Raw genomic sequence first — 144179 nt, forward strand, 5'->3', positions numbered from 1 at the left:
TAATTTTTTTCTTCAGCTCGTTAAAAAGATCGCTATCTTACTCTGCTTCGTTCTTTAGTAAAAGTGAATGATTTATAAATGATAATAGACTCGTAAATATGTTGCTTAAACTATATTATATGCTTTTTCATTCGTATATTGGCGATTAAAAGGTTTGAGTTTTTCTTCGTAAACAGTTTAAGTTGTAATTCTGACGTAAAATAAACATTCGAGCGCTGCTACTCTTAAGAACGTGTCAAAGTAGGTTGTGGCTGAAAAATAAAACCCAATTCGGCTGTGAGGGAAATTTAGGGTTTTTTGTCACAAAATTCTGGGTTGTTTTGGTTCATTAGAACGAAAAACATGAATCAATTCCAGAACTTAATACACATCCTGGTTGCAAAAAATTTGCGCGTTTTTAGTCAACGATATGTTTTATCAACGATGAAAGTCATAATCATTGAAGTATGACAATATAAATTTTTATTATAAGGCAAGCGTCACTTCCGGTGAAATGGAAGTGATTGGCTGAGAACAATTTTCAGCGGTCCATTACTTTCCCATTACTTTTCCGTAATTTTCAGCTGTCCGTTACTTTCCCATTACTTTTCCGTAATGGACCGTTACTTTACCGTAATGGCCAGCGACCATGCATTACGAGATGAAAACACAGAAATTCTGAATAAAAAAGGCACAAAGAAATGCTCAAGAGAAAAATGAATTCCTTTTAATTCCAGACAGTTTAAGTAAATGTTTATCAAATGCTTACCAGGCTACTAATGCGAATTCATGCATTTATTGTTTTTTCAAGTGCAAATACAGCCTTATGCCATATAATGATTTCTTATTAGCCTTGCTTGCTGGGTCTTTACCGAGAAATATCGGACCTCGATCTTTTTGTACTCTTCGAGCTCGGTCTATTCAAAAGACCTCGGTCCGATATTTCTCGGTAAAGACCTCGTGTTCGGTCAATAAAAAGTTATCATTTCATAAATGAACGGAGATACATATAAACGAGAGATATACGGAGCTTCATCTGATGGATTGAATTTTTATTGTAGCGTTAACGGCACACCAAAGCAGCGTAGCTTTTTGAAAGGGGAGTTACATTAGTTCGAATTTAGTTCGAATTCTACTCGTTTGCATCGTCAGAATCAACGCTCTATAGTGCTTCAACAGTAATAGTATCCCACTAGCATTGTATGCGACGCGTTGTAAACAATCTGGTTCAAATCTCATCACGGCGCGGCGATAAACGCGTCCTCAGCCAATAAACATTGTCTATCGCGAACCTTCAATTCGCAATGGAACAATCTATAGCAATCGACGACCTAAAGAAGGCTCGTAGCAACGCAAAGCCCAACGTAACGCGCAAAGTGAATCGGATTTCGGAGTCGATGCTTTCAAGCGACAATGTTGACGTTGTCAAGAAAATGTCAACCGAATTACAACATGCTACACGCGAATTTAAGGCTGCTCACGAGACATACAACAAACAATTGACGAATGACGAATGAAGACGATTTGGGTCACTCTGCCAGCTATTTTCATACCGTGTTAGAACAAGTGCGCGCCATAGAAACACAAATGCAATCGTGGCTCAAACAACAATGCATTGCACTCAGCTAGCAACGTGGCATCGTATACCTCCTCGCGCGCTAAGTCTGAGACCACTGAGCTCGACAAGAAACTCAGCAAGCGCGAAAGCAAGAGCGACAGCCAAGATAGCAGCGCTTTAAGCTAAAGCTGGTCTATCCAAGAAAGGCAAGAGCTCGAACTCGAAGAACTTAAACTAAGTCAAAGAACTTAGGACTGAGTTAGCGGTCGCCGAAGCTGAACAAAGAGCCTACGAAGAAAGCGAAATCGAGGAAATACGCAGTCGTAATGGCAAAAGTGTTTTACATAGCTCGCCACCGGTCCAGCGCAAGTTAAACCTCGCCGATCAAGGACGCGAAAATGCTCCAAAGGTTTCTTCAAGTCCCGAGGCAAAGCCCGCTGCCGTAGACATGTCTGGACGTCAAACACTCAACCCTGGAGCCCCCGAATGACGCGCTGTTACGCCGCAGGGCTGCAAACGCTCGTACGTCAAAGACCTTCCTCAATTGGATAAGTTCCGCGAGGAATCGTTTCAAGCGCTAATGACGACGCAAGAACTTCAAGATGGGGTGCTACAGCAGCTGGTCGAACAGCAACAAGAAAGCGTAATGGCGCTTACCTTACCACGACCCAGTTTGCAGACGTTTAACGGCGATCCCTTAGGTTACTGCGACTTTTTGCGTGGGTTTGAACATCTGGTAGAGCGCAAGGCAAACGACCCCAGCGCAAGACTCTACTTTTTAGTGCAGCACACTTCCGGAAGCGTGCAGGAATTGATGCGAAGTTTTCTGCCCATGCAGTCAGAGGAGGGGTAAAGAGAAGCGCGACGCTTGCTTAAGGAGCGATACGGTCAGAAATACAAGATCGCCGCCGCGCACGTACAGAAACTCATTGACGGGACCCCCATCAGAACAGAGGACGGCAAGAAGCCGCAGAGATTCTCCATCCAGCTGGTGAGTTGCACCAACACATTGAAGGAAATTGGTTACATAGGGAAACTGGACAATCCAGACAGATTTCGTGACGATGAAGGCTAGAGCAGCCAGCCATCCTGTGTTCGGTGAACTTAAAAGAGCGTCAGACAAAATCACCAGCCCAGGAAATCAACGACCACGCCGTAATGCCAACGGTTTCGCGACGCAAGGGGGCGAGCAAACCTCGACTGAAGCCAGAGAAAAAGTGGTGCCCATTATGTAAGATGGCCCACTGGCTGTCACGCTGCGAAAGTTTCCCGAAGCAATCATTAGCCCGAAGAAGACAAGTAGTCAAAAACAGCAAACTGTGCCTCAACTGTCTACTGCCAGGACATTTTGTTAATGCGTGTCCCAAACCCAGTGACTGCAAGGTGCTAGAATGTGAAACAAAGCACTCAACGTTTCTGCATCCGAGGTCCGAGAGAACGCCCGAACGCGACGCTGATGCAACACCCCCTCTAAACGTAGAAACCAGTCAAGAGAGCGTAGCCGACGGAAACAGTACGCCGACAGACGAGAACCCTACACAAGCATATCGTTTGTACGTTCGAATGTCGACCAAACCCAACGCGCCAAGGTAAGATTCTGCGACAGCGCTGGCCATCGTTCCTGTGCGCGTCAAGGCATCTGGCCATGGTGCATCTAAGACGGTGGAAACGAATGCGTACTTGAATTCGGGCTCGAATACATCATTCTGCACCGAAGCCCTGCTCGACCAACTCGACCTTCAAGGCCGCAAGACGAGTATGTCGCTGACGACGACACAAGGTAAAAACTCGCTCGTGCAGTGCTCCCAGGTGAGTCTTGAAGTGTCTTCACTGGATTCAGCAGCACAGCCCGTTAATATGCCAGTGGTGTATTCACGACCATCTCTACCGATCTCCCGCGACGCCATCAGTAACCAGGAAGATGTAAACCGCTGGCCACATCTTGAAGGATTATCCTTGCCAAAGATCGACACCGAAATCGGCCTGCTTATCGGAAGCAACGTCCCCGAAGCAATACAACCAATGGAAGTACGACAAAGTGAGAGCGGATGACCTTCTGCGATTCGGACCATCCTAGGATGGGTACTCAATGGCCCTCTTGGTAGAGAAAAGAACACGCCAGCTACGTCCAACTTTTTGCAGAGCACTGCTCGTCTTGTTCGTGTCTTGACAAGATTTCGCGAGAAGCGCGTGGCTATGATGTCGGATGTCGAGGCCATGTTCTACCAAGTCCGTGTCCCTCCTGAAGATCGTAAGGCTCTGAAATTCCTGTGGTGGCCGGATGGCGACCTGGATCAACCAGTGCAGGAGTACGAAATGAACGTACACCTATTTGGAGGTGCCTCATCGCCCAGCTGCGCAAACTTTGCTCTGCGGAGAACCGCCCAAGATAACAAGGCCGAATTCGACCCAGAAACAACCGAAAATGTCGAAAGAAACTTCTACGTTGATGACTGCTTGAAGTCCATTCCAACAGATCCGGAAGCGGTGAGATTGGCAAACCAACTGCGGGGATTGCTGGCAAGGGGAAGATTCAGATTAACGAAGTGGACTTCCAACTCTAAAGCCGTGCTGGAGTCACTACCAGAATCAGAAAGATCGGAGGAAGTCAAGGACATGAACTTGGACAAATCTCCTACTAAGCGAGCCCTGGGTGTTCGTTGGAACGTATCATCAGATAAATTCGGTTTCAGTATTGTAGTGAAAGACCGCCTGCAACCAGACGAGGCATTTTGTCCGTGGTCAGTTCCATTTTCGATCCGCTGGGATTTGTCGCTTCGTTTATTCCTAAGGCGAAACAAATCCTGCAGGACTTATGCCGCTTGAAGCTCCGTTGGGACAACCCAATCCCGGACGAATACCTGGCTCGTTGGCTATCGTGGTTGAAGGAACTGGCGAAGCTCGAGGATGTGCAAATAGATCGGTGTCTCAAGCCTACCAATGACAGTTTGTTCCAACTACATCATTTCTCTGATGCGTCGCAAGACAGCTAAGGAGCCGCCACCTACATACGTGTAGAAGATGAGGCTGGCAATATCAAGTGTTCGTTTGTAATGGGGAAGTCCCGTTTAGCACCGATCAAACAAGTCACGATACCGTTTTTCTGGACCGACAACACGTGTGTCCTACGCTACCTACAGAACAAGGATAAGCGATTTCAGACCTTCGTTTTTAATAGAATTTCTACGATACTTGATGCATCTTCTACTTCCCAGTGGCATTACGTCAACACCCTTGCCAATCCAGCCGACGTCGCATCTCGTGGCGTGCCCGCGCCGGATTTCCTGAGCAAGCCAAAGGCCGCTTGGCCACAGCCACCCAGTGATCTGAGCTTGGTCATTGGAGACAACGACCCCGAAGTCAAGCGACAATCCGCCACGTACATCCCTTTGCAAAGTTAGTCAAGCATTTCTCTTGCGATCGGGTTTTCAAAGTTCATCACGCCTATTTCTGTGTCCAAAATGGTCAACGCTGAGAAGGAAATAATTCGACATGTACAGCAAGAATGTTTTAGCGAAGAACGAGAATGCCTAGAAAGAATAAACGAAAGTAGCGATAAAGATCGCAAGAACGTAACGGTTAAAAAATTGAGCTGCGTGTTCCAGCTGGATCCAGTATTAAGGGATGGGTTGATACGTGTCGGCGGAAGACTGCGGAGAGCACCAATAAATGACAACGCTAAACACCCTATCATCCTCCCGAAGACCACCATGTTATTGGACTCCTTGTATACCATTACCACCACATCTCGGGTCATTCCGGCGTCGAGCACACGCTTTCCCTCATCAGAGAAGGTATTGGATCGTAGACGGAAGATCAGCCGTGAAGAAGGTCATCGGCAAGTGCTTCAGCTGTAAGAAACGTCAGTCAACAGTATGCAATCAAAAGATGGCCGACCTGCCAGAAGACCGGGTAACGCCCTCGCTGCCACCGTTTACGTATACAGGCGTCGACTGCTTCGGACCGTTCGAGGTAAAACGTGCGAGAAGTCGTGTCAAGCGGTACGGCGTGCTCTTCACTTGTATGACAACACGAGCGATCCATCTAGAAGTGGCCCACACGTTGGACACCGACTCTTTCATCGACGCTCTCCGACGATTCGTGGCAAGACGAGGTCAACCTATGGAGATCCGCTCGGACAACGGAGGAAACTTCGTCAAGGGTGAACAAGTGCTAAGAGAAGCCATTGACGAATGGAATCAAGAACAGATTCACGACTTCCTGCTTCAATGAAATGTCAAGTGGACCTTCAATCCACGCGCTGGATCTCACTTTGGCGGAGTGTGGGAGAGGTGCATAAGAACCGTAAGGAAGGTCATGAAGGCACTGATGACGAAACAGGTGCTGCATGACGAAAGCCTCAAAACGTTGTTCTGCGAGGTAGAGTCCGTGGTGAACAGCAGACCAATCACTAAGCTGTCAGATGATCTACGGGACGAAGAACCACTCACCTCAAACCACCTGCTTCTATAACGTGGCAGTCAACGACATCGTAATGGTGCTAGACGACAGCAAACCAAGAGGAGTATGGCCCTTAGCTCGGATGTTGGAAGTGTACCGCAACGAGCGTGACGGACTGGTACGATCCGTGAAACTGAAGACAAGCAGCAACGAGTTGGTAAGGCCTGTAAACAAGATCGTCCTCCTAGAAGAAGCTGCCTGATGTTGGTATGAGATCATGATAAACATTGTCATTAGAACTAACGCTTTATTCATTTACTTATTTAGTTATTGACATTATTTCGTGTTTCAAACCATTTAAAAAAGGTATTGTAAAGGCTCGTAGTACCGCCTTTAAAGGGCCGGTATGTTGGTTTGTAACCTTAACTTTGTTATTGTTATCGTATGTCGTTAATTTCCGTTTCGTTACTTCCTGCGACTACACGCGCAGTTGCACCCAGTTTAATGTTTCATTTTGTATATCACTGTCAACTAGAGTAAGGTCACTCTATTCTACAATTGGTTACTTACGTTTATGTTTGAACTCTATCGACGGTATTCAACAGCAGTTTGGTGTGTGCGCCAACTAAAGTAAGGGGCTGTTTACATGAGCCCGGTTACCCGAGATTCAACGAAGCGTGAGAGGCCTTTGAGGTATTGAAATAAGTCTTTATGACACCAAACAAGTACATGCTATTGTTGTGGTGATTATACGACTGCCAGAATCATGTTATCTGCTTATTTCAATACCTCAAAATCATCTCACGCTTCGTTGAATTTTGGGTAACTGGGCTCATGTAAACAGCCTCTAAAGCCTGGTTTCCATATGACGCCGACCTGTCGCCGACTCATTGTCTGTAATCATCCAAGGAGAAAATGATTTCAGAAAGACAAACGATTTCACTCATCAGTAATCACCGACAATAATACTTTGCCGACGTCGGCGTCATATGGAAACCAGGCTTAAGACTCTTCTTTGTGTTATTATAGTTTGTAAACATAGCTACGCTAGTTGATTTATTCTATATTTAGTGCATGCCTGCTATAGTATTTAATTTGTCTAGATTGCATGAATTAGTGCGGTTTAATTATTGCATTTTTAGTTCGAACGTTACCCAGTATATTTCTATTCCGCGATCACTCTATCCAATATTCCGTTACCGGATCGATCAGCCGACACCGCAGAAATTGGTGTTTAAGACGTTTCAACCCGAAAATCTAATCGCTGGTTCACAATTGTGCATTTCTGTATCGCCCTATCAAAGAGAAACCTTTTGAATATCTTAAAAAAAGTTCAATTTTTCTTCTGAATACGCATTCCGCAATCTTTTGACAGCTCATCATGCACATCTGACCGCTGTGAAATGGCCATTTTGAGGCTTAAAGTATACACAAGGTTATTAATTCAGACGATTCGTTTTTACCCTGAGCAAGCTTCAAATCTTTTGTGCAAGACATATTTTCTTGAATATTTATAAATCTTTTTCCTCACCAAGTTTGAAGTCTAAGTATCGAGAATTGCGGCTAAGCCTATACCAATTTCCGCGGTGTCCGATCAGCCACCATACCTTCAACCGCACAGTATTATAAGCTTTATCATTAAAGATACATTTTATAACCATTATCCGCGCACGTGTTACTCTATCATCGTGGTTAGTGAATTTAGTGGAGTTCAATTGTGCCGTTAACGGCACACCAAAGTAGCGTAGCTCTTAGAAGAATTTGGGAGTTACAAAGTATACATTAACGTGGTTTGATAGGAAACGTTTGACAAAATTCGATTATAAGTTGCTATATATATATCTATCTCAGCCGGACAACGAATAGAAATCGTCGGCGCTTTCACAAGTTTATATATCGCCAGGTTTGTTAAAATTTCTGCGTGTTTTTGCGAAAGATCGATAGACTATAATGATTATTTTGACCAATTCCAAAATTACATTTCTCACGTTTGGAACGCTAAGAATCTCTCCAAGAGAGAATGTATAAGAGGTACCACAATGCAACGCGCAAAGTAAAATCGTGATTTTCCCTCCTGGGGCCAGTTGTATAAAATTAGCCAATCAGTCTGAATCAGAGTCATGTATTTCTGAGTTATTTTGGATTTAAGTATGCAAAGTGTAATTTAGATATAGTTTTATACAACCGACCCCTGATGTATAGATTAGGAGTGCTCAGTTCTGCCTAGCTTGCTCACTCGCTGCACCAGCAAATAGAAAGCATCGTTTCAAGGATACTTTAAAAAGCATAAAAAATCAAGATATGGAGCTTCATGGACTTAATCAATCGTGTAAGTTACGTATGCATCACTATGCACGCAGCTACATTTCTCGAAGCCTAATTTATGCATAGTGAAGCATACGTAACTTACACGCGTTCGAATCCTGGTGCTTTGCAAAAAAGTGTCGAGGTTTGATTGTGTTTCTGCATGCTGCAGAGCGGTTAAAGATTACGAGCGCCTGTATAGTATCCAACATTTAATTCGTCTGAATTTTATCAGATGAGGCGTTTTACAAAAACAAAATACTTGTGATATTATTCAAGCGCATTTACTCTTAGGAAAGAGGCTAAGTAAAGGTTTAACTGCACGCACATCTCCAAAATACACTTGGTATTTAAAAGCCGGTAAAGCTAAGCTCGTACACTCGCTACTCGCGAGTCGCGCCATATATTTCTCACGGTCCGCACTGTAAGGATTAATTTGACACTTCTCATGTATTGGTAGGTTAACTTTCGTTCAGAACAAGATAAATGCAGGTTTGGCAAAAATGTAGTTAATTATATCACACTGACCAGCTTCGTGATTGCGAAACTGAGAGAAGTCACGTACCTGAGCCAGAAGAGCAAATCCTCATCGCTTTAAGATATTTTGCTTCTGGTAGTTTGTGACAAGTCATTGGTAAAACCTTTGCTGTTGACAAGTCAACAGTATCTGGAGTTGTTAGGGATATAAGTTTGCCATGAAACAGGAGACATTATTAAAAAGTTACAGCCGTACCCGGCTCATAGACATCGTTGACGGAGCAATCTAAATAGGGTTGAAGAAAGATTACCGACCAACTAGGCAACATAAATCTTCATAACCTAAATTTTTATATAACATGTACAGTGCCATGTCCTCTAGCAAAGATTTCCATTCATTGTATCAACTGTATAGATCTCGCCGGAAGCGAAATGAATTGTTTTCTATTTCCGCAAATTTTTCATTAACTATCGTTGTATTTGGAATGCGACAAAGAAAACAACTTAAAATTGTCGATCTTGTATAATTGCTCTAACATAGTTCGTTTCCTTTACAAGAAATCGGACTAATTGCTAACGCAGCTAAATGTGTGTAATTGCGAATGATTGTGTTCAAATAAATCTTCCTTCATGTATAAGAAGTACCTTAAAAAATAGTTTAATGGTATATATTAGTTAATTTTTCTGTTGATAAATGGTCGTAAATAAATAGTCAAAAATGACCAAAACTATAATTTGAATCAATTTTAATAAATTTTGGAATCAAAAGCAATAGCGCTATAGTGTTTCATATTGCTTTCTTTCCGTACGACAGACCAGGCTTGTCATAACAAACGATGACCAATTGCAACGTCGATTTGGCGTTCTTCTGCCGCAGGTTCAGGGATTATTTATTAAAAACAATCTGCATCACTGAGGGGGAGGGAGGACTTATTGATTTTTTGAAAGGAGGAATCTAACTGCCACTGTGATCGCGAGTATAATAGTGCTGGTGGAATTGCAGCTGTCATTAGTCAACCGTCAATTATTCATTTGTTTAGATCTAATTATCTGGCAAAATAAACAGAAATTATTGAAATGCCTTTCCTTTCAACCAAAATGTTGTTTGCTTTAACGATCTTGATTCACTTTGGTGGAAATCTGATCAATTGCAATGAAGATATTCCCATTTGTGACGAGCAATTAAAACAACTGAAAGAAGACGTGAAAGACTGGGAAAAGAGATGTGTGAATGAAAGTCTGGAAAACTTGGATGAAATGGAACGATATTTTACTGAAAGTCAACGATCTGACAATGAAACTCAACGATATTTCAATGAACGTCGACGTGAGAATAATTCCTCTGGTTGCACAGCAGAAAAAGAATATCTCCAGGAGAGAATGCGTATGCACTCAGAGATGTGCTTCTATGACGGTAAGCTAAACCATTCTTTAATTTTTGCAGTGTAAGTGTAAATCTCTTTTTCGTATTAAATTATTATAAAAAAACGGTTGCCGTCAGTAAATCATTCTTTACCTACCAAACTATACATGCAGTCGTGTTTAAAATTAGAACATTTTATAACTTGTTCGACTTGTAGTCACACCCACCAAATTTTTCATTTTCGGTAACCATTTTGCTTTATCTCATGACTTATTTCACCCAAGCTGCATGTGTAGAAGCAAAAGCTTTGTGTAAAAGCAAAGCTTGTAGTTAATTACTCCGTAGTTGTCTGAACGCTTTACGGGATTCGCTGACCAGAGATGGTATATGATGTGTACTTTCATGCAATTGTCCTTTGGAACTGGCGTCAAAGAGCGTAAATCCACAAAATTTCTTCCTGCTCAATATTTGCTGTTCATGATCTGGTCAGGAAGTGAGGACATAAATCTCAGCGAAAATAGTATCAGGGGGACTCAAGGGAGTACAAAAACATTGGGGACGATTTCCCGTACATACCTATGAGTGATGGAAATTCACCTTTGCGCATTTTGCTTGATCTATCCAAAACGTATAAAAAATTGCTGAATTTGAAAGATTATTACGATAAATGGGTCTTTGTTAATATGCGGCCGGAAGTATATGTGAATCAGTCACTGGTAAGTGTTGAAATTTTGCGACTTTGTCGAGGTGTTTTTGCGAGCTTTTTCGGCCTGGATATACACAAACACCATCTATTAAGGTGGTCCACTGCAAATTGTGATTGTGGTACTTGTATAGAATCATTACTATGCAATATTGTGTTGTGCTTATGACACATTTAGAATCTAAACGTTATGAACAAGAAACATTGCCAAATAGACTTAATTACTCAATGTTGAATTGAAATAGAGCATACAATTTTAATTTTAAAAATGATCATGTGAACTTTCCCAACCTGTAAAATGCTAAAAGAATAAATATGGGAGCTTTTCAATGTAACAAATATAATGAAAGATTGATAATGGAACTAAAGATGAAGTTTTGTGGTTTTTTAAGAATATTTCTATGCAGTGTGCTTGTATGTAAAGATTAGAAGGAGTAATGAAAAGTCATTGTTATGAAAAATTTACAAAGAGAGTTGTAATATAATTTGGAATAATTTTAATATATATAAAAATAACATGAAAAAGGGTATTAAATGTTTTCATAGTGGTCCTTATGGTAAAATTGAATTCAGTAACACACAGATGGTATATTTGCTGCAAATTGTGTACTGCAATATAAGGCATGGACAAGACATTATAGTTATCAAGGTTCCTTAATAACTTCAGGGTCAAGGATGTATTTAGAGCTGATGAACAGAAATATTTTTGCAACTCAAGCATTGCTTTATTTCCAACTTGAAGTTGAAACTACAATGTCAGCAGGGTATTGCACAGAAGATATTATTAATTTGGAACATTTGGTAACAATAAACATCATTACCATTGAAGTAACAATAAACAATACTATCATGATTCTGCCTTTAATAGAATGAAAACAAAAAATAATCACCAGACAGTTTCAAATCCCTTTTTTTGATTGGGGAGAATGTTATCCTTTTTATTACATGTAAATGAATATCAAATATTAAAAGACTTTAGTGACATTGTGAGACAACTATTTAAATTCAACAGAAATAGCTGTTTTAAAATTATGTGTTTGCTTGATATCTATCAGTATCAACAGATATTCAACAGAAATAGCTGTTTTAAAATTATGTGTTGGCTTGATATCTATCAGTATCAACAGGTATTCAACAGAATAGCTGTTTTAAAATTATGTGTTGGCTATGATCTCGACATGTCTCGGGTCCACAAAACATTATGTTTCCTTCGTTCGCAGTAAATAAGTGTTAATTATTTTATTGGTATTAAGTGCATATGGTTAAAAATGTACAGCCATGCTTTTTACCTTAGAATTTAAACTAAGTTTGCCTCAACTATATTTGATTAAAATCAAGCATTAGGCTATATAACTACAGGCTAATAATAATTAATGCCTAATGGTATTATTACTGTACGCATTGTTTAGTCAGAACCAGAGTCTGTCTAAACAATCGCAAGCACACAGGATTGTAACCTTAAACTTATTTGGCTGTATATCCTCTTGAGTATATTAAAAAAGGTTTCCCAAAAAATATAATAACTTCAATGTTGCAGTAAATTCACCGTAACCAGCTATGAACTGACATATGACACCACGCGAAGGATATTTTAACAGTGTTGCCGTTGGTCAACCGCACGAGCTATCAAGTTACATATTATCTCTCCCATATCATACTAAAAATCATAGATCTTCGTATTTTGGTTAAAATTTTCCCATCTTAGTGCTTTAAATATCGACACAAAAATCAAGTTAATAGATGGTGTTTGTGTAAATCCAGGGGTGCAAACAGCTCGCAAAAAACCTCAACAAAGAGGCAAATTTTACACTTACCGGTCTCTGATTCACAAATACTTCCAGCCACATATCAACCAAAACCCATTTATCCTTAATAATCTTTGAAATTGAGCAATTTTTTAATTGTTTTGGATAAATCGAGCAAAATGTGCAAATGTAAATTTTCCTCACTCATTATAGATTTGTATGGAAAACACGCTGGCCGCGCGCTCGCCCCAATGTTTTTGACAAATAAATTTGGATCGAATTTTAAAATTTATCCAGCGAACAATCACAGAAAGCAGCACATTTCTGCATTAGTTTTTTCCGTTTATAACCATGCAAACCTGTACATTAATACGCAGTATTTCACTTCAGCTGTAATCTTTTTGCAGGACCTTATCCTGAGCAATATATGTTTTTGGCGAAGGACACTGCAATCTTGGCTGTCGATTTAACGACGCTGGATGCGACAGTCGTCGTAGGTGGAAAAAGAAATATATGGACGCTGGACATTGACATGAAAAATAAGAAAATATATTTTGCGGAATTGGATAAAGAGATTCGTCGGGCAAATTATGATGGAACTTCTGAAGAAATCGTTGTGAAGGATGCTAAGACACGGAGATTAACAATTGATTGGATAGGACGTCGTATATTCTGGAGTGATTGGAGGAAGAATATCATTAACGTGGCGACTTTAGATGGTAAAGACAGCAGAACGCTGATTAAAACTCTCGAGCCTTTGGATATAGCAATTGACCCCATCGAAGGGTGAGTGTTTCATAAATTGAGAAGTAATCGCAACAAGAGCTAATTATTGAGTTCAATTTAAGAAAAATATTATCAGCATAAATTCAGATTTGTAAGAAAGATTTTTGCGACGTAAGTAACTATATTTTTCGGATTTTGTTTTTTTCGATTTGTTTTGATTTTTGAAAATGAATTCGTTCTTCTTGATTATTGTTCAGTTTTCATGACTTGTCAGATGCTTTTTCGCATTGCCGAATCTGCCTTAACGGGTAAAATAAATCCTTCATATCTGTTCTTCAGTGCATGCTATGTAGAATGATAATTTTAATTTACAGTTTGATTCAGCTCATAACTCTACCTATTGAAGTGCTGTAAAAACACTGTAAAACAGATGGGTCTAAATAACCCATTTCCAGTTGTTGTTCTAACTCATACTTTTAAGTTAAAATAACCAAACAAAAAGAGTTGTTATTAATTGGATGCATCTAGGACAAATTAATAATTTAAACCCGAAATAATTAGTTGAAATGACCTTTCAGATTTCAACCACAAAAAATCTCACAATACTATTCAAATATAAATATACCGGATGTAATATACACCAATTTATACCATCCAAGAAAATATTCTCAATTAAATTGTTAAATTGTTAAAATATTCTGCAACTAGAAACTCATTGTGTTCAATATTCACTGTGTTAGGTCCACATTCTTACTTTATTTTCTTCATTAAATTTATAATATGCAGACAGTTAACAAGTCACTGTATTATTCAAAATGTTCCTACTTATAACTTAGCAATAAATACTCCTTCCGTCATGCATCAGCATCATTGAATTAATGTCAACCAATGTATCAATAATCAGAATTTTTGTTGATGCACATTTTTCGATCTTTTTTGTAAAATATCCTGCTACATCTGTGGGAAAAATTGTAGAGGCTTTAAGCACTATAATTAATTACAACTTCTTCAGTAACACACACTCATGCATAGATTATTTGAATTCTGATTTTAGCATTTGGAAAAATTATCTCGTGGAAAAGAACTATTTTGACTTTACATAATGTTAATTATGGCATGAACAAAAAATCACACAAAATGCATGTACTTACATTTAAATTTCCCAAACCAAAGGTCCCCAATTTGACTTCAAGTTGTTTTCCTTTTATGATGATCAATTTCATATGTATGATGACCATCTGTTCACATCATCTATAAAATATATAACAGTAATGATAATGATTTGTTAAAAGTATTTCCACATATATGACTTTTTGCCTTCTAAAACTAACTATTTACAATATAATAAATAAGTATCTAATTAAGAAGTTAATTGAGCAATTAAGAAGTACAATATATAAAAGATTCCCTTATTCAAGGCAAGCTTTAGCTTTTGCAAGCCAGGCAGTTTTAACTGTGTTAACAAACATTGAGAAATGTTCAATTTTTTTAATGTCAATAAGAAGCCAATAAAAGTCTTTGCAGCTATATCTTAATAAAAGGTGCCAGGTTCCTTAACTGGAATATAAATTGTAGGTGCAGCAGCATATCTTAAATTGTAAGTATTAACAACATAAAGTTGCAATTTAAAATGCTCAGATATGGTCACATTATACAATGAATTATGAACAAGCTTGAGAAGATTTAACTCTCTTCTTTCATACACAGGCAACCATCTTAATTTAAGAATTTTTTTGTATTTACATATTTACCAAGTACCAAAGCTGCGCATGCATTGTCATGCAAACATTGTAGACATTTTACCTGGTAATCAGGCAAGAGGGTGGGAATTATAACTTAACGTCAGTCAATTAATTAGTCATTATTTCAACATACCTATAACAATTTTCTACAAGATTACTGGACATAAAACAGGAATATAGCAATAATTGATTAATATTTTCTCATTAGTAGAGGTTATTGATGTGTCTGCAAACATATTTGAAATGTATCGCCATTGGCAGAATATACTAGAAAGATAACACACCTTAATTGTCCATCCTCAGTGATTTACTTTTTCATATCATTTACAATCAAATGTCAGTTGTCAGGGATTCTTGAGTCTTGATAGCTAGCTCTGCTTTTAACAGCTAAAAACAGTAAATAATGTTGTAATATATTTCTCATTGGTAACAAATAATTCTTGACAACTCAATGGTGGGCCCAACAAGGTTCTGGGTACAGAATTTAAACATATGCATGGTATGCATTAGAATTTAAACATATGCCTATGGTTGAATTGAAGTGCAGTAACATTTCAACAATCACCTAAGTGCCAAGGATTATACTCTTGTCAGATCATATGAGCCGTTGTAGGATTTAAATCATTTGATCGGAAGCGATAGAGGACAACAGACCAATGAGAGCAAGCCACTGGCCTGAATATTGATGCGCTAAATTAAAAAAAAATCAGTCTGCTAGAAATTATTTAACTTCAACCGTAATTTTTACCTGCATTTGTTTTATAGTATGTATCTTCATAGTACAGGCAGAAACAAGCTTATGGTCTAATTAAACAGAGGAAAGTAATCTTCCTAGAACATATCAATATAGAAAATCATTAATAGTATATGTGTAGCGTCGACATACTTTCGAATTTATCAAATTGTCCAGATTTTTTTTACTTTAAGGCGATGAAGTAAAATAACGATTCTTTAGCAATATGTGTATTTTATGAGATAATAAATTGAATTATTGAAAATTAAACGAGATTTACCTTGTTACCTTAAGTTGAAGTTTGATGATAATTCTACCAAACCGTGGTTGCATCCTCCCGTTTTATTTAAATATGTGACGCCTGTTGTATTATCTGATTGAATTCGGATATGCGTTTCACAGGTGCTATCAAGAAGTGATGTTAACACAAACTTTATCGCCAGAAGTTCTAAAACGTTAATATGAATTTCATTTCGTGTGCGGACCACAGCCATTGTGTCCTAGTTTCGTTAACAACGGCTCCCCAACCTATATGTGAGGCATCAGTTGTCATACTCAAATGAGCCGGGATACCATGATCAATAATCCTAGATGCAGTTGGTAGGGAAGATACCCAGCACTTAATTTCATCAATACTGGCCTGTGATAGACACCATAATTTTTGTTTAAAATCCCCGTGTGAGTGTCCTAATGCTAGGGTCTTATCACGCTCTAGTGCTCTATAGTATAACGGTACAAATTCAACTCCAGGGAATGTAGAGACAACAGTTCCAATAATAGAAGCTAACTGTCGAATGGTAACTTCGTGAAACTTTGATAATTGTACACAAAGAGCGGTAATTTTATAATTTTCTTGGTCGTGAGCAAAACAGTCATGGTAGTGGAGTATAATAAAAATCCCCAAAACACCAAAGTTTGCGTTGGTTGAAATACCGACTTAGAATGATTTGGTACAAACCCTAGTTGGTCAAATAACTGAGCTGCATTAAAAGTAACATCTTTGCACAACCGAAGAGAATCTTCAATGTAAATGGAGTCATGAATGTAACCGAGACAAGAGTGACCAAATTTTGATCACAGTGTGTTCAATAGTCGCATCGCTGAAGCAGTAGATTGATAAAGTTTCCTCTCCAAGATAATTTAAGGTATTTTCTATCGGACCGTATTATGGGCACAGAATAGTAAGCGTGGCGTAAATCAATGGTATGCATGAAAACACGGAGTCTAAGTTACGGAGTCCCGGAGTACGGAGTCCCGGAGTGAAGTGTCCAAAACTTTAAAACACGGAGTGGTAAAAACACGGAGTCGACGTAAAAACACGGAGTCCACGTAAAAACACGGAGTCCACGTAAAAACACGGAGTCCACGTAAAAACACGGTTTTTACTCAATATTTTTATTTTATATGTGGTTGCAGGTATTCAGATCCTGTGGAGATGGCTATCCCCTCATTGCAGGGGTGTTGGAGGGTGCCTTTGGAAGATGAGATGATTGGCAATGTGGCAATGATGATGATCATTTTCCCCGGCACGCTCCCAAGCCGCGCTTTATAATTTCACTAACGGGAATACACGTGGGATTGAATACCACCCTTTCTCACAAAATCACCACACATTGGGGATGTTTTATGGAACCAATCAATTCAGAGAACAGGAACCAATCGATTCAGGGATTAGCCCCCAATAGCAAACCAACAGCCCACTACATACGGATAAACAGAATGCTCATACATATTTGGACTTCATCATCATCGCCGATCTCACCACGAATTCACGTCACACAATTTCCGCTCATTACCACAAATCACATATGCGAGCACGTCGTTCCAAGACCTGCTAGCGGGTTAGAAACGTGCTTTCCCTAGTTATGCTTGGAGTCTGATGAAACGTAACTACAGTTTTCAACGAAAAACAAACGAAAGGGACTTGACCAGAATGGCAATAACCGGCATTCATTCCGGCCAAGGCATCTCATGCGTTTCCATATTGCACCCGGGTTTTTCCAAACAACAAACACATATTCGTAGCATTTCAACCATTTTCAAACCGTGTTTTTACGTGGACTCCGTGTTTTTACGTGGACTCCGTGTTTTTACGTGGACTCCGTGTTTTTACGTCGACTCCGTGTTTTTACGTCGACTCCGTGTTTTTACGTCGACTCCGTGTTTTTACGTCGACTCCGTGTTTTTACCACTCCGTGTTTTAAAGTTTTGGACACTTCACTCCGGGACTCCGTACTCCGGGACTCCGTACTCCGGAACTCCGACTTCGTGTTTTCATGCATACCTAAATCAATAGCGGTCAACAAGGGCAGATTTCGTTCTAAGCCAATCAGCGCGTTTGTTGACATTTTTGCTCTCCGCCAATCAGAATGCTTGAAAATAAAAATTGTAAACAAAAGGAGCGAGAAAATATTGCCGTATTCTAACGCATCCGTGAGCCAGAATATTTACTTTTTATATTCGAAACCGAAAGAATGCAATAAAACATAAATATATCTTGAATTTTGCCGTGGGGTTTTTTAAATTTCAAAACATAACGTGAAATATCGACGTTTGAATTACTGCAATGATGGCGCGCTATGGCTGCAATATATCGTTAAACCCGATAAATTATTTGGGGAATAATGTCGGTTTCTTCTCAGGATTCTCCTTTCCGTCTCATGTTTTCATTTCAGTTCTGGATAATGCTACTTGGAATGAGTTGGATCTTTGGGACAATGAAAACACCATGATATAAATAATAACCATTGTTCGGAGCTTGCTAAGATGTTTTTTTACGCTCAGTGGACATTCTGTCAGAACATATGGCATTGTTTATGCTATAGTAGAGATTCACAGCACCAGCATCCCTGCATGTCACCTCAAAGGCATTGGGATCCATTTTTGGTTGGGAAAAATTGTCAATGTGATTTTTTTAAGATCATCACTGAAATTGGGGCAAAATGATGCTTTCTTGAGCAGTGAAGAATAATCATCTGCAGAGAGAAATACACTGTCAACTCTTTAGCACTCTTTGTCTGCAACATCCAATATCTTTTCTGTATAATTGCTGCATGGGTGAACTTTAAAGTTATTGTTGTTGTGTCACTTGTTTGGCGCTGTATGATGCTTCTTGGTTAAGTGCTTGATCTTCTACATTATGTTGACTTTCAGCAACCTTATCAGTGGCTACAATTATATCACCGGCCTGGCTATTAGATTGTTCTTGCTTCTCATTCGATTTTTGGCTGGATTCAAGGTGATGAATGGATGCATATAGTACCAGTACATTCAGGATTAACATGCATCTGCAGCAGAGTATAGTAAAGTACAGTAAGTTAGCTATAATTATATTAATTTACCATAATTAACATGTTGGAGGGTGGAAGGGAGGTGTATAGGATTACTTATGTAATTTTATATTATAATGAATGTAACTCTCAATTTAATTATAATACATCTGGAGGTAGTGCCCATTCCTGGGTACCATGCCATTATGCCAATTTCATTTAGAAGCATTGTGTGAAGCCTAGGCACCAGAAAAAGTGCCAGCACAATTGCTGGGCACTCAATCAGAACACAGCCTTTATTCCTCAAACTTCATCTGAATGCCTAATCTTATATTGTGATCTATGATCAAGTAAATTGTAAATTATTTGTGATGCTACTAATTGTAACCTAGTAGTGTAATGTAGTAGGTAGAAAGTAAGGTGGGGGAAGATGATGGGGAAAAGGGGAAGGGATGTGTGGGGGATGAGAGTTATAATATAACTCTCAATTTAATTATAATTTTATAATTAAATTGAGAGTTACATTCATTATAATATAGAATTATATAAGTAATCCTATACACCTCCCTTCCACCCTCCAACATGTTAATTATGGTAAATTAATATAATAATTATAGCTAACTTACTGTACTTTACTATACTCTGCTGCAGATGCATGTTAATCCTGAATGTACTGGTACTACATCGATCATTCATCACCTTGAATCCAGCCAAAAATCGAATGAGAAGTGTTACATGATACATAATATCATGTAATTAGATCGTATAATAATATAGCGTCATATACTTAGCTAGTATAAATATATATATACCTTTTAGTTAATTAACCTTATTCTCGTAAGACTTACATGCATGAGTATGCAAAATAGGTAAAAGCATGAGCAAGCAATAGCTATGTCCACGCCTAACCGCAAGTGCGTAGCTTGGTGTCAACCACAAAGCCATGGTAGCATGCGCTACAACGCTCTGAATTGCGTACGGGAAATTACTTGTTGTTTTGCAGTTTCTCTTAGCAAGCGTATATAAGTCCGAGCGCAAATAGATATAAGAAAGCGATTACAGCCATTACAAGATGCCATAACTGACGATGCTAATTTAAGCTGACGGCTGACCAAATGAACAATATAACATAGATGGATGTATGATGGATTTTCAACTATGGAGCTATTCACTGTTACTCTTACCAGATAAGTTAATGTTAAGAAATAGGGTATTGCATGTTAATGTGCTTTGTAAAGTTTAAATTGTTTATTGATCACTATAATTCACTAAATGTTTTAAAATGCTCAACACTGTTCTCATTTTTTGTTCGTTCTCACCGGCGAACGTAACAAGAAGCAAGAACAATCTAATAGCCAGGCCGGTGATATAATTGTAGCCACTGATAAGGTTGCTGAAAGTCAACATAATGTAGAAGATCAAGCACTTAACCAAGAAGCATCATACAGCCAAACAAGTGACACAACAACAATAACTTTAAAGTTCACCCATGCAGCAATTATACAGGAAAGATATTGGATGTTGCAGACAAAGAGTGCTAAAGAGTTGACAGTGTATTTCTCTCTGCAGATGATTATTTTTCACTGCCCAAGAAAGCATCATTTTGCCCCAATTTCAGTGATGATCTTAGAAAAATCACATTGGTAATTTTTCCCAACCAAAAATGGATCCTAATGCCTTATGCATAAACAATGCCATATGTTCTGACAGAATGTCCACTGAGCGTAAAAAAACATCTTAGCAAGCTCCGAACAATGGTTATTATTTATATCATGGTGTTTTCATTGTCCCAAAGATCCAACTCATTCCAAGTAGCATTATCCAGAACTGAAATGAAAACATGAGACGGAAAGGAGAATCCTGAGAAGAAACCGACATTATTCCCCAAATAATTTATCGGGTTTAACGATATATTGCAGCCATATAGCGCGCCATCATTACAGTAATTCAAACGTCGATATTTCACGTTATGTTTTGAAATTTAAAAAACCCCACGGCAAAATTCAAGATATATTTATGTTTTATTGCATTCTTTCGGTTTCGAATATAAAAAGTAAATATTCTGGCTCACGGATGCGTTAGAATACGGCAATATTTTCTCACTCCTTTTGTTTACAATTTTTATTTTCAAGCATTCTGATTGGCGGAGAGCAAAAATGTCAACAAACGCGCTGATTGGCTTAGAACGAAATCTGCCCTTGTTGACCGCTATAAATAGCGGTCATGAAACAGCCAGGTTTCATGAGTTTGAAAGCTGTTTCCAAAGTGTCCACTTTGAACTTGCGTCAAGTGACAGCCTCATTAATTCTTTTAAGGTTAAAAATCACTCGAGATTTTCCTGGCTCCTTTTGAGGCCGAATAAAAATTGGGAAAAACCTCACCACTCTCAGAATGCGTTTCCTCAATTATGTTTTTCAGATAAAAAATCATTAACTTCTTTATCAATGGCTTGTTGTTCAGGAATCAAAAATTTGTATTCCGGATTAAAACTTGTTGCTGAGGTGTCATAATCAAATTCAACTTTACAACTGCTTACAAAAACTTAAGACAAATACATCTGACGTGATTCCTTGCCATTGCCCAGCTACAACCCAGTAGGCAAAAGGACGTTGATACAACGTTGTCACAACGTCCGCCTACGACGTCGAAACGACGTTGCAAAAATGTTGAAAATGCAAATCGATCCGACGTTGGTTAAAATACGTCTAAACAACGTCACTCACCAACGTTGATTCAACGTCTGCTTTCCGATGTTGAAACCACGTGAAATTAAAACGTTGAAACAACGTCGCAAAAATGTTGAAAATGCAAATCGATCCGACGTTGGTTAAAATACGTCTAAACAACGTCACTCACCAACGTTGATTCAACGTCTGCTTTCCGACGTTGAAACTACGTGAAATTAAAACGTTGAAACAACGTTGTGAAAATGTTGAATATGCAAATTGATCTGACGTCGGTTAAAATACGTCGAAACGGCAAAGTCACAAAACAACCTTGATTCAACGTCTGCTGTTTGACGTTGAAACCACGTTAAATTTAAACGTTGAAACCTTGTTGTGAAAAGGTTGAATATGAAAATTGATCTGACGTCGATTACAAACCGTGGAAACAACTTCACTAACCAACCTTGATTCAACGTCTGCTGTTCGACGTTGAAAACACGTGAAACTTTAAACGTTGAAACAACGTGAAAATGTTGAATGCGCAAATTGATCTGATCAAAGCTTAAAAAAAACGTCACAAACCAATCTTGATTCTATATCATTTGAAGATGAAAAAACTACATCCCTTCATTTAAAGATGAAAAAACAACAGTTTTGGGCGTTAATTGTATCCATGTTGCACGCTAAGTGCATAGGAACACAAACTGATATCGGATACATAATCGTTACTGAGTGTTTATGAAACAAGAATCATACAACGTATTTTTTATGAACCTTTAAGCGGGTTTCATTCGAACTAGTCCCGACTAAATGAAACACAAACAAGTCATATTAAGCCATATTGTGGAATTTCGAGAACCCATGAAAGGCATAAGAATATTGTGAACTGTAATGTATATATGTAAATATTTTATTGGTGCTTTAACAATTAACATACAGATATTTAAAAAACAGTAATTGAGTATTGCAATGTTAAAACAAAGCTAGGTAATATATCTAGACCCTCCCAATTAAATGAACATGTTCATTCACACCTTACTATTGGTTTATTTGTTCAAAATACAATAGACATGTGACGAATAAGGAACAACTTTTTACATAAATGTTTCTTGACATAGTTAATGAGTTCTATTGTACTTTTATGTAGTCTCTAAACCATTTATATTCTATTAATTGTTATATATAATTGATGCTTACAGAGGCGGTAGTCAATAACCCTTCAGAGTATTTCAATGAAAGGTAATCAGAAAATAAAATATATATAACAAATGTAATATACATTTATATTTTATTTATGAATCCTGTTCATCATCTTCCTGAGCGATCATTTACATTGCATTTGCTGCATATACCGCATGCAGGTAGATATTCTTGTTTTTTTCCAGGTGGCCATAACTAAACAAATTGTATTATTGTTGATATGAAATATATATAAAATGATAGAATGCATTATGAACTAAATTGAATGAGAGTTTTGAGTCATACATATTTCTTAATTATATATATACATGTAAGATGATGTTAATCAACATATTGGGTAGGCTATAAATTGTTTCTCAATTATACTTCTTGCCCTTACAACTTTTAATTGCTAACAGGTTTGGTGATAAATGTGAATCTATTATATGGTAGCTGTATACTAATGCCACAGTCACACTTCTGCAAAACTCTACTGTGGTAGTACACCATTGGTCCAGGCTGTCTATAGTATATTATATACATACCCTACTCTGTATTAATTATCTGAGAATTCATGCGTATATATATAACCTAGACCTTTCTTGGCTGCCTACTGCCTAGTTTGCCGTTTACTTTGAAAAACATCAGATTTATATCACAAAAAATTTGGGTAAATTCACCAATGAAATTAATAATAACTTTAGGAAATACTGATAATAAAAATTATAATAATATTACACAATATGACGTTATTACAATTCTACTCACCATGGCTCCTAGCCTCCTGCTACACGGCATGTCTCAAACTGTGTATTTGTAATTCATCTTCTTACTCTGCCATAACAGTGCTTCATATAGTTGGCAACCGGCCATTCTACAGCAATCTGGTTTATCCGGACTCGTTAATAGACGCTACAAAAATTATGTTCGATTCGCGCTTTGCCCGTCGATCAGATCAGTAAAGATTGAAGACCTCAATTCAAATCAAACCCGGTAGTATAATATTGAACGAAATGCAATTCAAATTTCAAAAGCTATATTCGCTCGCTGCAAGAATTATGTGAATTCCTGATGTGAGTCATGTGGCGTCAGACTTGGTCCTATTATAGAAATGATAGACATTGTCTATTATTTCTGTAATCTACTATTTCTCTGCCTCTATATAGGTCTTATTAGCATTCTCGTTCAAAATCACCAACTCTAAACCCTCATGGTTAAAGTCAACGAAGATGAAATTTTTGATGAAATAATTTTAGCATGAAATATAAGCTAGCACTTTAAGTGTGACGTAATATACCCTTCTTTATTTATTACTCTTCAGTATATATGTGTATGTAATCTATGTAGAGTTGAAGTGAAACAGAAAATTAATTTAAAGTAATGTTTTAAATTATAATTTTTTGCACATGGTCCGTTTTAGAAGAATACATAATACTAAAATCCTGTTAAAACCATATCATAGTCCAAAGTTCAACTTTGTATAGTTTATAAATTCATTTGCTCGTTCATTTGTAGTTTAGTACCGTGGATCGAATAAAGGTGTAATATACAGTGTAAAAAAAACACTGGATCTATCAAACTATCCACATTTACCGGAATACGAATTGTTTTTAGATAATGGACCGCTATATAAAACAGTCAATGAAACACATTTACACACCTTTGTGCTATATGCATGCATGCGCTGAAAAAAACCGTGTGGTTTTTCACAATTTTTGGTCGAGTATTCACCAAAATTTATTTCAACAACTAGCCCATATTATAACGACAACTTAAGATACCTTTTAAAAACAACAACAGGGTAAAAGCAGTCAATACTGGCAGATTTTTGGTCACAAAATCAGTTTCACTAAATTCCCGCCATTTTCCAATTTATCTTACCAGACGTTATAAAAGTGTTTTTTTAATGAAAGCATGCCGTTACCCGTTCCACCAACCTTATTCTTTCGCGAATTCGTTCCTTCTTTGATTCGTCGTTAACGTCGTAAACGCCAAATAAACAAATAATGTGTTATCAGCTTTTTTTACTTAAATTTGTACACTGAAATTTGTTTTAACTTGTCGGAACTTGTCGGAACTCGGAGCTCAGATAGCTGCATTGAACTGTAAAGATACTGGACAACCCAACGAAGCCAGTGCTTTTTACTTTTCCAGCGTTTTGACGCCTATTAATGTTGAGCCGAATATGAAAATAATGAAATGAAAGCCATTAAAAAGTTTAATTTCGTATAGAAAGTTTTAGAAGTCTGAATATCAACCTTGACTATACGTTGGAATAACGTTCGAGTAATAACGTCGACACAACGTCTATGAAACAATGCTAATGCAATGTTGAATTAAGTCTGTCCATTAACGTCTGTATTTCAACCTCGATTCAACCTTGAAGCAACGTTCACATAATAACGTCGACACAACGTCTTTGAAACAATGTTGATACAACGTTGAATTTAAGTCAGTCATATGACGTCTGAATATCAACCTCGATTCAACGTTGAAACAACGTTTGAGTAATAACGTCGACACAACGTCTTTGAAACAATGTTGATACTACGTTGAATTCAAGTCTGTCATATGACGTCTGTGTATCAACCTCGATTCAACGTTGAAACAACGTTCACATAATAACGTCGACACAACGTCTTTGAAACAATGTTGATACAACGTTGAATTTAAGTCTGTCATATGACGTCTGTATTTCAACCTCGATTCAACGTTGAAGCAACGTTCACATAATAACGTCGACACAACGTCTTTGAAACAATGTTGATACAACGTTGAATTTAAATCAGTCATATGACGTCTGAATATCAACCTCGATTCAACGTTGAAACAACGTTTGAGTAATAACGTCCACACAACGTCTTTGAAACAATGTTGATACAACGTTGAATTTATGTCTGTCATATGACGTCTGTGTATCAACCTCGATTCAACGTTGAAACAACGTTCACATAATAACGTCGACACAACGTCTTTGAAACAATGTTGATACAACGTTGAATTTAAGTCTGTCATATGACGTCTGAATATCAACCTCGATTCAACATTGAAACAACGTTGATTGACTTACGTCCATGCAACGTCTTGGAAACAACGTAGAAGCAACGTTTATATTACGTTGTCGACGTCGCGACGTCTTTTCAACATAAAATAGACGTTGAAACAACGTCTAGTGCCCGCTGGGAAACGCTGGCTGTTCCGAAAACAATTCAGTTATTATAGCGAAAGTATTGATCTGTGCCGGGCGGAGCGAGTGGAATTAACTCTAATTCGGCTTGTTCTGGGTGGAACTGAACTTCGCGTCTGGTCTTCGCCGATATGAGACTGAAGGATAGAAAGTCGTTGATTGTAATTCTTTCCGCTGTTGCCTCTCATATTGAGGTTGTATGACTTGATCATCTTGGTAGAAATGACGGGTAAGTGTGAAATCTCTGCCCGCGTCCCCTACAGGAACCAGAGAGTTTTGTTCGGTGTTTATTAGCCTTCGCGACTTCATTAATTTCTTTAGCGACATCATCCGCAAACAAGCTTCAACTCTCTGTTGCCAGACAAAGCGAGAACAAGGGCATAACTTCTCCTGTTGTTTTATTGCAAGATTGAGTAATAACATAAATTGATGAGATAAATAATATCTGGTACTTTTGCATGGAACTTTCCGCTGTTCGGGTGACTTTTTTAAGTTGAACCGGACAACCTTGTTGACATTTGGAGCGACGAGTAAATCGCAATTCTCAGGTCGCAGATGCTTTTGAAGTAGTTCCTCCTGTTTATAGCCTTGGGCAATCGTTCTATATATCTGTCACAAGGTCGCTGATGAGTTTCGCCAATTTCTTGTGAATCACTGGCCTGTTATGTCAGCTGCAAGTTCGTCAAACGAACTTGAAGTGTTGGCGGTGTTCGGCTCATTAAGATAATTCTGTATCATATCAGTGTCTTGGGGCTAGACCTGTTGTTGTTGACTAGTTTGTTCATCAGGGTGATTACACGCCTCTGTTCCGCCAACGTAATCTTCGAAGTGCTTTAACATATCATCTCGCATCTGTAACATCTTCTCATATACCATGTCAGCTACAGACTCTAGCAACTGGTCTTTTTAAGGGGATGATGTACTTGTTTGATCAGTCGGAGGCGGTTCTGTACATTGGTGTTCATTTCTGTCCATGAATGCAACTAAATTTTTTGTCAGTACCTAGAATAAATAATCAGTTACACATGATGTGCAGTGATCAGCAGAGGGAAACTATAACTTTTTTTCCTTAAATTCATTCAGTGGTGTAGCCAAGCCTGACAATTTAGTTCAACCTCGGTCTGACCTGGGTTAAACTGTCGTCAGACCGAGGTTTGACATATAGGTTAACCGCGGTTTTTTGTTAGGTTATTTCTGGACAGTACTGTAAGTGCTGTTAATTTCTCACAATTCCGGCCATGTCATAGGACGTATGAAACGTCTTTGTTTTGATAGCGCTATCACAGCAAAAGAGCGCAATGCTCAAGTTCAAATAACAATAAGGATGAGGTACAAGGCATTATTATTACCTTATGGGATTCTGACATAACCACAAGCGATGTCTATCAAAATCGCGTTTAAATTACTCTTTCATATCCCCTCTATAGGAATGAAAGAGTATGTCATAGTTTCCAGCCCAGATCTACGGCTCAACGCGGGTTAAATTTTGAAACTGGAAATCAGGAAAAGATCATACCGGGCTAAAAACTCTGAGCCTGCGGTTTATCAACATGTAACAATGTTGTGCTGCCATTATTGTTCACATTTGTCGTGTAACAATATTGTTCAGTGTTGATAACAACTCTGAACAATGTGGGCAGCACAACATTTTTCAATCCTTTCCATATCAATACTGCATAAACCTGATCGTTTTTAGGCGTGAAATAAAAGCCCGTCAGCAGAGCATGAAAGCACTACTTCAAGTAGCTAGAATGTAAGAGGGATTCCACACAATATAAAGAGTCGGCATGCGCAGTGTTTTCGTCTGCAGATATTCTCCGCTGATTGTTTAACTTTTATTTGAACGGTTTGCAATATAAGCGATCTCGCCTGTATAAAGAGCGATAAATTTGCCATGGAATACAAACTTCGACATAAAGAGAAACATTTCTTAGAACGATTAAGCTTTGCAGCACCTTGAGCGCGGTATTCGCAGAAATCAATTGCAAGTCTATCGCCTGTATTCAAAGACTCACGCACACTCATTGAGAATGATATAGAAATTTTGTTATTACTTCATGATCAATGAGAAAATTTTTTTGGTCACTGGAAACATCCAAGGTGAGAATCAAGCTGGATCGTATTCGACTAAAGATTTACCGGCATAGAAACATTATGAGAAGATTGAGAACTCCGACTCAATAAGTTTGTGTGTGAGTGAACCTTTAGAATACAGGCGTATATGTCTGTCAATAAATAAATTATCTATTGTATTTGTAGCCGCTGTCATCACTTTGTTCCCCTTAATCCCAATATGCCAGATTATATATATAGCTGACTTTGAGCCAGTTTTAATAATAATTACAATTTTGTATTGTTGTTCACTGTAGATATTTGTTTTGGATTGAGTATAATGGAGGAAAGGTAATGCGAAGACACTTGGCTGCTAAAAAGGAAAAACAAGTATATGGTTTCAACAGAAATGGTGTTTACTATCTGGCTCTGGATTACAACAGGAAGCGAGTGTACACGTACGAGAGAAGGGGAACAGATAACGTCATAATTGAAATGGATTACGATGGCCGCAACAGCAATCAGACAACTAATTATGGTTCAGCTGTTGTTGGGGGAATGATGTCAGTGGACGTTATTGGAGATTTTCTTTACTGGAAAGAAAGAATTTCACCCATTGTCATAAAAATGAATGTCACCAGCAGAAATATATCTCGTTATATTCCGTTACCAAAAGGCTTCGACGTGAGAAAGCTTCTCGTCGTAGACAAAGATCGACAGCCTGAAGGTAAGTTCATACATTCTGGTAAATGTTAGTGTGAGGTTCACTTCTTGAATTCGCTTTTAGGTAAGGAAACTACCCAGCAGAATAAATCTTCCGTCCAAAAATAGTAATTTCGCTCTCACATGCATGCGCAGCATTTTGCAGTTTTATAACTACGTAGCTTTTATTAAGTGAAAAGCCCTCAATTTATATATTGCGGGTATTCTTTATATACACGATCGATATCCGACAATTTAGATTTATTAAAATGAATCTAAGTTATAGCCCTTTGTATAAGGCAAATCATATGACAATGCCGTTGTTATATCTACAATCGAAATATGGCTTGCGATGTTGTTGTTTGCCCTGTTGAGCATCACAGAAAATTATGCGGAATTGTTTAGGCACCGATTAATTCAATCAGAACGGCGCCACAAAAAACACTGTTTTCGCAACGTATTCAGTCAAACTTTATTTACTTCCTTCTTCTCAACAGATAGAACTTTATTTACTTCCTTCTTCTCAACAGAATAAAGGATATAAATACAAAATACCTAAGGAAAAACGATACCGCGACATATGCATGCAATAAAAACTCTCATTTGAAAAACTCTCAATATCACAAAACGTTAAAAAATGCAGTGTTTACAAAAATATCCAGTATCCAATGCCAAAATATGCCTATCAATACTAATAATAGAATGAAAAATACGATAATATACAAGAGAACTATACTAAACACAGGCTTTTTCAAAAAATGCGGAAAATTTCATGAGAATATACGATGTTTCTATTTTCTCAATAGGGACATGCATCACAAAACTTCACGTCACTAACAACAACAGCTCTCATTAAAGCACAAAAGATTGTCCTATCAATATATTTATGTCGTGTAATATTCCTCGTTGTTCTCAAAATAACACGCATGGGATGTCAGCGAATTATCCAAAGCAAAGGCGTTTTCGATGAAATTCAAATTATACCAAGGCTATTCCAGCCTGCAAGTATAATTTCGGTTATATGAGGGAACGAAGGGAGAAATATATGAGAATAGAAGCGGTATGGCATACCAATCTGTGCTTCACATCACTTTTTAACCAAGAACCCAGAAAAACATAGGTATTACCCCCCTGAACTGACCTGTCCCATGAACCTGCTGTGGCTTATTTAACCCTGCATGAACAATGGGAGGGGTAAAGGGACTGATCATATATTTCTCCTTTTATTCCCTCATATAACCGAAGTTGTACTCGCAGGCTGGAACAGCCCTTGTATAATTCGAATTATATTTCGGGAACTCCGGTCGATATATGAGAAGACAAGCGGTAGAGTTCAACACTACAACAGTAAATTGTATTTAATATAAACTTGCTTTATTTCTCTCCGTACAAAAAATATCAGTCTATAGACTTTATTATATATGATCAATTTAACACAACACGGCCAAAATTTGGTGTCGATACCATAGGTCTGTAATAGAACTGTCGAAAAGTGGACTTTTTATTTCAGTCATGCAGTCATCTTCAGTATCTCATCTAAGGGAACAGATCCGTTGGCAGCTGCTAAAGTTGCTGCTCCCCTTACTGAATGCGCTTTGAAGATTTTTGTATCTATACCAGCCTGACCCAGTATTGAACGAATCCAGCGTGCAAGTGTTGCTGTACTGACTGGTTTATGAGGTTTAATAAATGAAAGGAACCGCTTATCGGGTTGGTCTTTTGAAGTTTCCCTAAACTCCGCCGTCGTTGAAATGTAATGTTTAAAACATGCCACTTTCATAACCTACGGTCATCCGGAAAACAAGTGTAACATGCCGAAACGGCCTCATCTGGTCGAGTCTTTGTGGCAAAAAAAGTAAAAGCTAGACCCTCTGGAGAAACCTTGCAGTGATTGAGGTCCAAATTAGAGAGGGACGAGACTCTCTTTGGAAAAGTCAAGGCAACGAGATGTGAAATACGCCCAGATGTAGGCGTGGACACATCGGATGAATCGAAGGGTCGGATGGATTTATCACGAGATGTTTGTTGTTTGGTAGGAGAGTCGGTTGTTCGACGAGAAGGCTGATTAGTAAGGGCCGCCAAGGCTGGGGTTGCCAAATTGGCGCTATTAAGACGATCTCTGTTTGGTCCGACACTTTTTTGAGAACAATAGGGACTAAGTTGAACGTTGGGAAGGCATATCCCGCAAATCCTTTCCAATTGACCGTGAAAGCATCCCATTTTTGGGCCTCTGGGTCCGGTTTCCAACTGATGTAATTTTCAAGTTGTCGTGTTAGTCGAGAGGCGAAGTGGCCCGTTCGACAGTCTTTCAGGAACGGTCTCAAAATTTTTGGATCGGTCATCCAGTCGCTTACGTCCAGAAATTGTCTTGACTGGGGGTCTGCTTGAATGTTGGTCTTTCCTGGAAAATGATAGGCTACAACAAAAAGGTCTCTCTGATTGCACCAATCCCAAAGTTGTAATGTCAGCTCTAGTAACTGTAACGAGTGGGTGCCACCCTTGCTGTTTATATAGGCAATGGGGATAGAATTGTCCATGTTCAATGACACAGTCCTTGCATGATTGTTCTTCAAGAGGGACGTAAGGCCGAGAAAAGCAGCCTTCAGCTCGAGTATATTTATGTATAACAACTTCTCGGTGACTGATCATTTCCCGTTTGTATGATTGGTGCTGCTGACTGCTCCCAACCCCTGTTTCGAAGCATCGGGAAAAAATATTACATCCGGGGATGGTATCATAATCGGGTTGCCATTGATAGTCGTAATATTTCGAAGTCACCACTGGACTTCCGTTCTTTGTTTGTCTGGAAGATACACTTTCACTTCGTAATTGTGGTTTGAGCTGTGCAGGTTGCGGATAAGTAAAGCTTGAAGAAAACGAAAATGAAGAGGAGCTTTCCAAAATTGCTGGGCGGTAAGATTCTAGCAAACCCAACAGTTGAGCTATGCTCCTTAATGTATGTTTTTCCGCTTTCAGCAATTGTTGACAAAGCCCTAGCATTTTGTTTATATTTTTCTCAGGTAGGGAGATGATCATTATGTTCGAGTTGATTATGATCCCCTCGAAATGGATTACTTGAGTCGGAGACAGGATGGATTTCTCCTGATTTACTATGAGTCCCATGGGACTTCAGTGACTGTGAATCGGATTGTCTCCTCCGGTGTTGCCCCGATGATAAACATATCGTCGAGGTAAACTATTAGCAGAAAGCCTCGTTTCCTTAAATAATTCGCAACCCGTTTCATTAACCGAGTGAAGATCATTGGAGCTTTGTTGAGGCCAAAAGGGAAAGATTTGAATTGATAGGTTTCAGATTGCTGTCAGACTTTGCTACTGTTTGAAGCGGCTTGTTAATTTGGCGGTCGTTGGTAACGAGACTGGGAGGGACGTAAAAACAGACACGGCTTGTTTTAAGTTTTGTATTTTCTTGACAAGGGGAAACTTCTGCTTGAATGTTTAAAGTCTTGGTTATATTATCAAGGAGCCGTGGGTACCAGGTTTTTTGCCAAGCCCCACGATAATTCGGCTTCTTTAGATGGAATGGTGGGAAAGTCAGGTCCAAAAAGCAACCTTTTGGCATTTGGTTTGCCAAATCCACTTTTGATTTGTTAGTTGACGTTAATGCCTTTTTGCGGCGCGTATGGATAATTGCGTGTTAGCCGAACCTACAAGACATAGTGATTGCTTAACAAGTAATTTGAGATATGTAGGGGTAACAGGAATGTTATTCTCTAAACGGTCATGCAATGTGATATTTAAACATACCGCGTTGGACCACTGCGAGCTCTTTATCTCGCTCCTGAACGAACTTTAGTCCTGATAAGAAATATGAAATAAGATTGCAGGATCTAGAGTAGGAGCAACAAGTGCATCGTCTTGGAGAAATCATAAATGTGATCAAAGGATGATTTCCTTCCAAAATTCTTTTCCAGAAAGTCGTAAAACTCTGAGGATGGTGACCACGAGGTCGTAACGGATTCGGGGTCTTAAAAACTTGATTGACCCTCGGTGGATTTACTATGTTCTAAAGTTTGTTGATTTGTTGTTTCTCCACTTATATCCTCGGTATTGAGACAAACGTTTTAATGTGTGGTAGAGTTGAGAGTCTAAAAGTCCTCGCAGTTCAAGGGATTGTCGTTCCCGCCAAAATCGAAAGTGTGTCATCATCGTCCCGTTCGGGATCTTCTTGATTTTCAGAATGAGAATGTGTGATATTTTCGCAACCCATAGCATATTCAAGCTGTGAAATTCTTTTATTACACACTTCCGTGTTAGATTTGAGATCAGAAACTGTAGATGAGATAGTGCAAAGTTGCCGCAGCATTTCCTGGTTAATTTTGTTATGATTTGACTGATCTGTTTCGTGGCGGGATTTTTTAAACTTCGAAGATTGGTAGGTAGAGTCGCGTGAATGAGATCTTTTTCGTTTGTAGTGATTAGAAATGGTCTAAAATATATTTAAGTCTCTAGATAGGTTTAAAACACAAAAAGGACGGGGTAAAAAGATGAAGATATTTGCCTACCTGAAGCTTACCTGTTCGTGTGCTTCAACACAAGGTGATATGGGACATATCAGTCCACGGGGGAAATACCTATATTTCACAGGGTTCTTGGGTTAAAAGTGATGTGAAGCACAGATTATAATGCCATACCACTTGTATTCTCATATATTTCGAACGGAGTTCCCGAAATATAATCCGCAAGATGTTACTACAATATATAGTACGCAAGTTATGTCTATCAATACGATAGTTATATGTATTCCCGTTCTCGTGAAAAATACGAGCAATTTATAATTTAACTATGTTCAACACACGCACTCTTGATAACAACATGCAATGTTTCTCGTTCTCAACCTTTTTAAGGGTCGGCCTTAGTTTACCTTAGTTACACGCTATTCTGTGTACCTGTTATGAATGGACAGAGTGTGTTCTCTGCAAGTAAACTAACAGCCAATTGGATAGCGATGGCACGTACGGATCAACAACCTTTTCAGTTTTCACATCCGACTGTCTACCTATTATGCACGAATATAAATATTCCGTTTACTGATGGTAAACTAACAATACTAGTCCATTCTATTTCAAGTATACGGATCGCAACCTTATCAAGGGCCTACCTTAGTTACCCGCTGGTCTCTCTACAGGGTGTAAAAAAAAACCTTTAGAAATCAAACTATTGTTATAATTTAAATGGCTGATCAATTTCCCTAGCGAACGAGTGCACAAAAATGCAGAATCGAATATTATTATATGACTAGTGTTTGTTTTTGTAAATCCTGCAATTTGATTGGCTGCTGACGAGGCGGGATTTTCCCATATTGCCCACGGGCAATACGCTCAATTTTTATTGAATTTGCCAATAATAATATGTATAGCACATGCTAAATAATTTTCTTGTTTGCAGCACCTACCATGGCGGCGGCATCAAAAATATGCCTCTCACCCGATGATAACTTACTTAATTTCCACACCAATTGCATTTATAAATAACAGAACAGTCCAAGGATGTAACTCTACAAATTGATAAGGCTATATCCAAATAAAAAATCAAGCACACCGGTTTCGGAAGGGAGGTTAAAGTTGTATATGAGACTTAGAAAATAGTGCGAGTCAGCTCGGGAAAGAAACAAAGAAACTTTCTCTAAAAACGTTGTGCCGTATCCCGATGAAAACGTGGGTAGAATTGTGAAAGGTGGTCAAAATCACGCGACACATCCTCGTTCCATTCTTGTTTGCTTACACCCGCTTCTGAACGTAATAGTCGTTCATATTCGTTATGAATAACATACCGCGTGCTCATCATCACATGTCTAAAACACTACAAAGTTTCCGTTTAAAAATTTCACAGAGAATTTCGCGAAATGACATTTAATTGCCGACGTTCTTATTGATATCAGACGTGTTCAACTTGAAGTTTCATTTCTGGGGCAAATATCGCAAGCGCAAGGGCATAGCCATCCAACTGATAACCAAAACACCATCCAACTGATATCCAAGGTCGGCTGTCTATAACATACATTTAAAGTTTTAGTTTTCGCATTATCCTGTCGGAATATCATGGTACAATAAATATATTTGCTGAATAAATACCCTCGAATATCAATATTTGAAGTTAGTGATGCTATGCAGTGAATTAGTGAAATTGTGTGGACATTTTTGTGTGTACGGATTGTTATTTAATGATGCGTTTTTATACAAACAAAAATTTGATATTTCTGAACTATATTTCATAAGGTGGATGCCAAAATGTTTCATGTCGTCACGGCTACTGTTTGAATATTAATGGTACTGATAAATGTCACTGTGATAACGGCACAAAATACGATGGAGAGTCTTGCACAGGTATTTACGAATTTATTGTCAATTACTCTTGCAGGATGCAGAATTTTTTGTAGTGAAAGACACCTGAAGAAAAGTTTAATTTATTTATTCATTATTCTTTTCGTAGATTTTGCCCGGCAAATTCGTAATCCGTAGAACCATTTTTGTTTAACTCATTAAAAATCAATGAAGGAATTTTAAAATGAAATGTTTTTAATTTCGTATAACTGCGAATTCAGATTTGCTTGATTTTTGTAAACTTCAACTTCGAATTTCCTGACAATATTGCTCAACTTAACTCCTAAACAATGTTTTATAAGCACAATAAAATATTCGCCACCGTGTTTCATAAGATATAAAAACACTCGTCTTCCGCGCGTGTTTTCATCTAATACAACACGTCGGCCTCGCTTTCAGCTCTACTGACACAACATGGCCTTGGTTTTGGCTTTTGTGTGTATCTGCTAATACAACAAGGCCTCGGCTTTGGCTTGTGTTTATATCTGCTAATACAACACGGCCTCACACTCAGCTCGCGTTTGCATTTACTGAAACAGCAAGGCCTCGGCTTTGGCTTGTGTTTTTATCTACTAACGCAATACGGCCGCTTATCGGTGTTTATAATAGATAGTCAATTATATAGAGTTTAAGCAACACAACTTATTGTAATATCATGCACGATTTCATGAATTTGATACTGCATGATCTACTTTTCAATACATAACCCACCAATCAGATATATAACAGCATAACTATATGCCTACAAGGCTATACATCTTCTGTCTTCTGTAAGCACAACACGTATTAAATTAAAACAGCTCTTTCTTAAAGGCGTCGTTGACACATGCGTATATACATACAGTGTGGGATTTACATGCAAAGTGGTCATACCGGATAAAACTGGTCCTACCCGCTAATCAAACATGTAAATCTAAGCAAAATGACTGAACACTTTTTTATATTTTGTTTAGATATTGATGAATGTTTATCATCTCCATGCATTAATCATACTGGTTTCTTGAAGTCATGCAACAACACTCCAGGATCTTACGTCTGTATGTGCGAGAACGGAATTTATATAAACGGAAGAGGATGTGCAGGTATGTATTGTCACATTATTATGCAGTTTTTTAAAGGCATATAGGCTGTTTAATAGCTCATCAAATCCTTGCTTAACATTCTTCCAAAAAGCAAGTGCAAGGCAGTGTACCATAATATTCAGGCAAAGTTAAAGTTAAAACAGTCACCTACAGCAATAAAGCTATAAAAACTGCTAAATGGTATTGACCATTGATCCGACGACGGGTTGCAATTTTTGGAGCATTCCCAGTTTGATCTGAGTTCGTATGTTTTCAAATCTCTACATTTAAAATTAGAAGAAGTATGTTTGACACACGAAAGGGTGAATTTACCATGCAATTAAAGAAAGCTCTGGATTGCGCAACATCAGTGCCTGGAATTGTGTGATAAATTTTGTTATTTGAGAAGGATGATGCGCTTCAAAGTTAGTCAAATTTAAGCTATATGAAAATATAGGTTTTAAAAAAACTATTAGTCTACGCGAGTTTATAACAAGTAGCACGGGAGAGTTAATGCGTGTATAAGCGCCAATCAGAATCAAATGTCTACTTCAATTCCCAGCGCTAGCGATGAAAGAATGCAGTTCTTGACTGGTTCTTTTAAGACACAATTATTTGGGTATTACCAGCCATTGCAGCCTAAAACGATATTGCTGTAAAAAGCTAAATAACTTCTCTTTAAATCGTTGGACTCAATACTTAATAAATTATTATCAAAATTAGTTGTAAACTCCTCAATCTTAGAAACAGCGCAATGGTGCAACTCCCAGGCAAATAAATAATTTTGGTTTGCTTTGCAAAATGTATTGCATAATCGTTAAGGTTATACTTAAGGAGATAAACAGGCGAGATGAATACGCTTTTTCACAATAGTCAGGTATTCGCTGAAGAAGCAAACAATAATTGTGATTTAACAATGGTTACTTATATCTGGACCTGTATAAATCAGTTTCCACACAAGCTCTCGCTAGTGATCATACTGATTTCGTCTGCTTTTTGTCATTTGATCTTGATCCAGAAACCATAGTCATTACAAGATTCTTAAAATCGTATTTTGATTGACTAGTAGCCAATATTCCCTAAATGGCAACTATAAAACATATTATTAACCATTTTTAAAAGACGAAACGCAATATATTACAAAAAAGATGTAAGATAAGTTATTTCATCAGAGAAAACATTGATTTATAGTATCAGTAGTGGATGACATTATTCCTTCAAAATGATAACCGTGACATTATTAAAACTGTCTTAAGACTAGGTTGAGACCTAGGCTACGATGAACTTGTTTTTCGTTTGGACGATTTTTTTGCCAAAAAAATCCTTATTTAATCCGTTGTGCATTCTAGCCCCGGTGCTATTTCAATTACTTTTTTAAAGACGAACTAGACTGACATGATCGAAAGACAGCGGAAATGGCTTCAATTTGAAATAACTATAAAGATAAATATTGGAACAAGAGGAATTAAAGCGTCCTTCGGAAAAAACAACCACATTCATTTTGTATCAGATTTAAATTTGCATGGCATGCATGGACTGAAATTACACGGTCTTTGTGATTGCCTCAAGCAACTTTACAGCGCCGAATAATCATAATTTGGAAGTATTAGAAATGTGTGTTGATGAGTAAAGTTGTTCATGAAGCCTTAATATCGGATAAATATTAGTGACGTGTAGTGTTGGTCTCATTGAGATACAGCTTTGTGTTGGATTGAGGGTTAAAATAAGTTTCTAGTAATGGACGAAGAACAGGGTTATTTCCATAAGAAACGTTGTTGATAAAAATAGATGTAACTTCGGTAAAAGATAATTGAATCCAGACGATATTTTCAATAGCTTATTCTATAATTTGCTTGAATGCTTCTCGTGTTGCTGGTTTCTCATTTTAAATTTCCCCTGGTGCAATAACCGGATCCCGGGAGAGTCTGTGAACATGTGCTGGCAAAACTACCTTGGGCGTTGATGGTGTCGATACGATAGACGGCGAATGTTTCTTTAAGATGGTTCATTGACGTTGCCAGATATAGATCTCTAGAGTAATATGGTTTTCATCACGGGTTATGAGTTTAGATTCTAACGGAATCATCCCTTCGTTGTGAAGAAAATGTTGATACTATATTTACGTGGTTTCATAGAAAGCGTATTGCAAAATTCCATTGTAAATTAATTGCTATATTTCCGCTGGCCATTGGCGCATTCACGCGTTGTTATGCATGTCGTCTGCTTTATTAGAATTTCCGCGCATTTTCGAAGGATCGATAGATCATAAACATTATTATGTCCAATTCGTTATCCTGAAGTACATCTCTTGCGTTTGCGACATTAGGAATCTCTAAAAGAATAATAAGTTTGTTGAATATTCAAGACCAAGCTGACAAACCATAGTGTGAGGCATGGTCCATAAAATGCAATTTTCGCAGCACTCCCATTTTGATCCGAGATCGTATGTTTTCATCCTCTCTTCCTCCTAACATCACGTCTTCATTTAAAAGAAGTATGTTTGACACACGAACCGGTGAATTTACCATGCAAGTAAAGAAAACTATGGATTGTACAACATCAGTGCATGGACCTGGTTCTAACATGACTTTGTGTGATAAAATTTTGTCTTTTAACCAGGACGATGCGCTTCAAATTTAGCCAAATTTAAACTAAATGAAAAGGACGGGAAAGTTAATGCGTGTATAAGCTCCAATCTGAATCTGATTCAATTCCAAGCGATGAAAGAATGTGGTTCTTTACTGGTTTCTTTTAAGACACAATTATTTGGTTATTACCAGCCATTGCAGCTTAAAAAGTTATTGCTGTGGAAAGCAGTATAGATTCTCCTTTAATCGTCGGACTCAATACTTAATAAATTACTATCAAAATTAGTTGTAAACTCCTCACTCTTGGAAAAAGGGCAATGGTGCAATTGTTAACTCTCAGGCAAATAAATCATTCTCATTTGGTTTGTAAAATTTATTGCATAACCGTTAAGGTCAAACGTATCAGATATAGCGCCGAGTTAGAAAGTCTTGTGATTCTGCACATAAAGAGGCGAAATGAATACGCTTTTTCAGGTTTTCCCTGCAGCTGCAAACAATAATTCTGATTTAATAATGTTTACTTAAATCTGAACTTGTATAAATCAGTTTGCACACAAGCACTCGGTAGTGATCATACTGATTTCGTCTGCTTTTTGTCATTTGAACTTGATCCAGAAAGGATAGTTATTTACAGATTATTAAGAAACCTATTTCGATTGACTATTATAGCAACCAATTCCCGCTCATTGCAACTATAAAGCATAATGTTTTTAACTAATTTTTAAAAGACGAGAAGCATTTGCTGAACCTTAGGAGATGATCTATACGTAGGTGATATGGTTAGCGAAGGGGATAGTTTGGAAAAAACTTTAATATATTATATACAACTTATAAAGATGATTTATTTCATCAAAGAACACAGTATATAATTTATAGTAATAGTTTAGTGGATGACATGACGTATACTTTGAGATGCATGATAACCACTAACACTAGTTCTGCCAGTAAAACTTCCTTAGAACAAGGTTGGGACCTAGGCGACGTGGATATTTTCTCGTTTTCACGATTTTTCCGAAAAAAATCGTTATTTAACCTGTTATGAATTCTAGTCTCGCCGGGTCGCTGTAAAAATCAAAATATTAAATGTCAAATACATTTTATAAGACAAACTAGACTGGGATGGTCGAATCTCAGTGGAAATTGCTTCAATTTGAAATAAGATGAATATTGGAATAAGACGAATTAAAGCGTCTTTCGACATATACAGTAACGCCATTGTATTTGTATTAGATTTAAATTTGCATGGCGTGTATTGAGTGGAATTAGACGGTTTTTGTGATTGCTTCAATCCAGTTTACAGCGCGTCCGGTCGCCTACCTTTGGCTTTTAAGGAACGCTTCGATAAAATATGTCTTTCTTAGTGGCAAAAATTGTCAAGAGCGCGCCACTGACGTTAGTTTTCCTGAGTTGGAAGTGTTAGCAATTTGAGTTGATGAAGTCTTAAGGTCGTGTCGTGTAGTGTTGGTCTCATTCAGAGATAGATATGTGTTGAATTTGGGGTTGATAAAAAAGTGGGTAGCATCGGACTAAGAAAGAGTTATTTCAATAAGGAACATCGTTGAAAAAAATAAATGTAACTTCGTTAAAAAGCTTTGAATCCTGACTATATTTTCAATAGGCTATTCTGTGACTTACTTGAATGCTTTTAAGGTTTTCCCTGTTGCAATACGATAGATGGTAAATGGTTGTCATTATACAGGTCATGTGCTTAAGTTTATTAGTAACTCGCAGACTAAAAAATTGGATGCGGTCATAGATAATGAACTAACTGTTGGTGAATATGAGAGTGTCATATTTACATCGATCAATGACTAAACTAAATGAACAAACTAAATTATTGTGAAGAATCAACAATGCCGTAAAAATCGCGCTGCGTATTGAATTGTGAAAGGAGAGAAAAGTGTTAAAGAAATACTTCGAACGTGTTGTTATAATTATGTGACTAATGTGAGTAATACCAAGAGAAATTTTCATCGCTCGATGCCACGATAAGAGTTGGACATTCGGGTAATTTCAAAACTTTTAAATCCTTGGAAGCCAAAACTTTCATGCTATGGCAAAGAATTATACAAGGATTAATTCCTTCTCACTCACTTTGGTAGGAAGTAGTTTTACGACGTTGCTATCACTTTTTGAAATTGTAGACCCTGGGGTACATAACATTTGTCTATCTGATTTTTTTATTTCAAAATTATTACTTAACGAACTGCGGCAGGTGAATATCCATGCAGATATTATAGGAACAGAAGAAAAGGCGTGTTGTGTAATTATTAGCAACGTACATGCAGACGCATTACTGTCCAGAAATAACCTAACAAAAACCGCGGTTAACCTACGTAGGTCGGACCGAGATCGAACCGCGGTGAACCCGATGTTGAACTTTGGTCGAACTCGGTCTGACAGACATTTCTTAACATGTTTTCGATTTGATTATTGTAATATAACATTCCATAATTTGGAAGCCAACGGCAACCGCGATCGAATTTTTTCAAAATGGTATTGGTTACACCACATGCCGCCGGTCGAGTTTCGTTCAAAAAACCTTGCTAGTTGAGTTTCTTATTTCTAGTATTTTAACTAATTCAAGTGAATTAATCCAGGATATATATATATGATATGGAAATATTAAGAACTTATGCAACTTTAGCCATTTGCTCTGGCTCTGAAGGTAAAAGCGCTGCGTCTGAGACTTTTTTGGTCCCCAAGAATGTCATAATTTGATAATTTATTTTAATAAACTGACGTTGTAACCGTAGGTTAAATTACATCAGGTTTTGCACAAAGAGAAATGGCAAAAAAATTATTTACATGAAAAATTGGCTATGTAATATCAACTATAAAAATTGAAATTTAGCATACATCATATATGTGTGTATCTTGTGGTTAGAGAAATCGCACACAAAGCATGAATGTATTGCATTAGCTAAAGGTGCTTTGTAGAGACGCTTGTATACGAGTTAATATACAACCATAGTCAGCAACCTTGATCTCATCATTATTTAAAACACGTGGAAAACGCAAAAAACTGTGAAGTCAGCGAAATTTAGCGATGTTTGTCCGCCTGACGTCACGCATATGTTCAAGAGCACGCGAGAAGTAAAAGAGTGTCGAATCATTTCGAAAAAAATTATATTTATAGGAGCATACGATAAACCTACGTTTGTAGGAACTGTGAAACAATTAAGTATACCATCATTTCCAACTGGAAGTACTGTAACAGTAACTTAAGGGCTTATTACATGGACTCTTTCCAGCCCGGGCTGAGTTGTTCAGCCCGGTTTTATTATGAAATACCAATAAAGTGTACCTCGCGATCATATGACAATATTTTCAGCCCGGGCTCAACTTTCTGCTCGTTTTAAGCTACTCGGACTGGGATTGTCATGTAATCGTAAACAAACTTAAACCCGGACAGAAAACTTTGCCTTGACAATGATTTTTTGTTTGTTTATTTCATTTTTATGTGCAGTCATAGTCCCTTAACGGTAAAGTTATTGTCATTCGGGGTTTTAAAGCGCTCGAAGAATCGAAATAGATCAACTATCAGCCTTTAGAAACTCAGCCCGGGCTGAAATTTCAGCCTGGTTTTAAAATCATTCTGACGTGTCACAAACACAGCCTGGGCTGAAAATTGCCATTTAGCTAATTGAAAAATACTTTAGGTCCGGTTTGCCAGGCTGAAATAACACCATGTAATCAGCCTCTACGTACGGTAACTGTTTTAATGTGTCCATTTTATCATTATATAACTTTCTTTTTAAAAATCCTCTATTCTGGTTGGTTGACGAGGAGCCAAAAACCCATATCCGGACCTCGGTCCGCATTTTCCGTATCTGAACAAGTATCTCGGTTGTTAACCTTTGCGCCATCCTCGCTTCTACGTCGCTCGATCCCCACTAAAATGCCTCGGTCTGATCTTTCACAGCACAGACCACACGCTCGATCAATAATCAGTTATAATTTTCGGAATATCAATTTGAATTTATTTTAATAAACGTTGCGAATGAGGAAACATCATCGTGCAGACATCAACGAAATCTGTGCTTTTGCTCTAAGAATTTCCACAGCTTTTTTCTAATTGTGCGTTTGGCGGATGATCCATGCATCCATTTATTCTTCGTTTTTATGTATATACAATGTACACAAATCGATCATCAGACGAATTATTTTTCTTTGCGCAAGCTCGTCAAGACTGACATGTAGTTTGCCGTTACTAAATATCGAGCTGTTCGTTTACTCAACAGTTCCTAAACTCCGTGCCTACTCTATCTCTTCGCCATTCCAAATTTAAAATGCCGACGTTAACGTTTGTTATGCATGTAGCAGGTAGCAGGCAGGGATGATAATGCAAGTAACAAAATGTTCGAATATTGGTTGTGATTTATTGTTAATCTTTTGTCAACAATATATAGCCCATATGAAGTTATATAGTATAGCAATTAGATTATTGTATTAATGCTGGCTTTATTTCTTACAAGCTAAACAGAACATTTTTAACATAAATTATCGAATTGGTGACGTGCGTTGAATTAATTTATTTTCTCTTAGCTATAACCAAAATTGTTTCTGTTTTGCGAGCAATGAGAGTGTTAGACGTACTAGAAGTGCACTCATTTATATACCGTAGTACGTATTTGACCGAGAGAAAAGAGACACATGAGGACTGAAAATCAACTGGAAGTTGTCTTTCCTTAACATGTGCAATTGTCTATGTTATAGCCAACTCTGAACTGAAAATAAGATTGAATGGTTCAAGTAACAATAATAATATGAGTGGAAGAGTGGAAATCTATCATCCAACACTTGGCTGGGGCACAGTGTGTTATTGGCGCGAATTCTTAACAGGTATGAAGATTACTGACGGTAACGTCACCTGTCGTCAGTTGGGTTTCTCTGGAGCGACCGAGATCAGACCCTTGGCTCACTATGGCAAAGGAAGTGGTTATGTATTGCTTTCTAATGTTCAATGCTCTGGTGATGAATCATTCATCTGGGATTGCAGTCATAATGGATGGAATAATCCTCCCTGGTACTGCGACCATGGTCGTGATGTCGGTGTGGATTGCTACTGAGATCACAATCATTCAAGGACACTGGGTTAGATAATAGACTAGATTTTCTTTTTCTTGCTGCTTACATAGTTAATAATATATGGTCTGTAATTTGACTAAACGGCCGAGCTTCAATTGCTTTAATAAGATAAAAAGGAGTTGGGACGCGACTGCAGAAAACAACGGCGACGTCTAGGATAAAATATCGGTACTGCGTGACATGCGACCACTGCACACTAACACATCCCAAGACACCAATGACTGGTCTAAACATAAATATCTTACTGAAAATTTAATTGAAATTAAGGCATTTCATACTAAAAGTGGTACATACTGACTATATGATATAAATATACGTATGAACAATCCATCTTTTCATTGGTTTAATCACAAAAAAAATTTAATCGATTGTGAGTTTCGTCCGCTGTAAAAGAGATATAAAACAACATTGAATCCGAAGATTAAAATTCTGATATATTTCAGCTTGATTATGCTCATAATCGGTTTGTTTCATTTTATAACAACGAGTTCCCACAAGCATTTCGAGTTGGAAAGGCGTACGTCGCGGGTTTGATTTCACTAGGGATGTAAATTACCTAGAAAATTTTGAGTATAGCAACATTTTATCAAAATAAATTGGTTAAATTTTATCAAAATTCCTAAAATTCAAAAATTTTCTTTAATTTCGCTAAAAACTCTGATATAAAGCCAGGCAATTTGTATTCGCGAGTTTGCTAATGTGGATCATGACAGCGCAGTGTAGCGGATTTCACGTAAATTACGCGCGCGGCGGAGCAATGTGTAATAATAACGGCATCCCTCAATTAACCTACTGGGAATTAACATGGTGTGGAAGGTTCGGTTGTATGTGTAGTTCGTAATGAGGGACACGTCTTCACCTAACCATTCAACCTCTTAAGTATGGTGACGTCATCCGAGATTTATAGCGAGTATAGCCTGCGTCTATAGAAGTCAATCTTGAGCAAAAATAGGTGAGAGGAAATTCTTTGTTTCCCATTATACCGATGATACTTACGAGAGACACCATTTTACTTTTGTTTCCAAGCTCTCAACAGCAATCATCTGGAACAAATTGCTTAAATACAAAAGAAAAGGGTAAATTCGCTGCCGTGAAAAACATCGTTCTGAATATAACCAGACAAATTGATCCACGACGCGAGATTGAGCGCAAAAAACAATCAAGAAAGCATTCAAAGAACATGCTTTTAGCTGTACCAATGCATGATGCATGGACTAGTCAGGAAATGTCAAAAGTTGCGAAATATTTTCCACGTCCCTGACAGACACGGCTAAAATAGCAAACCCCTAACGACGCAGCCGCGGAAAATGCCTACGTAAAGATTCACGTTGCTAAAGCTTCTTGGACTTGAGTATGCTAATTTTCACAAAATCCGCGCTAAACAATTTCGAAGACGTTGCTTTTGTATTCAGCGGAAGCGGTTCCTGTTTGAGCGATTTGATTGTAATTATTATATATTTGATGTTTTATAATTGCTCCGCAAAAAAAACAATTTCTTCAAAGCGAACAAATCCTTCGTATAATCATGTTTATCATGACTTTAACGGGTTATAAATAGTAATTTTGACAAGGTAATCTTACTGAAAGATTGCTTTATCATGCAAAACGCGAAAAAATACATGTAATGGCTTTAGTCGAGTTTCCAGACCATATATTTATTTCAGGGACAGTGGAGCAGGGTGGGAAAGGGGGATGTGGAGCTGTTTCTCAAATAACTTTCCTATTTCAATGACTTGGGAAACATATTGAAGTGCAGCAGCTTAATTTGAATAATTTCCGCGGTTGTGGCAAGTTGGAAAACCCTCACATTGGAGTTTGTTCAACGAATCGTAGGTTTAGACCCTCAATCCGATATTTTCTCCCCGGTCCCTGTGATCAGTTTAATGCTTCGTGCTAAATATTGTAATTCTAAAATAAGATGCTATCATCGTAATTAAGGTTGAAAGAAAAAAGCCGTTGCACCATAAACAAGAACTCACTAAAATCTAATTCCACGAAAAAATGTTTTGAAGCACCGTCAGCAGTACGTAATGAATGTTTTTGCCCTGTGGATGAATTGAAATGATAATCCAGTTTACTTGAAGAGAATTGTTGTTCAGGACAAACACATAGCAATTAGTGAAAAACATCATGTTTTGACGAAAGAGAAAGAAAATACTGTTTATCTGGACAAAGTCATATTTTGGTGAAAAAAGGGAATAAATATTGACTAATGCGGTGCAACATGCCATAATCTCCCTTGACTTTATGGTATGAAAGACATATCGTATATGGTGCAACTCGCTCTATATTTCATTTAGATTAGAATTTGTAGCATTTGTAGTATTGTATACAACAGTATTTTGTAGTTTTTAGACGCGTCTCAATGAAAGATTGTCAGTCAGCATGTTGGTCAGTCAGTCGGTTCCTACTTAAGTTTTAAAGTTGAAGGAACTTTGTGTTAATGCTTATAAGAACTAATTTGTGTAAATGATCATGGCTGATAATTGAAAGACGCGTCATTAGCGCTTATTTGATTCTTGTTCTTGTTATATTATAATCAATTATGTAATTAGTATAGCGCTGTCGTAACTGGCAGTTGCTATTGAATTTCCACCCAGTAAAAGTTTAAAAATTCCAACTTTCTTGTGTTGTCTTAATTCTGCTAAGTTATCTCAAACTGATGGTAATGTACTCGAGTAGTGGGTTACTCCATAGTATGGTTACTCTGACAGTGGCGTAACTACCAAAGCTTCAGACTGAGCCAACGCAGGGTCCAATAGTCATGTTTAAAAGGGCCTCGTGTAAAGAATGTATTGTACTACCATTAGGTTTTATGGGACATGTAAGGTTATTGGGGCGAGTCTAAGGGAGCTCCATAGTTTGGTGGCTAACCGAGCTCTAGCGCGATGCATTATGGTGCGTACGTGCGTATGTACACGGAACTTGTTTTACAGTGATTTAAATCCTACCGGTCTTTCGCCAAGCACCCGCTATTTTGAAAACATTCGGTTCAACTGCTATAAAGTGATTTACAGTAGATTTTGTCAAGGCACAAATGCAGATATTTTTGTTTCTACCCTAATCAATTTCTGAGTGATCAATGCGAAGTCCGGTTTCAAAAACATTAACACAACGAAGCTTTCTTTTGCGGGAAATCGACTACAAATTTGAGCCAATCAGGATGGATTTTGTTCCTAAAGCTACCAATCAGAGAGCGAGGTTATGCTGATGAGGTGATCGAGCCTCGAGGCGAATTCGAGAATCACAAGAAGTGATGGTTGGAAATTTGGAATATAATTTATTGTCGAAATAGTTGTCCTAAAATTCGAGTCTGCCGGAACAGAATTTTGATGAAACTATAGAAGAATATTATAGGAGGCTGTAGAATGCAATTACAGGTAATTTCAATAAAGATATGACTATAAATGCCTCTTTATTTGACGATATCGATATTGAATTTGACAATAGTAGTCAATAGTCATATAAACAGTCTTCAAAATAACCATTGCTGATCGCTGCCTTAAATGAGGATTGGTTTTGCCCCCTTTTTCCCGTTAAATCTTCTTAGTTTTTGTTCGGTTTTGCCGGTTAAAGTTCCGTCAAATCTATGCGCGTATTTTCAGTGTTTTAGAACTTGTATTTTTTGGGCAAACGCGAAATTTTTAGCACGAGGGATGTATTTATAATTTTCATTACCACGAGTCATGTATTTATAACTGCAAGTTTCGTTCGCTTTGATTGAATTTCTTGTAGTTCAAACAAGCATGTATTAATAAAGATTTTTTAGATTATTGCTTGCCCTTAAAGCATGGTTACTGGTGGTTAAGTGATTTGTGTAAGGCCTTTAAAACAAGTTTATTAGAGTTTCTACGAACTCTGGTGTAAAATTAATAGTTCTGATGCGGGAAGGCATTAAATAATCGGGGTTGACTTGACTTTTCAGTGAACAAATTTTAATCTGGGCAGTCAAATTGTATTCCTGTTAAATCTGTTCTCTCGAAATTGCATATTCTGCATTAAAAATGTTTAAAGAATCATAGTTGCTTCTATTTACAAGCATTTATCAATTATCATGGATGAAATTTCAGTCTTTGTCATGTGAGATATCAAAAACACTTGCTTTCATTCAACACCAGTGGCTAAAATTTTGGGCTTGGAGCATATAAAAACTATTTACTTATATGTAATGGTTTCTGAAATCTTTCAGCTGTCCTCAAACCAAGTGAATAGCCTTTTTTACATCCCGGACGGTGTTCTAATTCATAAGTAAAGGTGCTATAACCTATAGGTATAGTTGATGATCAGTTCATGGTCACACCTATGGGGTGTGGGGTATTAATGCCCCACCACTTGGAGTACAGGATTACCGGTAATTAAATCCTGCAAATATACATCATATATTCTGCAAAATCCACAAATGTGTGGACATTAGTTTCTTATGAGCATATATGTGAATTGTCAAAACTTGGATGCATATGAAATTGGGGATATCTGTGGTGGTACCAAACTTTTGCATCAATCAAGTCCTAACAAGCTTTATGCAAAGTCTTCTTTATAATGCTTAATACTTTGTCATTGTTGTAACGACCTGGTCCAAGGTTCGGTGCTCTGGGTATTCGATGCTAATTACCAAATCTTGTTGGTGGAACTTTTAGTAGTAGAAGCTCACGATCTAGCGCCAAATGCTATTTAGGATTTTTCTTTAAAGAAATTAAGAACATTGATCAAAGTCAACATTATTTCCAACATCTATCTCAGAATGTCAGGATTCTACTGGATAGCTCTATCAGTTCTAAACTGTTCTTCTTAGAGGTCCAGTAAGGATCTTCTCTTATTGATCCAGTGTTACTACAGGAGGAAATCTAAACTAAACTAACTTTATTTATACCAGATAGCTCTATCAGTTGATTTAGTTCTAAACTGCTCTGATTTCTTAGAAGTTCAAGACAGATATATTGCCTTCAACGATAGCATTACTTATTAAAGATTGTTCCTACCTTCCACAGCACGGGTCATTGCTCACAGGAACTCACGACAAAATCTTACTTCACGGCAAAAACTAACAGTTTAGTTCTAATAATTTTACATTATAATTTTCTTCTTTATAAATTGTGACAACCACGATTGTTTTTGTTGACGTTTTGTTGCTATAACAACGAAGGTACGGCGAGTCACGAAGTCGATTTCCGAACGCCCGAAGATATTCCCGCGGGTTTCGTGGATTTCGCGTGTAAGCAATATGAGCGAATCTTCCTGAGATTTAAAAGCAAAGTCGGTGAAGTTTTTCGCTTTTAAAACATAGAAGAAACGACGTTTGCAAGTAGAGATCATCTCTTAACAAAGATTAAGGTAAATGTTACACTCAACTATTTGGAATATATCCTAAATACTCATTTTAAGCGGACTTTTTAATCGAAAATAAAACAATGCAAGATTGATGCATGAATCCTGCTAAACCATGCCTAAATGCAAGGCTTACGTCAGGTCAAAAAGTTGACGGCATATATTCGACTGGTCGCCTTGAATTTTAACAAAGCGTAAGGATTTAATTGTAGTAGCTGGTGGTTTAATTTATAACTTGTCTAAATGAGACTAAATCTTTATTCATTTTGTTCAAATATTGGTCTTATAACACAAATGAAGTTTGGAGAATACTTTGTTACATATTGCTGTACTAAGTCAGTAACAGTAGCATTTTAGTTCAGCTCTTCTGCCTCGGTGAATTCATATCAGGACCTGCATTGATAGCAGTTGTATTAAACTAAAGCAGCTTCCTGACAAAATATGTTTTTATAAATAAATAAGACAGTGGACTCTGTGAATTCTATTTAGTTTCAACTAATATTTGATTTTTTATTTCACTATCCAGCATAGATGGGTGCAGCGAGGTCAGCACTGAGACGAAGTCTGCGTGGCCCGGTGCAGATGCAAAGGCAGATTGATAAAGTTTTGGATGGCCAACCTTCACTGGCACCAAAACATGAAACAACAAAAGACCTGCTTGATAGTGCAAAACAAGGTAAGGATTGTTTCATTTAAAGTTTAATGTGCTGTGAACCTTTTATCATGTTGAATAATTATACATTGTCATCAGTGGAAGAGTATTGTCAGTTAGTGAGTTAACAAAACCATTTGTCAGTGTCTCTTGTTAACCCATTTGCTTGCAATACACCCAGATGTCGCCTACTTTAGTATTTTACTCTGTCTAATGTCAGATGATTTTACTCATCAGTGGAAGAGTATTGTCAGTTAATAAGTTAACAAAACTATCTGTCAGTGTCTCTTGTTAACCCATTAGCTTGCAATGCACCCAGATGTCGCCTACTTTAGTATTTTACTCTGTCTAATGCCAGATGAATTTACTCTTCAGTGGAAGAGTACTGTCAGTTAATAAGTTAACAAAACTATCCATCTATAAAATTTAGAAAACCAAGCCAGATTTGATTTACATAACAAGAGAAGTGAAGAATATCTACAGCTCTTGAAACAAATCCGAGTGGACTCTGTCAAGGTTCCCGACAAGGTGATTATGTTTAACTTGTTTATTTCTGCATGCTTTTGCTATGAGTGTAAAAATGTACTCACTTTTCCCAATCATAATTTTTGAAGAACAACCCTCAGCCCGAAGAGGAATCCTTGTCTCCGACAACAGCTACAACAAGGCTTAGCACTGAGGAATTGACATTGTTGTTTCAACAGCGAATGAAAACCCCAGATGAATGGACAGCAGAGAAAATTGCATCACATTTTAAACTGTCCACAAATTCAGTTGAAAACTTGTTGAAATACTACAGTGATTTTACTGTTCATGTTGCCCCGAAAATTCCTGAGCCTTTGGAAGAGATTACACATTGAATATTAGCTGTTTAAAAATTATTGTATACTGGTGTAAAGTGGTATATATTTTATCACTTCTAAACTGTTCTTTCTAGAGGACCAGTGAGGATCATCTCTTATTGATCCAATGTTACTACAGGAGGAAACCTAAACTAAACTAAATTTATTGATACTGGATAGCTCTATCAGTTCTAAACTGTTCTTCCTAGAGGTCTTGTAAGGATCATCTCTTATTGATCCAATGTTACTACAGGAGGAAACCTGAACTGAACTGACTTTATTTTTCTGGATAGCTCTGAAAGGTTTGTGACCTTTATAAATAACCTGTAAATAACTAACTTTATCATTGAATAATAAAAGTTACTCAAATTTTATTTTTGTTAGTCATTGATGGTTTTTTAATAAATATGCGCAAAACATGCTAATTACTTGGCACGATTTCCTTCAGCGTTTTATAAAGAATTTGCCAAGTGGAAGCTTGTTATTTAAACTTCCTCGAAACGGAAATATATTTCAAAGGTTTTTGAAATATTTTAAAGTTTGTAAAGTGGAAGTTCAATGCTAAGAATCCTTGATGCGACCGAGAAGGAATTCCTTGGGAATAAGGAGCTAACAATTGCCAAAGCGGAAGCACGACGTGACACGTTATAGGAAATGTAACAAATTTGTAAACATTCGAAATTCGAAACATTCGTGGCTCGAAAATTCAAAACTGTTGCAATATAGCTACATTTTTAACCATCTTTGAGGCCTAAAACATGGTCAATAAAAATGCTCTGGCCTACGCGGCCGCAACATTTGGATCTAGTCTGATAAATTCAATTTTTGGATTCTTTTATGTCAAAACGTTCTTGAATATTTACAAGTGAGTGGCCATGATTTGTTCATTTGAATCATTTCTCTAAATTTATTCCAATGAAAGCTGTCGTTGGCTTGAAGTTCAATTTGATCTGTAGATTGACCATCTGAAACACATTACGATAACTTTTGAGCAAATCTTCGTTTGAAATGCAATTGAGAAGTCCATTCGCAAAACCTCAAAGTTTATCTGTATTTCTCATGTATATATAGTTTATTTGAAGAAACAGCTCTAGAATATGTTTCAAGTTTAAACAAAAAATAAATATAAACTAGAAGCACTTCATAACAATGTACAAGTCATTTACATTATTGAAAGGTCGAAATTCAATGATAGATTACCTACACTTATAACCCATTAATCGTGACAGTGAACTTTGAAATATTTTGAACACTTTATGTATATTGTATTTAATTTTGAAAACTTGCTATGACTTTCTACGTATTTGCCAATAGTAGACTGAAATTTTAATTTGTTGATATATAATTAATTGACCATCATCTTAACACCAAGTCTATGCACTAGCGAATAGATCAAGTTTATAGTAATTAGCTAGTTGAAGTAAATAATTTTCATATGCAACACCCAATCACTGATGATATTAAGCCCATGTTTACCAGGAGCTTAGCTAGACCTGGTTTGAGGAAGATTTTTATAGCATATAAACCACGGTTGGTGCCAGAAATTCCCCGATACAGGGGCTAAGGTTCCCAACAGGGGGTGCTAGAAGCTGGACTTCTAAGTGCTGAGTGTTGACTGCCGAAGGCTTCAATCAAAAAACAACGATCGAAACTCAAATTATATAGATCTATTGTTCATTCCCAGATGAATTGTAAAATTTCAGTGACAAGGGGGCTGGAGTTCCCCAACAGGGGGGTGGGGGGTGGTCTGTAAAGCCCACTCTCTCTGGCACCACCCCTGGAGTATTCTACCTTGCATAGCTGGCCAGGAAGTCTAGGTCATTTGTTCTAATGGGCTTACATTTTCCAGCTAATTAATATATATTAGTTTGGCTAATTATGAATATAATATAAATGACAAAAATCCACCATTTATTATCTGATCAGAGCATGGTTCTGAAACATCTATTAATTAATCAAGCCTGACAATAATTGTTTATAGTATATGTTATATATAAATCACTTCTGATAGTTTTTGATTTTTCTATTGTTTTTCAGAATAAATGGATGGTGGTTCAACACAGCCCAAATAATCTACATGATTTGGAATGCCGTCAATGATCCACTATTCGGCTATTTGCAGGTATGCAAGAAAAATGCATGATCTCGTACCATTTCAATGATGTCGTTTGTATTTGAACTGCCAGAATGTGGTGGGCCAGTGTAGGTACCATTCTATTGTGTCTGAACTACAGAAGGAAGATATCTCAAAACGTGGTGGTCGAGTGTAGGTAGTATTCTACAATAAGCTGTCCTGGTTTGTGTCTGAACTACCTGAGAAAGATATCTCAAACGTGGTGGTCCAGTATAGGTAGTATTCTGCAATAAGCTGTCGTAGTTTGTGTCTGCACTACCTGAGAAAGATATCTCAAACGTGGTGGTTCAGTGTAGGTAGTATTCTACAATAAGCTGTCGTGGTTTGTGTCTGAACTACCTGAGAAAGATATTTCAAACGTGGTGGTTCAGTGTAGGTAGTATTAATTCTACAATAAGCTGTCGTGGTTTGTGTCTGAACTACCTGAGAAAGATATCTCAAACGTGGTGGTTCAGTGTAGGTAGTATTCTACAATAAGCTGTCGTGGTTTGTGTCTGAACTACCTGAGAAAGATATCTCAAACGTGGTCGTTCAGTGTAGGTAGTATTCTACAATAAGCTGTCATAGTTTGTGTCTGATTAACTAACTGAAAATGTATGTAAATTTTTTAATTTTAATATTCATTACAGGACAGTTCAAATATTAAGATATTTCGAGTGAGATCTTTGGCAGTGTTAGTTGGAGCCCCGTTATATGCCTTGAGGTATGAAGTTAAACATTCATATGTACTTGATTCCAAAACACCACTTGACTGATTTCCATAATTCAAACGTTCGAAATTCAAATATTGTTTACAACCCTCTACCCTTTCCAAGCGTTTTAACAAAACAAACGAAATCAACCTAACGTATGCCCCATAAAAGAGATTTTGTATCAACATATTTATCGCTAATTTTGTATTTCGCCATGATCGAATGTACCGGAATATGGTATCCACGAATATGGTCGGTATAACGTTTTCCGGCCATATTTGGCCATGGTCGAGTATAACGTTTTCGGCAATATTCGACCATCAGTGGTCGAGTATACCATATTCCGACAATTTGCCGCAATCGTGAATAGAAGTAGGTTTTAAATGAGTGTACGCGACGGCCGCTAGCTCTTTGAAGCTGCATTGACGAAAAGCCAAAAGGTATAAATAAGCATTATTATATACCTAGTGTCAAAATTCATCTTTTTGCTTTTCTATTGGAAAAAATCTATCAGCTAGCCGTTTTGTTGACGTTTCTTGCGTCCTCCTTCGGCGAACAATTGTTAATTAAACCAAATATTTTAATTACAAAACCAAAGATGTTTTTTTAAAAATACAAATCTGTTGTAGAAAATACATATTTCGCAAATGTAAACAAGTAGCTCGACAGTTTACGGCGATTCAAATAAAACAATATTTCAGTAAAATAAAAGTAAAAGCGTTTTACAACGTAGTTTTACCTCGAAATAATTTTAGGCCTAATTTTTTTACTTCTTTTTAATGCTTTTCGTTAAAATAACTTATTTCTTCATCAGTCACTTTAACATAAACATCTCGCCGCCATTTTGAATAACCGCTTAGTTGATTACTCGAATACGCGGGAAAATGGTATACTCGACCATTGTCGAATACGCCGGAAAATTGTATACTCGATCATGGTCTAATACGCCGGAAAATGGTATACTCGACCATTGTCGAATACGCCGGAAAATTGTATTCTCGATCATGGTCTAATACGCCGGAAAATGGTATAGACAGGAAAATGGTAGAGACTGGCACGTATGCGGCACACCGGAGTTAACGCTTGAACAGTCGTCTTGTTTTTTTTATTAAAATAACTTATTTCTTCATCAGTCACTTTAACATAAACGACTCGCCGCCATTTTGAATAACCGCTTAGGTGATTATCGCGTAATAATCTCATGTGGCTCGACCAATCAGAGGCCAAAATTCCAATAATCACCTTTCAATAATCATATTTGTAATTGTACTAAAATTTGTTACCTGACGCGGTTTGTCGACTAATGAAAGAAAGTCACTGACAATTACACAGTTTGGGGGGAGTTTTCCCTTGACAGCACCCCCCACCGCCCCTGGCCTTGGCAGAATAATTACCTACTTTCGAGGGCTGCAACCTTGCAATTAATTTCGACGCTTTCTTTGAAATCTACAGTGTAATGTTTAAGTTCGTTAGGGTTTAACTGTCACATAGGCCATATCTATTTAAGCTATTGCGAATAAGTACATTCATATTGCATTTTTCATTTTGTATAGTTTCCTAACACCATGGTTTCCACTGATCTCAGAACGGCCTGAGTGGATGGTTGGTCTCCATCTTCTTTTCTCACTTTGTTTTTTCGATTCGCTGTTCACCTTCGGTAATGCTAATTGTAAAAACATATCAGTATTATGTAAAAGAATTCGCGCTCTCTAATTGGCTAATAGCTATGTGAGAAATCGACATGTCTAACGTGTGATGTCATAACGTGTGAAGTCATAACGTGTGACGTCATAACGCGTGACATCATAAATTGTGACGTCGTAAATTGTGACGTCATAACGTGTGACATGACTATTTTCATACAGGCTATTACGTCATAACGTTTTCAATAATTGTTAATTAGCAAGTATAATGTTGATCCGAAAAGCTCTTTTGCATTATGCAAAAATATACATTAGCTAGCAATCAAATTTTGTGATTTTGTGATTTTGTGATTAGCTCTTTTGAACTGTTGCGACAGATCTCGTCGCATTTTGTTCCCATAAAAACGTTTGTCTAATATCAAACCAAAGAAACCCATAATTTACCCATCAAAATTATTTTGAACAGACTTCACTTACATGTAAATGTCTCAGTTTTCCCTGATCCAGTGGCGTAGCCAGCCCGACAATTTAGTCATGCTATGCTAATATTTTGGTGTTCATTGACTGAGAAAACAATGAATTTCTACAGAAATGAATAATGATAACATAAAATTTGCATAGCATGACTAAATCGTCAGGCTGGCTACGCCTCAGGGCGTGAGCTTAGGTTTTATAGTTGACCATTGAACTATATCCTAACTTTTCTTTTGTATAATTTATTCTCTAGTTTTGCTGGCCCATTGCGCGCTATTTACTGAAATTTCTCCGTCAGCAAATGACAGAGCCCAGCTGCTGAAATACAGGTATTTTCATCGAAATTTGCCTGGATTTTGTTCCTTACTTTCGAGGCACACTCTTTTCTGGTTTCAAATAGTTTTAAAAATATTTTTAAATGTTTTTTAAACGTGTTTCTTTTCCTTTTTATGTTATAGTCAGATAGCTTCAATCATGGGGTCGTCTGCCGTATTTGTTGCCGATTATGTGTCAGATAGTGTGAGTAGGTTTTTACTTCAGTAAAATCATCTGGCATTAGACAGAGTAAAATACTAACTTTTAGTAGGTGGCATCTGGGTACATTGCAAGCTAATGGGTTAACAAGCGACATTGACAGATAGTTTTGTTAACTGACAGTACTCTTCCACTGATGAGTAAAATCATCTGGCATTAGACAGAGTAAAATATTAAAGTAGGACACATCTTTGTGCATTGCAAGCTAATGGGTTAACAAGAGACACTTGCAGATAGTTTTGTTAACTTATTCACTGACAGTACTCTTCCACTGATGAGTAAAATCATCTGACATTAGACAAGGTAAAATACTAAAGTAGGTCACATCTGGGTGCATTGCAAGCTAATGGGTTAACAAGAGACACTTACAGATAGTTTTGTTAACTTATTAACTGACAGTACTCTTTCACTGATGAGTAAAATCATCTGACGTTTGACAAAGTGAAATACTAGGTCACATCTGGGTGCATTGCAAGCTAATGGTTTAACCTTGACTATTACGTTGTTTACAAAATTCATCACTGACTGGTTTTCAAACCCCCATATAGCAAAAGAATTTTGTCAATTTTCAAATACTTTGCGTCATTGTTGCGATAATAAGTTGCGTGGCCATGTGTTACGCTGGACTCAATGTGAAAGTGGACAAAAAATATGAACCAGTTATCGACGAGAAAGGTATAGGGTCAGCTTGTTTCTAATTTTTTTCCTTTTGGTCCAGTGTTACCAACGTTCAGAACTTCAACTTTTTTTTTTGTAGGGGACAAAAAAAATGGGCCTACATCAGTCTCTTGGTGGTCACTGACCTTTCAAATATGCAAACAGAAGAATTTCGGTGAGTAATTTTTGTCTTCCCCAACAATAAAATGTTCCTCTTATTTCCTCTGTAATATTTTTCTTTTATCTTGCAGTTTGCTTTGTGATAATGAATTTTCTACAGGTGTGTACATGAACAGACTATGATTGATAGGGCTATCCAGTATAAATAAAGTTAGTTTAGTTTTGCAACACTGGATCAATAAGAGATGATCCTTGCTGGACCTCTAGGAAGAACAGTTTGGAACTGATAGAACTATCCAGAATAAATAAAGTTAGTTTAGTTTAGGTTTCCTCCTGTAGTATAAGACTGGGTCAATAAGAGATGATCCTTACTGGACCTCTAGGAAGAACAGTTTAGAACTGATAGAGCTTTCCAGTATAAATAAATTTAGTTTAGTTTAGGTTTCCTCCTGTAGTAACACTGGATCAATAAGAGATTATCCTTACTGGACCTCTAGGAAAAAGAGTTTAGAAATGATAGAGCTATCCAGTATAAATAAAGTTAGTTCAATTTAGGTTTCCTCTTGTGGTAACACTGGATCAATAAGAGATCCTAACTGCTTCTCCCTATTTAGATATTCCACACAACTTACAGCAGTAATTTCTTTTTAATCTTTGCTGAAGAACTGATGGGTTCTCAATTACCTCCAGTGAGTGAAATATTAATATTCATGTAGAAAAGTGTTCATAAATAAACACAACATAAATAAACATAATTAATTTGCTAGAGATGGGGGCGTGTCGAAGGTCATGGTACTTGAGTTGTAAATTTTAAAATTGTTATCCACATTTGTAAATTGTGAATATTGAAAACAAAAATCATTTATGTTTATAAACAACTTTTACTGTGATCATGCCTAAAAAGCTTATGTCAAATATTTATACACTTGTGGGTCCCAACAGGGTATTCAGGCATTCAAACTCTAACTATTACATTGTTATTGGGTGATTTCAAGAGTTTTTTGCGGGTTTTGAGGCATGACGATGATCACGTTGCATGACGGACTTGTTTTCATGGAAAATTCAATTTGAATTGACTTTGTATATATTTTCTTATCAAGTTTGTCCGAAGTCTTTTGGCTGGATCAACATTCATGATACCACAGGTATTGAGCAAGGAAGAATTTCGTTTTAAACTAATCGCCATATTTGTTTACATTTTTCAGGCAAAGCCAATCAGAATGCCGAAATTTTTAATACTTCATGTAAAATGGTCTATATTGTACTTTTTGTCAAAATTTTTATGCATTCTAATTGGGTTACTGAAAATATAAACAAACTTGCTGATTGGTCTTAAACGAAATTCCGCCGTGTGGTTCAGGTAGCGTGAAATTGTGTTTTTGCATCTGTTTCCCTTTATACAGGTAATTCGGTTAAGCTTGTCTTCTGAAGGTCAACTTAAAACATCAAAACTTCGACTTCTACGACGGAAAGGCATATTTGATTTATAAAAAATTCATTTATATTGTTGCTATTTGGTCATAACATTTTTCATGCAGTTATAACGTCCTGAAAAAGTTGTTAAAAGTTAAAAGTTAAATGAGTAAAGAAATATATTTATATTTCGCTTGCTTTTCGGTCGTACAGGTCGAGGTTTTTAGGTTTAATGTTTTGACCTTTAGAGGAAAACCTTAATTAGCCTTTCTCACGATGACGTATATCTGCCATTTTTGGGGCACTTTCAATTTTCGTAAATGCGTTTAAACAATAATGGCATTGTAAGAAGCATTTTTTAGGAGTCTATAGACCATTTGAACAATAAATCAGGCTTAAAATTAAAGACAGCTGCCGTGACAAGGTCTTGCGCTCGCAATATAAAAAAGTACCCCAAAAATGGCGGCACATTCGTCATCGTGAGAAAGGCTAATTGAATTAGCTGTAATACAAAGCCGTGGCAGTGTGGCACTGATCTGATACTGCACTGGATATAGCAACGATGCTATCGAAAAATGCTCATATACAATCTGTTGCTATTTCACAGATTCTTGGACTACTGGCAAATCCTCTCATTGTAAAATACGGATCCTATCACATAATTCTGAGCTCATTTTATATCAAGGTTCGTTGTAATCGTGTAATATCTGATGTCGACCATTGTTTATATCTGGACACATCTTAGAGAAATCCTCAAAACCAGGGTTTTCACAACTTATTTGCGTATGGCTGTCCTAAACTTTTGAAAGAATGCATAATATATTCTATTAACACAGATCACTCCCTCCCTTGTCGTTGTCAATTGCAACGAAATTTCTTTGCATTGTGGAAACCCTGCTTAAAATAGCTTACTCAAAACTAATCGCAAATATCGGATTAATAGATATACTTTTTTTCAGCTTGTAATGGCTGTTTTGCTGTACTTGAGTGGACCAAATCAAATTCTTATTTTGGCTGCTTTCTTTGTGCTTGACAAGTAAGCTGCATGGTTGCATTGACTTTAATGCATTTTGAAACTCTATATTACTCTATAAGACCTCGAAAAGGAAACCTTTGAAATGAATAAACGCTGTCCAGTAAAACTGAGTTTAGTTTAGGTTTCCTTCTGTAGTAACACTGGATCAATAAGAGATGATCCTTACTGGACCTCTAGGAAGAACAGTTTAGAACTGATAATTAAAAGCTATCCAGTATAAATAAAGTTAGTTTAGTTTAGGTTTCTTCCTGTAGTAACACTGGATCAATAAGAGATGATCCCTACTGGACCTCTAGGAACAACAGTTTAGAACTGATAGAACTATCTAATATAAACAAAGTTAGTTTAGTTTAGGTTTTCTCCTGTAGTAACATTAGATCAAACACCGTAGCACTAGGAAGAACAGTTTCAAAACTCCAGCACCTTCACCAATTCAAAAATGCCGTGTTCTTTTCTCAAATTTCAGGAGTATTCCTAGCGCGACATTCTCCCAGTTCAATATACCTCTCTCTGATATTATTGACGATGATCTTGCGAAGCATAAACGAAGGTAGGAAATAACTATTAACACGGGCCAAATGTTTTACATCATAGAGAATATCAAAGTTGATATCTCGTCATTCGGTTTATTCAAACACCTATTTGGTGTAGGAATGGCGTAGCCAGCCCGACAATTTAGTCATGCTATGCTAATGTTTTAGTGTTCATTGACTGTGAAAACAATGAATTTCTAAGGAAATGAATAAGGATAATAACATAAAATTTGCATAGCATGACTAAATCGTCAGACTGGCTACGACACTGTTCCTGAATTCCCTTGAGTTCTCACAAAACAATAGTTTGGAAATTAGGCGGGAGATATAATCCATTCATAGTGGGATGGTTTTTAATGACAGATAACAAATTCTGGAAGTGTCTATTTGAAGACGTGTTTTCCAAAAAGGAGAACCATTAAAAACTGCAAGATAACTGCCCATATTAGCGTTCTTTTAACCGAGTGGCAGTTGTTTTGGGGGTATCTTCAGGCCACTGAACTCAATTTTATTATCTGGAGTAATAACAGGCATCGATTTTAGCGGGAAAAAGCTTGCGTGATGTTAGCGTTACATTTTGCTGCAGTTTTCACAGCCAGTTATCATTCCAGATAAGAAATCATATTGAGGTCTGTGCTGATCCAGCGCAAAGCTTCATGCGGGGGTACAAATTCCGTACGGCGTTTTTGAAAACCCGGGTATTGTGTGGGAGCAAAATTGCCGGCCGTTATGTCATGGCCTGTTGACCTTGGATGGTCATTGTTCGTTATGCGCATGCGCGAAATTGTTAAGCATAAACATTCTCATTGGCTGAGACAAAAGTTTGTATTTTAGTAAGGCCATTAGCAAATTAACTGTCATTTCGCAAACTCTCGTAAAACTAGTTGAAAACAATGGAAATTAATCCAAAAAAAAGGAGAAATTGAACAACAGGGATTCTGTTCATAGGCTGTTCCCATCATCAGTTTAATTTTAAAAGGTTTTTACATTCAGCATTAATTTGATGTACACAAATTCACTATATTAAAACACTGGAATCAAAGTCTTATTTAAGTGGAAGTTCCGACAATACCGAAATCCTTGCATCACGATTGAGATCTTTGTCTCAAAACTAAACTAAATGTTTTGTATTCAAAATAACAGTTTTATCAATCTACGATTCTGAGTGTGGTAATTTTGAAAATTCTCAAAATTTGTAATTACAAATTACATTATTATTTATAATACATATTTTGTCATTCTGACCCTACAAATTTACATTCAGTCTATGATATTGATTCAATATTGATATTGAAATATTTTATTTGTTTATTTAATAATACGTATTTTGTCATTTTCACTGTACAAAGTTAAATTCAGTCTCCAGGTTTTGTTCTTGGGAATATCGATGTGAAATTGATGACCTGTAGGCAAATGTAGCGACAGTTTGGCTGCATCAAAATCTATGATTAGCGAAACCTCGTCACCTTCTTTAGTACGATTTTCTAAACGTTTGTTTCTTGTAACTGAACCTTCTCTCCACATTCCTTGACCGCCATTAGAACCGAGGGTCCAGCCATATGAACCAGGCCATCCATATGAATAGTTATCAGGTTGTACGACATCTTCTTTAACTATTCCAATGAACATCCAATGATTATCTTTAAACGTCTCCAACTTCAACTTAATATTCACAATTCCTTGTTGATAAATATTTTCACCAAGAACATATTTGTGTTCCCGTGTTTCATCATGAACTGCGACTTTCCCGTGTTCTTCAAGAGTGACTCCTGGGCTGTGCAAGTTGAATTTCTCGCCAGGCACAATCCCAGTTGAAATGATTTCATCACCCAAGCCAAGATACTCGACCAAACTGTAGAAATCTTCGAGAAGTCTTCATGGACTTTTAACTTCGGCAGTATTTGAGGTATTATCTTTTCCCTTGAATAATCCAAAATATAAGCAAAATATTGTGGATTAAAATCAAAGAATACAGCGCCATCTTGATCACGCTCGACACTATCTTCCCAGCGACCGCTGAATATTGTAGCGAACAAGGAACCTTCAACCTGACAGAGAGTTGATCTTTTGGCTGTAAATTTTTGTCCACCAACGTTCAGACGAATGATATCGTCTCTGACTACGAAGGCTTGCATTCGTTTCTTCTCCTCGTTAAATGCTTCGACTTTCGTGTTTACCTTACCTTGCTTCGTTTCAATATTTCCCTCAACTATATTAAATGCATCTGTTATTGTTTGTCAACGCAATAGAAATGACTTTCAGTTTAGTTTAAAGACGACAACACAGTATTTGTAAGCACGTAATGAAATACTAAATCAATATTAATTTCCTGGTAAAAGCACTTCCGCGAAGCTAATGCCTGATATTGCGAAATCTAAATATTTCTCTGTGTCGTTTCTATGTCGCGTAATATATGCTCAAAACCTCAGTTATATCTTCATGCAACACCAAAATTTTCGGCATTAAAAATGTTTTGCAAACCTGAAAAGCATCCACAAAGTATGTTTACTGTATAATCTCAAAATATTGTGAAAATGAAAAGATTTCTCGGGATACGCCGAGAAGAAAATGACACTTGAATCGAAGCTTCTTTTGTATTCATTTCAGTTATAATGGCGTTGACATTATAACATTGTTGATAGCCGCCGCATTATATTTTGTAATAACTCCTTTGTTTGGTGTTTTGCATTTACCAAATACAGTTCAAAACTTAGTTCACAATATTATCTAAAGAATAACGGTAAAATAAATATAATTTGAGTGGTACGCCGAAAAGATTTTAGGTTTTGAGCGTTTTCCCGCCAAAATACGCGACATAATAAAAAATCTCCTTTTAATAGTTTAATATTAAATGAGACACGCGATTCATATAAATAGTTAGCTGGTGTTACGACTTCTAATTATTATTTTTTAACAACTCCGAGTTAAACTTGAGACCCACAGATGTTTGTTGAAGTTTATTGATACTTTTAAGAGATGTATTTTTTGCAATAGACTTGAAATAATATCGTCGTCTGAACTCGTGGCATTATGGCCACATATGATATTGTGTTCTTACAAGAAATCACATCTCTCAAAAGTGCACAAAAATATTGAAATGGTAATTATATATGCGGTTGAATCGGTCTATTATCATTCTGACGGGTGCAAAAGACGGTTTCTGCCACAATCTTTCTGATTTTGTTCAGGACGGAATTTGAAATACCACGTTTGTACGTATGTTTATCAGTTTATATACGTTCAGATACGCCGGAGTAATGTGTAATTGGTCGAGTTTTATCTTGCAGTCAGTGCCCTATTGAAATAATTATACTACAATTAAGTAATTTCACTGATGAAGGTCCGGGTTAACGGACCGAAAGCTTTGCAGTATTAAATACTTACGTGGTGTACCCACAAGCTAATTTATTTGTTGATGTCACCATGCAAACATACAAGAATATTATACTACCATTAGTTACAATTATTACTATTTTACGTTTGTCGAGGACAATACAAAAATATAAAAGATTTTGCTTTCTATCGTTGCCGTTCTCAGTTGACTAACTCTCTGATATTGAACCGAAGCCTACGATTTGACTACATTTGCACGAACCAAATTTTCATTCAGTCTCCAGGTTTTGTTAACGTTCTTGGGAATATCGAAATTGATGACCAGTGGTTAAACGTAGCAAAATGTTGTGGATTAAAATCAAAGAATACAGCGCCATCTTGATCACGCTCGACACTATCTTCCCAGCGACCGCTAAACATTGTAGCGAACAAGGAACCTTCAACCTGACAGAAAGTTGATTTTCTGGTTTTAAATTTTTGTCCACCAACCTCTAAAATAAAAATATCGTCTTTGACTGGATCGGCTGACAGTCGTTTTACTGCCGCGTTTCTTGACTTTCTATACGCCTTGATAATTTCGCCAAATTATTATATGTATGCTCCTGCTCATTTTGACTCGTTCTCAACGCAATAGAAATGACTTTCAGAACAAAATCGTTTGCTTGGAAATAAACTTGTAATTATAGAAATGGTTTGTTTAGAAACAAATGTTTTAATTTTAAATGCACAAAATTGTTACATTTAGAAACTACCAACTAAAATTGCACTGTTGTTACAAAACTATTTCATGCTAATATTTGTTATATAACGCTATATTCTGCGTCTTCGACAGTAATATTTAACTGGATGAGCAATTTCGGGCAATCTAAATCATCACGATTAATAACTTTTTCACCTAAAGTTTTGTTAAAGGATCTCACTGACGCGCCAACCATGGAATGGTCAGTTATTTTTTTAATTTGTTTATTAAATTGGTTTAACACACATTTTACTACTTTTGAGACGATCGACTGACATTTTATAAAACTAAAACTAAATATTCATGCATAATATTTCATTAAGACAAGCACAAGTTAAGTATTTGGTCCAATTTCATATTGCAGTCAGTGACCATTAAATTGAAATTCCCCTTGTTCTAAGTTTTGACGAACGAAAATTGTAAGGTTATTTTGCCTAATTCTATACTTTCTTTGTATTTAGTTCGCCAATTTCATCGCTTGTATTTGGTACGAATGCTTTGTTTACAAAACCAGCGCAGTCGTTCGCGCCAATGTTGATCGTTGCCATCTTATCAAGCTACGGTTATGACGTAAGCAATGTTTTGGTCACTTCGTCCCATTCCGTCCCCCGTCGGAACACGACGGAACTTCACGAAACTCGTAGTAAATAAAGTTTATGCTATTCTCAAATGTCGCCGATGATCTCAGTATACACTGGATGTAGCAACTGCACCTAAAATATTTCTCTAAAGTGTGTGATTTTTATCACATAGGACAAAAGCCACACGATGAAACCAACTACTAGTCCAGGTATGTGTTAGAAAAGATATCGAATGTAGTATTCATTTACTGACAGTAAAAATCATCTGACATTAGACAGAGTAAAATACTAAAGTAGGTCACATCTGGGTGCATTGCAAGCTAATGGGTTAACAAGAGACACTGACAGATAGTTTTGTACTTCTAAAGGTTCATTATCGTCGTCTGCAGATCTTAAAACGGTGATGTTCAACGTGATGTGTTTCCTCCCAGCAATCATCGCCATTTTACAAATACTGGTGTGGAATAGTTACACTCTCCGAGGCAGAAGAGACAAAACTCCTGAGGACGAAAGGTTTGATCTCCAATAAAAGCAAGTAAGCTTCTATTAAGGTAGCTCAATAGGACAAACTATAGGAAGGTATATATTATGGGAAGGTATATTTTTTCCTCTTAAATGTTTGACAGTGTAGAATTGTCCTTCAATCTAGTTCATTGCACAGAGCCCTGGGGCCGGTTGTTTAAAAGCCGGTTGTTTAAAAGCCGGTTGCTCTGAGTTAAAGCAAATTTTCGCATCATTTTTTTAATCGCTTATTTACAAAGTTGACTATCTTTTTCTGTAAGTATTTTCTCGATTTTCTCTTGATAATTGCATACAATTTCTCGTGTAGTCTAAAGAGGGCTTTAATTTTCATGCAATCTGTAATGGTGTATTAAACATGCGCACTTTTAGACCACACGTAAAAGCATGTTGTTGACGACTATTAACAATTAATTTTACTGCTCGCTAAGAAACCAGTTCGCAAAACTCGTAGCTGAAAATAAAAGATGTTGATTGCACAATTCAGGCACTGACTTCCCTTTAACTATCATCAGCTCAAGGTCGTGAAATTTTTGAGATGAAAACTCTGTGAAATCTAACGACAGGTTTACAATATACCAGGAAGCATGAAAAAGTTGCTTAAACTCTGGGATGTCGTGAGTTTCATAGTAAATTTTTTATGCATTTTTTTTCTCAAACCGAGTAAGTTTCCACAGAATTCGAACTCTGGTGTAATAAGGGTTTGATATTAGACTAAATATTACCATACAGAAATTATGTGTTATTTACGAAAACATATTTTTAAATTTAACCCCAGTTTAGCGTTGAAAAAGGCTATTTCGTCAATAACTTTGCAAAATAACGATAAATCAATCGTGTATATACATGGTTTTGAGACTAAATAAAAGCACAATACAACTCATTAACTATGTTATTGTCCGGATTTATGCAAAAAATGGTTCCTTTCTCTTCACGTGTCTATTGTATTTTAGCCAAACTTACCAATGGCATTCGTCTCGCTAAGTTCCTTAACATTGACTTGAAAAAAATGTTAATTATAAGATTGCTATTGATTTATATCTGCAAAATACAATAGATATGTGATGAGAAAGGAACAATATTAAACGTAAATCTACCTCGACATAGTTAATGAGTTGTATTGTAGTTTTTTATGTAGTTTCCAAACCATGTATATTCTATTAACTATGATGCTATTCATGCATTACTTACGACACATCTCAACTAAATAATCCATCGTAATTAACGCTACTCTGGTTTTAATAAATGAAAGTAATAACCACACAAAGATTAACTTTCACGACCCAACGTTTCGACACTCCCGTCTAGTGTCTTCATCAGAGGTGATCTGATGTTCAAACTCGGTTCCTTATATACTCTCAAAATGACGTCATCTATCAATCAGGGGCCGGTTGTTCGAAAGGCGTTTAGCCTAAACGGTGAATAAGTTGAAAATAGAAAACCAAATTATCTATTTATTGAACAACTGAGCTAAAATATTTCGATGTAAAAGGTTTAATTGTCAATGGAAATACATATCAAATGCATAAGATGCAGGTTCAGTCATTCACAAGACCTATGAGAGTATTTTTAAACTTTGGCCTGTCCACCGTTTAAGCTAAACGCCTTTCGAACAACCGGCCCCAGATGTAAATATTCTTTTGGCAAATAGCTTCCGTCATCCCTATTTAGGGCACAAAGACTCGCTTTAATATGCCAGGCTCCCAAACAAAGCCTTGGTCCATAACGATCATTAGTGGTAATGACTTTTGAATCGTTCCACGCAATGTTATGGTTAGTTTGACACACGTGTTCGGCCAAGGCTGATTTTGAACTGTCTAAGTTCGAAACGGCCTTTTCATGTTCTTTTAAACGTGTGCCTTACTGGCGTTTTGTTTCAGCTAGATATTCTTTCTCGCAATCACCACATAATATACAGGGTGTCCCAAAAAAAAAGCAACCACTTAAATATGCAGAACATTAATACAGCTCTAAAGCGCAATAGATAAGCACCTCTGGGAATTGAAAATGGCTCTTAATCCTTCATTTACAATGCTAAAAGTCATTTTAGCTTGAACTATGGTGCAAACCCGAACAATAATAATATTCTTGCATATTTAAGTGGTTGCGTTTTTTTTGGGACACCCTGTAGAGTAACAGCATGAGTTTCAGTTTAGTCGCTACGCGATCCTTGGGTTTCGCGAAAATATGTCCCCGTGTCTGAAAGGGTTTTAAAGCAACTTTTATACCACAATTATTCAGGATCCTCCCGATTGGTTCTGCACTTCCCTGAATGTATGGAACTACATACATGTGTGGTGATTACTTTCATTTATTAAAACCAGAGAAGCGATAATTACGATGGAATTTAAACATGCTTTGGTTATGATGTCAAATATTTTGATATGGTTAACCATATAGGCGTACTGGACAGGCTTCAGGGGGGGAGGGGCACCTGCCATTCGATAGGGCAGAAGTGAATTGGATCCAGCAAAATTGTTTCGTGTGAACAGATCTTAATTCGTGCGGAAACTTCGACCTATCTTCAAAGTCTGCTCTTGTTATCTTTATCAAACAATGAATATCAAGATCCACCCTTGGTACCTGATGGTCCCTGCTACCCTCTCGTGTTCCTTCGCTTACATGTTGCCAGTGGCAACACCACCCAACGCAATCAAATTTTCGTCTGGTAAGAGCCGTTAACTACCGTTCACTGGACAACCACGCTTGAGATATCTTTTTTAGGTAGTTCAGAAACAAACCACGACAGCTTATTGTAGAATACTGCCTACACTGGACCATTACGTTTGAGATATCTTTTCCAGGTAGTTAGACACAAACCACGACAGCTTATTGTAGAATACTACCTACACTGGAACACCACGTTTGATATATTTTTTTAAGAAGTTGAAACACAAACCACGGTAGATTATTAGCTACTACATGTTTTGATATCTTTCTCAGGAACAAGGGGTAATTTCGTTTTAGATCAATCAGCAATTTTAGATTACTGTCTAATGCCAGGTGATTTTACTCATTACCGGAAGAGTACTGTCAGTTAAAAAAGTTAACAAAACTATCTGTCAGTGACTATTGTTCACCCATTGTGTTGCAATGCATCCAGATGTGACCTACTTTAGTATTTTACTCTGTCTAATGCCAGATGATTTTACTCGTCAGTGGAAGAATACTGTCAGTTAATAAGTTAACAAAACTATCTGTCAGTGTCTCCACAAGCTTGCAATGCACCCAGATGTGACGTACGTTGAGATAGACTTACTGGAAGTTTGCATTTGTTCCTTCGTGGTTATGAATACTACTGCAATCGTGAACTTTGGTGAAATGACTCAGGACACTGAAAATCATAAATACCGAAATAGTTAGAATAGAATCGATTTCTATATGATAAAGCTACTATAATCGGGTCGTGAAATGTCATCAGGAGATTGCAATTGCATAAATGATAAATGTCATTGCTCAGTATAAAACTCTTCAATGTATTTTAGGCAATACCTTTTGCTAGATTTAGATTCTGTGATTGTGATTGTGATTGTAATTCTGTGATTTTATCGTAGCAAGGTCGACATATAGTTGTATTCGTAGTCATTGCCTTTCGGTTCTTCGTTGCAGGAACAACACTACATGGAAAAATATGTTTCTGTGATTTTTGGGTTTGATCTTTAAATATCAACTATATTCCTCTCTTTTTTCTATGACTATCTTTCAGTGAGGGCCGTAGCTAGACTGCTTAATTGGGGGGGGGGAGGTGTATATTCAAATATTCATGTTTATATACCATTGGAACAATAGCGTACAAAACAAATCAGTCGGGCATAGGACCAATATATGAATATACACCCCCAAATTAAGCTTCTAGCTACGGCCCGGCTTTCAGTTCTAAAGTGTTCTTCCTAAAGGTCGAGTAAGGATCATCTCTTATTGATCCAGTGTTACTACAGGAGAAAACCTAATCTAAACTAACTTTATTTATACTGGATAGATATATGTAAAGTTTCAAGCATGTTTGGCGCTCATATACAAACATTAAACAATATAACCATGCATGCTTTATTTATGATGTCAAATACTTTGACATGGATAACCACGCTGTTTTAAAGCTCAAATGCTTGTCCTAGCCTATGTAAAGTTTCCAGCATGTTTGGCGCTGATATACAAAGTAACATTAAACAATATAACCATGCTTTGGTTATGATGTCAAATATTTTGACATGGATAACCACGCTGTTTTAATGCTCAAATGCTTGGAACAAATGCTTGTCCTATGTAAAGTTTCCAGCATGTTTGGCGCTTAATACAAACATTAAACATTATAACCATGCATGCTTTATTTATGATGTCAAATATTTTGACATGGATAACCACGCTGTTTTAAAGCTCAAATGCTTGCCCTATGTAAAATTTCCAGCATGTTTGGCGCTCATATACAAACATTAAAAGATATAACCATGCTTTGGTTATGATTTCAAATATTTTGACAAGGATAACCACGCTGTTTTAATGGTCGAATGCTTGTCCTATGTAAAGTTTCCAGCATGTTAGGCGCTCATATACAAACATTAAACAATATAACCATGTTTTGGTTATGATGTCAAATATTTTGATATGGATAACCACGCAGTTTTAATGGTCAAATGCTTGTCTTATGTAAAGTTTTCAGCATGTTTGGCGCTCATATACAAACATTATAACCGTGCTATGGTTATGATGTCAAATATTTTCAAATGGATAACTAAGCCCCATCTGGGTGCATTGCAAGCTAAACATTAACAATAAACACTGAGAGATAGTTTTGTTATCTCATGATAATACTCTTCCATTGATGAGTAAAATCATGTGACATTAGACACAGTAAAATACTAAAGTTATCAACAACTGGATGCATTGCAAGCTAATGGGTTAACAAGGAACACTGCATGAGAGATAGTTTTGTTAACTTAGGGCGCTTTCCATTAAGCATTCAATTTGAGTATTTCTTTGGAATTATAGTGGTGAAACAGCGTTTCCTTGCTAGGTGGATGTAAATTTTGATAAACTCAAATGCAGATTACTAAAGAAACTGTATCTAATGCATAACCAATATAACTAAGGAGCAGCGTGGCAGCGTCTTCAACAGCACTGTTATTTCGGCCCCAACTCACAGTTTTTGATCAGGCACCATTTCACATGCCTCTCCTCCAACCTCATTTATTGCATCTCATGCAACAAAAAAAATGAATGTGGTTTAATATGTATCGGCGAAACTGGAAGATCTCTAAGGGTAAGGTTTAGTGAACACCGTAGATCGATCAACAACCATGATAACACCAAGCCTGTCGCCAGGCACTTTACCTCTGGTAATCATTGTGTCACGGCTCGTTCCAGGTAATTATGACTACCAGCGGGTATAAGCTTAGCTGCCCCTATCATGCCGTTTCTGCCATTAATGAGTTGTGTAACTTTGATAAGCTTCCAGGTATTTCTTGGCTTCTGATCTTCCTTTATGATCACAATCTCTCCGACTTTAGGATGTTGCATTTGCTCTGGTGTGCCCTTCGATGTTGCTCACGGAGAGCACGTACGAATTCTCTAGTTCACCGGTTCCACATTGTTTGTTTGTATTTTAGCAAATATTTGGCTCGCTTTCCCAGATCTTTCACTTCCATGTGCCCGTTTGAATTTAATTTCTTGGCATTTAAACGCTTTGTTGAAAACGTGAAACGTTTAGATCGAACCGTGAAAACGTTTTGATCGATCCGTGAAAACATTTTGCTAGAGCCGTGAAAACGTTTTGGTATAGCCTTGAAAACGTTTTGGTGAAGAAGTGAAAGTGTTTAAATCAAACCGTGAAAATGTTTTATTACAACCGTATAAACAACAACGTTTCACCTTACCATGCAAACGTTTCCGCTAGCGTGCAGTCAAATATTTCTATCTGACAGTCGGTACCCTTGTAAAGTCCTAATTACTCAGGCGCCATCGACGGAGTTGAAAATTCGCCCCGGTTTTGTTTTTTTTTATTATTATTTTTCGTCGTCGCAAGTCTGTAATGGCGGGAAATATACTGTATTTGAGATGTGTATGTGACCGTATTTGTCTACGTCCCAGTCTTATATCCCAAGAGTTGTGGTGCACAGCTTTGGCTAATTTTCCGATGCGCGATTCGATTTCGCTCGCATGATACGGCAATTCCTTCAAGAGAAACAAATAAACCGTTGTTTTCATGCTGTTCGATTAAGTTTAGATTGAATTGGGGAAAGATTATATTTAATACATGTAAATTCTGGTCCTATCTTAATAATAATATCGCTGTTATTTCGCCGTTTAACAAGATGATGTGGCCGTGTATGGGAGCGTTGACACGTCGTAGTTTGCACATGCAGGATTGAAGATTTAATATAACTATATAATCGCGAATTCCAAAGGCAAAGTGTAAGACAAAGCGAATGCATCATGCGGTTTATTTACATTTTTGAACAATTGAACATCTATACTTTTTAAAGTACGATGTGCTTCTGAATTTTGCGATCTAACATTTAGGTTCGCAAGGCATCTAAATGTGAATATGAACTGTATTGTTTATGTTCAGAGGCTCTATATTGAAGACTGCCACTTGAGCCGGAGTTAACGCCAGAACAGGCATCTTGTTAATATATGCAATTTTTCATGCAATTTTGACCGAGATATCGCGGTTTCAATTTAAGTATGCATGTTCGAAAAGTGTAAAAATTAGCACTTATAATTAGTTATTGCATGATTATTCGTTAAACACTAACTTCACATTTCGATTTCACTAAACTATTAACGTGGCACTTGATGCTGCTGCATGCGTGTATTTGATGCAAGACCGAATTTTGTTTAACTTGCGTAAAATGCGAAGATTATGCAAATTTAAGTGGATCATCGGTGTAATTCCTACACAATTAATTGTGCAATACACAATTTTCTATTCAGCTCATGATTTAACAATATAGATACAAATCACATTCACGAGTAGATTAGTTCTTCGGCAATGAATGATATTCTTTCTGTGCGTAGAAAGGACGTGATTATGTTGACATCAAATGTGATATTGCAAGTGTACCACATTTGGCAGGCAGTTACCACAATAATCTTAGATAGTTTCGCTTCGCTAACCTCTGCAAACAACCCGAATGTCGATAGTCTCACATGCCAGATTTTAATAACTCCATATCTGCATATCGTCCATCTACATATAGCCTGCGTATCCTTCATCATTGCTCACCGAAACGATGTACGCTATTGCCAAAATGCTAGTGATATGCTGCACTTCAACAATATTACACTGTCAATTTCGCAGTGTTACGCTAACACCAAAATGGTGGAGGATAACACTAATTAAGTGTTATGCTGAATCGAACACCATTTGAGTGCAGCAATTAATACACTCGAAGAGTGCAGCCCGACACCATGCTAGCGTTCCTATCACACTTTCTTAGTGTAAAAAGAATAAATTGACTGTCTACGCAAACTTAGTGTACACTTACATTAAAACGGTGTACATTTACGTAATTGTCAGGTAATTTTACACTTTACGATAGAGCTAATATAAACCTTTATTATATACACAAGCGCCAGATATGAGGTATGCTGCAATCTCATTGGTTGGCTACTAGACAGATATTAGCTCATATCTGTCTAGTAGAGAAAGTAAACAAAATGGCCGAAAGATTTGGGAAGTTGAGTGAATAAGAAATCCAAGCTTTAGTTGATAATAGCACACCAAAAGGCACCGAAAGGGCGACAAAGTTTGTGTATATAATCATATACGACTCGAGTTCGCAGAATAACTGTTAAATATATATTTAGTGTTAGATATGCTTACACTCTAACAGTGCAAATCTACACTTACGTTGGTGTTTGATTACACCAAAAATATGTCAATATTCTCCATTCTTGTGCAAAGTAAAAACTGGTCTGACACCTAATATGTGTACTAAATGCGGCCAGAGTCATGCAGTATAATTGGCTTCGTATTGGTGCCATATTTAGACACCCAGAAATCTTAGCAGGCGTGCTCTTAGCGCGTTCTTTCAAAAATTCTGTTGAATACGAAGATTATATGCTGGAGTTTCCTTTATTTCTTTACAATATCGCATGAAACAATTCAAGACGTAAAGCATACATATTCTTTTGAATATAAGTGTTATTATTATACACTCGTATATAAATATAGCCTGTTTACATACTTTAGAACATCGATATTTTGTTTCATGTTTATATATATGCAAGTGTCGAGGGTGTTATATTGTATAAAATATTTTATGCTGTGTATTTTCAGGTGATTATTTTAATCTATCATACTCCCAAGTAATGCTGTCATTAAATTCATGAAAACAAATTAAATAGTCAATGGCAATGCGAATGAATAAATAATATTAAAAATTATCTTTTGTACAGAGATCGGTGTCCGGCATCGGTGACAGTGGCGTAGCCAGAACGATAATTGGGGGGGCCAATATTCTTATATTCGTGATACGCAGGATTAATTTCTTTTCAAATCAATTGTCTTTACAGTCTGTTAACATGAATATATGAATATGGGCCCCCCCAATTATCGATGCTGGCTACGCCACTGATCGGTGATTATATTATTAGTTAAACTTAGTCGTTATTCTATTTACGTTGTAAACTGTATATTTTTAAATAATACGCTATTAATTTACATTTTTTAATTGCTAAATAGAACGTGATTTTTAGCTCACCTTGAACATCGTCGACCTGCATTGTCAATCCGTATCAATCGGAAGTCAAACAGCAAACAGTTAGGTAAATGATTGCTGATTCTCAAAGAATTTCATCTTTCCAGATTGTTTCGAGCAAGCGAAAATACATTTCTTGCAAGGAAATACCACAGTTTATTTAAACAAAACCATACAACGTGTCTGAAATTTTTCCTCGAGCAGGGAATTAAAGACAATTTCAGACAAACAAACCATTTCCTGCGTCAATTCCATTTTTCGAGGAAATTTGACGAGGTCGTGGTCACATGTAAACAATGTCAAAGGCAACTCATGTCAGCCGAGCTAAGGCGGTTTTCGAGTTTCCTAATTAATTCATTATTCTTTCTATTTCCTAACGATTGATCGCCTCATCAGTGGAGTAAGTTTTTTAAAGAATAAAGCAAATATTTCCAATTATTGCCATATGGTTCCAAAACTAATGTGGGCCGCACAGATTTGAGCACTATCATACTTTTAGCATCGTCCAATTGCTCTCCCTCTCACCTTCATGAAGTCTGTTCACGCCTTGTGTAAACGTGTAAAGAGATCTGTTAACAAAATACGATCAGTTGTATACGATTGTCGTCGTGACACATGAAAACAAATGCTGATACCTGATTTTTATGATTTTTATTTACATATCTTTCAGTTCCTTTTGATCAGTTAGATTGTTATAATTACTGTTAAGGTCCCCGCAGTTAAGGTTTCTTTGTCTTCAGCTATGGTTGAGGAGATCATATCATGGTATAGAACGTTGAAATTATTGCGTAGATGGCGCGATGTGGTCTGTAAGTTATGCAAATGAAATAGATTTTGAGTGTTTCATAATCATTTCAATCCAAATGGCTTCGAATTCTTCGCAGTGGCGTAGCCAGAACGATAATTGGGGGGGCCAATATTCATATATTCGTGATACGCAGGATTAATTTCTTTTCAAATCAATTGTCTTTACAGTCTGTTAACATGAATATATGAATATGGGCCCCCCCAATTATCGATGCTGGCTACGCCACTGATTCTTCGTTCTCTAGATCGTAGTGCAGATCCCAATTGAGATCGTTTCTATTAAATGTACAAACACAACCGCCCGTTCCAGAGGTTCTGTCCCTTCTTATTACCGAATCACTTTCGATAGCTATTTCTGCGTCATAAATATCGTCAAGTTTTGCCTCTGTAATGCTGAGTACGTGAACTTGTCTCGATTCACCTATTAGAATTTTTATTTTGTCCATTTTGCTTAGGAGATCCTCCACGTTTTGTTGCAATATTTTCAGGCCTCTTTGTTTAAGAAAAGTAAACAAACCTTCATTGACACTAAAGTTAGCATTAATGCCAGTGACCGGTTCGGTATAACATAATTTACAGTAAAACATTTCTCCATTCTCCTCGGGCTTGTCTTTAATACAGCTTTCATGAAACCTGTCCCCACATATAGCGCAGTTCTTCGATCGCTGATTCTGTCGGATTGTTTCAAGGCATGTATTAGATTTGAACGTTTGTCCTGGAAGCGTCTCCAGATCGCCAGCCAACTACAGCGGGAGTTGTATAGCAACCTTGGGTCGAATTTAAACCGTGTAGGTGACGTTGTTGCCAAAATGAGAAATAAATAAGTGTGTTTTTTACTTTATTCACTTGTTTTCCCTAGAATGAGTAGCAGACAGAATCACAGCTAACCTTTGAAGGCTTTTTAACAAGGATTATTAAGACAATGAAGCAAAGAGCTCTTAGATTGACCGCCATCTTTGCCAACACGCGATTCCGTATGTGAGTTCAATATATGAGCTCAATATGTGAGTTATTATAGCTGAGCTAAAGGCTTTGCGACGTAAAGATTTTTGAAATTATATTTTTGGTCTCGGATCATCTTGAAAATGTATAGATATTTAAAACTCTCAAAACACATGCAGTTATATGCACTCTCGATACATAGCAGGTATAAAGAAAGAGACCATACATATCCATAGAAATTGGTTATTTAAAAGTTATTTGGTTTCATCCAACATAGGAATAGTCATGATATTTGATTCGATTCATTTCGTATATCTAGTCTCATCATATTCCTAGTCTCTAACAGCTTCAATATTCAGCAAAAATAAAACTGAAACCGGACTTCGTATTTATCACTCAAAAATTGATTAGGGTAGAAACAAAAATATCTGCATTTGTGCCTTGACAAAATCTACTGTAAATCTCTTTATAGCAGTTGAACCGAATGTTTTCAAAATAGCCGGTGCATGGCGAAAGACCGGTAGGATTTAAATCACTGTAAAACAAGTTCCGTGTACATACGCACGTACGCACCATAATGCATCGCGCTTGAGCTCGGTTAGCCACCAAACTATGGAGCTCACCCAGGCTCGCCCCAATAACCTTACATGTCCCATAAAACCTAATGGTAGTACAGTGCATTCTTCACATGAGGCCCTTTTAAACATGGTCATAGAACCCTGCGTTGGCCCAGTCTGAAACTTTGGTAGTTACGCCACTGTCAGAGTAACCATACTATGGAGTAACCCACTACTCGAGTACATTACCATCAGTTTGAGATAACTTAGTAGAATTAAAACAACACAAGAAAGTTGGAATTTTTAAACTTTTACTGGGTCAAAATTCAATAGCAACTGCCAGTCACGACAGAGCTATACTAATTACATAATTGATTATAATATAACAAGAACAAGAATCAAATCGGCGCTAATGACGCGTCTTTCAATTATCAGCCATGATTACTTTCACAAATTAGTTCTCATAAGCATTAACACAAAGTAACAACTTTAAACTAAAATAGGAACAGACTGACTGACCATCATGCTGACTGACAATCTTTCATTGAGACGCGTCTAAAAACTACAAAATACTGTTGTATACAATAAACTACAAATCCTACAAATTCTAATCTAAATGAAATATAGAGCGAGTTGCACCACATGGGATATGCCTTTTCAAACCATAAACAAGGGCGTTTATGCCATGTTGCACAAAAAAAGCAAATATTTATTCCCTTTGACACCAAAAAAGCATTTTGTCATGATCAGTAATTACTTTCTCATTCGCCAAAACATGGTATTGTCATGAACTCCTAAGATTTTATCATGAACGACAATTCTCTTCAACATAAGTTGATTTTCATTTAAATTCGTTCACAGGGGAAAACATTCGCCAAGGAATCCATAATGAACGTCAGTCCGCCAATTCCCCGAAGCTTAAATTGTAATCGTTACTCTGTTTTATTTTTTAAAAACATTTTTTTGATGGAATTAGATTTTAGTGAGTTCATGTTTATGGTGCAACGGCTTTTTATTTCAACTGTCTAATAAAGCAATCAACTGGAATTGCCAGTTACATCAAGCGTAGCCGCCCTAGTCACGATGATAACATCTTACGGTAGAATTACAATATTTAGGGCGAAGTATTCTAAGGATCACAGGGAGCGTGAAGAAAATATGGGATTGGAGGATCTAAATCGATCCGCGTTTCGTAAGAGGCTGAAAAAGGATAATTTAAAAACTTGTCACAATCCCGGAAATCCAATGAAATTCACCAGTTGCGCTTGAAGATATTTCTTTCGAACAGTCACGCAGACAAGTCCATCGTATAGGGGACTTATTTTAAGATCTATTTCACAACCGTCTTCCTCTCTGCTTCGCTGCCCCTGGATCATATATATGGTCTGGAAACTGGACTAAAGGCTTTTTACCTCTCGTGTAAAGCGGAAAATGGAGGTTTGGCAAAACAAATATTTATGAAATATAACATCGCCAATTGCGTAAAAGATTCGAAATGAGTGCAGTATATCTTTGTTTTGAAAAAATTTGACAAACGTTTGCTTGATAGTTACAGGGTAGTATAATTTAGTTGAGATGGAACATACCAGAACAATAATTTTCGGAGTTAGCAACTTTTATCATGTATTTCTTTTACAGCGGAGGAAACTGACAGCTGATCAAATTACGCTTCTGATTAAAGGCGCTGTTACACGATGCAATTTCCCTTGCAACTGGCAATGTAATTGTGTAATTGTCAATTTGAGTGATGTTAATTACTAAAGGGTTCTCGAAATGTTAAGATAAGTTAGCAGAGCGTACTGAAATGTTGTCTCATGGGTAAAATTACATTGCAATTTGCACGAAAAATTGCATGGGGTAACAGCGCCTTAATCCAGCAAGAGATGGACATATTAATAATATTTATTTATATTTCGTAGTAGATATGTAATAGGCCTAGACGTTTAAAATACCTAAAATTTAACGGGTTTAAAAAGATCTCTATCTTAACTACGAATAGACCAACAGGTCATTGGTGTCTTGGGACTGATGTGTTAGTGTTCATTAGGCGAATGTCACCAGTTAACGATTTTTAACTGCAGACGATGTCGTTGTTCATTAAAGCAGTTGAAGCTCGGTTGTTTAGCCAAATTACAGACCATATATTATTAACTATGTAAGCAGCAAGAAAAAGAAAATCTAGTCTATTATCTAACCCAGTGTCTTTGAATGATTGTGATCTCAGTAGCAATCCATACCGACATCCCAACTGTGGTCGCAGCCAGTGTAAGGATTATTCCATCCATTATGACTGCAATCCCAGATGAATGATTCATCACCAGAGCATTGAACATTAGAAAGCAATACAGGACCACTTCCTTTGCCATAAGCCCAGTATCTGATCTCCTTTGCTTCAGAGAAACCCAACTGACGACAGGCGACGTTACCTTCAGCAATCGCAAAAGCTCTGATGCCGTAATAGCACACTGTGCCCCAGCCAAGCGATGGATGATAGATTTCCACTCTTCCACTCTTATTGTTACTTGAACGATTCAATCTGATTTTCAGTTCAGAGTTAGCTATAACATAGACATGTTACCCATGTTAAGGAAAGACAACTTCCACTTGTTTTTCAGTCCCAATAATGTGTCTCTTTTTTCTCGGGCAAATAAATATAATTTTTTTAAAATTCAGCGCAGGTCACCGATCTGACATTTTCTGTTAATTTTTTTCTGTTTACAGTTGGTAACAATAAAGCCAGCATTATTACAATCATCTTATTGAAATTATATAACTTTATTTGGGCTATATACTGTTAAAAGATTAAAAATATATCACAACCAATATTTAAACATCTTGTTACTTGCGTTATCATCCCTGCCTGCTGCCTGCTACATGCATAACAAAAGACTAACGTCGCCATTTTTAAATTTTGAATGACGAAGAGACAGAGTCGACACGGAGTTTAGGAACTGTCGAGTAAACGAATAGCTCGATATTTAGTAGCGGCAAACTGCATGTCAGTCTTGACGAGTTTTGGCAAAGAAAAATAATTCATCTCATCCAAGGATGCATATGGATCAATCGCAAAAGACAATTAGCAAAAAGCTGTGCAAATTCTTTCGCTTTATGTCTGCACGATGATGTTTCCTAATTCGCAGCGTTTATTAATAAGTTGAAATGCTGTAAAAAATGCAAAGTTCGCTGAGACGAGGAGTTGTTTCACTTCGCTCAACCAACCAAATTAGCGCCATTGTCATTCAATCAATCGTAAATTATTCTTGCGAAAATAATAAATGATTATTGTTCGAGCGTGTGGTCTGTACTGTGAAATATCAGACCGAGGCATTTTAGAAAGGAACAAACGACGTAGAAGCGAGGATCACGCAAAAAACTCTTTCTGGTATTTCACAGTACAGACGGAACAAGCGAGGTAAATAACTGAGATACTGGTTCAGATACGGAATATGCGGACCAAGGTCCTGATATTGGTTTTTCAGCCCCTCGTCAACCAATCAGAATAAAGAATTTTAGAAAGTTATATAATTATAAAACGCACACATAAAACAGTTAAAGTAGGCTGATTACATGGTGTCTTTTCAGCCTGGAAAACCGAGCCTTAAGTATTTTTCAATTAAATGGCAAGTTTCAGCCTGGGCTATGTTTATGACACATCAGAATTATTTAAGACCAGTCTGAAATTTCAGCCCGGGCTGAGTTTGTAAAGGTTCGTAGTAGACCTATTTCGATTCTTCGAGCGCTTTAAAATCCCGAATGACACTATAACTTGAATTTTTAGGGACTATGATTGCACATAAAAATAGAATAAACAAACGAGAAATCATTCTCAAAGCGAGGTCTAATCTTGCAGACCTTAAGTTACTGTTACTGTACTTTCAGTTGGAAATTATGAGAGGAAATTATGAGGTCAATAACCGAGATACGCAACTCATGCTCTGGTGTTTTTTGTTCGTGGTGCTGCTAGTAAGCTGAAGTATTCCCTCGGTTGCTTTTTGACTAAGGATGTGACTTCTTACCAAATAATGCCTTTATTTTGGAAAGCAGTCTCTATTCTTGACTTGGAATGTAATCTCTGGGTATGCGCAGCTGTGCCCGATGGAGCATCACCTAATCGCCTTTTTTACCATCTTCATGCTGGTCTGGTTGATCTAGGCTCTGGTAACGTTATTCATTACACACCAAATCTCTTTGCACCAAGCAAAAAATTATACTTTTTTTCTGACGCTCCACATTTAGTTAAGACAACAAGGAACTGCCTTTTTCAATTCTTGCAGTGGCAAACGCACACGATATATGTGGAACAATGAACAGTATATGCTTTGGAAGCACATCGCCAGACAATACTATTCAGATCTTGACTCAGGTTTACATCAGCTACCCAAGTTGACAATCGACCACATTGCTCTCAAATCCTATTCCAAGATGAAAGTCAGCTTGGCAGTTCAAGTGATGAGTAATACTGTCGCTCAAGCTCTCCAGCGGCACTATTCGTCAGGTGAAGCTAATGAAACTGCCCGATTATGCAAAATGATTAACGATTTCTTTGACTGTATGAATGTTCGATCAACAACTGAGCATCAGAAGAAACGCAATCCTTTGTTAGCACCATACAGAAGTGTTGATGATGATCGATTTGACTGGTTGGAGAATGTATTTCTGGAGTATTTGAAGAGCTGGAAAGCTTCAGTGGAATCAAGAGATGGCGCTTTTACAGATGATGAGAGAGGGCGTATGTTTATAAGCACTCATATTTACACCACACTATAATATTTACATACTCCATGACTATTTACACTCCTCACTAGCAATTTTCATGTCTTTTCGCAAAGCTTTCTTTTTCTGTGTACCTTGACTTAGCTTATATTTATTTACAATATCCTTAGCAAAGGAAAAACACCTTACAGTTACATATAATTTCACAACATTCTCTAAACATAAAGTTTGACACTCCTTTGAAGTTTCCATATCACAATTATGAACAATGTTGCACCACATATTTATCACAAGAGGGGAATTTATCACTTCATTAACAATTGCATCTACTGGTAGACAAGTGAGTCTCTCTTTTTTCGAAGTGTATTTTCTAAATACTAACTCTGACATCTCTGCGATGCTTATTATCCATGAATGTGGTGACCAAAGTCCACCTCTTGACAACGATGAGACATATTCATTGACCTCTCTTTCTACTCGCATTGAGGACATCAAGGCTTGAATTTCTTTTTTTCTGGAAGATTGCTTCTAGAGCAGCTCTTGCTTTTCTGACACAAAGATCTTATCACATAGCAAGCTAAATATGCTAATGGTCCATACTCCTGAGGTGTCAATTCTTCCTAAAATTCAGATGGGAATCTTTGAATAAAATTAGTTTGTTGGTTAAGAGTAAATACCATCCTAAAATGATGACAGGGCAAAATTGAGTTAAGGTTTGGATATACAGCATGGTCAAATGTAGATCTCTTAGTATCCATGAATTAAATAAGCATACCTTAGAATCAGATAGTCCCTGGTCATCATGCCTTTCCTTTAGTAACCCAATGTAGGGTTCTGGGAGATAAATGAGCATTAAAAACACCACTTTTTTATTGTCACATGGATGAAAATATTCTCTCCAGATTGAATTAGTACTTCCATAAAACTCTTTCAATAATTTGTCTTGATTACTCCTCCTTTTAAATTTCACCAACAGTTGATTGGCAAAAGTAACAAACGACTTGCTTGAAGCTTGAATGCCTCTGCTGTATGCTCCTTTCGATATAGTTTTTCATCAACCAAGTGTCGACCGATATCACGTATTAAATCACACACTTTTTCTTCTGATATCAAGGGTATATCTGATTGAATTGAGGATCCCTCGCCCAATTCTGCAACATGTTTACTGTGTTTGCGTCTTGTTAGGCCACCTTTGGACTTGCACACTTTCACGCAGAAATCGCAAGGAAACTGTTTCTTTCCTTCAACCTAGAGACGATGCGTCGTAAGAACAAATATAAATTAGGTAAATATCTTTGCTTACAATAATATATAGGTATCATTGTAATATTTCATACCTCTTCAAGTGCTTGTTCAACTTCGACTTGAACCTCATCCACATCCAATTCTAGAAGCGCTATTGTCTGTTCGAAATCGTCCTCAAAGGGCGAATAAAAGCTTTCTGAATGCTCAGTGTCGAGTTCCTCGTCTATTTTCATGATTGAAAACCTAAAATGAGCCTTTTTTCGATCGTTGTTGCGCCGAATTCGCTTCACAATTCACATGAATGTTGAAATAGGATACCTCACAATTGACACAATTTCCTGGCAACCCGTTGATAGGTATACATTGCGTCGGCAGTTTGGCTTATCGCTCATAAAAACATTCCAAAGTTTGCCCTTTACGATAGAGATTTAGGATAAAATCTTATATTTTACCCAAACATTGCATAATAAGTGAAAATTAAAGATTTTTAAGTTGTCAATAGAGAATTCTATTACAAATTATCGCCATAATGCACTATAATTGTCACCTGATGCACTCTATCGAGTTGAGTTTATAAAAGGGGGTGTGGTCCTTTGAAGTTTACCGGTCTTCAAAACTCTCCCTCTATATTAACTGGGAACTTAAGCAAGTGACGTTCTTCGAGCAACGGCAACGTCACTGTCGCAAAAAGTCTGGAAACTGCTGTGCTGTTTCCCGTGAATTTCAAAGCATTTAAGCAAACTGCAGCGACGGGAGATGTCTTCGTTTCGAGAAATTAGAGATTTTTGTTTAGTACTGTTTGAAGAAGGTGTTCTGACTGAAGAAGAGTTTATTTTATTGCACTTAGCGTACGATTTAAGGAATCCAGAGTTTCCAAACAGCAATTATTCGCCTTTTTGTCTGGATGACATGAACGAAGCCGAATGTTTAGCAGAATTTAGAGCACAAAAGCGCGACCTCGTATTTCTTCAGAAAACTCTACAAATTCCCGATGTAATTAAATGCCCACAAAGAACGACCTGTTCTGGACTTGAAGGACTGTGTATGCTCTTGAACCGCCTCGCATATCCATGTCGATACTCTGATATGATTCAACGCTTTGGCCGATCGGCTCCGGAGATGTGCATGATATCAAATTTGGTTACTGATTTTATATACGATAATCATGGACATAGAGTAATTCAATGGAACCCACACGTTCTAAGTCCTGAAAATCTTCAGATGTATGCAGAAGCCATTCACGAAAAAGAGGCCCCGATAGAAAATTGTTTTAGCTTCATAGACGGAACTGTAAGGCCAATTTGTCCACCCGACAAACATCAGCGAGACGTTTACAACGGTCACAAAAGAGTTCATTCCTTGAAGTGTCAATGCGTTGCATTACCAAACGGAATTATTGGTCATATATTTGGTCCTGTTGGTAAGTTATTTTCTTTAAACATTTTTGCATAGCAAACACATTTTTTAAGAATTTTACAGATTTTCCAGTTCTGAATATTTCGAATTTTTTAGAAGGCAAGAAACACGACGCAGGGATGCTCACCCAATCAAATTTCTTACAACAACCAGAAGAAAACGCTTTTTCCCCAGATAGAACTCCGATGTGTGTTTATGGAGACCCCGTTTATCCTCTTAGAGTTCATCTGCAAGCTTCGTTTCGTAATGGTGATATCACAGAAAGAATGAAGGAATTTAATACAAAAATGAGCGCTGTTAGAGTTTCTGTCGAATGGTTGTTCGGAGACGTGATAAATACATTTCGCTTCGTGGATTTTAAGAAAAATCTAAAAATAGGCATGAGCAGTGTGGGAAAAGCTAAGCTTACATTGTTTGTGCGTTTTTGAGAAATGCACACACATGTTTGTATAAAAATAACACATCTGAGTTTCTTAATATTTATCCCCAAGTTTATAAAGATATTTTGCGTGAGGATAAAACATATCATAAGACATAGAAAGATGATTAATATCTTTTTTATTTTTATAAACAATGCAGAGTGGCACTATGCCCATGAGTAATAAGTAAAGCAAATGTAAATATAATTCTCAACCTTCACGATAAAATAAATTGACATATGTAACTGATTCAGAGATCAGGCAATGGACAATGGGCTGTTTCAGAGATCAAGCCGAGTGGCATTCTGTGCATTCGATGATAAACTAAATTTTTTTCTAAATCTTTGATTGAAAATTGTTTTCAATCAATAGAACTATATTCTAAAACAATTACAGTAAAGCAACTCAACGATACAAGTATAAAAATTCATAAGTGCGTATACTACAGACATATCGCGATCGGGAAATAGAGCTTCTTACAATTTCTCTATAAACTTTTGCATTGTTGACAAAAATGCCATCGACATTTGCTGCTGTTGCTGAAGCACCAGTGCTTGGCTTTCCATCATTTTTTTGTGTTGATCTTGCATCATTCGCATCATTTCTAACTGTTGTTCTCCTGTTTGTGATGCAGATTGCTTTTTGATTTCCTGCTCGTTTTTTTAGCGCTATTTCCTCGCGACGAAGTTCGCTGTCTGTGCTTGATTTTTGTTTAAGGTATTCGATCAGTTCGCTGCTTCTCCTACGTGTTTTTTTCGGTCTAGAATCCTCATCCTCAGTCGTGCGTTTCCTCGTTTCTCCCATACGCTCTAAAGCCTTCATTCTGACGTTTTCCGCATTTTCTCTTTCTTTTTGTTTGCGAGCTGTGTCGACATCAACAAAACTGTGTTCTTTAGCATACAACTCTTCGATCATACTTTCTCTGTCCGTAAGGTCATCAATATCAATACCACTGGCAGCTTCCTCGTCCCTGGTTTTCTTTTTGTGTTTAGTCTTTAACAGGTTCCATCGGTCCCGCACACTTCTTTTATCTTTCAATCCAAATACAGGGTTTTCGATTCGGTTTAGATTTTCAACAATGGAATCCCAGACTACGCCTCTATTAGGACTCCTCTTCTTGTAAAGAAAAAGATTACTAACCATCATTTCTCTCATTAACAATAAATCGTGGTCTTCTGTCCACTCCATTAGCTTTGGTTTCGAACTTGCAGGCTTAGTTGCCATTTGTAGACGAATTTTATAGCTTGTTTGCGTTACGTTTTAAAGACAACGGCAAAATAGCCCATTACAGGTTGGCGCCGAGTCGCGACGGCAACAACTAAACTCAAAAAATATTCACCGGAAGTGAAACTGACTTCCGGTAGCCGTCGCTGCGTTCAAAAACGTCAGTGCTTAAGTTCCCAACTATGAACTCAACAACGAACGTACAACTAATAAAATTTAATAAAATTAGAAACAAGGCCCTTTGTACAAGTCACGCAACGTGTCGAAGTAGCGAGATATTTGAACCGGTATAGCACGATGTGTAACTCGTAGGTTAGGCGTAGATATTATACTGTAGATGCGTAGAATTGTAGCTAAATTTTTGATTGATGAGTAGACGCAGACGTAGATATAGATGTGGCAGGTGTAGGTTCGAACTAAAATATGACAGTAAAAACTACTAAGCTAAATTGCTTAAACCATGCCGCAAGAAACAATGTCAATGTCATCAACCAACTAACTATAAACAATAAAGAATATAACGAAAAACTATTAAACTTACGTACTTTGGTTTACAGTTGTACTCCAATGGTCGTGAATTTAAATAGATAAATTTTAGTGAATTATTTGCGCGTAATTAAACGTTTTTACTATACGATAGTCAAACTCAGATTAAATATGTGATCTCTTGTCGCGCAAAAGCTACCAAGGCAGTGTAGCCAGAAAGCAATTAGCTATATTATCAGTGAGATGAGGGGCACACATATGAATTTTTAACAATACATAAAACCAATTATACGCTACGTCACCCTCGCTGATCATGATATTACAAACTAATATCATGACATGAGGGAAATTAGTGATTAAATGCCCCCTCACGCTCGGGAGGTTTGTGTAATTCACAAACCTCCCTCGTTTTCGGGGCATTTACTCAGTAATTTTCCTCATGTCATGATATTACTTATAACAATAGCACAATAAGCACAATGCTGCATTATTTCGAACTAACACAAACCTCTTTAACGAAGTTACATATATTTTTTTCAACGATGTTCCTTATTGAAATAACCCTTTTCTTAGCGCGATGCTACCCACTTTTTTATCAACCCCTTACATATATTTTTTTCAACGATGTTCCTTATTGAAATTACCTTTTTTCTTAGCGCGATGCTACCCCTTTTTTATCAACCCCAAATTCAACACAAATCTATCTCTGAATGAGACCAACACTACAAAATACTAACATTTCTCCGACATTAAGACTTCATCCACTCAAATTGCTAACACTTCAGACTCAGAAAAACTAACGTCAGTGGCGCGCTCTTAACAATTTTTGCAACTAAGAAAAACATATTTTATAAAAGCGTTCCTAAAAAGCCAAAGGTAGGCGACCAGCTGCGCTGTAAAGTTGCTTGAAGCAATCACAAAAACCGTGTAATTCCACGCAATGCATGCCATGCAAATTTAAATCTTATACAAATACATGGCGTTACCGTATTTGTCGATGGCCACTTTAATTCGTCTTATTCCAATATTCATCTTATTTCAAATTGAAGCAATTTCCACTGAGATTCGACCATCCCAGTCTAGTTTGTCTTTAAAATGTATTTGAAATATATTATTTCGATTTTTACAGCGACCCGGCGAGACTAGAGTTCACAATGGATTAAATAACTTTTTTTTCGGAAAAATCGTCAAAACGAAGAAAAATCCACGTCCCTTAGGTCCCAACCTTGTCCTAAGGTAGTTTTTTTTGGCAGAACTAGTGTTAGTGATTATCATCTGGAAGTATACGTCATGTCATCCAGTATACTATTACGATAAATTATATGCCGTGTTCTTTGATGAAATAAATCGATATCATCTTTATATGCATGTTGTATATAATATATTAAAGTTTTTTGCAAACTATCCCTTTCGCTAACCAAATCACCTACGTATAGATCATCTCCTAAAGTTCAACAAATGCTTCTCGTCTTTCAAAAATTGGTTAAGAATATGATGTTTCATAGTTGCAATGAGCGGGAATTGGCTGCTAGTGAATCGACATATAGGATTTTGAAGAATCTGTAAATAACTATCCTTTCAGGGTCAAGTTTAAATGACAAAAAGCAGACGAAATCAGTATGATCACTAGGAGGTGCTTGTGTGCAAACTGATTTATACAAGTTCAGATTTAAGTATAAACATTATTAAATCAGAATTATCGTTTGCAGCTGCAGGGAAAACTTGAAAAAGCGTATTGATTTCGCCTCTTTATGTGCAGAGTCACAAGACTTTTTACCCCGGCGCTATATCTGATATGTATGACCTTAACGGTTACGTTATGCAATGAATTTTACAACCCAAATGAAAATTATTTATTTGCCTGAGAGTTGACAATTGCACCATTGCCCTGTTTCCAAGAGTGAGGAGTTTCCAACTAATTTTGATGATAATTTATTAGGTATTGAGTCCGATGATTAAAGGAGAATCTATACGGCTTTCTACAGCAATAACTTTTTAGGCTGCAATGGCTGGTAATAACCAAATATTTTGTCTTAAAAGAAACCAGTCAAGAACCGTATTATTTCATCGCTTGGAATTGAATCAGATTCTGATTGGCGCTTATACACGCATTAACGTTCCCGTGCTCCTTGTTATAAACCTTCCAAGACTAACTGAGATTTTATTTTAAAACCTAACTTTTCATTTAGTTTAAATTTGGCTAAATTTGAAGCGCATCGTCCTGGTTAAAGACAAAATTTTATCACACAGAAAGTCATGTTAGAATCAGGTCCATGCACTGATGTTGCACAATCCATAGTTTTCTTTACTTGCATGGTAAATTCACCGGTTCGTGTGTCAAACATACTTCTTCTAAATGTAGATGTGATGTTAGGAAGAAGAGAAGATGAAAACATACGATCTCAAATCGAACTGGGAATGCTGTGAAAATAGCATTTTACGCGATAGCTGACAGTCTCCCTGTGCTGCCCACTGCGATAAGCAGAATAGTAACTTACTAAGTTTCTTCCAAATAGTTGAACGTGTCTCCAGATCAAGACAAACAGCGTATACTGCAACAACTGAAAACTTGTGGCAACCCATTTAGAATAAACTCTAATTTACCATTTAATTGCCCATAACCCAGCATCACATTATGTTTTTAGACACAATACTGACAATGCCTGGAATATTAAATGTCTTAAATTCCTGCCGTTAGCTGTAAACGGGTGTATAACTGGACAAGCTGTGGAACAGCGACACAAGCGAAATGATGAGTTTAACGAGAGATTAACAATGAACTCATGCATAATGGACATGACGAAACCAAACATCGCCATATATTTTTCAAAACTGAGTGTTGTAAAAATACATAAATTACTGTATGTAACCAAACCTAAGCATGCAATCGCATCGATGGGAGTAAAAATAGAGATAATTGTTAACGGTATTAGAACAGTGAGCACGAGTGTTTGGTTCAACCTAGGGATAAAAGTTGTAATCAAGCAAAAACAAACCACGCAGCCTGATTCGATATCACGTATGAAAAGAAGCCGTTTTCCTTTTGGAACCGGTTGAGGAGCATAGTCGCCTTAAAATTGATATGATATTTATGCAATTCATGCTCTCTATTATCCAATTCATTGGCTCTTGATGTAATACAAAGATACAATTCATTGCCTATATTATTCTAGTCTATAAGTGGGCGAAAATTGTTTTTACGACCACATAGGTGAAATTTGTTTTGGTGAATGAACCATTAATTTTGAGCAATGAGCGATTCTCTTTTAACTTCAATATAAATTATGCCTGTACTGCATTAGTTCAGGTTGTAGAAGATGATGAGCTCATAGATCGATTTATTGACTTATATCGATTTATGAACTTCGAGAAAGATTTTTAACCCTTGTGAAAATAAATTAATTATTAGTTTAATACGAGTAGGCGAGTACAGGGTATCTCAAAAAAACCCGCAACACTTAATTATGCAAGAACATTAATACAGCTCTAAAGTGCAATACAGGGTGTAACAAAAAAAGGAGACCTTTAGAAATCAAGCTATTGTTAAAATTTGAATACCTTTTCAGTTGCATTTGCACATATGCTGGGGCTGGTTGTATGAAAGCCGGATAGCCTTATCCACCGGATAGTGATTTTTTCAACCGTTCTAAAATTGCTTGAAAAGGTATAAAATCTCAGCTTTGGAATTAAATATTATTAAAGAGGATCCCCGACATAAACACACTAAGATTTAATCAAAGTTATACCTAACAACAGGTGATTTAAAAGCGATTAAAAAAAACACTATCCGGTGGATAGCGCTATCCGGCTTTCATACAACCGGCCCCTGAACCGCAGTGCGTTAAATATTGATGCATACATTAGACTAAAGGAGACCTTTAAAAAATGAATTGACGTTTGTACACAAGATTGTCTGCTCCTGGGAATTTGAAAATAACTTTAATAGCATAAGGAAAAATAACGACCCAAAAATATTCAAATGAATAAGCACACTACCAGTACAAAAATGGTTCAACTGACTTTGGAGCAAAGAGTTTTTGTAGTCTTAACTTATACCCAGACTCGCAGTATAGCTGAGGTGCAAAACGCTTTTCGAGAAAGGCTTCGTGATCGCAATCCACCAGTAAAAAGTACAATTCCTAAAAACGTGCGAAAATACTCGAATGAAGCAACGAGTGTAATAATTGAACAGTGTTAATGCATTACGAGGGCATGCAGCCTGCCGTCACCAAAAAAGCAGTTCGCGAAATGCACAAGCGTACGATAGTTTGTGCTGAAAGAAATGGAGGCCACGTTGAAGGACATGGTCCATGACATTCAGTTCTTTTGATGTTCAATTTATCAGTAATTTTCAATCCGGATCGAAATGTCAAGTGAATCTGTGTCAGATCAAGTTGTAATTCATTCCTGACTCATGTAAATATTTTAATAGCCGGGGCTTGTAAAATGGAATGCTGAGCCATTCTGGATTCAAAGTCAATTCTGACTCATGTGAACAACCTTAATACTCGCACGCATGTGTTAAAAATTGATGGCAAATATTCAGTTGTTAATGTTTTAAAGGAACAGCTAAAACAATCTACCATGCATACTGTTATCGCTTTTGTGCTTAGTCATTTGTACTTAGTCATTTGAATATTTTCGGGTCATTATTTTTCTTTATGTATTAAAGTTATTTTCAGATTCCCAGGAGCAGACAATCTTGTGAACAAACGTCAATTCATTTTCTAAAGGTCTCCTTTTTCTAATGTATGCATGCACGCCATCGATATTTCACGCACTACGGTTCAGAATATGTGCAAATGCAATTGAAAAGGCATTCAAATTTTAATAATAGCTTGATTTCTAAAGGTCTCCCTTTTTTGATACACCCTGTAAATAAGCACCTCTAGGAATTGAAAATGGGCTCTTAATCCTTCATTTAAAATGCTAAAAGTCATTTTAGCTGAGCTATGGTGCAAACCCGAACAATATTAATATTCTTGCATATTTAAGTGGTTCCCTGTATGTTTCTGATACGCTTATGGCAATGAGATGGAAAATACACACACCTAAAAAGTTTTTCACTTGGAAATCTTGAAATGCGCAAATAAAAGAATTGAAATATCGAGATTTTCTTACTACATTAATCAGCTCAAGTCCGTTGTCAAGGACTCAGTGTTGTCAAGGAGCATTGGCGTAGTTGGCAAGCATAATAATTGAGGGAGGACATATTCAATTGCTGCCGCAGCGAGGGAGCCTGAAGCAAAAGAGCCAGGCAGATCAAAATATGTCTTCAACGCATTGCATGACAGTACCAGTGGCAGGGACGGTTAGCATCATTTACTTATTTTTTGGAGAGAGGGCTGAATTTAAAAAAGTTTATCCGAGATAAAATTGATTAAAATTTGCTCACCATGCACTACAATACAAAATGCAACCCAGAAATATGAATGCAGTCAATAGTCTATACTCCGAGTTCGACACGCGGAGAAAAAATGAGTAGCCACTTTAGCTCACATTTAAGAAAATACATTCACTTTGACGGGGGAGCAACAATTTTTCAACATTGTTTTTACATGTTTGTGTACATTCGTCATGTATTTTGGGGGTCATGACATTCCACATTTTTTTATATTAGAATATATTTTCTTTGGCGCATTGTGTTAGGGTGCCAGTAGATTCTTAATATAAACGATACGTAATACTTTTCATCACAAAAAAGCTAGATATCAGGCGAAACCTCACACTATGGCGGGTCTGCCACCTTGGTCATGAATATTCTACGAACTTATTATTCTTTTAGAGATTCCAAATGTTGCAAACGCAAGAGATGTACTTCAAGATAACGAATTCGATATAATAATGTTTATGATCTATCGATTCTTCGAAAACGCACGGAAAATCTAATAAAGCGGGCGACATAACAACGTGTGAATGCGCCACTGGCCAGTGGAAATATAGCAACTTATAGCCGAATTTTGCAATACGCTTTCTATTAAACCGCGTAGATATAGTATCAAAATGTTTTTCAGAACAAAGGGATGATTCAAGCGTACTCTTATATACGAAAAGCATGGGCCAAATGAAATGTTTCATTTTTTACGTGCAATCACATGCTGTCTCTTGAACGTCAAGTTATTGCGGGTTTTTAAAGCGCTGGAAGAATCAAAATAGGTCTACTGCCAGCCTTTACTAACCCACGCATGGCAAGAAAATTTCAGACTGCTTTTAAAAGAGTTCTCACATGTGATAAACTCAACCCAGGTAAATACACTTTCAATTTAATTGAAATTAAAATACTTTCGGACGGGATGAAACTAGGCTCCTCCCTATTTAAGCTCTAGGAACGTCCCTGGAAAGGCGTTGTTTGGAAGCCTTGCATGTTAATGAGAACCATTGTGTCGAGAGTGAGAATGATGGTAGCTTCTCGTTACAAGAATATTTACATCTTATGAGCGGGTCAAGTGATTTTGACAGTATAATATAAGGATTAGCGTTTTAACATCAGATAACCCATGATGAAGACGTTGGGTCGTGAATGTACTCTATTTCTTATGATTACTCTCATTTAAAACAAAAGTAGCGATAATTGCGATAAATTACAAATACGCAAGTGCTAGCCAGTGAATTCTAAATCTTTGCTTTATGAAACGTATCTGTCAGGGAAATAGTTTACTTCACAAAAAATTTTAGTTCAGAAATGACATTTGTGGCTTGGACCGCGCATAGAATTTGAAGCACCTGAGGAAGAATTTTCGTTGAGTTCCAAAAGAAAAACTATTGACTAGAAGGTCATGATATGAAAAAAGAGGGATTTTGTTTTCCGAAGCTCAGACCATTGGGAGAACATGCGGGGAGTTAAGTCATAAATAACAAAAATTACATTATTTATATATGCAAGAAAGCCTTCAATCAAATACATGAAAATTTCGATGCTATTTTCAAGATTTTGTTGCTGCCTACTTATATATTTTGCCAATCTAGTGTTGTGAAAAAGTTTTCTTAAGGTAATTTTCTATGGGTTATAAAAGTATAAACATCTTTGTGCCTGTGATAACATTAGCGATCCATCAATCTCTTCGCTAAAACGCACAAAAATGTCTGATATGATGATAAAAAATATATTCAATATTGTACTTACAAATACATTCAGTTTCATTTGAAGGAATCTCTTCATCGCAAGCACATTTGCAAGATCCTTTCGTGTTGACGCATTTTTCTGGATTTAAATGACAGCCACAATACGGATGTGATTGGCATTCGTTAATATCTAAAACAATTAATGATTTGAAAAATCATATATATTGATAATCGTAAAAATATGGCTCTTTCGTACGAAAACTTGGCTCGAAAATTGAACTTTCATTAAATCTGTCCAAATATTAGGACATACACACGGGCATTGTGACAAGGCATAGCAGAATCCAAATTCGTCAGAATTAATGTCAAAGATTTCATTTTGATAACTAACGTCTCTCCTTGGAAATTCTTTGATAAGTTTTGATGACTTAAAGCTTAACTTTAAACATAATAATATTCACTAAACTTCGAGCGTTTTTTATTTCACTTTTATGCCTATCTTTGTATGCAGGAAATATTAGCAATAAGAGGTATATATGACACTCCCATACAAATAATATGTAATACTTCAAGATGCATTAAATGAAATCATACAGTGTACTTTAGATATATGGCAGGGTTTACCCAAGTCTTTGATATTCAAAAGTTATACCATAAAATGCTTAGGCAGGACCCAGAAATGAAATGCCTAAAGATAAGGTCCAGAAGTTAATTCGTAAAGCTGTTGTAAGTTGGCACAAGATATTTAACCAGGTATAGGAATTTGCTGGGATGAATCTGCCAGCAAATCTCTCACCGCTAACTCCTCTCTCGCGTCGTTAGCTGAATTAGCACTGGATGTAAGTTCTATGGAAACGTCATAGGCCACGTCATCTATAGCAGAAGCGAGAAGGTCACGGATTTCGTCATGTCATCGATGAATAAAAACTCATTTAAGGCACGACAAGGCATGCAAGGTCAACGGTGAAAGATTTTTTACAAGGCAGAAGGATGGAAAGCGATTCAATGGCCACCGATAACATAACGAATGCAGATTGCGTCAAAGAACTCTCGTTTCTTGAAGTCATTCCCTTCATTAGCAAGTGACAGCGCTGTCAACCAAGCTGAGGTTCTGCAACACCAGCTTGTTTTGGACATATCGATGATTAATCATCGGATTAACCATCTCACGACGCAAACAGTAGATAGATGCTCCATTTTCATTTTCTAGGGCGTCATCATTCTCATGGGTGACCTTGCTTCAAGGACTTTAACAGATGGTCCTTGAGTTCTTGATACCTGGAACAGTGTGCGTATATGGTAAGTAAATCTGTGCCTAAACCCTGATACAAATGCAGCATATGCGGCTTGGGGCTTGAATTTTTCAAATCCACTTAAAACTTGGAATCGCTGACACCATTTAATTAACGAAAAACAAAATATACTTATCTTTTCCATCTCCAGAGTCAAGATATCCTCCTAGGTACTTTTTTTTTTCAGGTGTTATACGAACACCAGTTCCAGCGAAGATCTCTGTGGCAGTCTGGTACCGGTTTTACAATCAACCAGGATTTATCAGCATGCGGAAAGTAACCAAGTAGGGGACTATAAATAGCAATGTTCTCCTACCAGGAACACAACTGGGCAAGTCTACCTGCAGAACTAAGATCATCGGTGAAAGCAACATGTCGAACATCACTAGCTTCATTTCATCAACTCAGCAGGGGTGTAATGGCAACAGCATATACAGCGACGTGACTAATGGATCACCCTGTGTGGTACCTTCAGCAGAAGTAATAATTTTTTTCCCACCTTGCACAAACAATCTTGACGCTGTGACATAACAGTTGAAGGCGTAAATTGCCATGGCAGGACAAATGTACTGAATGTTGTGTAACATGATTCTCCGGCTAATTGATTTGAACGCTTTTTTAGCATCCACCAATAACACAGCATCTGTTTCACCTTCTGCTAAGATTTCTGACATGGCACGAACTGCCGCCTCAAAGCCAGCTGGTTGTCCGGCACAAACCTGAACATCACCTGTACTTTCCATGTTTTGCGGCTTGATTGCAAAGATAATTGACTTTCTGATGATCCTACAAAGCACTTCACCAATTCCGATTGGACGAACACCTGGGTCCTTAATCAGTAGTATTAGCCGACATGCTAAAAACGCCTCCAAGAAACGCAGGGCTGCATTCACTTTACCACAGGCATTCGACTAGCGAGGGTCCTGGAAAGTTGTTCAATGGAGACCTTCCTAGAAGCAATCAGCGTTGATTGCTCTTCATTTCTTAAGCACCTCATCATAATTCCCTTGCTCCCATAACGCCATGCGCCGCGACAAGCACGATACATCATAGTCTTTGGATCTCGATTTGAATCTTTGGATATGGATCATGGTCTTTGGAACTCGATTTGATAAAACGTTGTTGATTACTAGTCGTTACTTGCGCATGCGCATAACTGACGAAATGGTCGAACGTCGACCGTCAACCGTTCAAGACAGGGCAACTTTGGATTTGTATTCCCTGGTTCCAGGTGTTATATTCCCGGGTTGTATTCCCTGGTTCCAAATTCATATATCATTAGAAAAGAAATACACAAAATCCGGTATCTAAATAGCCCAATTAATTCCAGAGACCGATTGCAAACAGACGGATCATTCGTCACACGAGTTATATCCGCATAGTTCTTATATTTAGACGAATTTGAATGGGTGGCTAGTTCACTACACTCAAATCATACTTCATTCAGTAGTCCTAACATGGGAAATTCCTGTTAAAGTAATTCAGATAATTTTTACTGTGACATTCACAACTGGATAGAAAATTAAGGACATAAATGAGAGAATAAGTTGCGAGGTTAACAACAAAATTTAATGTTGACGAGGAAGCAGATTGAATAACTAATCATGCACGAAAAATACGTACCAACACATGCCGTTCCATTGGAATAGAAACCTTTCTTACATATACATTCGTAAGAACCTGGGGTGTTGTTGCACGAGATTGAAAACGCTGGATTGCAGGGTGATGATAAACATTCATCATTATCTAAATGAAATGGTTAAAGCAAAATATATTAATAAACACCTAACTGGATTGAAGGAAAGATAAATACTGCCTGTCTAAATAGCTACTACGCTATCGAACGAGATGTTAAGATGTTTTACAACATTGGACTAATGTTCTTAATTATTTTCTTCTGGATCGGCTGTCTCTCTTCGAGTCCTGGTCGTTTTTTGTTTGGTCTTCTTCGTTTGTTTTGTATTGTTGAGCTTCTTCAACGTTTCATATAACTTTTACTCCCTTGGTCCACTGAAGTTTCTGGTGTTGTGCACGCCCTTTTATAATGAAGGTTGAGGGGCACTTGCACACGTTATGACCCTTACCCAGCAAATTAGCGTTGCAAGTTAGAGATGTAGGTTGGCGTTAGAAGCTTGCTCCAGTTCTCATATCTTGTTTACTCAAGGCGTTGTCGCACTAGTCGAGTTGGTCTTTTGCTTAATCGATCAATACTTAAAAATGTTCACAACTTAATTAAAACAATTATCAACTAGTAAAATTTTCAAACATTATCTCTGTAAAAAATATCTTTCAACTTAAACTATTTTCATTTTTTTTTATCTAATTAAAATTTTTGTGATGCAATGCTTAACATGCTCGACGGCGCAGAATATAAAACACAATTGATTGACATAAAAGCTTACATTTGCCTACAGCACGCACACTTTTTAAAATGTGACAGTTGAGCTTAGTAACGACATACGACTGTTGCCGACGGTATTTACTGAAAGGGTGATAATTGTTTTCACATATTATCTACTTATTTCATCCCACCATATCTTATACATGAATGAAAGGAAAAGTGTTCAATGATTGCGAATATAGCCAAAAATTTTATTTACTCAGGCATTTTGTGGCAAAAATCAATTACTCATCGCTGTCCTGCCAGTTGATATTCTTACAACTATTTTAATTAATGCATGCATATATATATATATATATATATATATATATATATATATATATATATATATATATATATATATATATATATATATATATATATATATATATATATATAAATATATATATATATATACGAGTATCTATCTATCTATCTATCTGCGGACAACGTTTTTGCAAATGGGTGTATATATATATATATATATATATATATATATATATATATATATATATATATATATATATATATATATATATATATATATATATATATATATATATATATATATATATATATATATATATATGTTTAAAAATTTGTAATCCAGGCATATTTGTTTATCAATAAATGTTCTCCGGATTTAAAATTGTTTTTTATTGAGCTTTCGACTCGGTACTTCGAGTCTTCTTCAGAATATCTAAATTATTATTTTTATATATATATATATATATATATATATATATATATATATATATATATATATATATATATATATATATGTTTAAAAATTTGTAATCCAGGCATATTTGTTTATCAATAAATGTTCTCCGGATTTAAAATTGTTTTTTATTGAGCTTTCGACTCGGTACTTCGAGTCTTCTTCAGAATATCTAAATTATTTATTTATATATATATATATATATATATATATATATATATATATATATATATATATATATATATATATATATATATATATGACAATACTATTACAAAAGAGACTTCAACTTCTGCGGACATAAAAAATTTTTTTATATTAAAATAATTAAAAACGTTTCGCTATTTACAGCTTCATCAGTTTATTAAAAGTTCAAGCCATACACCGTTCTCTTTTATAGTGCAGTCCATCTAATTACAATAGCTATATATCAATAAATCTGCCAATACAACCATTCATTAAACTATGTTTACTATTTTTAATTTCAAAAGCTTCTAAAATTTTGCGTTCATTATAATATTGGATATTGTAATGTAGTATTCCCCAGGTGATGGGTGAACCCTCCCTGGAATCATTACTATGTGTTTGTAAATGCGTATATACCGTTTGCTTTTTCATGGTTAGATGTTCCTAACCAAGAAAAAGGATTGCGAAACTTGCAAGATGGCGACCAAACCAGATTGTTGTTCGGCCAAAAGCGTCATATATAAGATCTCTTGTTTATATTGTGACGCTGTATACATAGGAGAAACTGGCAGAACCATAGGGACCAGGATTAAGGAACATCTAACCATGAAAAAGCAAACGGTATATACGCATTTACAAACACATAGTAATGATTCCAGGGAGGGTTCACCCATCACCTGGGGAATACTACATTACAATATCCAATATTATAATGAACGCAAAATTTTAGAAGCTTTTGAAATTAAAAATAGTAAACATAGTTTAATGAATGGTTGTATTGGCAGATTTATTGATATATAGCTATTGTAATTAGATGGACTGCACTATAAAAGAGAACGGTGTATGGCTTGAACTTTTAATAAACTGATGAAGCTGTAAATAGCGAAACGTTTTTAATTATTTTAATATAAAAAAAAAAAATTTATGTCCGCAGAAGTTGAAGTCTCTTTTGTAATAGTATTGTCATATAATACCGGACATGTCTACATCATATATATATATATATATATATATATATATATATATATATATATAAATAATTTAGATATTCTGAAGAAGACTCGAAGTACCGAGTCGAAAGCTCAATAAAAAACAATTTTAAATCTGGAGAACATTCATTGATAAACAAATATGCATGGATTACAAATTTTTAAACATATATATGTATATATATATGAACACAGTAACAATTTAAAGAGCTGCTCAATTTGAACTTATGCAACTTATTACCAGAAATTTGTGACATATAAACTAATTTGCATAATTCATAACTTTACTTCAACAATATAGCTTTGAACTTTTACTATAAAATACTTATAGATAAAGATCCCTAAAATTGCCGTTACCCTGGAGGTTGCCCACTGTTCGCCGACCTCTGGATCAATAGAACAGCCTTTTACATCGTTTTGATGATCGGATTACTTACCTTGGGCGTTTCTACTTTCCGCCCACTGACTGTGTTCAAATGCGCGTAATTATACGCTTTGTACAGGGTGAGTAAAAAAAAACTGACACCTTTGAAATTCAAATTAGCTGTGTCTGTGATAGGCTGTAATGAGGCAGAAGTTGCCTAAAATATCTTATGGGTATACGAAACATTTCAAATAAGTGAACCCATTAATTAAATAGAACATAAAGTTTGTTCCCTTTGGGAGTTAAAATGCATTGTAAGCTCTGTAATAAAAAAGAACGTTGAATTAGTTCAATTGGTTTAAACACTTTTGCATTAATTAACCACGTCTTGTTGATTGTACACACTGGGAATTGTCAAATTCCAGCCATAAGTTCGCAGCCAATTTGAATTTCAAAGGTGTCAGTTTTTTTTTACTCACCCTGTATAGAGTTGAACTGCCTTATAAGACTGATAATATTTTTAATGTGCTACTGCAGAAAGCACCGGGACCGTGCAGGAAAATTCATCTTAGGAATACGAAAGACAATATCTTTAACAAAATTTCTTGGTATATTACACGTCAATTCATCCACAATCGAAATGTTGGTATGAATGTGAGCGATTTTATAAGTTCGTTGAAAGAACACGGCCAAAATTTTGGGCAATATATTTTTAAATTTGGCGCAGTGCAGAAATACGCAAAGTAAAATGTGACCTTCCACGGGAAAACATACGTTAACGCTATTTCGTTCGTTCGAAAATATCGTTCGTTATCCGTTCGTTTGCCGTTCAAACGCTTGAAGCGTTCGTTGAAACGATTTTCGAGATCGTTCATCGTTCGAAATTGCCCGTTCGAACGCTTAGGAAAAAACGTTTGAAAATTGGTCCGAAAGCGTTCAACCGTTTGATTTACCGTTCGTTGAAACGTTTGCCGGAATTTCGTTCAATCGCATTGGATTTGGTTCAACATATTAGATTAAACATTTGCAATGCTACAACTTTGTAGAAGAAGCGCAGAATGTGCTACACAGAAATACTCCCAGAAACGTATTCAGTTCCTTAGTATAGAAGGCTTGTAAAGGAAATAGTGGGGTTATATACATTTAGCCTAATCGAATGCTATTTTGTGCGCTTCATGTTATGGTTTATGCTTAGCGTCATGCAGACAGAAGGCTATTAAGATTCAGTGCATGCAATTATTCCATTAGCGTCAAATTTCACGTCTTAAGCTTTCTTTAAAAAAATTATCGTTTTTTGAATTTCGGTAATGCACTAAATGGTTAGAATTTGTGCTTTACTATACTTCTGTAGCTTCCATAAGCCAAATTTCACCGCGCACCCAAACAATTCGCAAGCCATATATTAGCATTACGAGCCATAATATGCCTTGGCAAGGTGCTAATTAAGTTGCATAATTGTCGGAAGTCTCTAAATGTATGTAAACAGACAAAACCAGATTTTAAAATGAATTGAGGGATTTTGCGTGTTACATATTAATATCGTACTTTTAAACCATGTGTATATATAGCTAATTTATTTACATCTGATAAACTTATCTGGCCTCCGTACGAAGCAGCTACTGATTAAAATCTATTCAAAATTAAGGACCGCATCCTAGGACAGACCTTTCAGCTTGAAATTTATTGGAGGCCAGGATAGATAACGAAACATCACAGTATAAGCAAAACGTGATTGATGACAAACAGCGAATTAAGGGACCCCGCAGTACCAAGTATACCTCAAGACCCCATCCTCGGCTCTGTTCGTTACGCCACTGCATGAATATAATAGCAATTTAAATATGTACGTGCATCTAGTCTAAAACTAGAGCCGGAGCAACAAGATCCTCAGTGCCCCACTTACAAAATTGTCTTATTTCCTTAAAAAGGTATCTTTGTCTCCCCAGATCTAAGCCATCTGGCTCGATCGTTGCTGGCATGTTGAACGGTGGCAATTGCATAAATATAACTTATATATGGCATAAATATAACTCATGCATTGTAAATATTTATTTAGACTCTTAATTCACAAAAAAATACTTCATATATATTGATATATGCACATTTCAGCACAATTCACTCCCCATGTATATTTTGGTTGTAATTTGATTTCTCTCGACTTGCTCCTCGAATCGGAAACGTGGAACGCGGAAAAGGCTCAAATCGTATAAATGATAGAGACTGTATGAGAGTAATGAACCTATATCAATGATGTTCATTGTGTGACTTTTTTTATTACAAAAAAAATTCCGTGTTTTGTGAGGTTGAGTTTTGCGCTATGTTTTAAAGTGCGTGCAGTCCTTCATTGCGCACAACTGGGCTGACACAAGCCCAAAGGGCAAGTTGCCAAGCTAACGTTTACAATATACATATTTTGCCACATATATTTCGCTATATATAATTCATCAGAAAAGGAGCATTGGAATTTATCTTGCTTGGACAACATATCAGCTGTTGGGCAACAGAAAAATTTTCACTAATTTTGATTTGGGCTCCCTTGATTAGAAATTACATTCGGGATATTAAATTGCAATTATGCATGGTCATTGCACCTTGAAGCCTGCCAGCTAGAGCGGCAAAATGAGCAAATTTGAAATGGCGCCTGTCAACTGTTTATGCGTGCATGAGCGCGCGGGTAAAGATCTTTACCAATAATTTCGCGAAGACTGTCCCAAATATTTGCTGGATATTAGCATCTATGGAGAAGTCAAGGCGTTTTAACGCAAGCTTATATAAAGGTTAATACCAGGTATGAACACTAAATGAAACATTAGCTATGATATAAGGAAAGTCATGACTTGGCCACTTTATTAGGCGCGCTTGCAATTATTTTCCTCCAAGCATTGAAATCAGGCTTATTGATGAAATCATCAACAGAATTCGTATAACGGTTCTCTCGATTTAAACTAAAGTTTTTTTTCCCTTGAGTGTATTTGCTTGGCTAAACTGTAGCTCTCTATTGACCATGCATATATATCGAAATATGACACGCATTCGAAGTAAGATTTCATATAGATGATCATGCAATTGTATATAACAAGACGTTCTCAATTGCATTTTATGTATATGTTAACGCGAGTATATGTATTCGGATATAAATGCGCACTGCAATATAACTCTTTAGATTGCTTATCATGACCGGTGGAATCAAGTTGGGCCATGATCATCCAATCATTCCGAATAAACATGACATGAAAGGTTGCCAGACCTTGAAAATGGCTTGGCTGAGGTTAGAAAAGTTGTTAGCTTGGGCCGTGGTGGTTACAATTTATAGGATGCATTTACTTACATTGAAACAACAATTGTTTACAAACTTTGCTGACATTTTTCATAAAAAAGGGGTAGATGCTACCTCGAAATATATATAATTATATGATATAAAAAGATTTCGCCAGACAAAATGGATTAATGCTTTCATGCATGTCTTAAATAATCTTGATTAGTTAATTTTACTGTAAGCAGGAGGCACAAATTGTGTCACAAGTAGATGTCTCGAAGATGTTGAGGATCGTTTGTTTCTTAAAATGGTGAGTATAAACTCCCCTGTGCATGCATTTGGCATTGTCGTTTCTATATGGGCGGCAGCATTGCTATATGCTTTGCAGAAAAAATTATTTGCACTCTTTGTGATTTAAAAACCCGGTTTCTATATGGGCGTCTGCTATTGCTATATGCTTTAGTGAAAATACTGTGCAATCTTTTCTTGCTGCCGGGGTTGAGTATTAAGTTGTTTTGCAGGGCGGAACTGAATTCGGACCTTCGGGATTGCGGATTGCCGCGGTGGTTTGAAATGAAGATTTCGAAAATTATCCCATTAATTTACGCGCGTTCTATTTCTTTAGGTCACTATTGTTAGGCTCATGCAGGTAGCATAGGTATTTACACAGTTACCTATGTAGATGGTCGAATATTTGGGGAAAATAATATATTTCCTGATGAATATGACCACCAGAAATTTAGTTAGCTAATTTAATATCACAAGTATTAATTAGCGATATACTGGTTCATAAGTCATAACACATGCATATGTGATCGTATGGTTACAAAACATATCACTTACATGAAAAAGAAAAAGAAGAAAATATGGCGATGGTGCATGCAGTGGATAAAATAGATTATTATCAAATTTTTAAATATTCTTAAGGTATAATGATGCCCTTAGTTGCTACTGACAGTACTGTGTATAGGCGACATTCCGCGGCAAGCTTGACCGCAGCTAGAGGCTATTGCCGCACGGAACATATTGTGAGCACCAGGTAAATATCCAAGCTTATATTTTAAATATTTTATTACCGCGCAATGCATTGCTGAAATTGAAATGTGGATTTTCACGTGCATAAATGGTTGGGATATTTAATGTAGTAGGCTATTTATACCAAATAAGTTTTGACAGCATGCAAGCACACGTTACTACGCTGGTTCGTATACAAACGAGCTTTGCGTATGCGATATTCTGTATAACTGTTATTAATGTCTGGTTATCATCTGTAAACAACTTGATCCTTGCGATAATTAATTTAGTCGTTTGCGCGTCAAAGAGTATAAGCAATAGTGTACAATGGAATCTCTTGTGTTTAGTTTAACATAAAATATGTATCCAGTAGCAGAAACTCAACCAAACTTAGACGGTGACCAATGACATTGCCTATGATATTATTATCGAAGCCAGGCCATTTATGGCAATCTTCGTTTACTCTCGGTTTAGAGCCGTGTTAATAAAACGGATGCATGCATGATGTGTTTATATGTCCTTAACCACCCATACATATAGTTTGTCCGTGGAGAGATTTACAAAATCTGTTACGTTGTTGCAAATAAACACGCGCTGAATATTTTGATGGGTATAGTTGCAGATGATGCATTGATTAATTTGACGTAACGATGATAATTTGTACTAATAACTGAAGGCTTTCTAACGATTAATAAACCCGAATTTTGATGCAAAATGCAAATGTGTATATATATATATAAAGTATAAAATAATGTGATTTAGGTAGTTTAGCTAATAAATTTAGTTAAACATTCAAATGAAGATGTAGCTATTTATATGTACACGCATACTTGCGCCAACACATGTTACGTGTTTGAAAATATTTCCTATTCTTTTAATTAGTCAATGATATCTTGCGTCAATCATACGCGCAACAGGCGTTCAGACTAATTCGTTAAAACCGTTCATAAACATAAATCGTTCAAACGGCTTCAGATTGAACGTTTATTTATCCGTTCGTATTCTCGACTTTAAACGTTCACATTTTTAGCTGAATTCGTCAAAACGTTTTTTGGGTTCGTTGAAACGTTATTACAGATCGTTCACTACCCGTTCGTTATCCGTTCGTTTTGCCGTTTCAACGAAATATCGTTAACGTACGTTTTCCCGTGGAAGGTCACAAATATTCTCTTAGCAAAACGTTTCTAAACAGCTGTTCTATCCATCTCGAGGTTGGCAAACACTGCTCCAAGTCTGTGGCTCTGATGTTAAGACATTTTATATTTTCACTAATGTATTATATAGTAAAACTCGAAGGCCATTATGTATGGATTAAATGCAAATTAGCGCACAAGCAACACCATTTTGTCACCAATTTCTGGTAATGATTCTGAATGGATTAAGGTATTTTGCAGCAGCTGCAAAAAGCCTTTAAAGTATCATTTTGGTAAACAGAATAATTGAAAAGTTCGAATATACCAAAAAATCCTGAAACAACTGATATCATTATTTCGTTCTTCCCCAACGTTGTTTTGTATTGAAGTTTAACCGCTTTTTTGTAGCCATAATAAATATTTAATGTCCCATCAAATTTGACATAACACAGTAAATCTGTTGGCGAAATATACGGAGTGTTTGCGAAATTTTGCAAACATCCCGTTGTACCCAAGGCATCGTAAATATGGCGTTGATATAGCGTAACCACAACTATAAATGCGTATCCAGCCTATTTTTGTGACGTCTTAGGCCTCGCGTCTTGTTTGCTAAATTTGTTTTATATTTCATATAAGACGTGAAAAAAATTTTTTAGATTCATTTATTATTTACCTTTGCAAGCATGTCCGTTATATCTGAAACCCTTATCACAATGACAAATTTCTGAGCCATTAGGGTTAGAACAGTGGCCGTGAATACATGAGATATTTGTGCATTTTCCTGCCAAAGAAAAAGATACTCCATAAATTTAGTATTCTAGGAATAAAGTTTAAAATCTGCATAACGTGTCTAATTTAGTTGTTGACAGCACCGTAGGGATTCGTACATGGTCGGTAGCCTCTTCGGCGGCCGATAGCATATAACTCAAATACTTGATACTTATGCTGCTATCAGACTTTAACAATTTTTCTTGCTATTAACAGATCCAATTGATATTTAGGTGAACTAGCATGCTTAGGTTTTCACTTTAATAATGCTAATTGCTCAGCTTTTAAATTTTCACACCTCAAATTACATGAATCATCAAGATACCTAAAAATTTACGATATTAGCAGCCAAAGTTAATAGCGTATTTACAGATGTGTCTAAATTATATAAAATCACAGCATAGCAGCAAGTAATGCAGTGCGAGTTCCTAAACATAACATTGCCGTTTCATTGACTTAAAGTTCACTGCTGGAAATATGGCGAAAAAACCGTTAGTCTACAGGCACAAAATTAAGCTCAATTTACGCCACATGAAGTTTTGGCACGAGCGGCATAAAATTGGGTCCGAGGACCAATGGGACGAAAAACTCAAATAGGTAGTTTTCTTCCGTATAAACAGTGTTCGACCGACTAAAGCAATGTTTGGCTTCTTTTTTTCAATAAGCTGGCACCCCTGTTTTAAATTTGCACGCCAGTAAAATAATAGCCGTAATTAACTGTAAATCTGCGTGCAATTGCTTGAAAGCTCGCTGTAAAATATCTAGTCGTAACATCTCCACCTTAAGATTAAATTATTAGTGTCTGCAATGTGTCTGCTTTTCTTGAATGTATGTTCGTCCGAAAGCATTTTTGTAGTACTGTATGATTTGCGCGAAAATTTATAAGTAGAAAAAATGGATAAGAATGACATGATGTCATTTGACCAAAACATTGAACCGGTTTGACATCCGAAGTCCATAGTTAAACAGATTTATAGAAGTTTCTTGTTCGTGAGACAAACTTTGTGAAATCAGTTATTGAAGCAGGATGGATTTTTTTAGGGTGAAACTCTTTGACATTAATGATCATGCCGTTTACGGTATCACTTAATTTCTACATCATACATCAGGGAGTGCACCATACTTAAATCTTTGTTTAGTTTTAGCGAAATTTTAAGAATAAGTTAAATTTTTACATTCCTTGGTCATATGCCCAATAAAATACTTGATTTCAGAAGCTAAAGATCAAAGAGTTTTCTACCACGTCAAAACATTAGGCTTTACTCGATTTTTATGTTTATATATGAGAACTTTGCCAAATCAATTAACGGAATCCTGACCACAGAGAAAAATGTTTCGAGCAACGGCGTGTATCAGTGAACAGACTCCGTCCATTCATAACAGGTACACAACCTTAAAAACGGTGAGAACGAGAAACATTGCATTGTTATCAAGAGTGCGTGTGTTGAACATAGTTAAATTGTAAAAATTGCTCGTATTTTTCATGAGAACGGGAATACCGGCATATAACTATCGCATTGATAGATATAACTTGCATACTATATATTGTAGTGACATTTTACGGATTATATTTTGGGAACTCCGATCGAAACATACGAGAATACAAGCGGTATGGCATTACAATCTGTGCTTCACATCACTTTTAATCCAAGAACCCTGTGAAATATAGGTATTACCCCCCTGGACTGATTTGTCCTATGAACCTGCTGTGGCTTTTGTACCTTTTTCTAAAGCACACGAACAGGTAAGCTTCAGATAGGCAAATATCTTCATCTTTTTACGCTTTCCTTTTTGTGTTCAACCTCTCTAGACACTTAAATATATTTTAGACCATGTCTTATCAGCAAAAAGTGAAAAAGATCTTATTCACGCGACTATACCCATGGAGCTTGGAAGTCTAAAAATCCTGGCACGATACTGATCAGTCAAATCATAACAAAGTTAACCAGGAAATGCTTTGGCAACTTCGCACTATCTCATCTACAGTTTCTGATCTCAAATCTAACATGGAAGTGTGTAATAAAATAATTTCCCAGCTTGAACATTCCATTGTTTGCAAAAATATCACATATTCTTATTCTGAAAATCAAGCAGATCCCGAACGGGACAATGACACACTTCCGATTTTGGCGGGAAACGATAATTCCTTGAACTGCGAGGACTTTTAGCCTACTAAGCCACCAAAACAAGCTATTAAGCAAACAGATCAGACTATTAAGCTACCAGATCAGATTATTAAACCACAAGAACAGACTATTAAGCCACCAAAACAGACAATTAAGCCACTAGAACAGACTATTAAGCCACCAGATCAGATTATTAAGCCACCAGAACAGGATATTAAGCCACCTGAACAGACTATTAAGCCACCAGAACAGACTACAAAGCCACCAGAACAGGCTATTAAGCCACCAGAAAAGACTATTAAGCCACCAGAACAGGCTATTAGGCCACAAGAACAGACTATTAACCCACCAGAACAGACTATTAAGCCACCAGATCAGGCTATTAAGCCACCAGAACAGACTATTAAGCCACCATAACAGATTATTAAGCCACCAGAACAAACTATTAAGCCACCAGAAAAGACTATTAAGCCACCAGAACAGGCTATTAAGCAACCAGATCAGGCTATCAAGCCACCAGAAAAGACTATTAAGCCACCAGAACAGACTATTAAGCCACCAGAACAGGCTATCAAGCCACCAGAACAGACTATTAAGCCACCAGAACAGGCTATTAAGCCACCTGAACAGACTATTAAGCCACCAGAACAGACTATTAAGCCACCAGAACAGGCTATCAAGCCACCAGAACAGACTATTAAGCCACCAGAACAGTCTATTAAGCCACCAGAACAGGCTATTAAGCCACCTGAACAGACTATTAAGCCACCAGAACAGACTATTAAGCCACCAGAACAGACTACAAAGCCACCAGAACAGGCTATTAGGCAACCAGAAAAGACTATTAAGCCACCAGAACAGGCTATTAAGCCACCAGAACAGGCTATTAAGCCACCAGAACAGACTACAAAGCCACCAGAACAGGCTATTAGGCAACCAGAAAAGACTATTAAGCCACCAGAACAGGCTATTAAGCCACCAGATCAGGCTATTAAGCCACCAGAACAGGCTATTAAGCCACCAGAACAGACTATTAAGCCACCAGAACAGGCTATCAAGCCACCAGAACAGACTATTAAGCCACCAGAACAGTCTATTAAGCCACCAGAACAGGCTATTAAGCCACCAGAACAGACTATTAAGCCACCAGAACAGACTACAAAGCCACCAGAACAGGCTATTAGGCAACCAGAAAAGACTATTAAGCCACCAGAACAGGCTATTAAGCCACCAGATCAGGCTATTAAGCCACCAGAACAGGCTATTAAGCCACCAGAACAGACTAAGGCACCAGAACAGACTATTAAGCCACCAGAACAGACTATTAAGCCACCAGAACAAACTATTAAGCCACCAGAACAGACTATTAAGCCACCAGAACAGGCTATTAAGCCACCAGAACAAACTATTAAGCCACCAGAACAGACTATCAAGCCACCAGAACAGACTATTAAGCCACCAGAACAAACTATTAAGCCACCAGAACAGACTATTAAGCCACCAGAACAGACTATTAAGCCACCAGAACAAACTATTAAGCCACCTGAACAGACTATTAAGCCACCAGAACAGACTATTAAGCCACCAGAACAGACTATTAAGCCACCAGAACAGGCTATTAAGCCACCAGAATAGGCTATTAAGCCACCAGAACAGACTATTACGCCACGAACAACCACACATCAAAAACCTTGTCTCAATACCGAGGATATACGTGGAGATAAATCAACAAACAATGGAACATACTAAATCCACCGAGAGTCAATCACGTTTTCACGACCCCGAATCCGTTACGACCTCGTGGTCACAATCCTGAGAGTTTAACGACTTTCTGGAATAGAATTTTCAAAGGAAATTATCCTTTGATCACATTTGTGATATTTTAGAAGACTAAGCTACTCCCTAAGTCGTTGCACTTGATGCTCCTACTGTAGATCCGCTAATGTTATCTCATATTTCTTATCCGGACAAAAAGTTCGTTCAGGAGCGAGATAAAGAACTCGCAGTGGTCCAATGCGCCGTGTTAAACATCACAGGTCCAGTATCCACATTGCATGACCGTTTTGAGAATTACATTCCTGTTACTCCCACATATCTCAAATAATTTGTTGAGCAATCACTATGTCTCGTAGGTTAGGCTAACACGCAATTATCCATACTACCTCGCAAGAAGGTATTAACGTCAACTAACAAATCAAAAGTGGATTTGGCAAACCAAATGCCAAAAGGTTGCTTTTTGGACCCGACTTTCTCACCATTCCATCTAAAGAAGCCGAATTATCGTGGGGCTTAGCAAAAAAACCTGGTGCCCACGACCCCCCAATAATATAACCAAGACTTTAAACATTCAAGCAGAAGTTTTCCCTTGTCAGGAAAATACAAACTTGAAACAAGCCGTGTCGGTTTTTTCGTTTTTTTCCCAGTCACGTTTCCAACGACCGCAAAATTAGCAAGCCGCTTCAAACAGCAGCAAAGTCTGATAGCAATCTGAAATCTATCAATTCAAATTTCTCCCTTTCAGTCTCAATAAAGCTCCAATGATCTTCACTCGGTTAATGAAACGGGTTGCGAATTATTTCAGGAAACAAGGCTTTCTGCTAATAGTTTACCTCGACGATATGTTTATCGTCGGGGCAACACTGGAGGAGACAAATCGATTCACAGTTATTGGAGTCCATGGGCCTCAGAGTAAATTTCGAGAAACCCATCCTGTCTCCGACTCAAGTAATCCATTTCCTGGGGTTCATAATCAACTCGAACATAATGATCATCTCCCTACCAGAGAAAAAGATAAACAAAACGCTGGGGCTCTGTCAACAATTGCTGAAAGCGGAGAAACATACATTAAGGGGCATAGTTCAACTGTTGGGTTTGCTAGAATCTTACCGCCCGAATGTAACATTTTTTTCTCAATGCCTCGAAACAGGGGTGGGGAGCAGTCAGCAGCACCAATCATACAAACGGGAAATGGTCAGTCACTGAGAGGTTGTTATACATAAATATACTCGAGTTGAATGCTGCCATTCTCGGCCTGAAGTCCCTCTTGAAGAACAATCATGCAAGGACGGTGTCATTGAACATGGACAATTCAATCCCCGCTCCCTATATAAACAACAAGGGCGGCACCCACTCGTTACAGTTACTAGAGCTGACATTACAACTTTAGGATTGGTGCAATCAGAGAGACCTTTTTGTCATAGCCCATCATTTTCCAGGAAAGACCAACATTCAATCAGACCCCAAGTCAAGACAATTTCTGAACAACAGCGACTTGATGGTCGGTCCAAAAATTTTGAGACCGTTCCTGAAAGACTGTCGAACGGACCACTTCGCCTCTCGATCAAATAACACGACAACTGAAAAATTACATCACTTGGAGACCAGACCCAGAGGCCCAACATTGAGATGCTTTCACGGTCAACTGGAAAGGACTTGCAGGATATGCCTTCCCATAATTCAATTTAATCCCTCTGGTTCTCAATAAAGTTATGTCGAACCAAATAGAGATCGTCTTAATAGCGCCAATTGGCAACCCCAGCTTTGGTGGCCCTTACTAATCAGCCGTCTCGTCGAACAACCGACTCTCCTGCCAAACAACAAACATCTCGTGATAAATCCATCCGACCCTTCAATTCATCCGATGTGTCCACGTCTACATTTGGGCGTATCTCACATCTCGTGGCCTTGCCTTGCCCAAAGAGAGTCTCGCCCCTCTCTAATTTTGACCTCAACCACTGCAAGCTTTCTCCAGAGGGTCTAACGTTTACTTTATTTACCACCTCGACCGGATGAGACCGTTTCGGCATTTTATACTTGTTTTCCGGATGACCTTAGGTTATGTCCAGTGGCATGTTTTAAACATTACATTCCTACGACGGCAGAATTTAAGGAAACTTCAAGAGACCAACCCAATAAGTTGTTTCTTTCATTTATTAAACCTCACTAACCAGTCAGTTCAGCAACGCTTCCTTGGTGGATTCTTCAAATGCTGGGTCAGGTTGGTACAAAAATCTTCAAAGCGCGTGGAGTAAGGGAAGCAGCAACATTAGCAGCTGCCAACGGATCTGTTCCATTAGATAAAATACTTAAGATGGTTCGACAGTTCTACTACAGACCTATGGTATCGACACCGAGCCCTTTACCACACCCATTGTTCATGCAGGGTTAAATAAGCCACAGCAGGTCCAGGACACAGGTCAGTTCAAGAGGGTAATACCTATATTTGTCAGGGTTCTTGGGTTAAAAAGTGATGTGAAGCACAGATTGGTATGCCATACCGCTGTTATGGTCATATATTTCTTCCTTCGTTCCCTAATATAACCGAAATTATTTGCAGACTGGTACAGCCCTTGTATAATTCGAACTTTATTCACAACGCGTGTGCTTTGGATAGTTCCCTGATATCCCATGCATATTCTTTTGAGAACAACGAGGAATATTACACGACATAAATATATTGATAAGACAATCTTTTGTGCTTTAATGAGAGCTCTTGTTGTTAGTGACGTGAAGTTTTGTGATGCATGTTCCTATTGAGAAAATAGAAACATCGTATATTTTCATGAAATTTTGCGCATTTTCTGAAAAAGCCTGTGCTTAGTATAGTTCTCTTATATATTATCGTATTTTTCATTCTATTGTATTGATAGGCATATTTTGGAATTGGATACTGTATATTTTTGCGAAATATATTGCGGCATAGTGGCATATATAGTTTTCTCACATGGAATCTTACGTGTTTTTCCTAAGAACGAGAAATGTTACAGAAAATATTTATATAGGGTTCATGAGTGTTATCGGCTGTTCCATTAAAAACGCTTCATTTTTTTACGTTGGTAACGTTTTGTGATATTTCATGCTTGTTTTGCTCAAATGGAGTTTTTATTGCATATGTGTTCGTACTGCTTTTTCGTCTTGTATTTTGCATTTATATTTTGCTCATACTGTTGAGAAATAATTAAAGTTTGACTGAATACGTTGCGAAAACAGTGTTTTTTTTGGCGCATCCTGATTGAATTAATCCGCGGTGCCTAAACAATTCCGCAAATTTTCTGTAATGTTCAAAAGGGCAAACATGCAACAAAATCGCAAGCCATACATCTCGATTGTATATCATAACAACTACATTGTGAGATGCTTTGGCTATGGCTCAGATTCATTATAATAAATCTAAATTGTCGGATATCTGTTACCGTGTGTATAAACAAAAACCAAAATGAATTGAGGGGTTTTCATTTAATAAAAGCTAATATGCATGAAACTGCAAAATGATGCGTGTGTGCGGGCGAGGAAAATATTTTTTCCACGGAAGATTTATTCTAATTCCTGTTTGGTCCCTTACCTAAAAGCGAATTCAAGAAGTGAACCTTACACTACCATTTACAAGAATGTGCGAACTTACCTTCAGGTTGTCGATCTTTGTCTACGACGAGAAGCTTTCTCACGTCGAAGCCTTTTGGTAACGGAATATAACGAAATATATCTCTGCTGGTGACATTCATTTTTATGATAATGGGTGAAATTCTTTCTTTCCAGTAAAGAAAATCTCCAATAACGTCTACTGACATCCCTCCGAAATGATCAGCTGAACCGTAATTAGTTGTCTGATTGCTTTTACGGCCATCGTAATCCATTTCAATTATGACATTAATTGTTCCCACTCCCTCGTACGCGTACACTCGCTTCCTGTTGTAATCCAGAGCCAGATCGTAATAATCATTTATGTTTAAATCATATATTTGTTTGTCATTGTTTGTAGCCAAGTGTCTTCTCATTACCTTTCCATCATTTAACTCGGTCCAAAATAAATATCTACAGTGAACAATAATACAGAATTGTAATTATTATTAAAACTGGCTCAAAGTTAGCTATATAATCAGCGATATTGCGATTTAAGGGAACAGAGTCATGACAGCGGCTACAAATACAATCAATAATTTATTCTAAAAGTTCACTCACACTCAAACTCATGCATTGAGTCAGTTCTCAATCTTCTCATAATAATATAATATAATATAATAATGATACATTTCTCCATGATGGCTTTTCAGAAATATTTACACAAAGAATGAAAATAACTAATTAAGTAATCTATATTTACATATGAAAAGTTAAAACTATTTATTGCTAAGATGAGTTCTGAAAAACTTTGAGTAGCGTCCCTCTAACTAATTTTTTAAAAACTCTAATATTTAGAGTATTCTTGATGTTATTGTCTAAAGCATTCCATAGTTTGGTAGATCTATATAGAAACGAGCGCTGGCCCGCAGCTGTCCGATAAAATGGTATATCCAACTCGTCCATTTGTCGAGTGACCCGGTCGTGCGTCTGGGATCTAGAAGTGAATCTTCTTGCAAGATATGGTGGATATGGTCCATAACGTTTCTATGCCGGTATTCTCAGTCGAATACGATCCAGCTTGATTCTTAATGTTTTACCTTCGATATTTCTATGGACTAAAAAATTTTCTCATTCATCAGCAACAGCAGAATTTCTATATCAATGAGTGTGCGAGAGTCTTTGAATACAGGCGATAGACTTGCAATTGATTTCCGCGAATACCGCGCTCAAGATGCTGCAAAGCTTAATCGTTCAAAGAAATGTCTCTCTTTTTGTCGAAGTCTGTCTTCATTGGCAAATTCATCGTGTGCAATGCTACCCTAAATCTGAGCTGGAAGCTATGACCTACTCTTTCATTCCTATAGAGGGGATATGAAAAAGCAATTTAAACGCAATTTTGATAGACATCGCTTGTGGTTATGTCAGAATCCCATGAGGTGATAATAATGCCTTGTACCTCATTCTTATTGTTATTTGAACTTGAGTATTGCGCTCTTTTGCTGTGATATCAAAACAACGTTTAATTCATACGTCCTATGGACATGGCCGGAATTGTTAGAAATTAACAGCACTTACAGTACTGACCAGAAATAACCTAACAAAAAACACGGTAAACCTAGGTCAAACCTCAGTCTGATAGCGGTTGAACCGAGGTCAGATCGAGGTCGAACTAAATTGTGAGGTTGGCTACACCACTGAATTTAAGGTAGAAAGTTATCGTTACCCTCTGCTCTCATTTATGGGCAGAAATGAACATTAATGTGCAGAACCGTCCCCGACCGATCAAACAAGTACATTATCCGCTTTAAAAGACAAGTTGCTAAAGTTTGTAACTAACATGGTGTTCGAGAAGATGTCACAGATGCGAGATATGTTAAAGCACTTCGAAGATTACGTTGCCGGAACTGAGTCGTGTAATCACCCTGATGAACAAACTAGTCAACAACAACAGATCGAGCCCGAAGACACTAGGCATGGCCCGATTGTGCTCGGCAACTTTTGAGCAACTTTTTACTTTTGGAGCAACTTTTTTTGTGCGAGCAACTTGAAGCAACGTTCTTGTTTTGAAGCTATTTCTCAGCAACTTTTACGCTTTTTACTAAAATGCTTAAACATGATAGCATGAAACGTTTCTAACTTAATTTTCTGCAATATATTATTTATGTACACGTACACTCCCTATAGGTACAGCATAATATAAGACATGATACCGCCTGCTTCCTATTTTTAGTAGTTATTTGGTAGAGTCAGTGTTTCCACAATGCAGGAAATGCCTTGTTTAATTAAGGTTCTCAGTTGTAAACGGGACTTTTTTGCCTTTTCAATGAGAAATAACACACACTCTAACAACGAAAAAGCGTTCAAAAATAGTACAATAGCGACAAGAGAGTGTAAGAGATAGGAACATTTTATTTCAATATTATATACAACACAGTCATCGAACAAAAACCCTAGAATAATTAGGGTAGGCAACTCGAGCCTTAATAGGCACAAGCTAGTAGCCTTAATAGGCACAAGCAATATTTTGAGTTTAGTAGCAACTTTTCTCTGTTTCGAGCAACTTTTAAGCAACTTTTATGCTTTTTAGAGAGCAACTTTTTAGTTTTAGTGGGCAACATTTTGGCTTTTTACGAGCACAATCGGGCCATGCCTAGAAGACACAGATATGATACAGAATTATCTTAATGCATGAGCCGAACACCACCAACACTTCGAGTTCGTTTGACGAACTTGCTGCAGACAAAAAAGGGCCAACGATTGAGAAGAAATTGGCGAAACTCATCAGCGAGGCTGTGACAGCTTGATTATCGCATCTGCGACCTCAGAATTGCGATTCACTTGTCGATCCAAATGTCAACAAGGCTGTTAGGCAGCAACGTAAACAAGCCACCCGAAGAGCACACAGTTCCATGAAAAAGTGCCAAATATTATTTATCTCCTCAATTTATGTTATTACTCAATTTTGCAATAAAACAACGGGAGAAGTTTTGCCCTTGTTCTCGCTTTGTCTGGCAACAGAGAGTTGAATCTTGTTTGGGGATGATGTGGGTAAAGAAATTGATGAAGTCGCGAAGGCTAATAAACTCGGAACAAAACTCTTTGGTTCCCGTAGGGGACGTGGACAGAGATTTCACCCTAACCCGTCGTTTCTACCAAGAGGAACAAGTCGCACAGCCTCAATGAGAGGCAACAGCTGAAAGAATTACAATCAACGACTCTCTACCCTTCCGTCTTTTTTCGGCGACAGAGGTTCGTATCGGCGCAGACCAGACGCGAAGTTCAGTTTCACCCAGAACAAGCCGAATCAGAGTTAATCGCACCAGCTCCGCCACACGTCAATACTTTCGCTAAAATAACTGAATTGCTTTCTGAACAGCCAGCGTTTGTAGCTGGACAATGGCAAGGAATTACGTTAGATGTATTTGTCTTCAGTTGTGTAACCAATTGTAAAATTGAATTTGATTACGACACCTCACCAACAAGTTTTAATCCGAAATACAAATTTTCGGCTATTGATAAAGAAGTTTTTGAATTCTTATTTGAAATCATAATTGAGGAAACGCATTCTGAGTGTGGTGAGGTTTTTCCCAATTTCTATTCGGCCTAAAAAGGAGCCATGAAAAATTTGAGTGATTTTCAACCTTAAAAGACTTTCACTTAACGCAAGTTCAAAATGGACACTTTGGAAACAGCTATCAAACTCATGAAACCTGACTGTTTCACCTATACAAAATACCAATACCTTAAATTATCTTGGAGAGGGAAACTTTATCAATAATTATTACTGCTTCACCAATGGGACTATATCGAACACACTGTGATCAAAATTTGGTCACTCTTGTCTCGGTTACATTCTTGACTCCATTTACATCGAAGATTCTCTCCGGTTGTGCAAAGATGTTATTTTTGATGCAACTCAGTTATTTGTCCAACTTGGGTTTGCAGTAGATCATTCTAAGTTGGTATTTCAACCAACGCGAACTTTGAAGTTTTGGGGATTTTTATTAAACTCCACTATCATGCATTACTGTTTCGCTCACGACAAGAAAATTATAAAATTACTACTCTTTGTGTATAACTATCAAAGTTTTCCGAAGTTACTATTCGACAGTCAAGTTCTATTATAGGATGTCTTGTCCCTGCATTCCCTAGAATTGAACCGTTATACTATAGAGCACTAGTGCGTGATAAGACTCTAGCATTACGACACTCACATGGTGATTTTGAACAAAAATTATGATGTCTATCACAGGCCAGTATCGATGAAATTAAGTGCTGGGTCTCTTCCCTACCAACGGCATCAAGGATTATTGATCATGGTATCCCTCATCTTATTATCACAACTGATGCCTCACATATAGGTTGGGGAGCCGTTGTTAACGAAACTAGGACACAAGGGCTGTGGTCCGCACACGAAATGAAATTCATATTAACGTCTTAGAACTTCTGCCATAATGTTTGGGCTAACATCACTTCTTGATAGCACCTGTAACACGCATATCAGAATTCAATCAAATAATACAACAGCTGTCACATATATAAATGCAATGGGGGGTTGCAAATCTATAGGGTGTAACAATGTTGATAAAGATATTTGGCTATGAGCCATAGCTCGCAATAATTGGTTATCCGTCGCGTTCACTCCGGGCAAACAAAATACTGTTGCTGATAAACTTTCACGAGAATTGAATGCGGCATTAGAATGGACTTTACATCCATCTGTTTTTAACAGGATTGGCGAGCACTTTAATCAACCCGATGTTGATCTCTTTGTTAGCCGGATAACCAACCAAACTGACGTTTATATTTGGTGGAAACCAGACCCGTATGCCTCATTTGCGGATGCATTTTCGGTGAGTTGGGTAAATTTCACTAAAAGTTAGGATTTACGTCCTTTTTGCTTAGTTGCTAGATGCCTACAGAAAGTATTGCAAGAAAAAATCACCATGATCATTGCGGTTCCAATTTCGGCGACTCATGTATTGTTTATGAGACTTTTAATGTTAATAATCGATCATCCCAGGAGCTTCAGAGTGACCGAGAATGTTCTCTCCAAAGCCTCTACACGGAAAAACCTGAGCCAAAGTTAATCTTAATGGAAAGCAAAATATCAGAAATAAAATCCGTGAGTTTAGCGTCAGGTCATTATTTATCGAGCGACTCACAAGTAAGAAAGGTTTAACTTGCAAAATGGTCCGAGTTTTGCCTCCAATGGCAAATTAATCCAATGCTACCCTCTGTGAATAATGTGTTGACTTTTCTTGTTTGTTTATATGACCAACATTTATCTTACTCTGCCATAAATACGGCTCGTTCAGCTTTGTCAAGCTATTTAATAGACGCTAAATTTATTAGAACACACTATAAGCCCCGTTTGCACTACATTCAATTTATCGGCACGGCACGGCTAAAATAGGTACCCGTGCCAAATTTTATTAGTGCTCAGACTATACCAAAACAAAGGCCGGGCGCGGATGAAATGGGCACGGGTACTCATTTTAGCCGTGCCGTGCCGATAAATCGAGTGTAGTGTAAACGGGGCTATAGAGTAACCACTCATATGTTCATTGTTCGCTTCATGAAATCAGTGTTTAATTCCACAAATCCAGCCTCCAAGTATGACGAAACATGAAATGTTAATGTTAATTGTATTCGATTATTTAAAAGGAATGTTCCCTGCTTCTTATTTATTTATAAAAGACCTTTTCTTAAAGCTTGTCATGTTACTTACCCTCACGTCGGGTCAACGATGTCCGACTTTGACTTTTCAGGATTTTCAAAGTATGAGGAAAACACAAACTATTATGAATTTAATCTTACCAGTCATCTAAAACAGAATCGACCTGGTAATATCACCAAAAAGAACTGTGCGTCTATACCATGCTGCAGAGACTTATTTGAGTAGAACTTTGACACTAAGGAATGCCACATTTACAAAATTACTAGTTTCTTAGGTGAAAAACATGGTCCTGAAGCATGCAGGTTGTTCATTGGTCTCTGTTTTTCGGAAATTCTATTATAAACCCATTATTGATGATAATCTATTCAAAATTCTGTGTTACAATAGATTCTCCGAGTTTTGCACTTTTATAGGCTGTGTCCACAATTGTTAAAGTCACATGTTAACCGGAAGTACGTAACTATGGTTTGGTAGAATTATCATCAAACTTCAACTTGAGGTAAATCTCGTTTAATTTTCAATTAATTACCTCATAAAACACTCGAATTATCACTTGTTTAAAAGACCTCGGCGCTCTCTTAAAGTAGAAAAATCTGGACGATTTGATCGCAAAATTTAAAGTTATGTCGATGCTACAATTACAGCATTTGCATGTCATTTAAAGAAAAGAGAAGAACATTAAAATGTTTGGTATTTCAATAGCGCTAAAAGAACTACAATAACGCTAATTTAACATCAATTGTGGAAGTGCGGAAGTTCAACAACACGGCCTTATTATATATTCCGTAAAGTGAAAATCAATAGAACGAAACGAAGAACAATTGCATTAACTTTTTGATCATTAACATTTTCGAAACAACAATAGCAATAAATCAAACGACATTTAGCATAGAGAAATATTCATTAATGTAAAGGTGTAAAAAGTAAATATTAGAATTCGCATTCTATCATAATTGTCTGTTCACACAACAGCAATATCAGTATGTGCAAGTTTTTTCCCGGGATGTGTTCTCTTTCAAGTAGGTCTGCATGCATAAATCTGCCCCATGCTGTACATTTCGCAAATGGTTAAGCAGTGCACATTCCTTTCAGCAGCTGCTATCAAAATTTGTTTTTGAAATTCAACGTTTTGAAGTGAACAAATTCTTCTCATCTTCTCATCTGTACCTTTATAACTATCTTTTGTTTGTAAATTATGTATACATAATAGAACGCAAATGAGAGAACTTGGTGTAAATAAGTATTTCTCAGTTACGCTAAATGTCGTTTGATCTATTGCTATTGTTGTTTCGAAAATGTTAATGATCAATAACTTAACGCAATTGTTCTGCGTTTCGTCTATTGATTTTCACTTTACGGAATATATAATAAGGCGTTGTTGTTGAACTTTCGCACTACCACAATTGATTTTCAATCAGCGCTATTGTAGTTCTTTCAGCGGTATTGAAATACCAATAACTTTAATGTTCTTCTCATTTCTTTAAATGACATGCAAATGCTGTATATGATGAATGGTTTTCTATATTGATATGGCCTAGGAAGATTACTTTTTTCTGTTTAGTTAGACCATAGGCTTGTTTCTGCTTGTACTATGACAATACATACTATAAAACAAATGCATGTAAAATGACTGTTTAAATTAAATAATTTCTAGCATATAGTCTCACAAGAGTATAATCCTTAGCACTTAATTAGCTGATTGTTAAAATTATACTGCACTTCATTTGAACCGTCTTATACAATCTACATGCATGCTATATTAAATACTAATGCATGCTATGCATACATTAAATACTAATGCATGCTATGTTTAAATTCTGATGCATGCCATGCATATGTTTAAATATACTTTAATATACAATCTTCGTGCACTGGCCTAAATTTAAGCACGCGATTGGTCAAAATCGATCACGTGGTTTCTTGTTGCCTGGCGACAGATCATGGAAATCCTAATTTATTCGCAATAACCCATGAAAATCGTGGTTTATTGACTTTATTCAAAAATGGCAGCCTGCATGAACGAAGCTGGTTCCGAAGTGAACGACGAAGAGATTAAGCAAATTATCCATGATTCGATACCGGGTAGTACCAAAAAGCAAACAAAATGGAGTGTATCCATCTTCAAAGGTAATTGTAAAACACAATAATTGGTTCTTGTTTGCCCTGGACATTTTGACAATTCACATTTACGTTCGTGAAAAACTTATTTTGTTTTGTTTTTATTTGAAGAATGGCTGCAAGTAAGATATCCTACTGAGTACTTGGAATGTTTAAGCAAAGAGAAACTGGCAGAACGACTAACCAAGTTTTATCAGGAACTGAAACAAAACGACGGGAAAGACTACAGTCGTTCAGCTCATGTCGCTGTGAGAGCAGGAATCAACCGATATTTATCCTCAGAGACAGTTGGAAAGACGTTTTCAATCATAACTGATCCTGTTTTTAAAACAGCAAAAAAGTCTTTAAGCGCAAAGCTAAAGAAAATTAAGGAGGATGGGTCGTCCAAAGTGAAACATCACTCAAGTATTCAACCCGAAGACTTTCAAAAATGTTATGACAATGGTGTTTTTGGGAGCGATTCGCCTATATCATTATTGCGAGTGAACTGGTTCAACATAAACTTATATTTCTGCAGAAGAGGTGGAGAAAACCAAAGGGAATTGACAAAGAACAGTTTTGTTTTCAAAACAGACGCCAATGATTTAGAGTATGTTGAAATAGCCGAGCAAGAGAAAACTAAGAATCATCCTGGCGGTCTTAGTGACAAGGCGGACGAAGCGGATCCTAAAATGTTTTCGACTTGTGACAGCCATTGTCCTGTTCAATATTTAAAGAGGTTGATTGAGGTACTTAACCCAGGGTAAAAAGCACTTTTTCAGAGGCCAAAGAGAACATTTTCTGCTAGTGAAAAAATCTGGTTTGATCGAGCGCCTCTTGGCGTCAACACGTTAGGAAATATGATGAAAGAAATATCAACAGCAGCAAAACTGAGCCAGGTGTACACAAACCATTGTATAAGGGCAACTTCAGTCACTTTACTGGATAAAGCTGGAATTCGTGTCCATCGTATAATTCGAGTTTCGCGGCACAGAAACGAGGGAAGTGTTAAGGTGTACTGCGAAAGACAAAAGATACAACAACAAAAGGAATGCTCTGAAATTTTGGGCAATCCAGTGGCTTCACTTGGCTCAAAGCACCAACCATTGCAGCAAAACAAATACAACAACAAAAATGAAATAAGTTACAAAAACACCTTTGCCAAGACAACATCCCCCAAATTTGTTGACTTTGGAAGTGCAAGTTTCGAAAACTGCGGCGCTGGTGAGGCCCCCATTGGTAAAACTCTGTTTTGTTAATTCTTAGCTTATTTAAAATGTTTTATTGTGTTAAACTATGCTTGTCAAATAATTTGATAATAAATTGTTGAACTGTTTGAATTCCCTTCCTTTTTGTTTGTCTTTTTAATCTCAATTTCTTACATAAATATAGCCCTTGCCTTGGATCATCATTGCAGCAATCAGTGAACTCAGATTGTATATTAAAAGTGTTAGAGACTTTATGTTCGTGTTTTGTTTACAAATTAACGCACTTGCTGACCATACAATGAACTCAAAATTTCAATATTGCAATATTGAAGTTTCTCGTTCATTGTATGGCCAGCACGTGCGTTTATTTGTAAACAAAACACTCACAACAGTCTCTAACCCTTAAATACCCAAGTGAGCTAAAAAAACCTTGTTGGCCCACCATTAACAGAACTATTTGTGACTTATGAGAAATATATTACAACATGATTTACTGCTTTTAGTTAAAAGCAGAGTTAGTAATCAAGATTCAAGAATCCTTGACAGCTGACATATAATTGTAAATGATATGAAAGAGTGAGTCACTGAGAATGGAAAAGGTGTGTTATCTTTCTCTATTATATTCTGCAAGTGGAGATAAATTTCAATTATGTTTGCAGACACATCAATAACCTCTACTAATCCTGTTTTATGTCCAGTAATCTTGTAGGAAATTGTTATAGGTATGTTGAAATGATTACTAATTAATTGCATACATGAGAAGCAACTGCCTTTGAGTTATAATGGTTTCCGGCCACCCCTTGCGTGATTGATCAGGTAAAATGTCTACAATCTTTGCAGAATGCATGCACAGCTTTTGTACTTGGTAAATATGTAAATGCAAATGAAGTTCTTAAATCAAGATGGTTGCCTGTGTATGAAAGAAGAGAGTTAAATCTTCTCAAGCTTGTTCATAAATCATTGTATAATGTGACCATGTCTTAGAATCTTAAATTGCTACTGTATGTTGTTAATAATTATAGTTTAAGATCTGCTGTGGCTCCTCTAATTTATATTCCAATTAGGGAACGTAGCACGAGGCACGTGTCGATGTTGACAACTCTAGGACAACCTGTTTAAATTTCGTAGTATTAACTGATATTTATAAATGTTTGAAACCTGAAAATTCATTTTCACCAATTATTTTGGTTTAAAATTACCAATTTAAATGGTTGTCTCAGATGCATCCAAACAACCCTTTTTGGGTGGTTATTTTAACCCAAAAAGTATGAGTTAGAACTACGATTGTCAATGGGTCATTTTGAGTGTTTTTTTTTCAGCACTTCGACAGGTAGAGTTATGAGCTGAATCAAACTGTAAATCAAAATTATCATTTACACAGCATGCACTGAAGAACAGATATGAAGGATTTATTTTACCCGTTAATGCAAGTTCCGCAACGCGAAAAAGCATCTAACAAGTCATGAAAACTGAACAATAATCAAGAAGAACGAATTTGTGGTCAAAAATCAAAACAAATCGAAAAAATCAAAATCCGAAAAATGTAGTCACTTACGTCGCAAAAATCTTTCTTACAAATCTGACTTTATGCTGATAATATTTTTCTTACATTGAACTCAGTAATTAGCTCTGGTTGCGATTACTTCTCAATTTATGAAACACTCACCCTTGGATGGGGTCAATTGCTATATCCCAAGGCTCGCGTGTTTTAATCAGCGTCCTGCTGTCTTTACTGTCTAAAGTCGCCACGTTAATGATAGTCTTCCGAGGATCACTCCAGAATATACGACGTCCCATCCGATAAATTGTTACTCCCTCACTCCAGAATATACGACGTCCTATCCAATCAATTGTTAATGCCCGTGTCTTAGCATCCTTCACAACGATTTCTTCATAAGTTCCGTCATAATTTGCCCGACGAATTTCTTTATTTTCTTTCGCAAAATATATTTTCTTATTCTTCATGTCAATGTCCAGCGTCCGTATATAACTTTTTCCATCTACGACGAATGTTGAATCTAGCGTCGTTAAATCGACAGCCAAGATTGCAGTGTCGTTCGCCAAAAACATATATTGCTCAGGATAGGGTCCTGGAAAAAGATTACAGCTGAAGTCAAATACTGCGTGTTAATGTACAGGTTAGCATAGTTATAAACGGAAAAAACTAATGCAGAAATGTGGTGTTTTCTGTGATTGTTCGCAGGATAAATTTTAAAATTCGATCTAAATTTCTTTCTCAAAAACATTGGGGCGAGCGCGCGGCCAGCGTGATTTTCCATACAAATCTATAATGAGTGAGGGTAATTTATTTTTGCGCATTTTGCTTGATTTATCCAAAACAGTTAAAAAAAGCTCAATTTTAAAGTTTATTAAGGACAAATGAGTTTTTGTTGATATGTGGCTGGGAGTATTTGTGAATCAAAGACCGGTGAGTTTTAAATCTGGCGTCTTTCTTAATGTGTTTTTGCGAGCTGTTTGCACCCCTTGGTATACACAAACACTATCTATTACCTCTATTTTTGTGTCGATAAAGCACTAAAATGGGTAAATTTTACCAAAATACGAAGATATTTGATATGGGAGAGATAATATGTAACCTGACTGCTCTTGCGGTAGACCAACACTGTTAAAGTCGCCTTCACATGGTGTCATATGTCAGTTCATAGCTGGTTACGGTGTGTTTACTGCGACGTTGAATATATTATATTTGTTGGGAAGCCTTTTTTATATACTCAAGAGGATATACAGCCAAATAAGTTTAATGTTGCAATCCTGTGTGCTTGCGAGTGTTTAGAGAGACTGTATCGTTCTGACTAAATTATGCGAACAGTATTAATACCAGTAGGCAGTAATTAGTGTTGATATTATTATACCATCTTTTACCAGGGTGAAACCCGCCAGCAGAAGCTGTTATCAATGGGTGCCCTGGACATTTAGATATAAATAAAATGAAAAAACAATAAATATAAATAAGTTAATCTATACTAGCTAACTATATCAGTTCTATGGGTAAAAAACGTCAAAAACATTTCTTCTAATGCAGATTTAAAAAGTACTAACGATGTCACTTTCTTAATATCTGGTGGCAGACTATTAAAATCCTTAACTCCTAAATAAAAGCAACCTTTCTTGGCTGTTTCTGTTCTTACTAAGTAATCCATTTTGTTTCTTCTCGTATTATATGCATGCGAAGATTTTACAAAGTATTGATTAAAAATATCTGGTCCAATCACATTCATGCATTTAAAAACAAAAACAACCCGATGAATAAAGCAACGAGTTTGCAATCTCAAACACTGGTGTATCAGTTCTTCATGTCAATCATCTTTCGTCAAAATTATTCTGACAGCTCTTGTTTAAAGATGTTCCAAACCGTTATATCTAGAAGGTGGCAGCTGATTCCATACAAAATCACAGTAGTCCAATTTTGGAAGTATCATAGATCTGTATATTATCTCTGCTCCATGAGTTGTGAGATTACCTCGAATTCGTTTGAGAAGCCCTAATTGACTCGAGATCTTTTTGAATAATTTAGAAGTATGTTTTTGAAAGTTAAAAGAATGATCCAAATAGATGCCCAGGTAATTAAAGAATGATTTACGTTCCAGAGCCTTTTCACCTAACATAATTTCTCGCATGTCATCATCGGAGTCACTTTCGCTTAACCTACGGTAAGTTCCAAAAGCAACGTATTCAGTCTTCTTAGGATTGATATATAATTCATTTGCACAAGAATGAGACTTTTCATTTGAGTAAATTAGCTAATTCAGTATTCAATAATGCGCTCAATTGAGATATAGAAGAAGCAGCAACATAAATAACTGTATCATCAGCATACATCAAAGTACTGGCAGTTTGAAAGCAATCAGGTAAGTCCGTTATATACAACGAAAATAAGATCGGTCCCAGGATTGACCCCTGCGGTACACCTGATAACACTGGCTGAGCATCCGATAGTACACTATCAATATAAACAGACTAGCTACGTGCTGAGAGATAGTCACTCATCCAATCATGTCCCCTATCAACAATACCAAAAGATTTCAACTTTTCCAACAATTTGCAGTGATCTATAATGTCAAACGCTTTTCGATAGTCCACAAATACTGCCCCTGTTAATAACCCCCTATCCATATTCTTTCGTATGGTGTCCATGAAAAACGTTATAGCTGACTGGGTAGAGTGGCGACGACGAAAACCATGTTGACAGATAGGAAATAAATTATTCATTTCCAAATAAATAATCAACTGATATTGCACTGCTCTCTCTAGTAACGTCGATAGGACTGACAGGACTGAGATTGGGCAGCAGTTATCCATATCTTCTCGTTTCCTATCTTTGTACAATGGCACCACTTTAGCATGTTTCCACTGGCAGGATAGCCGTTGCGTTGTTATAGATAAATTAATGATGTGAGTTTTGGGAGCACTGATGTAAACAGCCGCATCCTTTAACAATCTGGCTGGTATACCATCAAGCCCTTGTTGCCTTAGAGATCTTTAACTGCTTTAATTGTTTATAGATGTAATCGTTTGGAACTGTTTTCAACTCAAAAACATGACTAGAACGTTTAATAGCATACAAAGAACTCAGAGAATGCAAAGCACGAGTTGTAATCGAAGCCTCCATTATTCTTATCTTTACAAGCGAAAAGAACTTGCAAAAGGCATTGGCTATACTTGTCTTATTCGTCAATATTTGGCTCTCCGAATTTATTTGGCTAATTGAGTCCGCCGATAACGCGCTTGTACTTGGCAGGATTCTTTTAATACTTTTCCAAAAATTACGTGGTTTATCCAAATTATCCTGAATAAGATTACGATTGTACACAGATTTTGCTTTCTTAACCTCTTACCTAACCTGTTGCTTGATTTCGATATCTGCGATAGATCGACCAATAATTATTTGATCCCGAGCGCATAGCTTTCCGTAAATAATAGTCTCGAGTATGTATTATCCTTCAAGCCGGTTTTCCACTAGCGATATTTTTCGCGCGAAGCGAATTTATTCCTTTGTATTAGAGTAATTCGTTCCAGATGATTGCAGTTGAGAGCTCTGAAACAAAAGTAAAATGTTGCTTCGCGCGAAAAATATCGCTAGAGGAAAACCGGCTTTAGACACCTTACCATTTAACCATGGGGTACACCGGCCACGCAGCTTTTTACTTATTAATGGAGTGTGACGATCACAGACCTGAAGAAAAACTCTCTTAAATTCATCCCACGCACTATCAACATCATCGGTAGCGTAAACATCGTCCCACGGCAGTAGTTTTAGTTCATCATTAAAGGAATCTGCACAATACCTTTTATAATTGCGACATTTAATTATACGAGCTTCAGTTTTTAAGGGGCTGTTTACATGAGCCCGGTTACCCGAGATTCAACGAAGCGTGAGAAGACTTTGAGGTATTGAAATAAGTCTTTATGACACCAAACAAGCACATGCTATTGTTGCGGTGATTATACGATTGCCAGGATCATGTTATCTGCTCATTTCAATACCTCAAAATCATCTCACGCTTCGTTGAATCTCGGGTAACCGGGTCATGTAAACAGCCCCTAAGGAACTCATTTTACAGACGCAGCCAATCATATCATAGTCACTGAGACCAAAGGGAATAACAGTAGACAAAGGCATATTCTGCGGTTGAGAAGTTTAGTATTAGCCTATAGTTATAGCCTAAATCTTGATTTTAATGAAATATAGCTGAGGCAAGCTTAGTTTAAATTCTAAGGTAAAAAGCATTGCTGGGCAATTTTAAGCATGTACACTTAATACCAATAAAATATTTAACACTTATTTACAGCGAACGAAGGACACATTGTGTTTTGTGGACCCACATTGCCAGAAATATGGGCCGTCAAAATGGCTGCTATGATTAAGAATGACGTAATTAATGGCGGCCGAAAAGTCTATTAAAATGTATTAGGACTGCAAAAAAATTTGAATTACAAAAATTACGAAGAAGTAAAACCTTAGCTCAAACTCGATACCTATTTAGTATGGATATCACTTTGTTTCTAACCCAAAATTTGTTTAAAATAAGTCGGTCTACTTACTTCCACAGCAGCATTTATTTTGGCCTATATGTAATGTAGTAATAGCCATACTTTTCCATACAATATAGCGCAAACCATGCTAAATTCGTGTTGATTTGTCCAGAAACCATTGATGGAGAGGGCTAGCTCTAACTCGTTTCGAAAACTCCATATTTCGATGCTTTTAAATTGTTTTTAAAACTTACGACTATATACAGTTCAAGTACTTCCAAAACGGCGTAAATTATAGACAATTTCTAGCGAGGATTCAATAACCTGACAATAACCTGTATAGTTTACCTCAGGGAACCTACGGTAGGTTACCAATCGTTCAGTTTGAAAAATGCCAAAGGTTTTTGAAAAATACTTTCTTTTCGGCTTTCTTTCATAAAATTCGAGGTCCAATGCGCTTATATTAGCCAAAACTTTATATGGAACTCTCTTTTTATTATTTCGAGCAGCCATTTTACATGCATTTGAATAATTACAGTGGATACCCGCTGACCGTAATACGCGGGAGCAAAATGTCCACGATTTCTGGCAATGAGGAAATGTCGATATCATAGATAACACATAATTTTAAAACAGCTATTCTCTTAAATATCTGTTTATACCAATAGATATGAAGGCAATTTGTTTGTTTTCATTCTATTTAAGGCAGAATTATGATAGTATTGTTTATTGTTACTTCAAAGGTAGTGATGTTTTTATGTTACAAAATGTTACAAATTAATAATATCGTCTGTGCAATACCCTGCTGACATTTTAGTTTCAACTTGAAGTTGGAAATAAAGCAATGCTTGAGATGCAAAAATATTTCTGTTCATGAGCTCTAAATACATCTTTGACCGTGAAGTTATTAAGGAACCTTGATAACTATCATGTCTTGTCCTGTCCATGGGTAGTTAAACTATGGTCTAGAATTATTCAAGGGGTAGTTAAACTATGGTCTGGAATTATTCAAGGGGTAGTTAAACTATGGTCTGGAATTATTCAAGGGGTAGTTAAACTATGTTCTGGAATTATTCAAGTAGTAGTTAAACTATGTTCTGGAATTATTCAAGTAGTAGTTAAACTATGGTCTAGAATTATTCAAGGGGTAGTTAAACTATGGTCTGGAATTATTCAAGGGGTAGTTAAACTATGTTCTGGAATTATTCAAGTAGTAGTTAAACTATGTTCTGGAATTATTCAAGTAGTAGTTAAACTATGGTCTAGAATTATTCAAGGGGTAGTTAAACTATGGTCTGGAATTATTCAAAGGGTAGTTAAACTATGGTCTGAAATTATTCAAGGGGTAGTTAAACTATGGTCTGGAATTATTCAGGGGTAGTTAAACTATGGTCTGGAATTTTTCAAGGGGTAGTTAAACTATGGTCTGGAATTATTCAAGGGGTAGCTAAACTATGGTGTTGATTTATTCAGGGGTTAGTTAAACTATGGTCTAGAATTATTCAAGAGGTAGTTAAACTATGGTCTAGAATTATTCAAGAGGTAGTTAATAATTATGGGGTCTGGATTTATTCCGGGATTAGTTAAACTATGGTTTAGATTTATTCTGGGAATATTTAAACTAGGGTCTGGATTTATTCTGGGGTTAGTTAAACTATGGTCTAGACTGTTCAAGGGATAGTTAAACTATGGTGCGGAATTATTAAGAGTTAGTTAAACTATATGGTCTGGATTTGTTCTTGGATTAGTTAAACTATGGTTTGGATTTATTCTGGGATTAGTTAAACTATGGTCTGGATTTATGCCGGTTTAGTTACACTATGGTCTGCAGTTATTCATGGGGTAGTTAAACTATGGTCTTGAAATATTCAAGATATTTAAACTATTGTCTGGGGTTATTCAAGGGGTAGTCAAAGTATGGTCTGGAAGTCAAAACAAATTATTAAATATTGATGTGAAGATGTGTGGCTGTTAACAGACTGTTAATCTGAGCAACCAGTGTCCTCAACAGTGGGATACAATTTTAATGATCTATTTTAATGATCTATTTTTATTTGTGTTGTAATGTTGTAATATATTTTGTGTGTATTTTGTACTTTGTGCGTTATCATATCTTGTGTGTATATAATTTGTTTTTATTACACGTGTACTAAATTTTGTGTATATTAATTTTCTCTTTTGTGTGCGTATCCTATTCACAACACGTATAATAATATAAAGTTAAAATTTACCATAACAATGCTCTGCTTGTGACTGGAAGGAAATAGCCACGTGTGTTAGACATGCGGAACGTAAAAGAAGGGTGTGTAACACAGATTACGCCATTCATGCTCAGTTTATACGCGGAGTGCTTGACGGAGAGACGAGACGAGTTTATGACCCACGAAAATTTTGTTACTAAGCTCTAACAGTATAGCACTATGGCCGATGAACCAGAAGTTCAATACCCCTATTGCTGGTGATCAACAAGCAGCCCCACAGCCTCCAGTTAATGAACCTGTACAGCTACCAGCCGCCGTTGAAGCTAGCGCCGCACAAGGCAATCGTAATGGACCAGACATTGAGGTTTGTATTAAATCTTGTCTCGTCAAATTCCGTATTTATCGTAACTTTATTAGTTCTATAATTTACGGTAACAGTGTGATGCTTGTTGACATTATTACTTTGTCGTCCATTCTATATCAACGTACTGTCTGTGATATACATATCTAGATTTGACCGATCATAGTCCTTGTCGGGTCCTTAGGTCGATTGCGATAATCGATTTCGCGACACTCTTTTATATTGTTATATGTCACTTGAGATGTTTGAGAGGACCTACTTATGTGTGTGTTGTTATACAAATTACACTAATATCTGTGACCCTTTGAGCTACAGTCTTGAAATTTACACATCAAATAGAGTTTTTCATTAGCTTCAGTCCCAATATATGTCCTAACGTTCAGTGTTAAGTCCTTACTTAGGTGTGTGTTGTTATACAAATTACACTAATATTTGTGACCGCCTCCATTCGCTGGTTGCCAGCTCCTTGACTACTCGTCAAGGGTATAGATTGCAAATGGAACAGGCGGGAATAAAACACAAGCTATTGTTAAAGCTTTTAACGCGATGAATCTCGCAGGATTTGCTTGGTTTGTAATTTCTTGACTGTGATGGTCAAGGGTGGGTTGCAAATGGAACAAGCAGGAATAAAATACAAGCTATTGTTTTAGCTGTTTACGTGATTGATTTCGCGGGATTTGCTTGGTTTGTAATTTCTTGACTGCATGGTCAAGGGTAGATTGCAAATGAAAACACGACAATAAAATACAAGCTATTGTTATAGCTCTTTACGCGATGGGTCTCGCGGGATTTGCTTGGTTGTAATTTCTTGACTGCAATAGTCGGGGCGCAGCGTAGATTGTCAGTCCACTAAAAAGCATTTACACGATCAATTTCGCGGGGTATCGATTCGTTTGGTTTGTATAAATTTCCTCCACTGTGCAGTGGTGGCTAAAGTTAGACTGTAAATGAACAAGCTTAAATTTGGATATAAGCAGATACATATTATAATAGATCTTGTCACTGCTTACGTGATGCAGTTCATACAAATACATCAACAATCAAACAAACTGTTGGCGTAGTTGTTGTACAATGAAATTACGCTGTAGTAAAGTATGTTGAAATTAACTATCGTTTCAGTTGATAATGTATCGCAGAAATGAGCTCTGAATATACACTGCGACTCACGATATTAGTTATTATGCAAATATGTTCACAAATTTACTCGAGTAAGCTCTTTCCTCTGCACGAAGTTGGGAATATTGAATTATCCCAGTGGAAACATGGCTTCAATGTTTACATTTACATACGTCACGTGATTCGAAAATTAGGCAGGTTTTTTGTATAAAGGGTGGTCCACTTTATTAGTTTGATCATTTTGTTGTGACGATGGGACGAAGCAACGACCTTACTCACCCAGAAAAAGAGATTATTATTAAAGAGCTGGCAAAATCAACCACCATTGAAGATATTGCAAGGATTATCAAACGTAACGCCGTAACAGTAAAGAGATTTTTAAAAGATCCTTTGAGGAAGACGAAAAGAAGAACTGATCGCGGATCGATGAAGTCTGTTTCAAAGCGTGATTTACGTTGTTTGAAGCGAAAACTGCGAAAACTTCCAGGAGCAACGAGTAATAGAATATTTAAAGAAGCTGGCCTGCCGGACATCTCCAAAAGTACACAAAACAGAATTTAAGCAAAGATAACCAAAAACAAATGTTCACTAAAAAGGCCTCCACTAACGAAAAGACAAAAACATTTGCGGTTGAACTGGGCTAAAAACTGTATGAAGACTGACATGAAATGTGTATTGGTCACTGACGAGGCAAGATGGGTCATCCATGGTGAACAGTGTCAAACCATAGGAAGCCCAGACAAATGAGTTGAAGTTAATAAAAATCCGTAAAACACTTGAGATATGTGTTAAAATTAATTAAAGTATGTAATATGCTACAAAACTACTGTTAGAACCATGTATGTAGCGTGCTCCAGTGGCCCTTCCATTTGCCTATGCAACTAGTGACGTAACTTACTATATTATTAGGAAGGATGGAAACTCTCGCCTCAATTTTCAACATGTTCACAAATTAAAACACAAATTACTATAGTAAAATGGCACGTCGACTGCTAAATGCCTACCCTAGGTTTAAGTTGAATAATCAAACTATACTTTCATCACAAAAATAATGCTGAATTCAAAAGAAAGCGCTGGAAAAACGTACACAAACTTTGTAAATTTGCCGAAATTTTCGTGAATTCATGCGGGATGTAAGTACCTACCCAAAATGGCGGCGGCAGAAGAATCTGATTGGTCGAGAAAGGTAAACAAAGTATGATAAACCAATCTGATTGGTCGAGAAAGGTAAACAAAGTATGATAAACCAATCTGATTGGTCGAGAAAGGTAAACAAAGAATGATCGACCAATCAGATTTTTCTGCCGCCGCCATTTTGGGTAGGTACTTACATCCCGCATGAATTCACGAAAATTTCGGCAAATTTACAAAGTTTGTGTACGTTTTTCCAGCGCTTTCTTTTGAATTCAGCATTATTTTTGTGATGAAAGTATAGTTTGATTATTCAACTTAAACCTAGGGTAGGCATTTAGCAGTCGACGTGCCATTTTACTATAGTAATTTGTGTTTTAATTTGTGAACATGTTGAAAATTGAGGCGAGAGTTTCCATCCTTCCTAATAATATAGTAAGTTTACGTCACTAGTTGCATAGTCAAATGGCAGCGCCACTGGAGCACGCTACATACATGGTTCTAACAGTAGTTTTGTAGCATATTACATACTTTAATTAATTTTAACACATATCTCAAGTGTTTTACGGATTTTTATTAACTTCAACTCATTTGTCTGGGCTTCCTATGGTCAAACAATAATGAAACGCCAGCAGGGAGGCGGAGGTGTAATGATATATGCTGGAATAATTGGGGACGAAATTTGTGGTCTTATTCGTGTACCAGAAGGGGTTAAACTAACATCTCAAACTTATTGCCAGTTTTTAAAAAGCGTTGTTGAACCCTGGCTGGAAGAGATCCCATTGTCGCAGTTGAGAAAGTTAATTTACATGCATGACAACGCCCCTTCCCATTCAGCTAAAGCAACAACCGTATATTTAGAGTCCTTGGGTTTTAAGGACCGAACGCTGATGATTTGGCCTCCAAATTCACCCGATCTTAACCCCATAGAGAATATTTGGTCTATCGTCAAGCGACGAGTTTATGCTGATGGAAAACAGTATACTTCCAAAGATGCCTTATGGAAAGCCATACAACAGGAATCAGCTTCCATGCCAAGATCTCTAATAGGAAAACTGACAGATTCCGTGAATGAAAGACTTTTTGACATTATTCGTCTCAATGGGTCCCACGTTGGTCAATAACTCACTTTAATTGGCTGAAACGTGATCTGACGTTTTACTGTAAATCGTCGATTGACTACATGAAAATATTCGGGTTTAAATTATGTTATTTTTAAAGCATGTACCATATAATGATTGATAATAACGTTTTTGGTTAGCAAAATTGCTATTTCCTAAAGCAAACTATTATCTTGGCTCAGGAAAAAATTGATAACAGTGTTATTAAAGAAATTGTTGCGTTAGATTTAATATTTCAAACTTTTTTATTTTCTGTAACGTATTGCTTGGACTTTTTGAATACACGTAGCATATTTCCCACTATACAATCAGCCGAAATTAAAGATTTTTTCAAATCTAGCATTATAACTAATATCATGAGTCGCAGTGTAATGGTTACGCTGAAATTGTACGAGATTGATTTTCATGCTCTAATCTTCTGGTTGTAATTAAGTTAGTTATTTTACGACAGATACTTTGCATGGAATTATCTTCATAGAGCGCCAGTGGCTGAACATACGCCTATCATCACGGCGCACGTGTTAATGGTTATAATCTTAGTGACAGTGTTCCCTCTTTCCTTTAGCATTTACGCGAAGAATTACGTCAATTACGCCAGTCAGTAGATGAGGTATCCCAGGCTTCTGTGGAGAGTTTAAGGAGACGAATGTTGCTGTATACAGCTCGTCCACTCAGATTTCAATAACTATGAAGCGTTGGAGATGTTGGATTCCCTTCAAAGCACGGCCAAGGATAAAGCACAGGAGAAAAAAGATTATTATAGAGTGGCATACCAGACAGCTAGAGAAAAGGTTAACCTGCCAACACCTCAATTTCAAATGCTAGTCCGTCGATTATTTGGTGACAAAGACCATAACAAAGTACTCGACATTGTTGCAAAAGTGGAAAAAACCCTCCGCAAAGAACAGTCACGTCGTCCAACGCCAACATGGTTCTCTTATCGCGGTTTCACAGAAACTGCCGATTGTTGCTTAACTGTTTATCCAGTTAGTCCAATGTCCTGTGTGTGCTCATGCTAACGACTGGGACTTTCGTTATTGCCAGAAATGTGGATATTCTTGCAAGTCATTAACACCCGTCTCTAATTCTAATCGTGTTTTAAACTGTTTTAATAGTTCCCATTTGAACTTCAGAGGCCTTCATCTAAATAATGTAGGCAGCTCAATTCTTCAGGACAATTTAAGAGAATTTGCAAATAATATACCTAATTGACATGATATTTCCCCGGACATTTCAGCAATAACCTCCGATAATCAACTAAATGACTTGTTGAATGACCCGGCAATAGTAAATTGTAATTCTGAATCTGCTCTTAGCGAAATTGCTAATCTCAAAGGTTTTCGAATAGCTAGCCTAAATGTTAATAGCCTCTTGAAGCATATCGATGAGCTTCGAGTAATATTGGAAAAATGTCCGATTGATGTCTTAGCCATCAATGAGTCCAAAATCGATGAATTTGTCTCAGACCATGAAATTAAAATACCTGGATACGATTTATTCAGAAAGGAACGTAATAGACACGGTGGGGGTGTCGTTTTATATGTTAGAAACTGCTTTACATGTGTTGAACGTACAGAATTGGTCCCAAATTCGCTTGAAATGGTGTGCATTGAAATTTTTCGTCAATATAGCAAGCCATTCTTAGTTTGTTCTTGGTACAGACCTCCGAATGCTAATATAAGTTTGTTTGAAGACTTTGAACGCTTTATTCAAAAATGTGATAAGGAAAATAAAGAATTAATAGCTTTAGGGGACTTTAATTGTGACGTTAGTAAATCCCCATATGATAATCACACGCAAACATTATTAAATATATGTACGTTACATCAGCTGAAACAACTGATAGAAGAACCAACTAGGGTGACTAAAACAACTGCAACCTTAATTGACTTGGTTCTAGCTAACAATCCTGAGAGTATTTCTAACTATGGAGTAATTAATTTGGGGATTTCCGATCATAACCTAATTTTTGCTGTCAAAAAAATGGTGTTTCCAAAGAAAAAACAAGCCTTTAAGGAATTTCGAAATTTTAGAAATTTTAATGAACGACAGTTTCTCGAAGACTTAAATACGGTTCCCTGGGATTATGTGAACCAATTTAATGACCCAAATGATAGCTGGCAAATTTGGAAATTATTCTTTCTAGAGACACTCGATAGGCATGCGCCAATTCAGAGTAGGCGGACTAAAACTAAATCAATGCCATGGGTAAATGCATCCATAACGCAACTTATGAGGGAAAGAGACCTCCATCAGAAATTGGCTAAAAAATTTGGCTCTGAAGCGCATTGGGAAAAGTATAAAACCATCAGAAACAAACTGAATTCTGAAATAAGGAAAGCTAAAGCTAACTACTTTAATAATAAACTTTCAGAATCCTCTCAGCAGAGAAATGTTAAAAAAAGCTGGTCATTAATTAATACTCTTCTAGGTAAAGACGGTAGTAAATGTACAATAGTCAATGAACTCAATATCGGCGGCAGTGTTATTACAGACGGAGTTTCAATTGCAAATCAACTAAATAACTATTTTGTTAATATTGGCCCGTCACTAGCGGCTGAAGTGACAAATTGTAACGCTGCCTACGAAACAAATGTTAAGGATTCTACTTGCCGTTCAACATTTTGCTTCTCAGGTCTAAGTATTGATCAAATTGCAAATAATCTAAAATCTCTAAAAGTTTCTAAAGCTACGGGACTCGATAAAATTCCAGCAAAAGTACTTAAACTATCTGCGGATAAAATTGCTCCATCACTGACTGCCATTTTTAATCTATCATTATATACTGGGAAATTTGTCAATGATTGGAAAATAGCACGAGTCCAACCAATCTATAAATCCGAAGATAGGAGAAAGTGTGAAAATTACCGTCCGATCTCCATTCTGCCAATTGTTAGCAAAATATTTGAGAAAGAAATTTTTCGACAATTATATGACTATCTGTCAGAGAACTTACTGATTTCAAAATTTCAATCTGGCTTTAGACCAAAACACTCAACATTAACTCTACTTCTTCAAATGTGTGATAAATGGTTGGAAAATATGGACGAGGGTAAAATTACTGGTATAGTTTCCTTAGATATTCGAAAAGCTTTTGACTCAATTGATCATGAAATTCTACTGATAAAAATGAAAAACCAGTTTGGAATAAAACACTCCGAACTTGCTTGGTTTGCTTCCTATTTGACTAATCGAGAGCAGGTGTGTTATGTGAATGGCTATATATCGACTCGCAAAGAAATAATAAGTGGAGTTCCCCAAGGTTCCATTCTGGGTCCCCTGTTGTTTCTGCTGTATATTAATGACTTACCAGAGTACCTAAAATCTACTACCCCTGGAATATATGCAGACGACACTCAAATCTTTGCGTTGTGGGATAACTTTGATGAATTAGTAGATATGTTGAATTCTGATTTAAAAAATATCAGTAAATGGCTTAGTGATAATAAATTGCAACATCATACTACCAAAACTAAACTTTGTTTGTAGGCTCTTCGTATAACATTCAAAATAAACTAGGAAATAAGTCAGTGATCTTTGGAAATGTACCAGTAACCCGTTATAGATCTTTTAAATGTTTGGGCGTCGAGATTGATGAACAACTTAATTGGGAAGCCCATATAAATGCAATAAGCAGAAAGGTAGGCGCGGGAATAGGTGTAATGAGACGAGTTAAACCCTTTGTTCCTGAAGAAACCATGCACACCATTTACAAAGCTTTAATTCAACCTTACTTTGACTATTGTTCCCCTCTTTGGGACAATTGCGGTCTATTATTGAAAGAAAAGTTGCAAAAATTTCAAAATAGGGCTGCTCGGGTGTTAACGGGGGCAGACTACAATACAAGCTCCTCTGAACTCATGGAGCAGCTTAGATGGAAAAATCTCGAAACTAAATATAAAACTAACAAAGCAGTTCTCGTTTATAATATCCTAAATAACGGTACTGCTCCGTGCCTTCGCGAATCCTTTTCTGAGCGTAGTGTAATTGAAAATGGTTATAACCTGAGACATTACGATACTGATCTATCAATCCCGAGACCTAAGAAAGAGTTTCTCAAAAGAAGTTTTAAATATAGAGGAGCTGTATTATGGAATAGTCTTTCGCGTGAAGCTAAGTCTGCTCAATCGATTCATTGTTTCAAGAGGCTCATAAATTCAAGTACTTAATTCTGCATATTATATATAGTTTATATTTGTATAGTGTAATTAAGTAGACGCTCATAATGTAATTAAGTAGACGCCCTCCGTGGAAATCAGTGGTAACTGACGGGGCTAGTGTCTGTAAATAAAATTTTTAATGATAATAAATAATTTTCGATTTACATGCTATAGACGCTCGCCTTACCCAGTTATTTGACTACAGCAAAATGACGAGTTACTGTAAGCAGAAGGACGCTCTCAAAAAAGAACTAGAAAGCTTCCTCAACTCCTTGCCAGTTTATGTTTCCTTAATCTCTGCCACACCTCGCGATCTCTGCCGCTCTCTAGCATACAAAGATCGCTTTGGTAAAACGCAAATACACCTTCATATTTGTAATTTCCTTGGGCAACGAGGAACGCATCCGTGTGGTTGTCCTGTACGCCTAGCGTATAATCCAGTATACTCTTATATAGGAAAAATGCGCGCTATCTTTCAATCTATTGGACAGGACAGAGAATGGGACAAGCGCCTGGGACTTGGCAATCCAGCTGCTGCGCAGTTAGTCAAGCATTATCTTAAGTTGGTTACTGCAGAACAGTTACAGGCTCGCGTCACACATAAACAAGCCACACCGTTTTTTGTCACCAAATTTACACAACTGGCAGACCATTTACAAACATCACTGGCGGCAGCGACTTCCAATCTTGAACGTTTTATCCTGGCACGAGATTACGCTTATTTTATGACCACCTTCTTTAGTGGCGATCGCCCAGCGGACCTGGGTCAGATTAAAGTTGCGGGAATCCTGCGTGTCCCAAATGACGATGGACTGCTACTGAATCATGTCTGGGGAAAAACCCTGAGAGATGGTGACCAAAATGTCTTTGGTATTCGCCATAACCCCCACACAGTCATTTGTCCGGTCCGCGCTATCGAGAAATACATCGAAATTGTTAGACAAATCAACGTTGATCTCACTCAAGGTTACCTGTTTCGACCGACAACCTCTAAAAAGGGCATTCAGGATTCACCCTTCACCTCGTCTGCGGCTGAAGCCCGTTTGAAAGTTTACTTAAAACAGACGAATGCAGATGATGGGGAAACTTTACACGGTTTCCGATCGGGTTGTGCGATCACGTTGGCTCTAACCGGAGCCACCCTTTCAGAGATTATGGATCATGTAGGGTGGACACGTTGTCATACTGCTATTTATTATCTACAACTCGCTGATATGAAATATATATATTTTAATAAACTAATAAAGTAAATACAACCTCATTCCGAAGGCTTTACACTACACTAAATAAAATAACAATATGGCGTCCTTAAATACAGAGTTCAGCCGACGGCCTGGTAACTAAACTTGTTAATATTCATAAGTATAAAATAGTTCCTAATAAATTAGCACATTCTCCCCTACATAATAATATAACTAAATTTATAACATTTGGTAAAATAAAGTTAGATAGTCATAGCGTCTATTATGTTCTTTAGACACTCAAATTTCCAAATCTAACTGAATGTTAGTCTATCCGGTGCCTTTCTTTGCCGCTCTGATCGACGCAGAGGTTCGGGTTGATGATCGATCCTTGTGGCACCGTCCATAGGCCTATCCGATTTGGCTCCTTCCGCGTCTTGCGACTGCGTTTCCGCTCTGGCTTGCTTTGGGTCGACTTCTTTACTATAGTTTTCTTCAAAACCAACAGTACGGAACCTATTACCAGGTGGATCTAGATGTTTAATTGACACTGTATCCTCCCTTCCATCGAGAAATCACACATGAGCATATTGCGGATTGGCTTCCAATAAATCAACTTCATCAACCAATGGGTCATACTTTGAATTTCTTAGGTGTCGTTTCAATAACACTGGACCAGGGGTTGTCAACCAGGATGGCACCGATACTCCACTGGTCGATTTGCGTTGATAAGCAAACATGCGTTCATGCGGAGTCGCATTCGTTTCTCTACACAGTAGGGATCTTATGGAATGTAGTGCATCCAACAGCACTTCTTGCCAACTTGTAGTAGGCAGTCCTTTCGTCTTGAGTGCTAAGGTAATGGCTTTCCATAATGTCCCATTCAGACGTTCAACTTGCCCGTTACACGATGGATTGTAACTTGTTGAAATCCCTTTCTGTAGTAAAAAATTCTTTAGCCCCGAACTCATAAATCCCGAACCACGATCTGTATGGATAAAAGTTGGCATACCAAACATAGAGAACAGTGTTGAGAGATATCTTATGACGGTTCGAGCACTAACATCTTTACATGGAAATGCGAAGGGAAATCTAGAATACTCGTCAATGATAGTTAACAGAAATCGACATCGATTATCACTGGGCACGAGACCTTTAAAGTCTATGTTCAATCTTTCGAAAGGTTGAGTAGCTTTTATCAAGTGTGAAGGCTGCGGAGAATAGTATTGCGGTTTACACTCTTGACATTCCTTACAAGCTTGTGTCATACTCTTTACATCCTCTACTGAAAAGGGTAGATTTCGACTTTTAACGAAATGTGTCATACGAGTCACGCCCGGATGACACGATGATCTATGCAGCTCATACAGCTTATCAACTGTAAGAGAAATACTTTTCACTCTTGAAAGAGCGTCCGCTGGTATGTTCTCCTCCCCCGCTCGATATATTATATCAAAGTTATACATCGACAATTCTATTCTCCACCTCATTACTTTATCGTTCTTAATTTTGCTATGATGTTTGGTATCAAACATGTAGGCAACCGACTTTTGGTCTGTTATAAGCTTAAAATGCTTTCCTGTGAGATAATGTTTCCACTTACGTACTGCTTCTACTATAGCTGCTGCTTCCTTCTCGATAGCTGAGTGCTTCAATTCCGTGCCGTTCAATGTTCTTGAGAAGAAAGCTACTGGGCGTCCTTGTTGGTTCAATATAGCGGAGAGCGTGTGGTCTGAAGCGTCAGTTTCTACTTCGAAAGGGAGAGTTTCGTCAATGGTTCCCACAACTGCATTTTCTATATCCTCTTTAATCAAACTAAATGCTCTATGAGCTTCTTCTGACAAAGGAAATACGGTATTTTGGGATAAAGGCCAAATCTTCTTTGAGAAATCTTTAATCCACTGAGAAAAATATGAGAAAAGACCGACTACTCTTTTTTGTGACTTCAAATTTTCTGGTGGGGGTAACTCTCGCAAAGATTTCAACCTTTCCAAATCTGGTCTAATTTCCCCTTTTGAAACCATGCTACCGGGTATACTTATAGTTCTTGTAGAGAACACACATTTACCTTCATTGAAGCCCAAGTTTCTCCTCTTAGCTGCTTCCATAAACTTTTCAAGGTTCTCATCATGGTGAGCCTGATCCCTATCACAAATCGTAATGTTATCCAAATAGGCAAATATATCTTCTAAGTTTTCCTCAAAAATGAAGTTGTCCTTCGTTCGTTGAAAGGCCGCACTCCGTTAGTCACCCCAAAAGGAATTCTGCAAAATTGATACAGTCGACCATTTGCTTCAAAGGCAGTATACTTCTTTTCTTCCTGTTTAATAGGTACCTGATGATACGCGCTCTTAAGATCAACTGTACTAAAAACAGTATACTTGGCAATTTGATTAACTGTTTCTTCAATTCTCGGCATAGGGTACGCATCGAGTTAGGTAAATCTATTTATTGTTTCGGAATAGTCTATAACCAATCGTCTCCTATGATTTTCATTTCGCGTCACTACAACTTGTGCCCTCCAAGGGGAATCGCTTGGTTCAATTATACCCTCTTCGAGTAATTTATCAATTTCAGTGGAAATAAATTCCTTATCTTCCATGCAATACCTCCTTGATTTCGAAGCGATTGGTTTACATTCAGGTGCAAGAAACTGAAATAGTGGTGGGGGATCAGCTCGCAACGTAGATAAACCACATATATTCACTGGTGGAGCCGTTCCTCCGAAACATATTGTTATACTCTCATGCTGCTCTTGCCAATTCTGTCCTAGGATGACGTCGGTGCATAAGTTTGACAAAACATATAACTTAATACCTGTGTAGACTCTACCCTTTCAAATAATGTCCGTGTAGCAATATCCTTCAATCTTAGATGAATGAGAGAAAGAGGCCATTGTTACTTTTTCTTGAGTGGGATATACCACTAACCCTAAGGATTTAGCCATATCTGGATGAATAAAATTATGTGTACTTCCCGAATTTACCAACGCCTGCACGGACTTCCCATCAATTAAGATTCCTACGCAAGCTTTCTTCAATGATTCAGCAGCCGAATGTTTAGATGAAGCAAGCGTTAGGTAGGATGACTGTGATTCCCTTGCAGCTTCATGTGTAGATTTACAGACTCTCTGAAAATGACCTCTCTTTTTGCATTTATGACAGTGGGCCTCCCTTGCAGGACATAGTGCTCGGGGGTGTAGTCTGTTGCCACAGAAGAAACACTTTGTATTTTGCGATGTTAACACTACATACCTTTCAGTAGAGTCCTGACATTTACTACCTGGGATGTGATACTCTTCCCGTGTCTTTGGTGGAGTTGATTCTGGTAGATTACTTTGCTGAAATTTACTACATTTTGTAGTTGTTGCAGCTGAGGTAGAAACATTATTGTACGTTTCAGATGTTTGTTGAGCCGTATCCAAGACACGTGCCTGATCAAACGCAGTTTGTAAATTCAAAGTTTTGTTTTCTAATAGGCGCTGACAAATATTCGTGGAAAGTAACCCAGTAATAAATGCATCTTGCACTGCTTCATCGCGATACTGAATGGCTGTAACTTGGGAAAAATTGCAGTCTTTACTCAAGATCTTTAATTCTTGAAGATACTCGTCCAAAGACTCTCCGGGTTGCTGCTTACGCGTGGCTAGTTTATGTCGTGCGAATATTTCATTGGGCGTTTTCACATACAAACTTTTTAACAAATTTATAGCTTCAGTATATGTAGTTGTCTCACAAAATAGTTCATAAATTATACGTTCGAGGAGACATAGTTGATTAAAACGTTCAATTTGCCAGTTAAAACGCTTTGTGTGTGACTTCCCACCATTTCTACTTATCCAAAAGCGACAACGTCCGACGTAAGTTGGATTTGTCGTATTGTAACGCGCAAAGCACTATAAACATGGAACAAACTGTATCGCACATATTGGTGGCGTATTATTGACGTCCAAACGAAGTAATCTATTTCATAACACGCATCACTCAAGCTCAGGTAAATTTAAGATTGGGAATAATTTTTGATAGGTACCTGCCTATCATTCGCTCTCTTCCACATTCTTTCCTGTGATATACATACCTTCCCCTACACTCCCCCTCTTTTACATTCATTTCTCATCTCTTATACCCACATCTTACAACCTCGTTTACTACCAGTATCCCCAATTCTTACTAATCCCTTCAGGTATGAGTACCCCAAATGGTTACAAATTGTTTCAACTACGGAACCAGTGTGTATAATATTTGATAAATAGTTATTATATTCGCTGAAAGTGAATCCCTATAGCTCTTTCACATGTACTCCCACATTCCCACACTCTAGCCTCCGTTCCCGGGATAAGTACACTATTCACAACACGTATAATGATATGCAAAGTTAAAATTTACCATAACAGTGCTCTGCTTGTAATTGGAAGGAAATAGCCACGTGTGTTAGACATGCGAAACGTAAAAGAAGGGCGTGTAACACAGATTTGCGCCATTCATGCTCAGTTTATACGCGGAGTGCTTGACGGAGAAACGATTTTTTTTTATTTTAGCGCTTTATCGTGACAAAAATCGTGTTAAGTATTGTTAATGATAATCCATTCTGCTAATTTATGAATGTATGTTTAAAATTCTATTTCCCCTTACTCTCGTGCAGGATAACTAAAAAAGTAATAAAGGTAATTTGACAAAAATTTCATTTGTTCAGCGATTCCCGTAAAGCATTCAGAACACTACACAATCATTAACTGCAAGCTTCGCTTCATCTATACATTTACATTTGCTATAAACAGTTTATGCTGTATAAACCATTTACTTGTGCTGCTATTTATCATACTAAATATACATTCGCAATTGCATCACCATGAACGATGGGGACTGGACTGAAGAAAATAACTTTCCCAGCGAAATATGAAAGAAGATTGGTTGGATAACTTGCCGCAATTTTTGAAGCCGAGTTACTGGGCGCCATGTATATAGGTTAGTAGCCGAAAACACAACCATTTAATAAAAAAAAACAAAAACTATTTTCTAATGTTTGAAAGCAGTTGAAGTAACAACTAAAAGCATAAATTGACAAAAATCGGGAAAAAATCGCGATTATTTAAAATTGTCAATTTTTCTCAAATTAACCAAAAACTAATCCCAAGCCATTTTGGTAATGACATGCATCAGCAATCTTAATGTTCGAAAAAAAACTTTCCCAAACAACATAGGCACAATATCCATAAACTTGCTTTTATGGCTTTGCTATAAGTCTATATGATAAATTTTTATTTCTTTAAATTTCATAGCGATATTTTTCGCGGAAAGCAAATATATTTTTTTGTACGTGAGCATATTGTTCCAGACGTTTGCAGTTGTAATATTAACACTGAAATAAATGTAAAACTGCTCTAAAAAGGCGCTATTGTGCTCTTCCCTCATCTACTTAAAAACCCAGATGCGCGTGCTGAATCTTAGCCATTATAGCAATCGCACAACAACGTTGAAATGCCAAGTGATAAAGCATCTGAGTGAACCTGTGAAAAATTTCTGGTCTGCTTGTTCTATTTTCCTTTACCTTCCGCCGAACTTGGTGCGGGTGATAAGCCGCAGACGTTCGACGTCTTTGCTCAGTATACGCATGTTACACAAACCTGGATCCAAGTCACTTGATTCAAATATAGTCGTGCCCGAGGTCTGCACCTAACCATCCGCACGGGTAAGTAT

General features: G+C 37.0%; 5 protein-coding genes and 3 long non-coding RNA genes across 10 annotated transcripts; 5 read left to right on the forward strand and 3 right to left on the reverse strand.

Annotated features, from left to right (window-relative positions):
• Positions 1–9815: 9815 nt before the first annotated feature.
• LOC114535133 (low-density lipoprotein receptor-related protein 1B-like) lies at positions 9816–46522 on the forward strand. The gene is made up of 6 exons (XM_028556512.1): positions 9816–10133; positions 12938–13316; positions 28402–28811; positions 35023–35130; positions 36081–36209; positions 43496–46522. The coding sequence occupies exons 1-6, from the start codon at positions 9818–9820 to the stop codon at positions 43846–43848; spliced, it is 1695 nt and encodes a 564-aa protein (XP_028412313.1). The 5' UTR covers positions 9816–9817; the 3' UTR covers positions 43849–46522.
• On the reverse strand, positions 15294–16374 carry LOC114535135. The gene is made up of 3 exons (XR_003688200.1): positions 16012–16374; positions 15747–15802; positions 15294–15385 (listed from the first exon to the last, which is right to left on the reverse strand). It is a non-coding gene; the product is annotated as an uncharacterized LOC114535135 (long non-coding RNA).
• A 2586-nt stretch (positions 46523–49108) lies between the features above and the next one.
• Positions 49109–50769, forward strand: LOC114535134 (NADH dehydrogenase [ubiquinone] 1 alpha subcomplex assembly factor 4-like). 2 transcript variants are annotated; one of them, XM_028556513.1, is made up of 4 exons: positions 49109–49198; positions 49719–49868; positions 50275–50372; positions 50459–50769. In XM_028556513.1, the coding sequence occupies exons 2-4, from the start codon at positions 49724–49726 to the stop codon at positions 50702–50704; spliced, it is 489 nt and encodes a 162-aa protein (XP_028412314.1). In that variant the 5' UTR covers positions 49109–49198; positions 49719–49723; the 3' UTR covers positions 50705–50769. The 2 variants fall into 2 exon arrangements, with proteins under 2 accessions (XP_028412314.1, XP_028412315.1); XM_028556514.1 differs by having other exon boundaries at positions 50549–50769.
• Positions 50770–51314: 545 nt separating this feature from the next.
• On the forward strand, positions 51315–66358 carry LOC114535143 (transmembrane protein 180-like). 2 transcript variants are annotated; one of them, XM_028556525.1, is made up of 17 exons: positions 51317–51551; positions 52724–52808; positions 53450–53523; positions 55066–55169; positions 55883–55958; positions 56088–56148; positions 56712–56838; positions 56921–56995; positions 57072–57100; positions 57555–57629; positions 58041–58085; positions 58961–59038; positions 59313–59389; positions 59856–59939; positions 64456–64564; positions 64748–64784; positions 64944–66358. In XM_028556525.1, exons 1-17 carry the CDS (start codon positions 51445–51447, stop codon positions 65102–65104), a joined length of 1404 nt encoding a protein of 467 aa, XP_028412326.1. In that variant the 5' UTR covers positions 51317–51444; the 3' UTR covers positions 65105–66358. The 2 variants fall into 2 exon arrangements, with proteins under 2 accessions (XP_028412327.1, XP_028412326.1); XM_028556526.1 differs by lacking the exon at positions 58041–58085 and having other exon boundaries at positions 51315–51551.
• Positions 66359–68280: 1922 nt separating this feature from the next.
• Positions 68281–74674, reverse strand: LOC114535144. Its single transcript, XR_003688201.1, has 4 exons — positions 74429–74674; positions 73797–74362; positions 68587–68711; positions 68281–68428 (listed from the first exon to the last, which is right to left on the reverse strand). It is a non-coding gene; the product is annotated as an uncharacterized LOC114535144 (long non-coding RNA).
• A 32099-nt stretch (positions 74675–106773) lies between these two features.
• Positions 106774–108602, forward strand: LOC114535159 (proline-rich extensin-like protein EPR1). The gene is made up of 2 exons (XM_028556542.1): positions 106774–106779; positions 107314–108602. The coding sequence occupies exons 1-2, from the start codon at positions 106774–106776 to the stop codon at positions 108526–108528; spliced, it is 1221 nt and encodes a 406-aa protein (XP_028412343.1). The 3' UTR covers positions 108529–108602.
• A 3535-nt stretch (positions 108603–112137) lies between these two features.
• LOC114535170 (low-density lipoprotein receptor-related protein 4-like) lies at positions 112138–127330 on the reverse strand. The gene is made up of 3 exons (XM_028556551.1): positions 127282–127330; positions 122885–123308; positions 112138–112704 (listed from the first exon to the last, which is right to left on the reverse strand). The coding sequence occupies exons 1-3, from the start codon at positions 127328–127330 to the stop codon at positions 112266–112268; spliced, it is 912 nt and encodes a 303-aa protein (XP_028412352.1). The 3' UTR covers positions 112138–112265.
• Positions 127331–129691: 2361 nt separating this feature from the next.
• On the forward strand, positions 129692–134543 carry LOC114535171. Its single transcript, XR_003688206.1, has 2 exons — positions 129692–129777; positions 133708–134543. It is a non-coding gene; the product is annotated as an uncharacterized LOC114535171 (long non-coding RNA).
• The last annotated feature ends 9636 nt before the right edge of the window (positions 134544–144179 follow it).

This window comes from Dendronephthya gigantea, unplaced genomic scaffold (genome assembly GCF_004324835.1).
Source record: "Dendronephthya gigantea isolate DGI-Jeju-01 unplaced genomic scaffold, DenGig_1.0 000111F, whole genome shotgun sequence".
Taxonomy (NCBI): domain Eukaryota; kingdom Metazoa; phylum Cnidaria; class Anthozoa; order Malacalcyonacea; family Nephtheidae; genus Dendronephthya; species Dendronephthya gigantea.

What these genes read in the sequence shown, in the direction of transcription:
- LOC114535133 (XM_028556512.1), top strand. Translation starts at nt 9,818, where the DNA reads ATGTTGTTTGCTTTAACGATCTTGATTCACTTTGGTGGAAATCTGATC. An exon ending in GCAATTGACCCCATCGAAGG is followed by an intron (nt 13,317 to 28,401) that starts GTGAGTGTTTCA and finishes TGTTCACTGTAG; the next exon opens with ATATTTGTTTTGGATTGAGT. An exon ending in CGATGGAGAGTCTTGCACAG is followed by an intron (nt 35,131 to 36,080) that starts GTATTTACGAAT and finishes TATTTTGTTTAG; the next exon opens with ATATTGATGAATGTTTATCA.
- LOC114535134 (XM_028556513.1), top strand. Translation starts at nt 49,724, where the DNA reads ATGGGTGCAGCGAGGTCAGCACTGAGACGAAGTCTGCGTGGCCCGGTG. An exon ending in GCTTGATAGTGCAAAACAAG is followed by an intron (nt 49,869 to 50,274) that starts GTAAGGATTGTT and finishes TATAAAATTTAG; the next exon opens with AAAACCAAGCCAGATTTGAT. An exon ending in CTGTCAAGGTTCCCGACAAG is followed by an intron (nt 50,373 to 50,458) that starts GTGATTATGTTT and finishes TAATTTTTGAAG; the next exon opens with AACAACCCTCAGCCCGAAGA.
- LOC114535143 (XM_028556525.1), top strand. Translation starts at nt 51,445, where the DNA reads ATGGTCAATAAAAATGCTCTGGCCTACGCGGCCGCAACATTTGGATCT. An exon ending in ATGCAAACAGAAGAATTTCG is followed by an intron (nt 56,996 to 57,071) that starts GTGAGTAATTTT and finishes TTTATCTTGCAG; the next exon opens with TTTGCTTTGTGATAATGAAT. An exon ending in GAAACCAACTACTAGTCCAG is followed by an intron (nt 64,785 to 64,943) that starts GTATGTGTTAGA and finishes GTACTTCTAAAG; the next exon opens with GTTCATTATCGTCGTCTGCA.
- LOC114535170 (XM_028556551.1), bottom strand. Translation starts at nt 127,330, where the DNA reads ATGGCTATTACTACATTACATATAGGCCAAAATAAATGCTGCTGTGGA. An exon ending in AAATAAATGCTGCTGTGGAA is followed by an intron (nt 123,309 to 127,281) that starts GTAAGTAGACCG and finishes ATCTTTTTCCAG; the next exon opens with GACCCTATCCTGAGCAATAT. An exon ending in GCAATTGACCCCATCCAAGG is followed by an intron (nt 112,705 to 122,884) that starts GTGAGTGTTTCA and finishes TGTTCACTGTAG; the next exon opens with ATATTTATTTTGGACCGAGT.